This window comes from Sciurus carolinensis, chromosome 12, assembly GCF_902686445.1.
Source record: "Sciurus carolinensis chromosome 12, mSciCar1.2, whole genome shotgun sequence".
NCBI classification, from domain to species: Eukaryota; Metazoa; Chordata; class Mammalia; order Rodentia; family Sciuridae; genus Sciurus; species Sciurus carolinensis.
The window spans coordinates 22886247-23030425 of NC_062224.1; the positions used below are offsets into that span (position 1 = coordinate 22886247).

At 37.5% G+C, this 144179-nt stretch overlaps 2 protein-coding genes and 1 pseudogene across 5 annotated transcripts; all 3 read right to left on the reverse strand.

Moving 5' to 3' along the window:
- Window positions 1–11971: 11971 nt before the first annotated feature.
- On the reverse strand, window positions 11972–109207 carry Armc3 (armadillo repeat containing 3). 4 transcript variants are annotated; one of them, XM_047521264.1, is made up of 19 exons: window positions 109116–109207; window positions 106299–106347; window positions 98497–98614; window positions 89406–89531; window positions 84435–84503; window positions 83998–84173; window positions 81290–81484; window positions 74440–74623; window positions 61075–61227; window positions 60868–60973; window positions 45337–45586; window positions 40763–40899; window positions 39366–39534; window positions 37438–37538; window positions 36662–36763; window positions 36109–36216; window positions 20412–20609; window positions 17851–18013; window positions 11972–13569 (listed from the first exon to the last, which is right to left on the reverse strand). In XM_047521264.1, the coding sequence occupies exons 2-19, from the start codon at window positions 106344–106346 to the stop codon at window positions 13360–13362; spliced, it is 2613 nt and encodes an 870-aa protein (XP_047377220.1). In that variant the 5' UTR covers window position 106347; window positions 109116–109207; the 3' UTR covers window positions 11972–13359. The 4 variants fall into 4 exon arrangements, with proteins under 4 accessions (XP_047377220.1, XP_047377219.1, XP_047377221.1 ...); XM_047521263.1 differs by having other exon boundaries at window positions 36662–36769; XM_047521265.1 differs by lacking the exon at window positions 98497–98614 and having other exon boundaries at window positions 36662–36769; window positions 109116–109189.
- On the reverse strand, window positions 24459–25394 carry LOC124961870 (transmembrane and coiled-coil domain protein 3-like; annotated as a pseudogene).
- Window positions 70188–72757, reverse strand: LOC124962120 (GPI transamidase component PIG-S). The gene is made up of 2 exons (XM_047521267.1): window positions 72710–72757; window positions 70188–72640 (listed from the first exon to the last, which is right to left on the reverse strand). The coding sequence occupies exons 1-2, from the start codon at window positions 72747–72749 to the stop codon at window positions 71007–71009; spliced, it is 1674 nt and encodes a 557-aa protein (XP_047377223.1). The 5' UTR covers window positions 72750–72757; the 3' UTR covers window positions 70188–71006.
- Window positions 109208–144179: the final 34972 nt, after the last annotated feature.

Below are 144179 nucleotides of genomic sequence, written 5' to 3' on the forward strand. Positions count from 1 at the left end.
AAACATGAAAAAGGATACAATTTGTCCTTTGGAGAGCTGCTCTCCACATTTCCCCAGCCCTCTGACTGTGAAGCTCATCCGTGACATAGTCTGAGAGCAAGTGTTTTAGTCAGTCAGCTTTTTCACCACTGTGGCTAAAAGACCTGACCAGAACAACAGCAGAGGAGGAAAAGTTTATTCAAGGGCTCACAGTTTCAGAGGTCTCAGTCCACATACAGCTAGCTCCATTCTTCTGGGGCTCCAGGTAAGGCTGAACATCATGGCAGAAGAGTATGGCAGAGGGAAGCAACTCACATGATGATCAGAAGGCAGAAAGAGATCTCCCCTTGCCAGACACAAATATATACCCCAAAGCCACAGCACCGATGCCCCACCTCCTCCAGCCACACCCCACCTGCCTTCAGTTACCATTCAATTAATCCCATCTGGTGATTAATTCACTGATTGGTTAAGGCTCTTGTAACCCAATCATTCCTTCTCTGAACCTTCTTGCATTGTCTCACACGTGAGCTTTTAGGGTGCACCTCACATCCAAACCATAACAGCAAATTTTGGCTTTTCCCCTGCAGAGGCTTAATTTAAGGCTCTGAACTGGGGTTCCCAGTGGAATGTCATTCTCTCCTACCCCTTTCAAGACTTTGAAGAGAGTGGAAACTTCAGCATTTTACAACTATGCCAACACCTTGATGGTGAGACTAAAATTAGCCCTAAAAGGAATCGGAAGGCCTCAGATGGTCAGTATTAAGAGATTTGCCAAGCTTTCCCTCAGTTCTTAATTTCCTTTCTGTAGGATTTTGTATGAGTGAGTATATTCTTCAAATGTGATGGTGTAGCAGCTTTGGACAAAGCAAACTTGAGTTTAGGGCACCTTTTTGTGGAGCACATGTGTGAGAAGGGAGCATTTTCGTTTCCTGTGAATGTTTTCAATTCTCTCATAGTGTTTATACAGCTAGTGATCAAGTCTCCAGGGTCTCTCGAGGGCTCGCTGTGGCCAGGGGCAGCCAGGTATCACACTGCTCCTTAGAACCATCTAGAAGGGTTTCTCATTATAACTTCTGAGAAGGACTCTGAAGTCTATTTCTAGCAATTTTTAGCTACTCTAACTTTTTGTTTTTTCTCTTTTTCGGTGCTGGGTGCAAGTGCTTTAACCACTGAGCTACATCTCCTGTCCTTTTAGATCCTTTTTTTAAAAAAATCTTTATTATTGTCTTATTTACTAGGAAAAATAATAACTACATAAGGAAATCTCCTCATTCAGTCGTTAACTTTTTCCTCTCCTCCTAATTCTTAAGGTAGTAAATAATTTCATATGAGAAATACAATCTAAGCTTTCTATTCTGTAAGAATCTAAGGAGCCAACCTAGTTAACTCTCTGTCTCTCTCTTATTTGTATTAATAAAATGGGACTTAAATTTTTTTTCTGGAAAACTAAATGAATGAAATCATACAACTAGAAAATTGTGTATGCAGATAATGACTATTAATGAGTTAGCAGATAAATAATTTGATAGTACAGATGAAATGCATTCACCTGGGTTCTTCAGAGTTTTCTTAAAAGACTATGGAATCAAAAGGAAAGACAGACATTAACTCTTTTTTTTTTTTTTCAAAGAAAGGAGCCTATATATAAACTAATTGAACTATCACTTGATTTGTATGTCAGATATGTAAGTACTGAGAACACTGTGTGTTTCAGCTGTTCTCATCAGTATGATTAATGAGTACTTAAAGAGCTCGATTCCATTTGTATGCCAGCTGTTCTAGTGTAAAACAAACTGGGACTTTCTCAAGATAATCAGAACCCAGCCATCTTCTGGGGTGGGGGGTTGCTACCTAGGAGCTGAGCTGTGTATAGTTTGGGTTGCCTTTTTTTTTTTTTTTTTTTTGTAACAGGAATTTGAACCCAATGGCACTTAAGCACTGAGTTGTGTCCCTAGTCATTTTTTTTTAATTTTGAGACAGGATCTCGATAAGTTGCTTAGTCCTCCCTGTAGTTTGGTTCTTGAGCATTTCCCCAAGTCTCATGTGTTAAAGGCTTGGTCGGCAGCCTGTGGTACTATTGGGAGGTGGTGGCCCCTTTAGGAGACAGGGCCTACTGGAAGAAGGCCAGGTCGTTGGTTGTGCCCTTGAAAGGAATATAGGGGCCCCAGCCTCTCCTCCTCCACTCTCTTCTTCCCTGCTGTAATGAGCTGAGCAGTTTTGCCCATCCCACGCCCCGCCATGGTGTTCTGCCTCCTAAAGGAACATGCCAGCAGACCACAGGCAGAAACCTCTGAAACCTTGAGGCAAAATAACCTTTTTCATCTTAAAAGTTGATTATCTCAGGTATTTTGTCACAGTGACAGAAGGCTAACAGAAGCCAGAAAAACAATCAATGACTCTTAGCTCGTGGCTCTGAGGTCAGACCCAGACACTCATGACTGAGGTATCCCTGAGAAGATGCTGCTTCCTAGGGATGTGGAAAAACAGGCCCCTGCTCCTTTGTAGGTTCTGGTTGGCAGAAAGGTATTAGTCAATGTAGAACATTAAGTTATATCATATGCATGTATGAACATGTAATAAATCCTACTACTATATATAATTACAATGCACCAAAAATAAATTTATTTTTAAAATTGGAAAAAAAAATACAAAGTCATGCATTTTTGGCAAGTTAACAAGGACCTAGGATACCTTAACTTCACAAATAGTAATTTAAAGGGTAAATATACAAGGAGAGTCATTCAAATCCATCCAAGCAGTAATACTAAATCATAAAATCTAGCATGTTGAACCCAGGGCCTCGTGTATGCTAAGCATGCACTTTACCACTGAACTATACCCCCAGCCTTCAGTATCCTTTTTAATAAAACAGTCGCACATAGCTTCTGCAGATTATCTGGGGTAGGCAAGGTGTTGGAGGAATGAACATATGTACAATGAGGAATAATTTCAGACATAAGCTCCCAAGGCAGTAGGAATTTTTGTATTTTCACATCCTATTATAGAAGTTCAAAAATAGCCATGCAATCATCATACCCTCTACACTGATTGGCAAAATGAAGTTGGTACCTAATTAGAGATAGAAGTGATTTTCTTTACCACCCAACCACTTCCGAAAGTATCCAATGAAAATGAAACTAATTAAAATCCCATTTTAGACATTCTTCATAGAACTAGAAAAAAACAGTCCTAAAATTCATTTGGAAGACTGAAGATCCAGAATAGCCAAAGTAATTTTAAGTAAAAAAAAAAAATTCAATGCTAGAAGCATCACAATATACTACAGAGTTATAGTAACAAAAACTGAATGGTACTGGTATATAAACAGATACATAGACGAATGGTACAGAATAGAAGAGACAGAGACAAATCCTCACAGACACAGTAATCTGATCATAGACAAAGGTGCCAAAAAACAAACAACAAACAAACAAAAAAAACAACCCAGCCTTTTAACAAATGGTGCTGGGAAAACTTCTTATCCATATGTAGAAAATATGCAACTCCTACAAGAAAATGTAGGGTCAACACTCCAACATTTAGGCACAATGACTTTCCCTAAAGCTCAGGAAGTAATGCCAAGAGTTAACAAATGAGATAGCTTTAAAAATCTTAGATACAAAAAAGGAAACAAGAATATGAGGAAAGAACCTACAGAATGGGAGAAAATCTTTGCTAGCTACTCTTCTGACAGGATTACTATCCAGAATATATAAAGAACTCAAGAAACTTAACACCAGTAATACAAAGAACCCTAATTAATAAGTGGGCAAATGAACTAAACAAATACTTCTCAAAATAAGAAATACAAATGGTCAAAAAAATTCAATATCTTTAGCAATTAGGGAAATGCAAATCAAAACTACACTGAGAGGTCATCTCACCCCAGTCAGAATGACAGTCATCAAGATACAAGCAATAATAAATGCTAGAGAGAATGTGGAGAAAAAGGAACACTTTTACCCTGTTGGTGGGATTGTAAATTAGTACAATCACTATGGAAATAAGCATGGAGTTTCCTCAAAATACTAAGCACGTAACCACCATATGACCCTGCTATACCACTCCTTCATATTTATCTTGAAGATTAAAGTCATTATACTATAGCAATACATGCAGGTTCAAATTTATAACAGCATAATTCCAAATATCCAAACTATGGAACCAGCCTAGGTGTCCATCAATGGATGAATGGATAGAGAAAATATGGTAAATGTACAGAATGGAGTTTTAGTCAGTCATAAAAATGACATTGTCATTTTTGTGAAAATGGATGGAACTTGAGGACATTATGTTAAGCAAAATGAGCCAAATTCAAAAGGTCAGGAGTCATATGTTTTCTCTCATATGTAGGATCTAGAGAGGAAAAAGAAGAAAGGTGGGGGATGGGTCCCATGGAAATCGAAGGGAGGTCAGTAGGGTAGAGGAAAGGGACCAGGCGAGGCAGGAGGGAAAAGAAAGAGGAAATACTAGGAAAAGATATTAACCAAATTATATTTTTATATTTTATATTTAAGATCAGTTAGTTTAGGGCATAAAGACAGACAACAAATATTGTTCAAGTATCCCTGTACTAATAATTGACAGTAAGGTACATGAGGACCAGAACTGGCTTCCCATCTCATTGGGGAGATTAAAGCATAATAATAGACAATAGTTGTCAAATGTTTGTTATTGTTATTAAAAAATAATAAAAACAAAGCCCCCAGTTTAAGTAACACAAAGGTCAGCTGCCCAAACATAGCTAGGTAATAAAAACATGTCATCCTGATTTTCACCAAACACTAACCCTAAACCTAAACAAACACAAACATAAAAGTTTTGGACTGGGGATGTAGCTCAGTGTGAGAGTGCCTGCTTAGCATGCGCAAAGCCCCGGACTCAATGCTCAGCACCACATAGAAAAGCTAATCATCATCATCATCATGATAAATAAATGAAATAAATGTATTGTTCTTATCATTATTGTTAAAGAAAGTTTATTTAATGACACTTGTTACAGCACAGCAATGAAGACTTTATCAGAACCATGGAGATAGAGGTAGGGGTGACTGCAACAGGGTCTTGCAATGGGGGAGAGAGATTGGTCCCACTCTGACCACAGCATGGGTAAGTGGGCTTCACTCACAAGCAGCAGGTGAGGGCCAGTGGATGAAAAGTAACCAAGGAGAAACATCAGGGGCCAGGGGCCTTCTGGCTACAATGAACTAACAGAAGTTGTGCTGAAGTGAAGACAGATGGGGGCTGTGGATGAGGAACCTGATCAGATGTCGAGGACCATCAGGTATTAAGGATGGGAGTTCATAGTGTTCAAAGTGACATAGAAGAGTTCTTTGCTGAAACTGGATTTTATAAGGAAGTCCACAGATGGCCCGAGAGGAAGTTTCAGATGTAAAATTTGGCCAAGCAATGAATCTTTGTCATCGTGATTCAATGAAATTAAACCAGTTGGCTACAGGCTAATCAGCTTAAGACAGCTTAAAAAGGAATGTATGACAGATAGTTGTTAAAAAGATAAAAATACTTCCTCATTTATGCTCCATAAACTGTGCTGTGACTGCTGTAAAACAGAAAGAGTCAGGCCTCCCAGTTTGTGAACTGTTCTTTTTCATGTACCATAAACTCTTAAAATTCTCACTTTGATCTGTTTTTATTTGGGGCACCATGTTTCACACCATACATGCACTGTCTTATTTATTCCCAAGATCAACTTCATGAAGTGGCTACTGGTATTAAGTTCTCCATTTTAGAGATGAGGAAACCAAGGCATTTGCTAAAGATTTCATAGCTAAGGAAGGCAGAAGCCGGGAATCAAGTTCAAGACTCTCTGACTCCAAGGACCGGACATGTTTCATGTGCCCTTCTATCCTGTTAGGTTTTCCTGATGCACATTGGTATCATGTAGCTAGAAATGACATAAATGTACATTAAGAAAATAGCAATGCCAGTTAGAAAGCATATAAGAGTGCCAAAGCCAAAGACACTCTTATAGGTCACCAGATACAGAAACATCTGGGCGAGCTTAGCAAAGTAGAGACTTGATCTGAATTTGGACGTGAACTCAGAGAAGATGCACAGGATGATGATATCGTGTGGGATGGTGCCAAGGATACCCACCATGCTCTCTCACAAATGGTCCTTTGGTGCTGCCAGAGAAAGAAAATTGGCCTCTTGACTCATCGAGTTCATCTATTGTGATCTTTCTTGTATAATTAGAAATATATATAATAAACTTTAATATATTTTTACAAAGCATATGTAAATATTCATATTTAAGGCATACTGGCTGTGACAAGTTCACATAGCTATGTATCAATCATTTCTATTTTATTTTTGTAGTCCTGGGGACTGAACTCTGGGCCTCACCCATGTGAGGTAAATGCTCTATCTCTGAACTACAACCTCAGCCCTTTTTTTTTTTTAGAGAAATTTTTTTTTTTTAGTTGTCAATGGACTTTATTTATTTATTTATTTTCTGGAATTTCAGTACTTTTATTTATTTACACTTCAATCTTATATTCATAAAGAATTTCTTCTATCATATGACATGATGCAAGATATAACTTATCTAAATAATATTTACTTGATATTTCCTTCATTTATGGTTTTTTTTTTAATTGTTCGATTTATATTGTAAACAAATGGGGTACAATTTGTTTCTCTGGTTGTGCATGGAGTAGAGGTGTACCATTTGTGTAGTCATACATTTACATAGGGTAATGGTGTTTGATTCATTCTGTTGTTTTTCCCTTCCCCCCCCACCTCTCCCACCCCTCTTTTCCCTCTATGACAGTCCCTCTTTCCTCCATTCTGCCCCCATTATGTATCATCATCTGCTTATCAGTGAGATCATTTGCCCTTTGGTTTTTTGAAAAAAAAATTATTTTGAGGCAGGGTCTTGCTAAAGTGCTAAGGCTGACCTTGAACTTACCATCCTCCTGCCTCAGCCTCCCAAGTAGTAGGGATTACAGACGTGTGCCACTGTGCCCAGTTTCATTTCAATTTTATAGATGAGAAATTCTATGCAGCCCCATACACTGTGAGAGTTGATGAAGGTGTTGGGAGACGACTCTCCATGGGTCTGCCTTGTTTCTGCTTATCTTTCCAACTGCTCTTTGTTTAAGACCACCTTTCAAGGTAGTTAGTGATCAGCCTTGGAAGATAGAAGTAGTGTCTCCCTCACTGTCCATTGTAAACAATTTGGGTTCTCTAAGCTGAGTTCTTCTCCTGCAACGGAACTCACTTTATCTGCAGATGTCCATCCCAGCTGATTTTTGTTCCCCGCAAAAGACCTGGGAGAAAAGAGCAAGCTAGCTGGTCCAGGCCACTTACTTTGCCATGAGTAATAAAGTCCTTTATCTCTGATCCAGAAATCTCATGTCTATGCCAGCAACCATAAAACTGTGGCAGTTGGCTTGCAAGTAGTATGAAACCACAGACTTATGTAGATAGGTCAAATCGGTCCTCATCCTTATTGAAAAATAAAGTATCTTCATTGACATTCACTGGATTGATATCACATTGGTCCACCCTATATAGCTCAGAGAAACCAAGAAAGATAAAATGTCTGGGCTCCTTAGCTAAACATCTGGGGGTGGGGGTGGGGCTCCCGGGATGCTGAGCTAAGGTGTCCAGAGACTAGGTTAAGGAAAGCTCCTTCCGTGTCCATTCCCTTAAAATGCTCATCATATGAAGCAAGGGTTGACAAACTATGGCCCATGAGCCAAATCTGGTCCACCATCTGTTGTAGTAAATAGTTTTATTGTCTATATATTATCTATGGTTACTTTTGTATAGGAATAAGAGTCGAGTGGCTAAGATAGAGACAATATTACCAACAAAGCCTAAAGTAGCTACTGTCTATCCTTACACAGGAATCTAAAGGAAGAGGTAGACACACAAAAAATAATTTCCTAAAGACAAACAACATTATGTGAATGAAATACTATAAACACACACACACACACACACACACACACACACACACGGGTACATGTGTGATCCCAACCTTCCACATGCCTATCATTTATATGCCCAGTCTTCTTTCATCCCCACAGCAACTTTATGAGACATGTGAGTTAGAAATATGGCTTCTGAAGTCAAATTAGCTTCAAATTTAAAGCTTTACCACTTAACTAGCTGAGTGACCTTAGGTAAATTACTTAACCTCTCTTACATCAATTTTCTCTCTTATTAACTGTGGATTGTTATATCATAGGGTTCCTGAAAGAGTTAAAACTGCATAGAATGGCCTGTGGCACATAGTAAACAGTATGGAAATATTTGTTATTTTGATTTATTACCACTTTCCATTAGGATAAATGAGAGACAGAGAGATAAGTGATTTTTTTGAAGGTTACATGGCTAGAAAAAAGAACATAATCTCAGCTCTGATTGCAAAGCCTGGGCTTTTGTCTGCTGTTAATATGTCACCTCTTATTGAATTTATAAATAAAAACAGTACAATAAAATTTGCCCTCTCCAATAATGCTTTTGTTTCTAAAATTGTGATTCATGGCTTATTTATTGGCAGATCCTACAGGTTTCTCTTGTAATGTGTGAGTTCCTAAGGAGCTCTCTTTGAATTTGCTTTATTAATAGAGTCATACCTGACACTTTGATGATTGTCCTCCGGAGTGAAGTTCCCCATGTATTATTGAACTAATTATATCCATGACTTTAAAATTAAAAGACTAAACACAACTTTTACTAATGAGCTCTAAAATTCTCAAGTGATTTGAAATAAAGAATAGTACTTGTAAATACGAAGCCATAAAATAAGTGATTTGACACTATTATATTGATCTAAGAATATACCAAGGACAGTGATATTTTCCATAGAGTCTTTAGTCAATTTTCAAATTTTGGGTTTAAAAACAAGCATTATGTGAATCAGATACTTTCTCTGAACGGTTCTAAGTACAGTATCCTGATGTCCTCTACCTCCCATCTCCAGATGGCTGTCTTGGGCAGAGGAATACCCTGGTGCTACCTTCTTCAGAAGCACGTGACTATTTGTAAGAATCCCATCTCAATTAAAAGAAGAGGACACTGTCCATCAGATTTCACATATTATTTTGAGCTTCTAGAAAAGCATTTTTTCCATGGATGAGAGTGTTTTTTCTTCCTCCCTGATGTGCATTTGCTATAAGCACAGTCAGACTTGAACTCTCATCACATACAGAAGCATCTACCTGGAGATCGGAAGCTTGTGGGAAGGATTCTATTTAACTGCTGATTTCTCCACTAATTAATAGCTATTTCTAAGTTAGATATGAATTTTAATGAAATGTTTTGATCCCCAGAAGTGAAGCTCTAGTTAGATTCTGACAGAATAACAACTACAAGCTATGGTATAGAAATTGTTTCAAAAAACCTCACAACCGCAATACTTGCCAGGGTTTGGGGGTTTGTAAGCCAGTTCATTCTGATTCAAAGCTCTGTAGTTCCAGATATTACCTCCATAGTGTCTCGTCTAGTTTTGACCAAAGTTATGCCATTCCTGGCCAAAGCACATAATTCCTGAAGGAGATACTTAGAACTTTTCCCTCCTACAATAGTGACTGAGAAGGTTGTATATTCCAGATAATGCTGCTACAAAATGGAGTGGCTTTGTCTTAGTTTGTTTTCTGTTGCTATAACTAAATACCTGATGCAGGGTAATACATAAAGAAAAGAGGTTTATTTGGTTCATGATTCTGGTAACTGGAAAATCTAAACAGCATGTTGTTGGCATCTGGAATGGGTCACCTGGTAGAGTTATAACATAACAATGGTATCACATGGCATGAGAGCCAGAGGGAGAGAGACTGATGATAGTGACAGAAAGTAGCCCTGTGGTGCGAGAGGAAACAAGAGAGTGGGGAGGGGCCAGGCTTGCTCTTTTATAACAAACTGCTCTCCAGGAACTAATTCATTCCAGTGAGACAGAAATCACCTCACTAGATTAGCCTTATTCCCTTCACAAGGATGGTCATGAGCAATCAATTTCCTCCAGGCCCCACCTCTTAAAGGTTCTAACACCTCTCAATACCATTTCAAAGGGAACCAGGCCTCCCGCACATGAATCTTTGGGAGACAAGTCATATCCGGACTATAGCAGGCTCCTGTAAGCACAGGACCACGTGGAGCAGAGCCCTTTCTAGAAGTTGAATTGTTTGATGTGTAGTGTGATAAGACTTTTAACTTAAGCTAGTGAAGCCCAGGAATTGTTTATCACAACTATAGAACCATATAATCAACTTCATCTATTTTCCAACTGGATTGTCTTTTTCTCAGTAATTTATAGAAGATCTTTGCCTATTAAAGATATTAACATTGTGTCTTTTACATATGCTGCATTTTTTCTTGCTGCTGTAATTTTGTTTACAACGTATTTTGCTGTCAAGAGTTTAAAGGTTTTATATAGCTAAACCTGTCCTATACGTTCTTTGAAAGTTTTTCTGTCTTTATAGAAAGGGTCTATCCCCTTGCTAAGATTTAATTTTCCCATTACTATTTACTGCAAAGGTTATCATTTTCCCCACTGGGAAAAAAAGCTACTTTTATCAATACTAAATCCCAGCTATGCATATATAGATCTATGTCTGGAGTCTTTATTTTTCTATTTTGATGTCTGCACCATTCTATTTTTTTTGTATTTCTTTTAATACATGTTCTGATATGTGGCATAGCTTATTCCCCTACATTATTTCATTTCAAAATACTCTTGGTGTTCATACACATTTATTCTAGATAAATTTTGCTGTCTATCGAATCTAGAAAAGCAAGTGTTAGGATTCTAGGGGAAATTATACTAGTTATGTATATTAGCACGGTGACTATCAAGGTGGCACATGACTATAATTGCTACTCAAGGTGGAGGCAGGAGAATTATAAGTTGGAGGTCGGCCTGGGCAACTCAGTGAGACCCTACCTCAAAATAAAATAAAAAGGGCTGGGAGTGTATGTAGCTCAGAGGTCAAGCACTTGCCTAGCATGCCTGAGGTCCTGGGTTCAATTCCCAGGACCCTGCTCTGACCCTCCAACAAATAATGGGGAATACTGACATTTTGTACTTCTTAGTTTCCTATCCAAGAATATGCTGTGTCTTTTTTATTCAGATCCCATTAAAATTTTGTAATTTGTCTTGCTTATTTCTTGCTAAATTTATTACTAGGCATTTCCTGATCTTTGTTGCTGTTGCAAACATATTTTCTTTCCATAATTGGCTGATTATTAAATTTTACAGCACCGTTTAATGGGTAAAACAGAATATATGAACTTCAAAGACCTGTCTGAGAAAACAATTTTAACTATTCCTGCTCAATAATTACCTAGAACCTCATTGAGAGAAATACTGCAAATAACTGTCTCGAAGATGCAAGAAAGGAATAGTGTCTTTGGCATGCACCAGATATCAAAAAGTTATGTCTACCTGGGCCCTGTCACAGTGGCTCTGCTCAGAACACTTACCTGATTTCACCTTGATGTTAAATCATCCTTTTCAGAACTTACTAGAAGGTTTTTTCCTACATCACATTTGGTCATCTCCATAAAACTCCCAAAGAGAAAAACTTGCCCTGGTCTTTGATTGTCTGAGAAATTGCTCTGGACTTTTGCCTAGTGGACCCTGGGGTAAATTCTTCACCAGAAAGCATCTCCCTCTGCATTGACTGCGAGAGTGTTTAGAGTCAAATTTTCATTCATCATCATTTTCATGAATGCATTTTGAATTCTAAACTTATTCCTGGCCTTGAACTTTCTTATGTGTAATGCCCATTTTTTATTTATTTTCATCTTGTTACACCTTATGTATCTTTGTAATTCACTTTAAACATTTACTTCACCAAAACAGACTTGAAAATGCTGAAATGGGCTATCCTATAATCCATGTTCTAATTTCATAAAATTGTGAGACAAACACTATACCATTTGAAATAAAGAACTTTATTCTGAAATAATTATTTTCTTTGAAATTACATAATAGTTCATAAAAAATAATCTCAATCCTAATTTCTTAAGTCAAATTCACTTTAAAATACCTTTTAAGCAAATGATTATATGGTCAGCCATGGTGGGTCATGGCTGTAATCCCAGAGATTTGGGAGGCTGAGGCAGGAGGATTGTAAGTTTGAGGTTGGCCTCAGCAACTTAGAGAGATGCTGTCTCAAAATTAAAAATAAAAAGGGCAGGGGATGTATTACATTGGACCCCTGGAATCAACCCTTAGTACCAAAAAATAAAAGAAAATAAAATATAAAAAGAAAATGATTACATGGGTAAATTTTAGACTTGAAGCCTGGTTAGGAGATACATACATCATGAGATTCATCTTACTGCTAATGTTTATTTTCCTCATTGAAATGTGTTTACTCCCTGTTTTGTGCTCAAGACTGAAAAAACAATTCGTTGGCAAAGATTATTTTTTTAAGTTGTATTAATTTAAAACTTTATTTTGGTGACTCAGCCTAATAATGTGTAAGAACAAATCGGGATCGTTTTTGACTGAAAGTCTATTTTTTTCTTTCCTTTTAATCAGTGCAGGTTAATTGTACAAAATAATGGGCTTCACTGTGACAACTTTGCACATATATGTAAATGCAGTTTGGTCCTACCCATCCTCCCTGTTAGCCTAGAGCCCCCTTTTCTCTAGTGGTCCTTCTATTTTCATATCACCATTCCCCCACCTCCACTGAAGGTCTGTTTGCAAGTTAATATAGACAAGACAAAGACATTTTTGGGAAATATTTTTTAGAACTTTTGGTTTGTTTGCTTATGGTGCTGGGGATTGAACCCAGGGCCTCACACATGCTAGGCAAGTGCTGTACCACTGAGCTACATCCCCAGTCCCTAAAAACTAATTTTAATTCAATGAAGTCTATCTAAGTAGTGTTGTTAATGGTAAGTTTTAAAAAACATGAACTAAAGAGTTAGAAAGGAATTTGTAATATTAAGGTCTATAAGTCTATCAATACTCACACTATCCAAATCTTAATGAAAGCAAGAAAGGGTGATTGAAGACATTAAAAATCCTCTGACTTAGTGTCAGCAAGTGCTCTCCAAGCATCCTGGGTGTGAAGGACAGAGTCTGTCAAGGGCCAGAGTCTTCCTGGGAGCAGCTGAGAGTTTGTACTCATGAACCCTAAAGGGACAGAGAGGCACAGTGATCCGGGTTGGTCCAACCACAGTGACTTTTATGTGACAGATTGTGAGTAGAGAGGACCTAATAACGACTCTTTGCCACCAACCCGAATCCAGCACACAACAAAGTTCAAGAAAGTTCCTCATTTCTGCACAGAACATTTCTAATACTTTTATTTATAAGATCAATGGATGAACTTCTTAGGGTATGTAGCGAATTTCCCATTTGAACCCCTCTTGGATTCCTTGGCTAGCTCAGAGAAACCGGTAGAGGTCGGCCTCCCTGCTCTGTAGCCTCAGCAGCGACCCTGGGTGGAACATGACGTCCACGATGTAGACCTCGGGCTGGGGCAGGCCCCCGGTCGCGCCCTTCCGAGACTCGTTCTGCAGCTTCACTTCGTTCCACGCGCGGCCGTACTCCCCTCGAACCAGGCTGCAGCCCAGGCCGATTTTATCAGCCAGAGCCTGTGGGAAAGAAACCCAGAGACAACATCAACCAAGGGACGCGGCAGTGGGATTGAGGGAAGAAGCCCTTAGCTGTAAGCCCACCGTGGCTGAAGGTCAAGTCGACCTTGCAAAGCCATGCTTAGTTAGGAGGCTGAAAAACGTGGAGGACTGTGACGGGAGCCAATCACATGTGAGACGCTCCCTGGTGACTGTGGCCTCAGAGGGTCCTGTGGTAAGTGACATTTTTCAGGCAGTTCTGCAATACTGAATCAGCCTAAGATGGATAAGGTGTTGGAGAGAAGCTATTGCGAGGCTCTTGGTCCCAGTCCACCTATCAATCTTTCCACACCTCTAGGTCGCTCTTGGCTGTGATTTGCAGTGGGATTGAATGGGGGAGTCAAGTTTGTGGGGACCTACTTCTAGCCAACTTATTCTGTGTAAGGTAGGCCAGGACTGACCTAGAAAGGGAAGCAGAATTGTGAGTGGCCAGTCCTTCTTGGGCCACTTGCTGCCACCTCACTAGAGGATACTTATGTTCCTTAGCCACTGCCTCCTCAAATTGCCCTGATTTTTCCTGATTTTGAGGTTATATATATATATATATATATATATATATATATATATTTTTTTTTAAGTGTCTAAAATAATCTGGAAATTTCTCAGCCAGTTTATAGTGAATAACAGAACTGGGAATAACTGCCTGGGTTTAAATTTCCCCTCAGCCTTGAGGCTTACTAGCCCCTAACCACAAGCCAATGATTCAGCACATCCAGGCTTCCGTTTCTTCATCTGTGAAGTGAGAACAACCGTCCCTTCCTCATTCAGTAGTTATGAAGGTGAAGTGAATTAATATTCATTCAGTATTAAGAGTAAGTACTCTGTAAATGCTGCTCTGTTCCATAAGGCAAGACTTGTGTTGTTTTTAATGATCTTCATATTCATATATTAATTTAGTTTATTGATTACTTACTATGTAATTACTGCCAAGTAGTTTTGGGTAGGCCAAAATGATTAAGACGTGGTTGTCATTTTCAGGACTATATATTCCATCTAACCTGACACAGCCTAGTAAACAGTTCACTGCAACACAAATAGTATCTAAATATATGGCCCTCACAGTCCAGTGGGGTATAGAGACCAAAAAAAAAAAAAAAAAAAAAAAAAAAAAAAATCATCTATCTATCTACATATGAAAAATAGTATTTACTGATTTTTTAACACCATCTCAAAGCACTTTAAATCATCAAAACAATCCTATGGAATAGGTGCTATTCCCCATTTTATAGAGAACAAATCTGAAATCAGATCCTTTCTCAAGATTACTGTAAATGGTGACCCAAAGTGAGAGCCAGGGTACCAGTCTCCAGAGTCTGTGTTTGGGATCTTGGGGAAATATGTCTGAGTGAGTGAGCCAGCTAGCAAGCAAATGAGCTTGCATGTTCTTTGTGGAGTGGGACACAAGGTTATCTGCTTAGAGGGAAGAGGTGCAGATGAAAGGGCTTGCACAGATGGAGCAGATGTGGGGCACAGCTGCTGAGGAAAATTAGGGAAAAGTCCGTGATAAGCAACTGGAAGGGTGGCCATCGACACTCACGTCCACTCGAGTCTGAGCACCCTGACTCTGCTGTGGCGCTCCCCTCTGTCCCTTCTGCAGTCTCGTGCAATTGGACTAGTCTAGGTTGGCTGGGAGACAAATGGAAGGAAGGGGAGGGAGAAATTTGGGATAGCAGCAAGTCAACTATTAGGAGGGAGGCTGCCTAGGGTAGGGTGTAAAGCCAAAAAAGGGTCCATCAAACTGGGAGAAAAGGGGGAGATAAAGAGGGAGACAGGAGGGGTGGGAGGATGAGGGGTTTTATCAGTGAGTATTGGTGCTCAGGATTTCAGTGGTGGTAGAGTTCTGAGTAATTAGTTGCATGACCCAGTTGAGTTATGAAGGTTACAAGATCAGTTTGGCATAGTGAGTTATGTTCTGAATGCCCCCCACCAATCTGTATGTGATGATATTTGGAGGTGGGGGCCTTTGGAAGGTGATTAAGTTTAGATTAGGTCATGAGGGTGAGACCCCATGATGGACTTGTGCCCTTTAAAGTATAGGAAGAAACCAGAGCGCTCTTTCTATCTGCCCGTGAGGATGTAATAAGAAGGCAGTTATCTGTTAACCAGGAAAAAAGGGCCCTTTCCAGACACTGAATCTGCTGGTACTTTATCTTGGACTTCTCAGCTTCCATAACAGTGAGAAATAAGTGTTTGCTACTTAAGCCCCCAGTCCATAATAGTTTGTTACAGCAGCTAAACTGTCTAATATAGTGGCTATGAGATACTCATATGGAGCTAGTTGTAAGGGAATCAGATACCAAGATCTGGAATGGGGAGAGTTTTAAGGAATGGAAGAAAGAAATTGTAAACCTTAGGCATTTAAGTACTATATAAGGCCACACGAAGAAAGACTACGATGTGAAATTCACGAAGAGAGAACAGAAGAAAGCCAGGCCCAGAATCTAGAGAAACCCCAGTATTTTAAGAGAGGGGTGGAGGAAGAGAGGTCTCCAAAGCAGATTGAAATGAAATGGCAAGAGAGGACAAAGGCAGCCAAAGAGGGCAGTAGAATGGACAGTGACAGTTTTTTTGACATATTAAGTAAGAACAGATGTTGTGGAGGTCACTATGGTCTTTATCAAGAGGGTTGGAACAAGGCCAGACAACAGTGGGTTGGGGAAAGTAAGAGGTGAGCCAAGGAGTGGCTAGAAATTGGTAGACTCAGAATTTTGACCAGGAATGGGAATTATCTCAGGATAGAAGCAGTGTGGTTGTTTTTATGTTTGTTTTATTTTGGGGGTGTTTATTTATTTATTCATTTTTATTCAGATAAGCAGGTGTTCAAATTCTAGTTCTACCTCTGACTGAACTTGGGTAAATTATTTTTCCAACTATTCTTTCCTTGTTTTTAAAGCAAGGGTAGTGTTTCAATCTTTGGCATTTTTGAGGTTCTTCACAGTGGTGTTTATCAAGCACCTGGTACACAGTTCAAAATGATGACTGTCATGAGACTAGGCTCTGTAATAGCACTTGTAGATACTATGAAAAGAGATTTATGTTTTCTCTTTATATATTATAGACTTAAGCCTCTTTATATTTTAAAGGGGAATGGTTAATAGAAAGAGATTTAAGACAGGAGAGGGAACAATTAGTAGAGCAAGAAATCCAAAGAAACAGGAGAGGATTTGGATCATGAACGGGATTAGCCTGGACCTGGAGGCAGGATACTGGATGCAAGGAGGCTGATGGGTATTTGGGAGAGGGTAGGAATTTTGCATATTTGGTCTGTAGTATAGGAGACTTTCTCTCAACTCCTATTACATGCCAGGCACTGGATACAACAGAGCAAAACATCTCTCCCTCTTTAAAGTGAATATTCTAGTGCCCTCATCTCGGTGAACGAGGCCATCTTCCCTGGTTGAGCCATTCTGCTCCTCTCACGCAGTCTCTCACGTCATACTCCAGCAGCCACCAACTCCTTTTGGTTGTTTCTCCTAAATCTCCCTCTAGGTCCATCACCCCTTTGGTACATGTCGTCTGCACATGTTGCTCCAGCCACCTTCTAATTGGTCCTCCTGTCCCTGGTCTTGCCTCTACTCTAATTCATTCCTCCTTCAATCACCTGAATGAGCTTTCAAAATCATGTTCCTCCCTTCCCCCTTGACAGTTTTTGGTGGCTACTCTCAGATTTTAGAATGAAGTGCAGACCTACATGGTGCTTTAGAATTGTCTTTATTTAACTCCTTTTTTTTTTTCATCCAGATAACCTACTCTGCATTACTCAAACAGACTCTCACACTTGTGCTATTTTGCTAAGGGTGTTTGCTCTCTGTAGAACACTGTAGTCTTTCTTCTTTACCTTATGAAATCTTATATACCCTCTAATATTTGAACTATATACCACTTCCTTCTCTGAAACCTTCCATATCACCTTAGAGGATGCCTGGTACCCCTTGAATGCAGGGACTCCTGTTTTGGTCTCTCTGTACTCCCAGACCCTAGCAGAGGCCCTGGCTGTACTAGGTTTATGATAAATGCCGAATGAATATGCTTCCAATAGTCTGGATATATATGCAGGCATGTGTATATGTATATACACATATATGTATTTTTGTACATATATATTACAAATATGTCAAATATAAGCCAATCTAAGTGATAAGGCCAATATTACCCAGTGAAATGTTAGCAACTGGCTCACCCTGATATGCTAAAGACAAAACATATTAACTTAATGGCAAATAGACAAAATATCTGAAATACCTTGAAAAGCAAAGCTCGATGGTAGAAGATTCCTTTTTTGATATATCCAATTGGTATAACGTTGGATTTAAGTTGAAATTTTAGTTCACTTATGTGAAGTTCCCAGCCAAAATCAGGCAGTTTCTCTTTTGAAATCTTACCACCCATTTTTTCTGCCACATACCTGTGTCAATTACGTTGAAATAAAATCAATCAAGTTTAATAACTCACTTTGGATGGTTTGCATACAATTATATATGTATTATTGTCTATGTAAAATTCCATGATTTTTGGTGTTTGATTTCCTTTTTTTCTTCTTTTTTTTTTTGGCTTTGGGGATTGAACTCAGGGGCACTCGACCACTGAGTCACATCCCCAGTCCTATTTTGTGTTTTATTTAGAGACAGGGTCTCACTGAGTTGCTTAATGCCTCGCTGTTGCTGAGGCTGGTTTTGAACTTACGATCCTTCTCCCGAGCCACTGGGATTAGAGGCGTGTGCCACCGCATCTGGCCTTGATTTACTTTTAAAAATGTAAAAATTTACTTATAATGAGGTTAACATTATGCTTACTGTATGTGTATACATATATATATATACAAATTCTAGCAACTTAATATAATGTGAAGAAGAAAATCAAAGCTACTTTCCCAACATTTATAGCAAGATACAAATCAACATTACACCAAATATAAATGCAGTTTTAAAATTTATCTCTCTCAAAAGTATTTTTAATTATAATGTTTTAATCTCAAGTCCAAGGTGTTGCACTAACATAAGAATCTTCTTTCAAGAAATTTAAACTCAGAGACAAGACAAAAATTTCCCATTAGATTCACTGACATTTTCAAGTCTTTTAATTTTACTTTTTTCTTTTATATGTATATATAAAATAAAATATAAATAAATAAAATAAAATATATATACATTAATTTAAAGAAAGACATGACATCTTATATATATATATATATAAAATAAAATATAAATAAATAAAATAAAATATATATATATTAATTTAAAGAAAGACATAACATCACATAGCATTGAAGTTAGAGAGAGAAGAGGAGGAACTGGAAGAGAGCAGTGAGCAGTGATTGGGGGGGGGGGCACTGTGTTTATGGTTTTCTCCTAGTGCTGGGAAGTTAGCAATTGCACCTGCAAAAATCCTCTGTCAACTAAGGTCACCACTCTCTGTAGAATTGCAAATTTAAAAGAATTTCCTCTTGCTGTACTATGAAGAACACTAACTTAAAAAAAAAAAAAAAAAGAAAAAAGAAAAAGACTCAGTGGCTCACACCTATAATCCCAGCTACTCTGGGGCTACACAGGAGGATCGCAAATTTGAGAACAGCCTGGGAAATGTCATGAAATCTTGTCTCAAAATATTTTTTTTAAAGGACCGTGGCTAGAGCTCAGTGGTAGAGGGCTTGCCTAGCACGTGTGAGGTCCTGAATTTCATCCTCAGCACCATGAAACAAAACAAAAAATCTAACGAACAAAAACCCAAAGGGAAAGTGTTGAGAAAGTTGGAAAACGGCCCACAGTTCTGTCCAGCCAGGAGGGTGTTAATGAATGCCAAAGGGCCAAGGGCATGGGGATGAACTTCTGCATCTCTCTTTGGCTTGTAGTGGGCTCAGGCTTAAAAGGACGATGATTCGGGAGTGATGGAAAGTACCACGGATGGGAACAAAGCCCGGGGAAATTTGACAAAAGTCTACAGGAACTGAATCAAAGGTTTGCTGAAGTCATCACTTCTCAAGGACACCAGGAAAAACTTCTGTCGCCAAAAATGCTGTCTTTCAGTCCTGGCTGACATGAAGTCAGTGATCTGGCAGCTGTGACACTTACAGTTGTCACATCCAGGTTTGATGACTGCTACTCACTTCTACTTGGAGTAGACGCAGGCTCCCATGGAGACGGCAGCTGTTGTACCAGCCAGCCGCTCACCTCCTGGCTGGTGTCAATCATGAAGCCTCTTCCTCCATGTCTAGGAATTCCTGATCCCTTACAGCCACCAAGTCACATCTCAGCCTTTCCTTAGTGGCATCTGATTCAACACTCTCATGAGGACCAGTACACCCCAGGCTCTTAGGACACTCACACCCCACTTTGGAGCAATGTGAAACACAAAGTATCAAATATATAGTAGAAAAACAGAGGATGGTTATTTGTATGAAAAATCACTTTTGAGTTACAAATAATTCACGGTGGGACTTCTTTAAATTATGAGCACTCCGTACACCTAACAAATGATATATTTCTCAAACTTTTGATTCATTCATAATATCTCCAAGAGCACACTGAAAGATGCTTTCAATGGTTTAGCTGCAGAAAATAACACGCATTTTTCTCTAAACAATTCCTAGCTCCTAGCTCTGATTCTTCAAGTAAAAGTGACCTAAAAGAAACACTGAAATGTTTTGAAGTGCATCATGCTTCAGCTTCAGAGTCAGAACAAGGATTCTACGAAGTTCAATTTTATTGTGATGGAGTTGCCTAAAAATGTCTTAAAAAGGAAAGCAAACCACTAACAGAAACAACATTCAGAAATTAAAAATGTATATGTATACCTAGAGAACTTACTTGGCAAGAGCCTCAATCTGTTCCTTAATATTGGTTATGGGCAGTATTGATTTGGTCACCTCATATACATAAACACAGAAGTCAGGATCGGAGGGAGGGAACCATTCTTTATCAGAACTTTCTCCAGTCAGTTTTGGAACTGCCAGAATTTCTTCCTCCTCTTTCAGTTTTTCCTCTTCTTTTTTCCCTCTGCCTTTCCTTTGAGAGCAAAGAACAATCAAAATCATATCTTCTGCTAGACAAATGAATGAACACTAATTATGCTGAAGAACGTTAAAGAAATATTTAATTTCTCAATAACCATACCATATGCAGTTTAGAAATTTTCATTTATTGTCTATGTTATCCTGGAAAAATCAATTTTGAAGAGAATCTACATTATTGGTATATATTATAAAAATCATATATTGGGCTTCCACACAATTGCCCAGCAAGGTTTCTGACAGAGTGTAAACATAAAATAAAATATTTATTGAATTGGAAAAAATTGGTTTGCCTGAGCTGGACTTATATCTTGCTTCAGTTAACCCTTCTACAAAAATTTGGATAATTAAATTTAAGAAAAATTATACAAACCATAAAAGAAAATAAGAATGGTATATAATTTCCAAGTCACATAGGAGCAAAGACTTATTCAAGATTTATTGAGAGAACATACTTAGTAAAAATAAAATTACTTAGCATCAAAAAACTATATACTATTAATTAAAAGTTCTAGGCTTAGAGAATTACTACTTACCATGCAGCTTTTGTTTAGTAAAGATTAATATAATTTCCGTTTAATGGAAAAGGTACTGCACTGTAGGATGTTAACCAGTTTTGTACAGAACTCAGCAATTTTTTTGTAATATTCCTTAATTAAATTGGATATAAATACCTCATAACTCAAATGTCTTTTGAACCAGTATTAACATCTTACTGGTTCCCTCACCAATTAATGAGTTGAACAAAAAACAATGACATGTGGTCTCATTCCAGGTAGCAAGGAGTAAGCACATTCCACTCTTTCCCACTGAACATAGTCATACAACCTGGACAATATGCATGCAACAGCTATTTGAGAGTCCGCAAAGTCAGAGACCAAAATATGAATTATTACTAAATCGACAATAGGTATATCCTTTTATTTTCTTTATAATTCCCCATGCTGAACTAAATCTACCCCAATAACTGGAAGTGAGCATCAGCGCAGGCAGAAAGAAATCAAGGAGAAACACTCTTGAGAAACAGGTAAGATAGTGGAGCAAAGTTCCTGTTTCAGTTTTCTCCTTATTCTCCATTTTTGTGCACCCCAGTCCCAAAGGAATGCCAGGACAGTGGTGGCACGAGGGTCCTGTAAGAGCTAATACTGTTTTATTTGCACTCATTCCTCTGACAGTTTGTAGATATTTAGACAATCATACAAGAATGCAGCAGGGAAGAGTAAATGAAGTTTTCTGGCTGGAACACCCAAAGGGAAGCTCGAAGAGATGAGGGGCATGAGGAGAAAGAGATAGAGATCATGGAATGGAAGGAGCTCAGAAAAGTGACCTTGTAGAATTGTTTATGAATTCTTAGGCTTACTCTAAGCTATGCATGCATAGCTTAAACAGTGTATATACTGACTTTGAGAACTGAACTATAGTGTAGACCATCACCCAAGCTTCCAACTGGACACTGGTATGCAAGCAAGACTGATCCAAATGGAACTGCAAGGACTTTGAAAATTGATTGACACTGAAATGACAACCCACAGAGTTGAAGCCTTGAACCCAACTAGGTCATTTAACAGCTGAAATACATACACGTGTGCATATACACACACACACACACACACACACACACACACACACACACCCCTAGAATATCCTTATGACGCATATACGACTTATGGGACTTATAATATTGCAATTTAAAATTACTATGCATATGAACGATGAGGGAATCTCAACTCATGTGGGAAATGGTGATGACTGGTAGATACCAATGCCTAGATGAAGCAGATGTTTTACCCCACAAAGACTTTAAAAGTTTTCCAAGAAGAAAGGTCAAACAATCTTGAAATGAATAGTGAGTTAGAAAGTTGTAGGAAAAAAGGGAAAACATAAAAATAGAATTTTGGACTTGAAAAACCAACCAACAACAACAACAACAACAAAAAACACAACTCCTTGACTGGGTTTAATAGCAGAATAGAGACATATAAATTTGAAGCTAGAACAATAAAAATCATCCAATATGAATAACACAGAAAATAAAAGATTGAAAATCAATTGAGAGACTCTCAGGGACCTCTGGTATTAAAAAAAAAAAAATAAGTGAAGACTAGTGTCATCAAAGTCTCAGGAAAAGAGACAAAAGGGTGCAGAAAGAAAAAAAAATTGAATAGGGGCTGAAATTGTTTCTTATTAGTATAAGGCAAACCAAAGGCATCTACTCCTCAACACATCAAAATCGAACAATTAAAAATTAAAGACAAAGCAGATGATATGACTAGGTACAAAAATTCCAAAGAATGTAACAAAAAACTCCTGGAACTAACAGTTGAGTTCATCCAGGTCTCAGTATGGAAGATCAACACACAGAAATCAGTTGTTTCTAGACAGAAACAACACCTGGAAATCAAAAGTTTGAATTCCTGCCTGATCTGTATGCTCAATAATGAAAAATGCTAATGAAAGCAATCAGAGAAGACCTGAATACATCATGAGACATGCTGTGTTCATGGATTGGAAGACACAACATGTTAATAAGGTCAGTTCTCAAAAAAAAAAAAAAAAAAAAAAAAAAAATCTCTAGCTGTTTTTCTTTCTTTCTTTCTTTCTTTTTTTTTTTTTTTTTTTGGCAGTACTGGGCTGAACCCAGGACCTCACACATGGTAGGCAAGTGGTCTACTACTGACGTACATCCCCAGCTCTTTTTATTTTGAGGCAGTCTCAGTAAATTGCTGAGGATGACTTCAAAATTGGGATCCTCCTATCTCAGCCTCCCAAGAAGCTGGGATTATAGGTGTGTACCACCACATCAAGCTGATATCTAGTTTTAATGAAATGTCTATCAAAATCCCAGTGAAGGGGTTTTCTAGACAGAAAATCTTATTCTAAAACTTATATGGAAAAGCACAGGTTGTAAAGTAGCTAAATTCATCTTGATGAAGAAAAATATTAATAAGAAGACTCACTCTCTGTTAAGGCTTACTATATAGTTACAGTGATTCAGACAGAGTGATACTAGTGGGGGTCAGACAGGTAGATTGATGGAAGAGAGAATCTTGAAATGGAGCCACACAAATATGTTCAACTGATTTCCGACAAAAGTGCAAAAGCAATTCAATGGAAGAAGGATAGCTTTTTAACAAATGGTGCTGGAGCGCCAGTTAGACAAGAGGGATCCATGTGGTGATAAACCTGTTGATTATTTTAATTGTGGTGGTAGACATATAAGCCTACACATGTGATAAATTTGTATAAAACAGAATAGAATCGTTGGATTGTACCAATGTCAATATCCTAGTTACATATTGTGATGAAGTTTCAAAATTTTATAATTAAGGTACATGGGATCTCTCCATATTTTTTTTCCTACAGCAACATGAAAATATATAATTATCTCATTAGAATTTTAATTAAAAAATCCCTTTGGTGTACTTGTGTCTTTCTGGTCTGTCTGTTTCTGTTCATTCCTCTGTCCTTTCACCAATACCACACTATCTTGGTTACTGTAGTTTTATTTTTTAATTTTTTTACAATGAATTAATTTTTTATTTGACTGTTACAATGGAGGGAAATCAAATACAGATCTCTGAATTAGTGTTAATAGAACTAAAACAGAAGTCTACTGAATCAGTATCTTAATCGGCGCATGAGTCAGACTGTACAGTGATATTTTGAGACCCACGCATATGATGTTTTCTCCAATTGTTACAAATCATGAAAATTGGAATTATGAAGGATGGAAAGAACTATTGATCCCTAAATGCCTTTTGATCTATATCCATAATTACTGAAAACACAGTCATCAAAATATCACTTTCACGTAGACAAACTCTGCAGTGAGTAACTCATGCTTCTAAAGAGTTCCAGAAGAATACTTTGACGTACCCGTACTTTCCTCCTGCGGGGTCTGAGAAATGAAACCATACTGCTACTTCAACTGCACCTTCAGTGCCTTGATGTCCTCCACCAACTGGACCTGGGTGTCCCTGATCTCCTGCAGCTCCTCCAGGAACATGGTGAACTTCCCCTGTCTGTCCAGCGTGCCAGCCTCGCCAGCCCCGAAGGACTGGTTCCCACTGCTGTCCGCGGAACCTGACGTGCCACTGGAACACTTGTCGTCGCTCCCATTCTTGGGTTTGTTCACAACGGTGGAGCTGCCCACGTAAACCCTGACACTTGCCTCAGGCCTGAACTCCTCTAAGGAATTTTTTAAGTGCGCGATGTCGTCGGCACTGCCAAACTTATTCCGGATCAAGTTGGCAAACTCTCTGGACTTATTGAAAACAAACACAAGTGGAGTGAGGGGTCCCCCTGGCATGCCCGATTTACCGCTCTCCATGCCGTGGGGGGCAGTTCGAGACTTCACATGGGCATCCTTCAGAGAGTGCTGTATGTCCTTCAGGTTGTCTTTGGAAATGTCCTTGGAGCTTCTGGAAGCTCCATTCTGCTCCATCTCTCTGCGCTTTCTGTGATACTGCTCTAACTTCTTCTGCAGCTGCGCAATGGAGCGAGCTGACTGCTGGTTCTTCTTCTCAAGACTTGTCTGATGCGCCCAGCCTGCTGCTTGTCGGAGCTCTTGTTTCAAATATTCTGCCACGTACCCATCGCGGGATGCCTGCTCAATTTTTATCTGTTCTGTTACTTTCAGGATTTTTTGTTTCAGGTTGTCTGCACCCAGTTTGACCTTGTGGAAGTCCAGGATGACATTTGGGATATCAAAGTTGAGGTTGGTGTCCACCCCCCCATGGCGTAGGTTCATTTGCAGGCTTAAGGTATTCATGTCATGACGTTCTACAGTTTCAGAGGTCTCCGTTCATCATACACAGCTGGTTCCATTCCTCAGGGCTTGTGGTGAGGCTGAGCATCAGTTGGAAGAGTGGCAGAGGGAACCCACTCACATTGTGATTGCGGGGGGGTGGTTACTGTAGTTTTAAAGTATGCCTTTTTTGTGGGGGTATATTAGGGATTGAATTCAGGGGTGCTTGACCACTGAGCCACATCCTATTTTGTGCTTTATTTAGGGAAAGGGTCTCACTGAGTTGCTTAACGCCTTGCTTTTGCTGAGTCTGTCTTTGAACTCCAGATCCTCCTGTCTCAGCCTCCCAAGCTGCTGGGATTACAGGCGGGTGCCACTGCACCTGGCTTAAAGGAAGTCTTAATATTTAAAGTGGAGTGGTTCAACTTTATTCTTCTTTTAAAAAAAATTTTTTTTGGCTATTATATTTAACTTACTGTAAAACTTTTAAAATCAGCATGTCTATCTATGAAACATCCTACTGGGATTTTTGATGAAAGTGTATCCAACCTATAGATCAATTAGGAGATCATTTTGAATATGTTGCATTTTCTAATATTTGAAAGTATATCTCTTCACTTAATTTAAAAATTTCTTTCATAAGTGTTTTGTGGTTTTCAATGTTCAAGTCCTTTAAATGTTTTGCTTCATTTTAATTTCACTTTTCATCTCTTAGGGCTATTGAAAATGATATTTTAAAAGGTTTTGGTTCCAATTTTCATTACTAGTATATAGAAATACAATCGATTTTTGTTTTTGTGTGCTGGTTTTATAGCCTAATACATTGTAAAATTCACCTAGTATTTTTAGAATTTTTTTTCTTTTACTTTAAAAAAGTAGATGATTTAAGAATTTTCTACTTAGACAAATTATGACATATTGTCTGCAAATAAGAATTATTTCCTTCCCCACAGTTTCCAATGTGTTTAACTTTTAAAAAATGCCTATTGCAGCATCTAAGACTTCCAATATAATGTTGAAAAGCAAGGACAGATGATATCCCATCTTGTTCAAGAACTGTGCATTCTTTGATGTAATCCATTCCTTTTCTTCAACTTTCTAAAAATCATTAATAGATGTTGAATTTTGTCAAATGCATCAATAATATGATCAAGTGGTTTTTCTTCTTTATACAGCTAATATGAAAGATTACAGACTGATATTTCAAATATGAACCAGTCTTGCATCTCAAGGATAAAGCTCTCATTTAGATAAATTATATATACTTTTAATATACTGCTGGATTTGATTTTCTAATGTTTCATAGAGAATTTCTGCATCTATGTTCATGATGGATTTTAATCTGCAATTTCATGTAATGCCCTTGGTCTGGTATTGACACTGGAGTAATGCTGGTCTTGGAACATGAGTGGGTAAACATTCTTTCTTTTTCTTGTGAACAAGACTGTGTAGAATTGGTGTTAATTCTTCAAGTGTTTGGTAAACATTTGGTGAAACTTGTGAGTCAAATTTCTTTTGTGGAAATTTTTAATGAACTCAACTTACTAGTCAGAAGACTATGGAGGTTATTTATTTTATCTTTCCCGAGTTTTGGTAGTTTGTAGTTTTTGATGAATTGGTTCATTACATCTCAGTTACTAAACTAATGTGGGTTATTTTTTTATCCTTTAATCAGTGTGGGGTTTGTTCTTTCTTTTCTTGTCAGCCTTGCTAGAGGTTTATGGATATTTCTGATATTTTTGAGGAATCAGTTTTAAATTTCATTGATTTTTGTTGTTATTTTTTCTGTTTTCAATTTCATTGACTTCTGATCTTTATTGTATCTTTCCTTCTTCTTTGTGTTGCATTTATTCTTTTTCTAGTTTCTTGAGCTAGTATCTTAGATTATCGATTTGAGAACTTTTTGCTTTTGTTTCTAGTGTAATAGATTTTGCATTTAGTGTAATCGATTTCTGCTATAGTTAGGATCTTGAATGTCCTTCAAAGGCCCATATGTTAAAGTCTTCGTTACCAGTTTATGGCACTAATGGGAGATGGTAGAACCTTTAAGAAGTGAGGCTGAGTGGGAGGAAGCTAGGTCATGGGAGGTGGCCCTTGAAGGGGATGGGAAAACTTGAAAGCCTGCTCCCTTGCTTTTAGCCACCATGGGGTGAATGGGCCTCCTCTATCATACACTCTCACCATTACATGCTGTGCTGCCACAAGCCCAAAGCAAAAGGTCCAAGTGAACATGGACTAAATGCTTTGAAATCTGTGAACCAAATAAACCTTTCCTTCTTTTGATTATCTCAGTTATTTTGTCACAGCAATGGAAAACTGACCAACACAATTTCCCTCTCAATACTGCTTTAGCTGTGCCCCACAAATTTTGATATATTGTGTTTTCACTTTGAAAATTCACTTCTGTGTTCCTTTTCATTTCCTTTGAGATGTCCTCTTTGTTCCATGGATCATTTAGAAGCATGTCATTCGGTTTCCACATGTTTAAAGCTTTTTTGTTGTTGCATTTCTGTTTTAATCCTATTATGGTTAGAGAGCATATTCTGTATAATTTGAATTATTTAAAATGTACTGAAGCTCAACATATGGCCCAGCATATTTGTGAATGCTCCATGTGCACTTGCTGTGGTACTGGATTTGCTTAGTATCGTCAGAGAGACTACTAGATGCTTTCCGCTGCTAGGTTGGTGGTCTTCTCTTGAGGGAGCAGACATAAAATGCCTTGCTGCCGCATTGATCCCCGAGTTCTCAGGTCTCAAGTTGTTTGCTTCTTACCATCTTTGGAGTTCTCCTTTGGTTACATTATTTCTTGCATTCTTTCCAGGGTTAATAGTTGTATTTAGCAGGGAGGAGCAGACAAAAACTAGTCTGTGCCATCTTGACCAGTGTCAATCATAATCCCCTCAAACACAATTCCAAATGCCATAATCCATCGTGTTGAAATCCTGAAAGCCAAAAACCTGCAAACCACAAATCTCATGGGGTGGGAAAAAAAAAAAAGTGCATAAAAGAGGTTAAAAAGCTGCATTCTGAGGAGATGGGATTGGCCATACAATATAGCAATCACAATTTCAGTTTAAAAATGCATGATTTTTTTCTGCTTTGACCTTCTTTCCAGCTGATAAAATTACAGGCATTTTAATGAATTGAAGTTGCATTTGCTTGAAGATGTCAACAAAGTTACCAACTGGTTTGAAAATGATTTTGTGCACCGGGGGATAAAAGGACACACAACAGTTTACTGTTCCCTTACCAAGTCTGTCATCTTATTTGAGTGCACAAGGACTTCTATGTACCCACAACAGCCTAAAAGCATGGCACAGGAGTTGGGAATTAAGTGGGAAATGCCTGTGTAAGAGTAGGTCAAATTGTGGTAGAATTTCAAAAGGAGCAGTACTGTGTGGGAAATTAACATGAATGTATTCTTTAAGGTGTGCCATCCCCTAAAAGGAAAAAAACAAAAACAAAAACAAACAAAAAAAACCCCACACAGCTATTGATTGATATGCAAGACTTTAAAACATAACCAGCCATACCAAGAGTCATCCAGTTAACTCTTATGGACTACCTCCATGCAGTTGCCCATAATCTATCCTTGTAATATACTTTCACTTTTCCATATATCATGTTTCTTTTTTAAATTTTACTTTAGTTCCTCCCCCCACCCAGCATTTTATATTATCGGCATGCCTTTTTTTTTTTAAACAATTTGCAGTGCTATGTATTTCGTTTTTGTGCCATTTCCAATAGGAGGGGTATGAATGGCATAGGCTGCTAGAAAGTTCTAGTTCATTTTATGCATTTTCATTTTTGCAGATTTGACTCCTTAAAAGTGCATTATCACAACATTGAATTTGTGTGTAAACGTTGTGTGCATATATAAAAATGCTGAAACTTCCTCAGTTAATAAAGAGATATCCTATTCTTACGTATGCACTGTGGAAGATAAAAAATCTTTTGAGATCTTGACTCTTCGGGTAACTCCATATGTGGTGGTAAATCACTGTGATATTTGATTGATCTGATCAAGATTTAGGCAGTCCATCCTGGGTTTTCAGAAGAAGGTAGTTATAAAACTGGGTGCGCATAATTACCAACCACAGTGGTATGTTTATACATTCTGTTTTTTGGCCTATTTCTTTATGAATGTCATTTGCCTGCTCTTAAATGTCACCTTGTGCAACTGTCATTAGTTTACCAGAGTGTTTCTGCTTGCAAAAATATGTTATTATCACCTGTTTTATTGTGTACTTGACCTATGAAGTGTTCTGTGTGTTTTTATAAGTTTCTTACATAAATCCCCCTTTTTTAAAAATGCAAATAAATCTCTTTTAAAGAATGCTAAAATTATTTTTTCCAGAATTATATGCTTGTAATTTTGATCTTTCAGGATTTTAGACTTTAAGGATTTTGATCTTTTCAGATTTCAACACTCAAGTTTGTAGCTCTAAGGATTATCTTTGGGAATCATGGCCCAAACCCTATCTTGAGCAGTAGAAATTCACTTGAGTGATTTTTGACAAAGATGCAAAGAAAATTCAAGGAAAAAAAGGGAAGGTCATTTTTCAGCAAATGTTACTAGAATAATTGGATTCTCAGTCTGAAGTATTTCCATATGTAAACTGAACTTCAACCTAAACCTCACATCCTCTGCAAAAATTAACTCAAAGTTGATGCTAGATCTAAATATAAAATCTAAAAACATCCAATTTTTAGAAGAAAACAAAGGACGACTCTTGACTTGGGAGTAAGTCAAGTTTTTAGACATGACACCTAAAACAAAATCCATAAGAAAAAAATTTGATAAATTGGATTTCATCAAAAGCAAAAACTTTTGCTCTAAGAAAGATACAGTTTAAAAAAATGGAAAGACAAGGTACAAACTGGCAGAAAATATTCACAAACTGCGTGTTCAACAAAGGACTCAAAACTAAAATATATAGAGATCTTAAAACTGAACAGTAAGGAAATGAACAGCCCAATATAAAAAGTGAGCAAAAGACTGCAATAGATACTTACTTGAACAGAAGATATTAGGATGGTAAGTATGGATATGAAAAAATATTCAACATCATTAGCTTTTATGGAGATGCAAATTAAAACCATGAGGAGATATCAGTTTTGCTTATTAAAATGTCTACAAAACATAGTGACAATACCAAGTGTTAGCCAGGATATGGAGCACCTAGAACTCTTAGAAATGCTGAGAATGCAAAATGCTATCACTACCCTGGAAAATTCTGTCAGTGTCTAATATAGTTAGACATATATTTCTTACATAATCCATAAATCCCACACCCAGATATTTGTCCTGCAGAAATTAAAATTTACATTCCTAAAAAACTGTGTATGTTACAGCAGCTCTATTCATAATTATCAAAAGCTCTAAATAATTCACATGTCCTTGAATAAATAGGTCAATGGATATACTATGGTACAGCCATACAATGAAATGCTCAGGAATAAAAAGGAATTCGCTATTGATACAGAAAGCAGCTTGGAAGAATATCAAAAGTACTAATCTGGGTGAAGTTCCACTTGAGTCTTCCCATTCCAATGGCATTCCCAAAGAGACTGAACTATAGCATCACGCAACAGATCCGAGAATAGCAGAGATTAGGTTCTGGAGCGATGGAACTGTTTTGTATCCCGACTGAATGGATGGCTATATATATCTCCACTTCTTTTAAAATTCATAGAATTGTAAAGTTTGATATTTTGATATGTACATTTAAAAAAATAAAAATTTCTGGGTATTAATTTTACATTTGTACAGAAGTTATGATCTTGCTTTTACGCAAATTATATTTTTACAGAGATGGAAGAGCTCGCTCTTTCCTGTGGCTAACCCCAGGCACCTTGCCCATGTGATGTGATGTGATCAGTCCATTTCCTGCTCTGCACCCCTCCCCCCACTGGCCTGAACATTTTCCGGGTGCCGCCATCATTTAGTTAAAACTCCTCTGGGCCAATGCATAATGTCTTATCTGTCGCTTGTATTGCTGTAAGGTTCACCTTATCAGACTTTTCCTGAGGGATCCCCAATAGTTGAAAGCCCGCATCCAGAGAACAGATGACTCTCAGGGAGGAAGGAAGCAGGGAGGATTTCCCAGCCCTCTGCCAGAGCCACTTTGTAAGAATTTACAGGGAAGATGCCAGTTAGGAGAGTCACAGACTTCTCACTTCATGGGACTCAGATCGTCACTTTTCACATTTTTTTAGCTTGAGCTCCCCCCCCCTTAATCATTACTGAGGTGCATGAATGGTATGTTTAAAGACTTCACCATTTTGAAGTCTGTTGCTGTACCCACAGTCACAAAGAAGCAGATCAAGAAGTAGTCTGCTATGACCCCAGACAACCGTGGGGATTGGGTCTAAGAATGAGAAAAAGGAGACCAAGTTCCTAGGATTCTAGGCTGTTTTTGGTGGAGTGTGGGCTGGAAGAAGCCCTGTGTCCCTGGGCACAACCACAGACCTGCTTCCCTGCCCGGGGACTAGCTCCCCAGTTCTCCAGAATGGGGTGGTGTGGGACTTTGGGTGGAGTTTGGAGAGGGACAGTTCAACTTTTAGATCCTGATTCACAGGCAACTACTCCTAGTTTGGCCAGCCTGTTCTCTAATTTTTTTCCAACAGAGTTTTATCATTTAGTAACTAGCAGTATATAAATAAACATTTGTTTATGATTAAAAGTAATTGTTGTTTTATCTAAATATTTTCTCTTCCTTACAAATGACGTTCTTTCCAAAATTTGTCTCCTTTTTTTTGAGGGCAAATCTTCTTAACACATATTGTTTATAATAATAGGGTCTGGTAATATTAAGATTACATGGTAGCTTTTCTGCAGTTTTTATTTTGTTGTGCTATTAAGAACAAAGCACTCAAATCTGTCCCAAGATCAAGAAGGCCAAGAATACAAAGCTCAACAGGGCAGATTGGATAATCACCTAAGATATACATATACACTCACTTATGTTTTCTGTTCTGCGAGTAGTAAACGGGGAGTGGAAATTATCGTTAAATACTACTTAAAGCATAAGGTGGGAAGGAGGGATCAACTGAAGTCCATGTGAATATTCTTTTTAATTTATTTCAAGAAAAATATAGAAAGACAATCCTGTCAATTGCTATTTGAGAATTATAAAACTATTAATCACAAGTACCTAAAGGTTTCATATTTTCAAATTAAATACTATATTTGCTTAGCTGAGTAGAAAGTATAATCACGTATCATTAAATGCATTCATCGTATATTATGATAAAATATCTAAGTAAAAGTTATTATTTCTCAGATATATTATCTTAACCCTTTTCCTTTTTTTGTAAAATAAATTAAATATCTTCCCATAAATAGTTAAGATCTTAAGTTAATATTAGAAAACAACATGAGGAAAGTCAGAATTGCAGAACACGTGGTTTCACCTTTATTCTGAAATTTCAAGGGAGTTTTTTCTTTATTTTATAACAATAATAATTAGTACTAGTAGTAGTAGTACTGGGGATCTAACTCAGGGCCTTGTGCATACCACGCAAGTGCTATCCACACCTTTTTTCTTTATTTTTCCTTATCTTGAGACAGGGCCTCGTGAAGTTACCCAGGCTGGCCTTGAACTTGTAATCCTCCTATCTCTGCCTCCCTAGTAGCTGGAGTACAGGTAGGCAACAACACAGTAGCTTGCAAGGGGCTTTCTAAGAGTGGATACCTCAATTCCTGTGGTTACTCAGGGCCACCTATAAAGCAGAAGCATGAGTATTTCCTACTGAACATGCTGCAGGAAGTAAGAAGCAAGAACCATTTGGCTCGCAGGTGATACCATCTGGTACACCTTCAGGGGAGGACCAAATTATTGAGTGATGTAAGAGATAATTTACTGGAACTCCAGAACTGTAGTTTCCTGCTATAAATAGAAGCACTTTCTTTTTGAAGGCACCAAATTGTATTAATAAGGGTTTTAATACTTAAATAAATTTTACTTCTAAATGAATGTGGAAACACTTGGAAATTGCAAAATTAGCTCTTCTACAAATTAATCTCCAGGAAGAACATTAGTTTGTGATAAAAGACAGCAGCATTTCTAACTTTCTTGCACAAGCTTTAGCAAAACTACCCCAGAAAATATGGATTTATTGTGAGATCAAGAACTGTAGGGATATTTCTTTCTTTCTTTCTTTTTTCTTTTTTTTTTTTAAGGTTAAGATGAATATTTATTTACATGCAAAAGAGTGAGATTCCTGTATTTCTACAGTCATAGGTGGATGACTAGGAGGGCAGGCAAACAGAACAGTTGGCTGGTTCCAAACATGTGAGCAGCTGCTTCCTAAGAAAGAACAATAAATAAACCCACACCAATCAGTGCAGGTTATAGATAAGAGAAATGACCCACAGAGAGGTTTCAGTTATGCAAGAGGAGGGTGTTTGGAGATGAGATAGATGGGATGGTGACATTGTGATAATACTGTACTGTAATTCTTGAAATATTTTACAAAAGTAGGTCTTAAGGGTTCTCACCACAGACACACACAAAAAAGGTCACCCTGTGGCGGTGGATATGTTAATTAGCTTAATAGTGGTGAACATTTCACAATGTATATTTGAACATCATGCTGCACACAGTAAGTATGTATCATTTTTATTTGTCAACAATACCTCAACAAAACTAGAAAAAAATACATTGACTAAAGATTTTAAAATCCCAATTCACAAAGGCTTACCAGGGGTGGTCAAAGAAAGCTCCACAAACACAAAAATATAAAGAAAATAAAGAACAGGAACTAGCGAGCACTCAAGGCAGGGCTACCCCAGCGTATGCCACCGGGAGGGCCTGGACTCCACCTGGGAGATGACAGGGGGTCATTGTTTCAAGCAGAAGCAGAGGGAAAAAAACAGAATAATCCCTCTAGACTTAATCGGTTTCACCTGCTCTTAGTTACTTGCTTTAAGTTGACCTTAAAAAACATCAACAACTTTAGCAATAACACCTCTGTCCTAAAGTGATGAAGTTTGATTGCGCCTGCGCAGACCACCAGTTATGGCCTAACCTCCACCCACCTTTCCCCAAGTTTCCACCCATGAATACTCATCCTCGGAGAGGTGGATTGGAAATGAGGTTTGTTTTCTTACGTCCATGCTTGGTCACTTCATGGGAAAAAGAAAAAGAAAAAACTGTTTTGAAAACCTTGTTTCAGTGATTGGCATAGAGTGCGGCAAAAAGGTCCTTTTGAGTAACAATATGATCAAACTTTCAAAATAGTAACTCTTCAGGGCACAGGAAGGATAGGTTAATGCACAGGCTGGCAAAAGGCAGGAGGGGCTGATCCTAAGAAAGTTGCAAGCTTGAGATTCAATATCAAGGCCTGAACTGGGGAAGTAACGGAGGAAAGGAATCAATTTAAGGGACAATAATTAAGAATGGAATGGACGGGACAGAGAGATTGACTAGGTATCGGCGTGAAGGAAAACTGTAAGATGATGGCGGGGTTGGCAATCTGTGGGAGTTGGAGTAACATTAAACAGCAAAGGGAAGAGAGGAGGAGGAGGAGGCTTGGGAGTGGGGGCAACAGTGAATTCAATTTGGGACATACTGGACTTGAGGTGCCGGCAGGGGCGGTGCAGAGAGCTCCAACAGGCCACAGGATGTACAGGTCGGGACTCAGGAGAGGGCTCCTAGCTAGCATACAAATTTGAATGAGAACGAAAACTCTGGAGAGAAGAAAAGGAGATGAAGAAGCCTGGCGAGTAACAGTATTGGAGGTGTCACAAAGAATGGGGAGATGGAAGGAGCCAGTAAAATAAGGGATTTGCTAGTAGACCAAAGTGACACAGAGCAAATGAGATTAAGTTGTGAGTGCTTCAACATGTTACAGAAATGGCCCACACCCATAATCCCGGGGTCTCGGGGAGGCTGAGGCAGGAGGATGGAAAATTTGAGGTCAGCCTCAGCAATTTAGAGAGGCCCTAGCCACTTAGTGAGCCCCTGTCTCTAAATAAAAAAATAAAAAGGGCTGGGAATGTGGCTTAGTAGTTAAGCACCTCTGAGTTCAATCCCTAGTACCAAAAAAAAAAAAAAAAAAAGCCCCCAAAGCACAATATAATTGTTCCAATCAAGTAAGAACTTTGTCCTGTTTCCCTCTTCTGGATGCTTCTACCTTGAAGGGTCAAGGCTCTGTGAGCACAAGGGGAGTAAAAGGCAGGACCCGAGCAGGTGGCCCTGCAGCCAAAAGTAGGCTGGGTAGGAATGTGTGGGGCAGGGCTGGACTCATGGGGTGGCTAGAGCCTGCAGTTCCTGTTGTCATTTCTTACTTCAAGCGGTAGGATCTTACAGTTCCTATCAGTGACCACAGTGACCCAAACTCTCAGTTAGAGTCAGAAGAAATTCTCTCTGGGTAAATTTTTTATTAGGGGCAAACTAAAGGTACTTTTTAATTACATCTCAGGAGTCTTGCCTCCTTCGACACACCATTTCAGTCATAAATCTTCCTGTTTTGACTTCCTGTTTTGGAATCCAGTGTCTCAGACTCACATGTGCTAGACAAGCACTCTACCACTGAGCACACCACCAGACCCCAAAACCTCCTATTAAAAGCCACCTCTGGGGCTGGGGGTGCAACTCAGTGTTCCAGCAGTTGTCTCGTGTGCCCAAGGCCTTGGGCTTTATTCCCAGCACTGAGAAAAAAATAGAAGTCACCTCTCCCTGTCACCACTGTAATTTGGCTTGATTATCATGAGAAGAATACAGTGACACATTCCTACCTGGGTCCTTTTTCCTTTGCAGCACTTCTGCTAGCAGCAGTGTTTCTTCCAGAAGCAGGCTCTGCTTTCTCTTCTGTGGGAGATCCAAATCCAGCACTAAAACGGAAGCTAAAAAAAAATTTTTTTTTTTTTTTTTTTTTTTTTTGGTCATTCAGAAAACACCACAATCAATTATAATCATTCAGAAAATAACAGTATGTTACATTTGCGGGACATTTCATGGTATATTAGGCCTTTCCCCTTTCATTCTGCTTTGGTTCTTTTTGCCATTAGGAACCTGGTGCTGGACATCATTTCATCCACAGCTGTCTGCTCACAGAACTGAGTCACAGTCATTCAACATACTGTAGGGGCAACAGCAGACAAAAGGGGAAGCCTGAATTTCCCAGCTCCTTTTACAGACTTCTTTGCCACAGCAATTTAAAAAGCGATTATGCAATTATATTATGATAAGAAGAATAAGAATCACGTTGCTACAATCTAAAAAAAAAAAATTTCCCTCCCAGATTCAGGGGAGAGTTATTCGAGTACAAATAAAACATCATTTTCTTACTTGGTCTTTTCTTTACTTGCTCTTCTTAAAGATGAAGAAGAAGAAATACTTCGTCCATAACCCATTTCTGATGATTTATCATCCATAGATGGAGGTGAAGAACTAAAACTTTACACATTTGAAATTACTTATGAATTCAAGTAATTTATTTGTCAATATTGGTTTTATCCTACAGAACAGATTTCTTTCTGAAAGCCATATTTGGAGCAGACTTTTAACAGGAACATAAACGGCATAAAGGAGAGAATACAACACAAAGAATGCCACAAAGCATTTATACACTAGAACAGGAAATATTTATATAAAATTTATCACCTTAGTACTATATTAGATATATAGATACATGATCATTTTAAAGAATGTTGAGTTTTGATTTTTTTAGTTCTACCATGTACTTCTTATTTTAAAGAAAAATGCTGGGTGGTTATAGTCTAGTACACAGTTCTAGAGACTTGTTAACAGAACTTATCTTGGTTGACTCCTATCTACACTTTCTGCAGTTATTCCCAGAGTGAGAACCCTGACTTCAGAAATCCCCTGGAAATTGACAGCATGTGTCAAAGGAAAAGAGCAGAGAGCAGGTTGCGTTGGTGGTGGTGGCTGGTTATTCCATGTCAGGTTGTGAGCTTATGGACCAGTGTTTATTTCATGGGAGTGTTAGATACAGGAGAAAAGAAAGACACCATGCTGGGAATCTGTACCTTTTCACATACTAACAAACAAAAAACCAAAATATGTGCTTTTCCTGCATCCCCTGCCTCCGCCCATAGACTCACTTATCAGAAGCTTTACTATTGATCAAGAGTACGGCTCGTTGATCACTTGGTTCTTGAAAGCAGAGTTCCTTCAATGGCAAAAGTTTGGTGCCAGGATTTATCTGTAAGATAGTTTAAGAACTGAAAAGTATTCTCTGTACGAGTCAATATTTTTTTTAAGTAAATTTTGATGGAATATGTTCTTGACAGTTTGCTTAATTCATTCACATACATGTTATATATATGTGTGTGTGTGTGTGTGTGTGTGTGTATACATATATTTAAAACGGGGAATCTGACGCTGTAGGGCATTCTTGCCTTTGGGTGGGATACATCTCTCCAGTGTCCCACGATTTTCACAGCCTAACATTCAGCTGTTTCTTAGCTCCTGAAAGTATCCAAGTTCAGCAATCCATCTAGATGCCTCAGAGAGAATTTGCCGTCTGTAAAAGTAACTAAGTGCTAAAACTGACTACTCAAGTGTCACGAGGACATCTGAAAAACAGGTTAGACAAAGCCCTATGCAGGCAATTTTATCAGTCAGGTAGGAGAGGATGGACTAGGATCAACCTCTGAGATCTCTTTCCAATCAACTGATGGTTAGGTTCCGTTCTCATCCAAGATACTTTTTGTGATCCTTTTAGAATAAGGCAAAGTGATCTTTTGAAAAATAAGGCAGATCTTACCCTCCTGCCCCAGTTTCCCATTTCATTCAGATTAAAGCTCAAGTCCTTCTGATAGTCTTTGGCATCCCTTTACCTCTCTGATTTAGTTGCTACTGTTCTCTCACCGGGTCCCTTCAGGGATGTTTACCCCTTGTGGCTTTGCAGTGGTTATGTGTATCACACACAGGGTGTCAGAGTATAGTGGTGGTGCTGGAGGAGGAGCCAGGGTAAAGTTTTAGACTAGTTGTTTTCATCATTCAAATTTTCTCACATTCTCTGCTGCCGTGATCGAGAGCTCCCTCCCCAATACAGCTCAGCTATCTTAATTTTTTATGGCCTCGTCTCTTCTGCTTCTGGTCCAAGAAGGCTTCTGCTCCAGCCTTGCTCAGTCTGGTCCTGAGTTCCTGCACCTGCCCAGCCAAGTACACAGCTTGTGCTCCTGGGGTTCTCCTGGGGCCCAGGAAGCATACATTTGATGTCACTCTCTGAGAGCTGCCACCACTAACTCTTGATTCTCTCTGTGGCCGCCCCCCGCTTTGTCATTTTTTTCTCCTGCATAGGTTTTAACTGACTTCAGGAACTTTGAGTTACACTTATATATATATATTTTTTGAAGTCTGCAAATCATATTGGGTTTCTCAGCTTTGCGGAATTCTAAAGTTTTGTCTATGCCTCTATGCCCCTTACTGTCTTTGGTTTTTAAAATAAGTATAAAAAAAAAAAAAAAAGAAAAAAGAAAAAAAGGAAGGAAGGAAGGAAGAAAAGAAAAAAATCCTAACTTAAGAAACCACATCAAAAAGTCCTCAAGATATTACTTTTTCTTTATATTTCTCTCAATATTAATGCTGAATTATACCATATGTTCTTTTAAAATTGCATCAAAATGTAATTAAGTAAAATAATATTCTTCTACATTTTAAAGTCCAGTATTAGAATATGGTTAGTTCCAAAGTCTAATTAATGAAATAAAAAAAAATCCTTTTTTTCCACTAAGCACAAGAAGTAATAGAGCCTCAAATTTAAAATGTCCCTTTTATAGCTTATTTGACACTTGAGACTGGCATTAGCAAGATGATTAAACTACAAATAAAAAGATTCTGGTTAAAACTATTAGAATGTGAAATCTTATAACCAAAGTTAAGGATATTGTGCTAATTTTCAAATTTCTGTCTGTAAAAATATAAATCATGTTTGGTGCTTGTAAAATGGCCATGTAATGGCATCATGATTAAAGGAAAAATTATTATCATATACACTAAAACACAAATAAGCGCTGTCACTTACCCGACCATAATCATAGAATCCATCACTAATTATGTTACTTGACGACAAATAGCCAATCTGGCTGTATTTCAGAGAGAGATTATTGTTGAGCAATTTGTTATAAGCTGCCTCGCTGAATTTATTTTTTCGTCTCACTGATAGATTAATTTCTTCAAGGATATCTAAAGCCCTGTCAATAAAAGCAAGACATTATTTGCTTTCTATGAGCAAACCAACGGTGAGCTTCCACTTACATGCTTAAGATCCTGAAGGAATTGAGATGCAAGCTGAACACCTCCCCCACCCTCTTAGATAAAGTAATACTGACAAAATTATGAAGACAAATCAGCCCTTTTGGAGAACACATATGCCAGGTAGTGACTCATATTCAAACAGTTGTGAAAGAAACTACCCTGATTTGGATAAGTGTCTGCCAGAGGCTCATGTGTGAAGGTTTGGTTTCCAAACTTTGGTGCTCTTGGAAGGTGATAGAACCTTTCAGAGTGGGTCTTATTGGAGGAAGTTAGATCATGGGGGGCATGCCTTTGCAGGGGATATTGGAACCCTAGTCCTTTCCTCTTTATTTTTGCTTCCTGGGTGCCATGAGGTGAGCAGCATCCTCTGCCACTTACTTCCTGCCAAGATGCCACAGGCCCAAAAGCAACAAGGTCAACTGATCATTGACTGAAACCTTCAACACTGTGAGTCCAAACAAACCTTTCCTCTTTGTAAGTTGAGTTATCTCAGGTATTTGTTACAGTAATGGAAAGCTAGCTAACACAGACACTTCCAGGGGAAAAAAAGAATCATTATCCATTTAAAACAAAACTAGTATTGGATCCCAATTTTTCAGCTAACCAGGCAATATACACAAAGAATAAAAATTGTTAGGAATTAGTTGAGTAAATTTTAAAACCCTATTTGCTGCTATGCTAAGGACAACTAAATGCATCGGCTGTTCATAAGGAGAACATATGAGGTGAGGGAAATTAAATAGAGAATTCTGGTAAAAAAAAAAAAAAATTGGTTGGGTGAGGGAGAAAAACAGAGCTGATATCATGGCTTGCGAATTTTATTTTAGTCTTAGAATAAAGAGAGAAATAGGATAGTGTTTGGTAAGAGCAGAGAAAAATGAAAGAGAAGCATGTCTCAAGATAAAGACATGGGAAAGGAGGTAATGAAGATGGCTGGGTAAAGGGCAGTGGGCAACCTCAGCTGGCGAGGGATGGGGAAGACACCCGCCTCTAGGCAGGCCCTTCGGGGCTCAGGCCCTCACTGTGGAGACACAGGTCTCCTGAGCGCTCTGCTGGCTGGGAGTGGCGGCGTAGAGTCTGCCGGGCCATCCTTGGGCCTGGAGAGCGTACTTCTCCAGCTTCAGCTCCTCATCTGAGCCAGAGACAAAGATGGCGCCCACTCACCCCAGCCTGCAAAACTCGACAGCCATCAGCTCGTCGCCGGCACAGACCATCACAGCCCAGCTGGCGTGCCGTCTCACTTCGTCATTCTTGGAGTACAGGAGCTCCACCAGGGGTTCCAGTCCACCACAATTTTTTAACTAAAAGCAGAGACCAAATTTTTTACACATTAAGAACATAAAGTTTCTTTTTTTTTTTTTTTTTTGCGGTGCTGGGGATCGAACTCAGGGCCTTGTGCTTACGAGGCAAGCACTCTACCAGCTGAGCTATCTCCCTAGCCCCATAAACAGTTTCTTTATCCTTTCATCTGTTGAAGGGCATCTCCGCTGGTTCCGCAATCTGGCTATGGTGAATTGAGCTGCTGTAAACACTGATGTGGCTGCTTTACTGTAGTCCTTTGGGTATAAACCAAGGAGTGGGATAGCTGGGTCAAATGGAGGGTCCATTCCAAGTTTTCTGAGGAATCTCCACACTGCTTTCCAGAGTGGCTGCACCAATTTGCAACCCCACCAGCAATGTAAATGTGTGCCTTTTCCCCCACATCCATGCCACCATTTATTATTCTTTGTGTTCTTGATAATAGCCATTCTAAATGGAGTAAGATGAAACCTCAGAGTTGTTTTAATTTGCATTTCTCTAATACTAGAGATGTTAAACAGATGAATGGAGAAAGAAACTGTGGTATATATACACAATGGAATATTATTCAGTCATAAAAAATAATAATATTATGGCATTTGCAGATAAATGGATGGAATTAGAGAATACCATGCTAAGTGAAATAAGCCAATCCCCCAAAAACCAAAGGCCAATGTTTTCCCTGATAAGTGGATGATGATATATAATGGGGGTGGGAGTATGGGGGGGTGAGAGAAGAATGGAGGAAATGAGGGGGGGTATGAAAAATGGTGGAATGAGACAGACATCATTAACCTACATGTATGATTACATGAATGGTATGAATCTACATTGTACACAACCATAGAAATGAAAAGATGTACTCCATTTGTGTACAATGAAACAAAATGCAGTCCATAAAAATTTTTTTTAAAAATTAAAATAAAGAAAAAAAGAACATAAACATTTAGGCTTTAAAAAAACCTCACGGTTTGATGGTTAAATGTTTTTATTATCTAAAAATGTTTTAGAATGTGTCTATATTTAGATTTATTAAATCTAGGGGAAAATCTATTATAAACCTTTACAGACAGGAACCTGGCTTTCCATAAGAAGAGACCCCCCAGTAGAGAGGGAAGTCAGCATGAGAGCACATGGTAGGAGAGTGGGGAAGGAGCCTGTCTTCTGGCCCTACATGAGGGATGCTCTGTGCTTATTCACGCTGCTCCTGAATACTGAATTTTCACTTGGTCCTATGGCAGACAGAATAATGGTCTCCCCCCAAAACGATGTCCTTATCCCTTCACACATGGAATAAAATTAAGGATTTTGAGACAGAGATTATCCTGGATTATCCAGTGGGCCCAAGATAAATACATGAATCCTTATAAGGAGGAGACAGGAGTGCCAAAGCAGTAAAAGATGTGGTGAAATTTGAGATTGGAGTGATACACTGTGCAAGTGGAGGAGGGGGACACAAGCTGAACAATGCAGGTGGCTCGAGGAACTGGAAAGGGTCAGGGAATGGACTTTCCCCTCAAGCCTCCAGAAGGAAAATAGACCTGTTCACATTTTGACTTTAGTTTATAAGTCTCACTTTTGGATTTCTGACCTCCCAAAGATAATAGCTTTTCATTGCTTTAAGCTACTAAGTGGTGGTAATTTGTTACAGCAGCAACACGAAACTAATACAATCCCCAAGCCTGGATTAAGAGCAATCAATGTGGGCAAGCAGCACCCACATCACTGGGCATAGTCCCCAAGTCAGCAATGTGGCCAAAGCAATACTGATGCAATTCTCTAGAAAAGACCCACCTTTGCTATCTGTATAGTGTCCTTTTGTTTCTTTAAGGAGTGGAGAAGAAAAAGAACAAGAAAAGAATTGGAGGGAGCTATATTAAATACTCTATTAAAAGAAATTACTAATGTGTAATTGTTCCAATCGGGGGGAACAAAAGGATCTGACAGAGCTCTTGTCTCATGTCTAAAATGTAATACTGTATTATCTGAGCCTGGAGGATCAAAATAATATTCTATCAAACATTAGTGTCAAAGACAGTATCCAAAGTCGGGAGCCCTGTGGACCATGTTCCACTTTCAGTCATTCTCGTCTCAAACTTGGACTCTGGCAAGACTTTCACATTAGCAAATGGAACTGGGGCAGCTCAGAAAAGTTCTTTTAGCACCCTATGCTTAGCAAGTCAAATTTTTGAACGTCTTTATTTCTGGGTAAAATACAAGACAGTTATCAAACTCCATGTGTTCTCTTGGCAAAGACCTCATTCATTTATTAATCCCTCCATTCACTGACACTCTCATTCATGTAACAACATGAAGTCTACATTATGGACTGGGTATGTATTAATGACATGGACACAGGGAAGAAAAGTCTCAGTTCCCTTATCCAAAACTTCAAAGAGTCTATAGTCCTTCACACAAGATTCATGAAGCACAAAAGGGACAAAAAAGAAGTGATGTGTGGGGTGTAATGGAAGCATCCAGAGAGGAGAATGCAATCAGATTTGAAGACTGACAGAAGCCCTTCAGGAGGACAGGACAGTTGAGCTGGTTATGTATGTATATGTACGTACGTATGTGTGTGTGTGGTTCTGGGGATCCTACCCAGGGCCTCGTGTATGCTAGGCAATCACTCTACCACATAGCTGCATCCCCAGCTCCTGAGCTGCCCTTTGAAAGAGAATGAGAAAGAGGAATTTATCAGATGGATGACAGGGAGACAAGCTTCCCATGCAGAGAAATCAAGGAGGTATGAATGAGAAACTGGCACATTCTGATAGAACAACAAACAGTGTGGTATTTCTGGGGTGTGTAGCGTTCCACCTAGGAAGAGCTAGAGTCTAGGCTACGTAGGTAGGCAGGTGAGGATCATCCAGGGCCCTCGCATGTGACACTAGGCAGCTGAACTCTCATTGCGTGGCAGTCGGGGACTTGGCAATGGTATGATGAGGGTCACGTATTTGGAAGATGGGTCTACAGGAGAGGTATGGGGAGAAAAGCAATAAGAAGCCTTCTGCGATCTTCCAGGAACTAGATGGGTGCTCTGCAAACTCATGAAGATATGGCCGTGACACTTGAGTTCATCACCGTGTTCACAATGCCTCACAGAGTACCTGGCACTTTGTATGTGATAAATAAGTATCTGGTGGCTACCTGAATGGACGAATATAAATGAACTGAGTCAACAGGACTAAGGGAAGGAGACAGACTAGATGTCTAAGAGACAGAAGGAAAAGATTAGAACAGCCTAAGTATGAAGCTTGGGCTCTGGACTTGGATGTGTTTTCACGTCTCTGATTTGTCACTTACCGCCTCTGCTTTGCACAGCTTATTTCTCTAAGCCTCCTCTTCCTCGTCTGTAAATTGGGATTGCAAACATACCTATTTCAAGTGGGGTTTAAATGCTTAGCAAGTGCCTGGCACAGAGTAAGTGCTCAATTTAAGTGCTAACTTTTATTATTTTTATTGGGAAGGAGGAACAAAGTCCTTGGCCATTTGAATGAGTTCCATGGTGCCACAGTAAAAAAGGAGAAAATTTAGAGAAAAAGAACGTTTGTAGGTTTACATCAAGTTTTAATAAAGATATACTAGAATCACCATAAGCACCAAGATTTTCATGTGATTAGCTTTCAGAGAAGAAACTTCTGTTTTAAAGTTATGATTTATAAGAGAAACAGCAGAGTAATATAATCTATATATGTGTAATTTGAAGAATCCTCATAAAAAGTGCCTGTTTGTCTACCACTGTGCAATTCAATGACCTTGAACCCATGTGTGTTTCTCCCAATCTCATCCACATCCTTACTCTTCCCAGGGCAACCATCATTAATTATCACCTTGCTTATCTTTATAGTTTTAACTTTTATATTTGGATGCCTAAACAACATACGGCTTAGCTTTGCCTATTTCTGAATGCTAAAGTGGAATAATGAGTGTTGTACTCTACAGCTTGTCTTTACTCTATGTAAGGTTTATGAAATTCATCCCTGCCGATGTCATGCTTCACTTTGACCTACCTGAGATGCTATTTTGTGACTACACCATAATTTATTCATCTGTTCTCTTAACACTGGGACTAATGATTTGTTTCCAGTTGTTTAGCTATTATAAACAATGCTTCCTGGTACACAGAGGTGAGAGATTCCTTTAGGTATATATACACACAGAGAAACAACACTGCTGGGTTGCTAGGATTTGCTCACCTTGAGAGCTCCTGCTGAGGGTGCAAGGCCCTGGGTTCATTGCCCGGTACTGGTTTAAAAAAAAAAAGAAACAGAACACCAAAAACTGTACAAAATACCAACTTGGTTTTTCAACGTGGTGTTCCAATTCTGAAAGGACTAACATCACAAAATAGGTTCAAGGACTTGAAAGTGTTTCAAACGAATCTACTAATAGGTACTGACCAGAAAAACGAGAGCGAATGCTGGGAAAAGTCTCACCTCTGCCCGAGCCTCCACGTCGCACGCGGTGGCGGCGACGGTGAGCGCGGCTTTGCTCTGCACCACCGGGTTGTCGGAGTGCAGCGGGCCCATGAGCGCGTGCATGATGTCGTGGCTCTGGATGCTGGTGCGCAGGGGCTCCTGCATGGCCATGTTGGTTAACACGGTGGCGGCGTTGGCGACCGCTCCGTCTCGTTTGCTAGACAGGATGCTTATCAGTGGATCGATACCATCAGCTTCAGCAGCAGCACTGAGTAAATGAAGGAGGAACGGTTGCGACTCATCTGAGTTCAAGAGATTGTCTTTGGAGCATTCGACAAAGCTTATGCAGCAAATGCACACAGAAATAATGATTTTAGAAATTAATTGTGTCATGCGATGAACCCAGTATTAGGTGTGCTGGTAAGTGCAATCTGGGGAAACTTCGGGTGTGAATGAATTCAAATAATCCTTTTTTTCTATTTCCAAAACTTTTGGTTATAGAAAAAATATGCATAATACTTTTTAAGGAGCTCTATTATAATTTTTTCTTTTTCCTCAGTGATACTTACAAAGAAAGTCTATTAGACTATTCCTGTTAAAGGAAACAAAACCTTAAATAGGAAAAATAAGGAAGCCTGGGAACTCGTGATTTCAATTATAATTCTTCAGTTCATTTTCCCTTCCTTGAAATGAGAGAGTTAGTTGTAGGCAGAGGTTCAAATGGTTGAAACCAGCAAGTAATTTTACATGAGAATTTTAATTTTACAAATTAAACATCAAACATCAAAATCATGGTGTTGCTATAACTAATTTAGGAATGCAAGTACATTCAAATTTTTTAATTTCAAGGGCTACAGTTAACCATTAATATCTTAACATTCTTTTCACAATTCAAAAACCTAAATCATCTTTTAAGAACATGGTATTTTCTATGGTCCCTGCTTTTTAATCATTTAAAAACTCACAAAATAGTGAAAATGAAAATTAGAGCATTTAATGAGTGGGAGACCACGTAGATTCCTTAATATCTGGAATTACTTTAAATAGATGGTGTTCAAGCAATGAGATAGAACTGTTCAAACAGTAAGCTATGCTCTCCGCAGTCCTTGGTGTACAGGTAACGGTTCTCATGATATCTCCTTTTCTTTCTCTAGGAAAATGGTCCTTGAACTTTGGCTCACTGAGAGATAACCGACATTTACTTGTTTTGTATAAAATGTTGGAAGGTCCTGCATCTCACTACAAGAGCCCAAGGACTAGCATTTAAATTCCTTTCTCAGGGGATAAAGTAAATACTCTTTTAAGATAATTTCACTTTAATTCTCTCTCCTGTTATTAATTGACATGGTGGTCATTTTGGTCTTATGAATAAGGAAGAATTTGGAGTTTCTAATTTCATTAGTTTGTCAGAAACTTCTCATATTTTACATTTTTTTCTAATTACATATTCTTACTGTTAAAACGTCAAATTTTAAAAACTTCTAGCAGGATTTTGGTTGTTGCTATTGCTGGGAATTGAACTGAGGACCTCGCCCATGCTCAGCATATGCTTTACCACTGAGCTATATCCTCAGCCAGAATTTTAAACTCAATATATTTTCTAATTAATATATACTTAAATCTTTCCAGAAATCATTTTCCCTTTTGAGTATCTTTTCAGGCACCCAATTAATCAGTCCCTTAAATCATATACTTTATATTTTTTCATCATTATACACATGCCTTGACCAAAATGCATGATTCCTTTATTAAGTAATTTTTTTTTCTCTTTGACAATGTTCACTTTTTAAAACATCTCGGTAAGTTCAGAAAGAGCACACAATGGATGTATTTCAACAGTATTTGTGATAGAAGCCAGAAGTATCTTAAGAACATGTATATCAAATAAGTTCTCAAAGGCTTTGTCTTTTGTGTGCATTCGGGAGATTTTGGAACATTCAAGGAGTACATAGGATCACTCCCTATCATTCTACTTTCTCTTGAAACTGAGAAACTAAGAATTTATTGGATCAAATACAGAAATTTCCATCAGGTGTAACAGAGTTCTCAGCCTTCTGCTTTGATTTGGCTTCCTTCTCCTGCACGATGACACATTTTGCCCTGGTCCATGTATCTCTGCCTTTTGCTCTTTCCTTTGCTCTTTATGGGGCAGTAAAGGGAAGTACATAAAAATCTAACTGTTTAAAAACCCAAAGATTCTAGTACACAGGAAGATAGCTTTTACTATGTTGAACATAAAAGACAGCACAGGAAGATAAATCCTGTCTTCGCATCTGGGAAGAACCACCTTCATTATCTGCACATTATCTGTCTCTCATTTGCTATGCATCTCTAAGTCTAAAAAGAACAACTGAAATTAACTTATTATGGTAGGAAATCAAACTATTATTCTTACCTAAGAAAACCAATTTCATTAAAGAAAAAGAGTGTAGAATTTGTACTTTTTACCAAAAAGAATTGCATTCGTTTTGTTTCTCTCAAGTCAAGACGTTGTTTTATTTTTCTCTGCCTCTAAAAGGGGAATAAGCTGAAGCCTGTCATATTTTAAAAACATATTCCAGTAGTAGAGTACTATCCAAATGAATGGGACAGAAGTCAAACAGCTTTGTTATAAAATCCAGAATTATAGGACCATATGTCACCACAAATAATTTAAAAATATTATCTGATATTTACTATCATTAGTCTCCATCCTGTTCAAGTTTAATCAAGTAAGTTTAAAATGCAAATCGGAAACAAAAACTAAAAGTCAAACATAGGAATGTATAAAAATATCTCTTTACATCATGTGATACATGTAAACAAAGATGAAGTTTGACACATCATGTATATCCAATTTATTACCAGGTCCGACTATTTTCCCCTTCTGCTATTTCTCAAATCTCTCTCCTCGCTCCATCCTTCCACCAAATTTAATCCAACATCCTTTTTTGTGGGTTGATATACAGATTGTCCCTGACTAATAGTTTAGGATTTTTCAACTTCACAGTGATGTGAAAGCAATATACATTCAATGGACGCCTTACTTCAAAATTTGCATTTGGATCTTTTACCAGGCCGGTAATGTGCCGTAAGGTACTCACCATGTTGAGAATCACCCACCAGCCATGGCTCTGTCAGTCAAACAGTCTTGAGAGTTAACAACCGATACCTACAGGAGGCTGGTTGCTAAGCTATGGGGCCAGGCAAGTTAGTGTATTAAATGCATTTTGGACTTAGGTGCTTTCAGTTTACAATGGATTTATAGGAACACTCATTGTAAATTGAGGAGCACCTGTAATCTCATCTCCCCTCCAGTCCTTTCTCCATCTTCCAGCTAAAGTGATCTTTTAAAAATCATAAATGTAATTATATTGCTTCCCTACTTAAAACTTTCAAGGGTTTCCCATTGCTCAGGATAAAACTCCAAATTTTTCACATGGACTCCAAGGTGCCATACCAGTGGCCCTGGCTCCCTCCCTAGCCCCACACCCCTCTTCCTGCTGCTCTGCAATACGCCCCCACAGTGCCTTTCAATATGCCCAGCTCCTTCTCACTCCAGGGCATTCCTAGGTGGTCTTGCCACTTCCCGAAACCCTCTCCCCCTAGATAATTCCCATCCATCTTTCATACTTCAATACAAATGTCTTTCCCAAGAATTCTTTCTTTCTTTTCTTTTTTTTTGTGGTCGTAGGGGCACTTTACCATTGAGCTATATCCCCAGCCCTTTTTATTTTATATTTTGAGACACATTCTCGCTAAATTGCTGAGGTTCTAAGTTACTGAGGTTGGTCTTGAACTTTCAGTCCTCCTGCCTCAGCCTTCTGAGTTGCTGGTGTGACAGGTATGTGCCATTGTGCCTGGCCAAGGGAAGATTTCTTTATCCCCAAACTGGTCTCTTTTTAAAGGTGAGCTCAGTGACTTTGTTTGCTAAATATGTACTTTTCTTTTTGTTTAAAAAATCATGTTTTAATGCTGGGTACAGTGGTGCACACCTGTAATCCTAGCAATGTGGGAAGCCGAGACAGGAGGATTGCAAATTCAATGCCAGCCTCAGCAATTTAGTGAGACCCTCAATAATTTAGTGAGACCCTGTCTCAAAATGAAAAATAAAAAGGGCTGGGGATCTACTCAATGATAAAATGCCACTGGGTTCAATCCCTAGTACCTTACAAAAAAAAAAAAAAAAAAAAGATGTTTTGGCATAAATGTGCACAATCAGAGAAAGGTAACAATCTTTAAGTATTATTTTACTGCATTTGTGATGGGTTAGAATTCAGCATTTTTTTCATGTCCCAAAGTTCCACAATGAAAAAACATTTACAGCTCATGCCTGTAATCCCAGAAGCTTGGAAGGCTGAGGAAAGAGGGTTGCAAGTTCGAAGCCAGCCTCAGGACCTTAATGAGAATCTAAGCAACTTAGCGAGACCCTGTCTCAAAATTAAAAATATGGGCTGGGATGTGGCCCAGTGGTTAAGCACCCCTGGGTTCAATTCCTGGTACAAAAACCACCAAATTTATAGAATGGGTACTGAGAAGAAATTCAGTTATACAAATGAGCCAACTTATAGCTCACTGACACATACCGTGCTGTTTCATGGCTGTCTTTGAACTCGTGTTCCCTTTGTCTGAAACACCCTTCCCTACCCCTCCTGCACCTCTGCCTGAAGAACTCTATCTAGTTCACTCTTCGGTTTCTGTGTAACACTTCCTTTCTCTGCGACTGCCCATGACCATCTCTGACCCTTTTTGTCAATTACTCCTTCCTCTGTGCTTTGCCTACATCTGGTAGTACTTCCTAGAGACAATATTTGAGTCTTATTTATATCTCTAGTTCTGAGAAGATCAAAATACTTTAATTGACCTAAATTAACTCAAGGTGAGTGAAGAAAAACCTGCATGTGTGAAAGAGAGTGAGGCAGGAAAGTGCTTAGCTCAGCTTTAAGTTTGCAAGAAAGGATACGATCCAACAAAATTGGGATCTCCACTTTTATCACTTACAGCTGTCCTTGAAATGGGTTCATTTCTTACCCAATCTTAAGGCTTCTCCAGTTATGTTGGGGTAATTTTTAAGTGAAGTTCAATAAATGAAAGTGTGTACTTTAGATCTTAGGAATAGATCCAATTTTTAAATCGAGGGGTGTCTCTTTTTCATCTTTGCAAACATTGTTGACTCCGAGTGTGTCATCAGATGACACCATTTGGTACCTCTTGGAACTGGATCTTTGCTGCAGTTTGAGGTTCACATGTGACCCATCTGTAAGGGCTGGTTACATGAATCAGGGGTGACCTTGGGCAGTACGGAAATCTGTTTAACAGAGCCCACATACAGGGTAATAGTGGAACCCGATGGAACAGATGGTAATATTGGCAATAAGACCCTTGTTTGTTAACAGTGATTACAACCATTTCCACCAGCTCGGCTTTTCATATGTCTCCGCAAGTTTTGTCACACCAAGGAAGACACATCAGCGGCAGTCATGCTGCAAGTGGTCGGGAGAGGGGCACGTGTGGGGGTGATTTAGAGGTGGCATTTTTAAGCCTCACAGGCTGGCGGTAAATCCACACTGGTTGAACCCTGCCCGTTATGATAAGCAGGTCCTCTGGTTAGCACATCCAGATTTGGAATGCACAGAATAGGATTCCTGACTCTTGTTCCAGCCAGCTTTTCAACAAAGGTAATGATCCGAGAAGTGGGGTGTGTTTGCTAAATTGGTCACTTTCAGGGCTCAAAACAGCCATCCCCCGGCTGCAGCCCCATAGCTGCAGAATGCTGGAATGTGTGCCCTCAAACTCTGGCTGAACTCCAGGATTGACAAACTGGTCAAGAGAATTTCCCCTTTTTAAAGAAACATGATTTAAAGAATTTTTTTTTTTTTTTTTTTTTTAGGGCTGGGGATATAGCTCAGTTGGTAGAGCGCTTGCCTTGGAGCACAAGGCCCTGGGTTCAATCCCCAGCACCGCGAAAAAAAAAGAATTTAAAAAAAATCTTTTACTATTAAATGAGAGAATCACAATCAATTGCAGGCAAATGCTTAAAATGAAGGGTTATAAAATAACACGTAATTAGTAAAGTAAAACTTAGCCACAGTTAAAACTGTGGTTTGACTCATATAGCAAAATAAGAAAAATGCAAACACAACAACAAAACAATCTAAGAAATGTGTGAAACCCCTGGACATGGTGGTGCTTGTCTGTAATCCTGGATATTCAGGAGGGTGAGGCAGGAGGATCACAAGTTCAAGGCAGTCTGGGTAATTTAGGGAGATCCTGTCTCAAAAAAAATGAAAAAGGGCTGGGGATGTAGCTCAATGGTAAAGTGCCCCCTGGGCTCACCACTACAAAAACAAAATACATGTGTTATTTACCACGGCATTACCAGGTATGATTTTGAGACTTCCAGAATACTCTTTTATGTTACACCTGCTCCGAAGCTGTGGCTTCTCCAAAAGAATCACAAAGAGAATATAGTCTTGTTAACGTGGTCCTTCCAAAAATAGCACAAGTGTTTTTGTTACTGATTCTGAGGCAGTCAATCAAAGTCTGGGGAAATCAAATGTAATTTCCTTACATGGAGTAACACTGTCTTTATTGACCTATCCATTCAATCAGTTCTTCATTTCCCTCCAATGCTCCCCTTTGTTTCAAAAGCTGGACCACCCTGCCAGTAATTAACTACCTGCCATCAGGAAAAACAACTCTCTTTACTTCATATGGATGACTTGTCTCCTAATAAAATAGGAATCATGGTCAAGGTATTAGGATATTCATAGTCAATGACTTCTGCTTAGCCTGGAAATCAGCTTATTTACTTATTATCTGTAGATGACAAAAGACACAATCCCAAAGTAATGAGATATACCATGTTGTTGATTTTCTTCACTAAATAATAAGGAGACTACTGAATGTGCTAGAGTAACAGAAAATAAAAAATCCCTAGCACTGAGCTATAGACCCCTGGGTCAGGGCTTGTTCTCATCAGCTCAAATATCCTTCTTCAGGGAACATTTTCTTGACTAGCCCCATGTCATTCCCTAAGAACTCTTTCAAGACCCCAGGTTCATGCCCCTTTCTACGACATTGTACTGCTCTATTTTATTTATACTGCTATCATTTCTGAAATTACCAGTGAGAGTGACCTGTGTATTTGCCTCTCTCTGACTAAAATGTAAGCTTGATGAAATCAGCTTCATGGGGCATTTGTCCGCTTCCCTACTGTACTCCCACAGCAGAGCAGCTGAGCACACGAAGAACCCCAGAGAATGGTGAAATGATTGCAAAAGACATCTAGGTTAGTAGGTGACTTTGAGGCACAATGAAAAAGCCACAGAGAGAGATCCACTCCAGCCCCTGGTGGAAGCTGAGCTCTAGAATCCAATGCTGCATAGAGGGAAATTCGTTAGAGGCACAAAATAGTGGATAATCTAGGTTCCTTTGGAGGTTGTTATTTCATAACAAGGAAGATAAAATTCAGACAGAAGCTTGTTCATGAAGCAAGTTAATCAACGGACACAGGATTAAAACCACAGTCTTCTGACTTACGATCCATTATTGTTTTATATTTATCAATCTTTTAGGCATTAAAAAGCACAGGATTTGGGGGAAAAAACAAAAACAGAACTGCTGGTCTGTGGTAGAATACTCAGTGAAAGAATACTTGCCTGCCGTGCATGAGGCCTAGGTTCCATCCCTACTGTCTCTACCCCGCAGCACGCGTGCGCGCACGCACACACACACACAAAGTTAAGGGTGAATAAAAATAAACATATGCTCAACTATGCTTCCAATAAAAGCAAGAGAATCACACAATATAAGATATCCAAAATGATCATTTCCTCTGAAAATCAGTAATGCCAGAAATTAAACCTGAAGGTACCAGGAACTTTAAAATGATGGTATGCAGATATCAGTCTGTTCTGTATATTATAAAAATCACACTGATGATTTTCTAATTGAACATTTTCTGAGATTCTCCGAGCTTCACAAAGCTGGAATTAAATCAAAAGCAAACGATTTGTCAAGGTCTGGGAGGAATCAACTGACCCCAAATGGGGATGCGGAATCAACTGATTTTATTGCAAAGTTCAGATTTTCACTGCACATGTTTTTCAAATCTAGTGTTTGTTTTCAATCTAATATAACCAAAGTAAAAACGAGACTATCAGACAGAGAAGACTCTAGGTTCTAAGGAGTAGAAATGAAAAGTATCAGCAGTAAAGTTGGACGGAAATAATGCAGGAATAACTCACGAGTTTAATATGAAGTTGCTTCTCATCTATTTTATCTCTAAAATCCCAAAGGACTTTTAAAATATTAAATAACACTTTAAATTCTTTGAAGTCTCATCCTTAATAAAAAGTCCAAAATGGAACCTCCTAACACTTGCTCACTTTATGTGCGAAGACACTCATATTGTGAACATGTTAATTCAAAGGATCTAGAATTTTACAACAAAGTTATGTAAATAAGATTTCTAAACAAAATAATCTTTTCTATTATGTAGACTCAATAGCCAATATCAACTCTGGGGAAACTATGATAGCAATGAGATTTATTAATGTATGTGGTTCAGTTGTATCATGTGTGTCGTATAAGGTCATACAGCACAGCGTATATATTCACCCACCGGTACAACGAGGGTGCCGAAACAGCTTGATATGTGTCTACCTTAGGAAGAACGGACACAAATACAGAACGTCTATTAAATACACACTGGGCAGGGGAATCTCATCTCTGTAAAGGCATCGCAATGAAATGTTCCCCAGATCACAGTGTTTTAATAATGTTTAAAAAATATTATCTTAGGTGCATCGGAGAGTGTTTCGCATTAGTGTGAGTTTCCTTGAGACGCGGAGCGACCCTTCCGCGGCCTTTCGCCCCTCCCCCAACTTCCTCCAGAACGGCCACTAGGGGTCAGTATGAAGACGCGGTTCCTCGGCTGCGCAGGACGGAAAACCAGAGCCCGGAGAAAGCATCTGTCATAGGAAAAACCCTAGGCGACAAAGACAATAACCGCGCAGCTTTGGCATTATTAGGTACAACCCGCCCATCACGTCTAGAACATGAGTTTGCACCTTTCGATGTTGCTTTAATTAAAAAAGTATTCTAAGTCACAAGTGTCCTTGTTCTAAGTGAACCTAAGTATTGGCCAAGAAGAATGATTCTAGGCACCTGGAGTTAAAATTTATTTTTCAAAGCGTGATAGGATACATATTTAGCCATCTCAGAGGTATTTGCATCACCCCTTCCTGCAAAGGGATGGAGAGGGAGAAACTTACAGTGTTTTGCCAACTTTGAGAGAGCTTTGTTTTTTCTTCCCTTCAAAGTGACCCCACACTCCTCATTCCACAGTAAAATGTAGGCTGGTCTAGGGAATAAACATTGGTCTACAACCTCCAACTTCACAGAAACAGAAGGAATGACATTTCCTTCCTTTATGTAAGGGAGTAAGAATGGGTGGGGGCTTGGAGAGTGCTCTCTGTACACATAAGGGTAGAAATCCCTTAAGATCCCGCCCTCCCCCAACAAAACTGAAGCCACTGTTTTGGAGTTGAGAGTAGCACTGGCTTTTCCTGACGCATTACATGAGGTTCTGGCTTCTGAAATACGATATAAAATTCTGAACGTGGGATTCTTGTTACATTTTTCTCTACCAGTTATATGGCTCTCCTAGGCATGATATTCCATGCCTAATTCTAGTGGGCATTAAAACTCTTTATTTGTATGTTAGTAAAGAGAATTTTTAATACTGACAATATGAAATAACAGTTCATCCATATACAATGAGGACATTCATTTAAATGAAGACATTCAAAAAAGCACTCAAACACACATCCATATAATTTTGGGGCATTCTGTCGATTTCTTGAGTCCCTTTGGGGTATACTCCTTACTCATGTCATCATTTCCTTTGTGTGGTCCTGGCCATAGGTCACACAATAGCAGAACAGTCCCTAGAGAAGAGCTCTTTGTCTCCAGTATTGTGGAGGCTTGGCAGTGAGCCAGCAACCAATCAATCATTTTTTTTTTTTTTTAAGTAGCCATTATATATGCTACCATTTAAAACTTTCTTGGGTCACTGCTATTGTGGAAAGTCAAGAAAGAGTACAAAAAATAAAAAATAAATAATAAGAAAATGAAGGCGAAAGGGTCTCTAAGATTTAGGGAGATCACCCAGTTCTTCAGGGAGATAATATGGAATAAGTATGAAGGATTAGGGTTAGTATGACCTAACGCATTTATTATGTATAATCAGTAGAGTCTTAGTTATACGTTTACTACAGCTAAACCAGCTTTCACTTACATATCTGTAGGTTTTTTGTTTTTATTTTAATCATTGCCTCTTATTTTCTAAAATAATTGCATCTTTTGAAAAATGCCCTGCCAATATTTATACTACTTTCCTAATCTTGTCATAGTTTACCAGTGGCCAAATTTAGTAACATTGGCAAAGGAAAACTAAAAACACTAAACTATTCATTCTTGGAATAACTTTAAAAACTCTAATTCTGATCAGATCCAACAGATGGCAGTGATGTTATAAATTAATAGTTTAAAATATTATTATATGTAGGATCGGCTCCTCAGAAAGATGTAAATCACAAGTAGTTCTCCCAGTACTTGCATAAATAATATAAAATTTTGATATGATTAATTGGATAGAAGTGTACAGGGTAAACATAACATGAAATTCAGTCTAAAATAATATATTTGCTGTTTCAAAAATTAATAGCTTTTCATTCCAAAAAAGTATTACACAGTGAGAACTGTCAAATAGATTAGCAGTGTACCAAGAAAGGACATCTGTGTCCAAGTTAACAAAATGGATCACATGTTTATATGAAACTCATTATTCCTTCTTGGTTTCCATTTTCATCTATTCCTTTAGATGGGGATTGTTTTTGTCTTCTCACTTTTTACGTACTCATTTAAAAATAATTTTCCTTTCTCCTTTCACTTCTGTTAAATGAATGTAACTGTTATTATCCTCTGCATGCTTTGTTAGGGTTTTTTATTCTTGTTCATTGTCTTGTCATTATTTTTTTCCACAAACCTTTATTCTGTAGATGGCAGAGAATGAAAACTATTGATAGAAGGCTCTTATAGGTAAACCACTGTCTACCCCACTGTTCCTCCTGTGATCCAAATTACATGAAAACAAATGAGCAAAACAACACTATTTTAAGTTATGGGCATTGCTGGATGTTTTAGATTTTGAAATAGACTGCCTGTTTTTTTTCCCTATTTCTTTACATTTGGTGTAAGCCTATTTTTCCCCAAATACCTACTGTGGGATGAGCTCTACTTTACATGCTTGGGGAGGAGAATTAAGAGTAGGAGTGTAAGCGGGTCGGGTCGCAGTGGCATATGCCAGTAATCCCAGTGGCTTGGGAGGCTGAGGTAGGAGGATCGTGAGTTCAAAGTCAGCCTCAGCAACTTAGCAAGGCTCTCAGCAACTAAGTGAAAATCCGTTTCTAAATAAAATATAAAAGAGGGTTAGGGATGTGACTCAGTGGTTAAACTCCCCTGGGTTCAATGCCTGGTACTCAAAAAAAGAAAGAGTATGCGTGTATGTGGTGCAATTTTAAACACTGTGTTCACAGTAGGCCTCTTTGCCAAGGTGACTCTTGGAACAGTGACTAGGGGTGGGGGATGGGGGGAATGAGCTGTAGGCTGTCTGGAAAAAAGCATCCCAGACAAGAGGGCAGCCAGTTTGAAAAACCTACAGAGAAGCACTCTTGGAATTTGAATGCACTTCCAGAATATATCTTAAGGTTTACTTGACAATATTAGCTTATTTGTAAACAAAGGGATTTGTGTTTGTTAATAATTTTTTAAGCCTACAATCTCATTTATGCATAACCCAACTACCTGGATGCTTCCTACATCTGGGACATAGGTGAGAACTACCGTAGGGGCTGGACGGAGAGGGCCTCTGAGAAGCCAAAATGTGATCTCAGAGAAGAGGTCGCAGGCCCTCCTTTATGGCTTTGATATAAAATTAGATACAGTGGTTACCTGGGGTCCAAGTTTTTAACTTACAGAAAGGAAGGGATCTGAAGGCATCCTCGACAGGGAGGAAGGTAGAGGCTCTGCCAACCAGATACACTGGCAGCAGTGAAAATTAGCAGCTGATAGCCTTCCAATAAGGGCTGCATCACAGCCTCAAGGGACACCACCCAGAAGCTACACCCAGTGAATAAGGCCAGTGGCTCCATGTTCCTAAAGAGCCCTGAGAATGTCCTGAGGACCAGTTACACTGATGCCCATGACCCTCCTCCCCAAAGCTATCAGTCAGAAGGGTGGGAGGAAGGATTTTAGAAGCTGTTGATTCAAACTCATTGCAAACATTTTAAAGTATTAGTGAAGAAGTGAAATTTGAAATGTCCAGAAAACTAGACTACCAAGGAAGGCTTATTCACAGAGAATACCACCAAATAGGTGAGATCTTGGGCACCAATTAAGGTGATGTCACTTTAAAGTCAAAAACTGTCCACAAAGGGACAGTATGGTTGTTTATTCATCATTGCTCATCATCATGCTCCTCTTGTCACAAGAATCAAGATCATGAAACTGTGAAACTAGGTATATTAGATGACAAATTAAAATCCCAAGATTATAAATCCTATTTCTTAATTATAAAAGCATTTGTCAGTTTCACAAAGAAGCATCACAAAGTATGTTTCTCCTTCCTCTGGCTGATTTTCTTTAATTTAGAAAATGTAGTTTCCCCCACAATTTTCTAGCCCCAAACCCGTTACATAAAGCAAATTACACCAACATTGTGTACCATAACACACCAATGATTGCTCAATTCAGGAGACCAACCTCCAGCTCTAGAAGCAGCCCTGAGTTGAAGAGTTAGAAATTCATTTCAGGAATATCAAGACGTGTGTTTAGGAGGCAGGTTAAGCTATAACACACTCCCAATTGGTATTTGCAGTGCTTGAGTACACTTTTAAAAATTAGGCTAGTGAATATCAGATACCCAAATAGCTACTAAATGCATATGGAGGACTTTAGCTCCTAGCTTTTACCCTCTTCCTTTACTATATACCATAGAAAAGCAACTAGGAAACCCTGATTCGAAGCACCCTATCAGCAAAGCCGCAGTGCATGCTGGGAGAGAGGCTCCAGTAGCCTGTTCTTAAAAGGGAGGCGGGAAACACCCATCCATGCTGAATTTAACTTTTTTTTTTTTTTTTTAATTTGAGTAGAAAAATTTTCTATTAAAACGAACCAGTCATCTGTGTTGTCACTGCTGTTGTGTCTGGCTTTAGTAATTAATACTCGGGGAGGCTTGCTGGAAGGATTGACAACGTGACTTATTATTAAGTAGGGAAGCAATATAATTACATTTATGATTTTTAAAAGATCACTTTACCTGGAAGATGGAGAAAGGACTGGAGGGGAGATGAGATTACAAGTGCTCCTCAATTTACAATGAGTGTTCCTATAAATCCATTGTAAACTGAAAGCATCTAAGTCCAAAATGCATTTAATACACTAACTTGCCTGGCCCCATAGCTTAGCAACCAGCCTCCTGTAGGTATCGGTTGTTAACTCTCATGACTGACTGACAGAGCCATGACTGGTGGGTGATTCTCAACATGGTGAGTACCTTACGGCACATTACCAGCCTGGTAAAAGATCCAAATGCAAATTTTGAAGTATGGCTTCCATTGAATGTACATTGCTTTCACATCACTGTGAAGTTGAAAAATCCTAAACTATTAGTCAGGGACAATCTGTATATCAACCCACAAAAAAGGATGTTGGATTAAATTTGGTGGAAGGATGGAGCGAGGAGAGAGATTTGAGAAATAGCAGAAGGGGAAAATAGTGACTTATCAGTGCTCATGCCTCTGGAATCTTGTGCGTGTGGCACAAGTATGTCAAATCTGACTCCTCAAAAACATTTATTTTCAGCTTCTTAGCTCAAAAAATCTAAAGTAAAAACTCTTATAGACCTCAATGAACATCCAGGGAACCCTTACCAAATGAAAACTAGAAAAAATAGAAATAAAAAAGGAATGGACAGTATATATAATAGGTTAAAAAAGCAGCAATTAAAATTTAATAATAATAACAGTAAATTACAAAAACAAAGTTGACTATGGTAGAGGGCAGCCAATTACAGTTTAGTTCTAATTGACCCATATTGAAAAAAATGGAACTATAGTCAAAGGACAAAAATCTGTGAAGTAGATAATTAAATGGGAAGAGAAAATATGAAGCCAACCCCTTTTAGAACTCTTTACCATCCTAATTGTCTGTGATTTTACACAAAACTGTGAAATGATATAAGTCAGGCAAATTCACATCAAATCAAGGCATCTATACACACTAGGGACCTATGAAATATTTTCAATAATATATACATCTAAGTGGACTAGAGATAGAAGTGTTTCACTGTTGCTGTAAGATTTTTTGGCAGTGGCATGACTGTTCTGGAAAAATTACAGAATATGCTATCTTCAAATTGCTACTTCCTACGACTCAATACTCTAGAAATTTGTGTGCTTTCATAGAGATAATCGGGACCCTTAATTTAGGAAATTATTATGTCAAAGATTGTAGCTGACAAAAGAACACAGTTTCATTTTGATGCTATGCGTTTCTGCTATTTTTTAAAAATCAGGCTTTGTTAGAATTTTAGTCATTCCATTAAGGGCTTACAAAATATTTGTGTGGGAGTAGAGAAAGGGAAAGAAAGTTTGAAAACTAGGTTGAGTATGTAATGGGGGAAGAGAAGGACACGTTTCAGATTAGGAAAGGGTAATTTTAGCCACAGTGTCACAAAACAATAACAAATGAAAGTTAACTCATACAGCAAATGAGATGTAAGGAGGGCAAATAATTATTTTATTTATGAAACTTGCCTTCAAAAATTCATCCTCTTTTGCAAGGCAATCTTATCTTCTGTAGAGGAAAGATCAGACTTTGGAATTTGACACATTCGGGTTAAATTTTCAGCGGGGCTATTTAGTGAACGTGTGCATCCTAAGCAAGCGTGCAGGATCTCAGCTTCCTCATTTGTTCATAGATTACTTTGATTATTGACTCTTAAGATAAATAGAAATCACAAACCTCAGTGCTCATAATACAGAGGACATTCCTGTCCCCCAAACATTCTTCATGACATTTGTCTATAATATGTTCCTCTTAATTGACTTCTAAAAATATTTCTATACTTCTCTAATACTGACATTTTTTCCCAAATGGATCTTTAACATTTTTATGGATTTATCAGGTGTTTATATAACGTTGTCTCTGGTAGTTCCAGCACTGTCCAGCTCTTGCCCCAGAATCATCAACAAGCATCAACCTGGTGCCTGAAACAAATGCCCGGCATGTTTCTCCAACAAACTTGGAAATGGCTAAGATTTTGTAATATCTTTGGAAAACAGGCCAATCTGATGATTCCATTTTCATAAGGGACCATGAAGAATAACATAAGATGACCTATCTGAAAAAATATGTAACTATCTTAAAATAGTAACACCAAGCCACCTTAGACCATGGACTGTCCTTGACAAGTCAGGGGCCAGCCAGCAGTTTTGCACTTACTTGGCATTGACGGGATTGCAGGTGGTCAGGTTTGCCAGGGCCAGAGCTGCAGCCTCCCTCACCTCTTCGTTGTCACTTCTGAGCAGCTGAACTAACTGTGGAATCCCTATGGATAAAGAAAGGCAAAAAGGGACTTTAAAAATGTCCTTTTGCACTTGACTGTGGTAACCTAAAAATGTTCAAAATGCTCGTTTCCAATTTGCTTACCCTGAGTATTGAAAAAATCTTTGCTGCTCGAATTCTCAGACATTGCTGAAATCGCTTGGGAAGCAGCGATTTTAGGTCCATCGCTTTCAGAACCCAAAAGGGTTACCAGGCACTTTTCAACCTCAAGTTCATGAAAAAGTTTCCTATTTTCAGCTTTCATAAACCAAAAGGAAAAAAAAAATTCAGAATTTGACTGCAAAAAGTATGCAAGTATTACTACTAATCCCAAAGCATGATAGCAGTACCAACAATTTGCTAGCTATAGTTCCAGACTCTAAACAAAACATAAGCCTACTTAACCTTTAGAACAAAGTGATCATGCAAAATGAGTCATAAATGCTGCATTTTCCTCTTATTCCCTTAAATGATATATATCAATACCATGGCAAAGAAAATTCTGTAATAAGGAGGAGGCAGGTTATTAGACTTAGCAGGCACTTATTTAACCCCAAGCATGCGGTGACATTGCTCAGATACATTGTTTTCTCACTAAAGATAAAAGCTTGTTTATTTGACCGTTGTTTTAAATACAAAACCCAATATTTGAAGACTGCATACACTGTACAAACTGGTGGTCTTCAGGAGAAGCATGACCAAGGGAGTGGGGGGGTAGCAATGAGTGCTGGAACAAGTTCCTGAGTCTTAAGGACGTTACAGTCTTATATAAAAAATTCATAATCATCTTTTTCTCAAATTACAATACATGCTCTTAAGTAGAAAAAATTGAAACAATTGATAAATTACCATAAACAGTTTAAAAATGTGTTAGAATATTTCTTTATTTGAAAATAAGTTTATGATTCTATATTCATATCATGCTGTTCATTCCATTATAAGACAGTAAATTTGTTTGTTGAGTCCTGGAGAGCAAATCCAGACCCTCAGGTGTGCTAGGGAAGCACAGCATCACTGGGCTACATTGCCAGCCTGAAGAGAAAGCATTTTTAAGGTTCTTTAGTTCCCTAAACATTTTTTTCTTTTGACTTAGTTTGATTTTTTTAAAATAACTGACAGTCTCATTACTATACTAAATATTGCATTAAACTAAGAACATTAAAACCTATTTTTTTCAGTTTGTGTTCCATTAGTTATATCTTTAAAGCATTTTTCGTCCTATTTAATTCTAAGTTACTATCTTTTTATCTTTTTAGGGGCATAAAGCCCTAAAGCCATAAAGAGGTACCAGAGACTAGTGTAAAAAAAAATTTTTTTTAAGTTTACAAATAATTCCTTGCTAAGTTACCTCCAGTTCCTTCAAAAAGCTTTTGTGATAGATTTGATTCTCCATTAATTACCTTTGTGAGGTTTATGAAATTACCTTTTATAAAGTCAATTTTCATAATTAAAATAGAAGAATGTGTGAATATGTGCTCTTAGGATGTTAATGAAGGAGAATATTCTGTTAGAATACACGACTCTGCCAAAAATGCTGGTGATAATTTATATTACAACCTCTACATGTGGAACTAATTCATTGCTTATACATATTTTAATTAACTTATTTTTTTTTCAGAAATCTTTCAGAAATTAACAGCAGCTAGGTTTCCAGTTTAAAAGTTGTGATTTTTCCCTTCTTCAATAATGATTCCAGAAAATCATCCTTTTTTCACAGAATAAATATCACAGTCTGGTGGTTCCCTCTTTGCAAATCATTTTTGCCTTTGTTCGTCTGATGCACAGATGTTTACCAGGCAATCTGGCCCAAACCCACACAGGCTAAGTTACTAACACAGCTACTCATTCGTTTTAAACCAATCATGAACCATGTCCTGTAATCCTATCATTTTAATCCCATGCTCCTTTCATTTAACATTAGAATTCAGACAGGTCAGAACTGGTTCATAAAAAAAGCTGCAGTTAATACTTAAATCTCAAGTATGTGGCTCCTAAAACATTTTAAAATTTATGTAGTCCTGACTGACTTTCACTGAAAAAAAAAATATTATCTGAAACTTTTCCAGAGTCTCTGACCTAAAATGCTCAGATTTATCACTAAGACTTCCCTGATGACTCTAACTCAGATTTCCTAAACAGAACACTCTTAGCACAGAGTCTATCAGGAAAATTGGCCAAAATACAGTCGTAATTTATTTGAATAGACTGACTTCGGAGTATGTAATTATTGCATTCAAAAAACAGTATATATGCAATTATTGGAAAGATTTTTTTAAATAATTTAAATAAATACTGTGGGCAATTAGTTTCTCAACCCTGCTGGGAGTGTTCTTAAAATCCAGCTGTGTTCACCAAACCTCAAAAGTGCTGACTGCAGCGTGCCTATAATAGATTTAAAAGATGAATTAACATATTAACCAAGTACTTTCATTGAATTGCTACACCAAGAAGTAAAGTATTTGTGTTTTAATTACACAGATAATAAAGATGGCAAGACAGTTATGCTACTAATAGAGTAATGACCTTGAAAAATAACACTTGTGCAGTATCGCTAAAATAAAAGCATGAGGTTTTGCAGCTAAAAATAAGTGTGCATGTAATGATGCTTTTCTTGCCTCTGCTCAGAAGTGGCTATTGTGCCACCTTTGCCCCTGCTGAGATGTTAATGCCAGTTCATAAACCTCATGGCAACATGGTAATTAACACCTTCTTCCTACTGGTACCAGGTCAAATGCACACTGACTTGGGCTTCCCGCAGCAGGGAATGCATGTTAAAACTTTACTCCACAAACAAAACTTGAAGAATGCCTGCGACACATTTGTGTGTTCCAACTGTGTTTTTGACATACAGTGACGATGTATGACCACATGTTTAAAAAAAGAAAAAAAATACTTGTATGATGATGGAAAGTAAATGAAAATTAGAAACAAATATTGACAATTAGATTGTTTTAACAGTATAAGGAGTAAGATTTGTCCAAACTTACATAGAAATGGAGTTTTCTAACGGGGAAAAATTTTAAACCTTTTCATGAATACTTATTTTCAATACAGAAATAGTAAGAGATACCTTTGTGAATCCTTGTAAAGTTTTAGAGTATACTGTTGTAACTAATATAAAATAAAGCATGTCTGGTTAAGATGATGGGGTTTGGTAGGTAGAGGTCAAAAGGCAAGCCAAAAATTGATAACAAAAAATGAACAAGAAATACAGGTAAGACCTGAAAAGAAGACAGAGTCCAGAATAGGGCAGGGAGGAAGAGGTAGCTGTTATGGATCTGGTCAGGTTAATAGAGTTAAGAAGCAAACAAATCAATAAATATAAAGGAGAACAGTCAGGCAAATGAGGGAGATGCCAACCTAACCAATTATACTGTCCCTAGGGATGTTGACTCTGACCACATTGAGATCCGAGAAACAGGCAGTTGTGCCTCGAAACGCTGTGGCAAAGGCAAGCAGCTTGAAATGGAGATTGTCTCAATGCCCCATTTTTCCAATCAGAAGACAGTTTTCTCTTAAGAATTCCTTGGGATATGTGGATGGAGAGGAAGCTTGACATGTTATGGAATGAACATTTTATGATCTTTCTAAAAATATCAAGAATCAAGCTTTCAGAACTCCTAGGCTATGAGAAAATTAAACTACTTAGACCCTGAATTTGAAGATGCATATGACATGTTTTTCCAGGGTTAGTATAGTCACCAAAGATGGAATCAATTTAGGAAGGAAGGAGACTATGCCAGAAAGGATGGAGGAAGGTTACCAGCTGCATAAATTGAATTATAAAAATAGGTTGGGCTGGGGACCTGGCTCAGTGGTAGAGTGCTTGCCTAGCACGTTCAGGGCTCTGGGTTCTGTCCCCAACACCATGCGGGAGGGAGGTTTTATAGTAATAAAAGAAACCTGTGAGACAATGACAAAGGAACTATACTGTCAAACAGATGGGTAGTTGGTTTAGCGTTGTTAGAGTAGATGTAAATCTTTCCTGTCTGGAAATGGAGGTTCTGCTAAGCAATGGAAGTTCACTTTTATGCTGTGCTTGCTTGGTATTCCATGACACTAGCATTAGCTTACTGTGGTTCATGCACAGGTGTTTGCTTTAATTTATCACCATAGGGATGGATGAAGTTCTGATGTGAGGAACAGATAATGTATTTGAAGCAGGGTGGAATATGCTAGATTCAATCATATAAAAGTACATATTTTAAAGAGAAACCTGTTGTTTTTATTGACACCTTGAAAAGCAAGGACATTACAAAATTTAATTTTCTCTCTAAATCTATCCATTTGAAGAACTAAGATACCCATTGGCCAAAACAATATTTCTAAAATCAGCATCAGACCAAGGGCCAAAACCAGAACAAGTTAAGCATAAAATTATAGTGTATCCTAAGTTATATGACTCAGAACACAACAAAGAGTGCTTGGCAAGAACAAGTTGATAACCAATGCCTGTGTGATTGTAGAAAATAGAAAAATCTCTGCTGCCAAGTGAGGTTATCTGGACCTGATCCTGATTATTCTACTCTAATTTGAGGACCAGGAGTCCTGAAGACAGATGAACTTTAGGAAGTCCACGAACTCCCTGAAATTACAGGCAGAATGCTGTGCCTATGTACATTTAAGAAGGTTACTCATTGACCAGATTCTCAGAGGACTTCAGGACTCCTCAAAAATTGCGTTTGGGCAATGCAGTGGGATGTGCTTGAAAGCTGTCAGAAATACAGGCAGGAATTCAGAAGACATGTCAGAATTAGAAACAGATTGGAGATTCATAAGCAAATAAGGAAGCAGTTGAAACATGAGTCATAAGTGAGATTGCTTAGGAAGATTTTAAAAAGAATAAGACAGAGGACAGGAAGACAAGTCTGATATTAAAATGGTCAGTAGAGAAGAGAGAGCTGGTAAAAGTGAAGGGTTGGTCTGATAGTTCATTAGGAGAACAGTCAGAAGAGAGGAGTGTGTAAAAACCCAGGGACAAAAAGAGTTTTAAAGAGGAAGGGATAATCAACAGTGGATGCCACACACACATCAAGCTTAAAAAAAAAAATGAAGATATCTTTTTCTCTAGAATTCAGCATTAAGAGGTCAATGTCAAATTCTACAAGGACTGCTTTAGAAAGAGAAGTCACAAGCAGGCCAAGTGATGGAGATGAGATGAGGAGGTAGAGTTATTTAGAATTGCTAGTGTCAAAGGCTGACTAAGAAGGAAGGGAGAAAAAGCAGACCATGAGTCAAGGGCAAGAAGCAACTTTCTGTAAATCACCCCTGTTCAACAATTATGGGCTCTCAGGATATTCCAAATGTCTAATCAACTTCCTCCAGTGGGATCTGGGAAGATAGAACGTTGGTGCATGATCCCACATTTAAAGGAAAGTCCCCTCATCATCCAAAACGGGGCTGAAGGATTCCATTGCCATCTCAGTTGATGGGGAGAACAGACAGAGAGCACCCCTGAGTCCATCTCTTCCTTAACACCAGGCCCGGCAGAGCGCTCTGTCTGCATTCCATGTTGAAAACTGACAGCGGAAATCATGGAAACAGCATAATAGGTATGGAAGAAAGAAGAGAGACGGTCTAAAGACAAGTATTTCTGAAAAGAAAAAAGATCAAATGAAGCAAAAACAATAATGAAAAGTATACCAGAAAAAAAGATATTTCTTGAGTTGGAGAGAAGGGTCCCCACTCTGGAGATCAAGAGGTTTTACTGTGTAGTTCAGAGAGTGGGAAGAGGGACTCAGGCACGTTTCTGCACAATTTTTGAACTCAGAGCATAAAGGGTTCTACTCATGCATAGGAAGAAAACATCACAGATACGAAATAATAAAAATTGGGTTATTCTCAGACAAGGACTCTTCAAAAGCAAGGTTCAAACAAAACATATTGTGTGATGCAAGAATTTCAAACACAGCTAAATTGTCATATGTGTTTGAAGGCAACATTATATTCACAAATAAGGCAAGGTCTCAAAAACACACCACTCTTGGATCATCCTGCAAAAACAATTTTTTTTCGACTGAAAAACACACTGTGGTTAATTTGAAAATGAACCAGAAATAAAATCTTAAGAAAGGTGAAACTTTATCATGAGAACCGGAAATGCACACTGGAATGGACTCAACATATATTTAAATCCAAAAGCAAACGTGGACAAAATTGATTGCAATGGCAAAGTTATTCTTTAAAAAGCGAGGCTTATAGAATTTGGGGGGAGGGGAATCTGTAACCCCCTATTAAATTTGCAAACACAAGAAAGGGGATAAGTTGTGGAAGCAAAATTGCTAAATATCTTACTAACTATAGTAACTTTATCTTTACAATAACTATTTTTAAAAATTTGAAAAAAATCTGTAAAAGGAAAGAAACAGCATAGAAAAACAAAGGTCAGAAAACATAAAACATGAGGTCTGTAATAAGGTCGCATGTAGTAGTTGTGAAAATAAACCTGACACCTTCTCCACCTTACCCTTTTGAATCTAGTGGCAGGGAAGTTTCCCCAGTATTGATAATCTATCCCCCACTCCCAAGTTCCTGTTGGTTCCCCGAATCTTAACTATACTTCCATAAGTAGTCCCTTCACCGATCTCTATATAAGCCCTCTGGAGCTTACAGAACTTTTCTTCTGCTAAAACCACTTTTGATAATACATAGCAATCTTAATATCAAATTAGAATTTGAAGGGAAACAGCAGTAATTGAGATTTTTTTTTAAAAAAAATAATCAGTAGTGAATGTAAAGCAATATCAAATAAAGCAAAGTGGGTTCAAGTTACAAGAGAAAATTGATAGAAATAATAACAGTGGGAAACTTCTAACATACCATTCTTCATCTGTGATAGATTAAGTAGATAAAATAATAAGAAAGAACAAAAAAAAAACCTGTTCACTATAATTTATAAAGGCGGACTAAAAGATAAATATCAAACCCTCCATTCTATGGGAAATACATCTGTTTATTTATTGAACAAATACTTATGCATCTATCACTTTCATTGTCCTTATTTCTGGAACAGTGCCTTGCATGTAGCACACATACAGTAAACACTGGTTCAGTCACAATCGAATATGCCTCCTCCAGATTTATAGATCACTTGTGTACATGGATCATGCTCCAGGCCTCAAAGAAAATGCCACACTAGTCTCAAAGCAAAATTTGCATTTTTAAAACTATGAATCAAAAATGTTAGAATTTAAAATGAACATCTTTGATCCTGATTGAGAAAAGATCCCTGGAGCACACTGGTCTGTCCCTCGAAGGGTTGGTATAATCGAAATACCTGCTTCATAAGATTGAAATAGAAAATAATTGTAAAACAACCGATCTTTATATTATGTAAAATCATGGTGCCTATTTTAAAAATACTGTTCATAATACTTATCAACACACTTCAAAGAGGGTATTATAAACAGGAGAAAGTTCTAAAAGAGGAAAGAGAATGATCACAGGATAGTCTGAGGACAGATCTACAGGCAAAGACTAAGCAAGACAAGGATCCTTCACTCTGTAAAAGTCATGGTTGATAGGAACGTGATACAATGACAAATGGCAAGGATGCAGATTTAATCATTACATTCTAAAATAAAGACAGGAGACACAATTTGAAACCAGAATGTTGTTATTTAAAACTAATACAAGGAGATCAAATCAGAAAACATTAAAGCCAAAAAGGACTTAGAGAGTATCTGTTTGAACAGCTCTGTGCTATACATAAAAAATGGATTTCAACAAATGTTAGTAAGACTGGATAAATCTATGAGTTAGACACCTTCCCTATATTATATATCAAAATTAACTCATTGTAGATCAAAGACCTACCTACAAGAGCTGAAACTATAAAATAAATCTTTAGAATAGGGATAAGCTTTCATGACTTTGGATTTAGTAATGAGTTCTTGAATATGATGTCAAAAGCAGAAGAAATAAGTTGGATTGTGACAAAATGAAAAACTTAAATGCATCAAAGGATGCAACCAACGGAGTGTAACATAACCCATAAGATTGTGAGAACATTTTTGCCAATCATATATTAGACAAAGGGTTAATGTCCACAATGGATAAAGTAAAACTCAACACCAAAAAGAAAACAAGCCAATTAAAGAACAGGCTAAGGATTTGAGTAGACATTTCTCCAAAGAAAACATACAAGTGGCCAATAAATAGATCAGAAAACTTCTTGACATCAGTAATTATTAGGAAAACGCAAATCAAAACCAAGATGAAATACCACCATTTCATACACACCAGGGATGGCTACTAACACAAACAAAATAACAAGTATTGGCCAGGATGTGGAGAAATTGGAACCCTTGTGCATCATTGGTGGGAATTAAAAATGGTTCAGCTACTATGGAAAATGATATGACAGTTCCTCAAAAGGTTAAACATAGAATTACCTACCATATGATGTAGCAATCTACTTTTAGGTATACATCCCAAAGAACTGAGAGCAAAGATTGAAAGAAATATTGTTCATCCATGTTCAGGTGAGCATTCTTCACAATAACCAAAAGGCAAAAACAACCACCCAACTGTCCATCAGTGGTTAAATGGAAAACTAAAATGTGGTATATACATACAATGGAATATTAATCAGCCTTAAAAAGCAAGGAAATTCTGACATTTGCTGCTGCAACCTGGATGACCCTTGAGGACATGCTAAGTGCTATACAGCCACAAAAGGACTAAATGGTATGATTCCGCATACATGAAAAACCTAGAGTGGTCAGGGTCATAGAGACAGAAAGGAGGATGGTGGTTGTGAGGAATTTTAGTTTTGCTGAATTAGAACATTCTGTGAATGAATGGTAGCATGAAAATGTGAACATATTTAATACTACTGCACTATACATTTAAAATGCAAATGGCAAACTTCCTATTAAGACTATTTTATCACAACTTAAAAAAAAAAAGAATGAAACTCATTTCCTGTCCTTCAAACAAAACGTGCTCCTCCTCTTTTTTTTTTTTTTTTTTTTCAGTTCATATTCAACCAATGTTTATTAAGAACCTGATATGCCAGGTGCAGTGGCAAACACCTGTAATCCCAGTGACTCAGGAGGCTGAGACAGGAGGATTGCAAGTTCGAGGCCTGCCTCAGAAACTTAGTGAGGCCCTAAACAACTTAGCAAGACCCTGTCTCGAAATAAAAATTAATAAAGATTAGGGATGTAGCTCAGTTGCAAAATGCCCCTGGGTTAAATTCCATTACAAAAAGAAAAAAAGCCTGATATAATTTTTTTAAAGCCTAATATATGCTAGACAATTTCACATGTTTATAACATTTACCCATACAACCACCTTTTGAGGGAGGTATCATCAATGCCGTTGAACAAATGAAAAACTGAGGCTCAGAGAGACTAAGTAGCTTATCCAAAGCTCCCTAGCTAGTTTAGTGCAGAAGCAAGGATTTAAATTCAAGCCTTTGGAATCTAAGTCTAGAAATTTCCCCAGTATATCACACTGCCTCTCTGAGAGGGTGAAGGCAAACTCTGCCATACACATACCACCAGGTCCTAAGCTGCTGCCTCCTAGACTTAGGCTGTACCCAACAAGTGAAGTCCACCAGCAGGAAGGGGAGGAAGGAAGAAGGTCCCAGAGGTGATCTCCCTGATGGGTTAGGGAGAAATGTAGAGGAGAGGAGGCTACAATCCAACCCAGGGCTTCCCCCTAGTGCTCCCTTTCAGTGCAAGAATGTGCCAGGTTAATAGGCCAGAAGCACAAGGTGCCCCATCCCCAGAGGGAGATACTCAGGGGCTGTCAAGTTCAAGCCAGAGAAGGGGGCCCAGACGATGTGCCTCTTGAGGATCTAGGGCAAGTCCACCTAGAGGAAACTGGGAGTGACAACCTGAACCAGAGGAATGGGAAGGGAAGAAAAGATGAAAACAACTTGTAGTGTCATACTTAAGCAGTTGGATAGCCAATGGAGGAGATTGGAGATATGTAAGTTGTCCTGAATAGGCCCCAGTTATGTGCCTCTCAATCTAATAACCTCCCACCTTGGCCATAAAAGAAATCTTTCTACTGAGATACTGCCCTACTCAGTCTATCTTCTCAGGCTTTTTCCAGGACTTGCGGGCTTCCAAGAAGATCTTAACAAGTGACAGGAGGATGGGCACAGCCATAGGGAGGAAGAGTGGGATGTAGATGGCAAATTTCTGGTCATCAGGGAAATAGAGGAGGTGGAGGAGCGAAGGGTCAAAAAAGGCACGCTCAGAGGATGTCACAGCTTCCTGGCTGGCAATGAAGGCAGATGACAGGTGCCCAGAGGCCAACTCCTCTGCCGCCTTGTGGACTGCAGATACAGCCTTGTACACCTCAGATGCCACATCATCCTTGATGACAATATTGCTGATCTTGCCAAGAAGCTGGGCCAGGGAGGTGAGAGTGGTGGTGGCTGTGGCCAAATTCTCCACTGACCGAGCCCAGAGCAGACGGTCAAGTTCCCAGGTCATTAGTCCTTCACTCTTAGGTCCTGAAAGTAGGCATTTTGGAGGCACTTGGGGTTGAGAAATCCCAAAAAGCAGTCGCAACTGAGACAGGAACACCTCCATCACTCGCACCATGTCCACCTCAACTCTTACTGGCAGCTCCGAGGAATTATAGGCTTTGGGGTCAACATTATACACCATGATGCCACCCCAACGGGGACTGTGAAAAGCATTGGTGGCCACTGGAGCCCCATCCTTGTCCTGAATGTACAGGGGGGAGTGGGCAAGCTCAGGCACATAGAGTAGAAAGTTGAGCACAGGATACAGGGAGGTAGCACTCGATCCCAGACGGGACTCCACTGGGTTGATGACATGGGGGAGGCTATTCATGGCCAAGTAGTAGCTAGATGAGACTGGGTCAAAACGGGGATTTACCCCCAACATCGCATAGTAAAGGATCTGAGAATCCACAGAGAAGTTGCCAGCAGCACTAAGGACATTTAGGAAGGGCTGCACATAGCGCCGAACAGCCCCTTCGATGTCCCAGTGGACGTCATGGGACTTGGGGTCTGGGTTGAGCAAGCTGAAGGTGATCTCATAGCCCAAACTGGACTTGAGAGGACGTCTCTTATCAGAGCTCCACTTGTCCTCCGGGAGGTGGTCAGCAAGAGCAGCAGCAAGTACATCCTCAGTCAAGGACATGGCCTGGGCTACCTGGATTATGCGGTGGCCAATGATGTTAAAAGCTTCCCGGTGCATTATCCCCCGCACAACTGCTGTCCTCCCAGGCCCGATATAACTCATCATGTCCTGGGGAAGAAGTGAGGAGTGTTCAGAGATCACATACACAATCAGGGAGCCCTCTGCTTGCTCATTTTGCTCAGCTAACATGGCTTCTGCCTCTTGCACACTGCCCAATGACAGGGCCTCCTCCTCATGGTCCAAAGCCCTTCGATAGGCCTTCTGGAAACGACATTTGATTTTCATTTTGTATTTCAAAGGGATCTCTCTCTCGTGCACAACGGTAAAGGGTAACTTCTCCTGATCGTCCAGGGGCACTGATTCCCGTGCAAACACGACAGTGACCGGCACCGTGAGCCGGAGCTGCAGGGCATTGAGCCCACTGATCTGGGAGTAAGGCAACGGGGCCCGGTACGTCTCCGTGGTCTTCCACCAGAGCGGTAGCCCCAGCACGATGGCCACCGCGGCGAAGAAGAGGGCGGCACGCTTGCCCCGGACCACCTCTCAGTCCCCACCCCTGCATTCCTCCCTCACAATCCAGGAGCCGCAGCCCCATCTGATGCCCACCGCACCTAGATCCGTAGCCGCGGCCGCGGCCGCAGAGGCCGCCATGCTCGCTTCCGGATCGTGCTCCTCCTCTTGAGTGCCCAATTTCTGTGACTTGTGACATTTTATGTTCAGCGGTCCAAGTCAGATACTTGGCCTTATCATTAATGGTGCCTTCTCCTTCCCTCAGTCCAGGTGGCCGTTTCACCAGTACTCATGCACCAAGAGCTGTGTTGGAGGTTCTACTTGCCAAATACCTTGAGTGCGTCAGAACCCGCCCCCCACCTCTGTTTCAGGGCACCTTCTTCATGTATCTATATGTATTTTGCCAGCTTCTAATTGTGTAAAAACTATATACTTGTCTTTTGATTTTTGTTTCTATGCCCTCCATCTACACTAGGTAACCTTCCTGGGGGATTCTGTGTTTCCATCATCGAGCACTTTAAACACTGTGTTGTGATTGCCTCTTTACTTGACTGTCTGGGTTTATTGACAGAAAGTGGGGGCTCCATCAGTCATTAATGGATGACTCGACAAACAGGTCTGGAGGGGCTGTGGTTCACACAGAGGCACATAACTAGGTCACTGCAGTAGAACTAGCGCTGGACTGAAACACCAAAAACTCTTTGTCCAGTGCTCTTTCCAGTGCTTTCCATGACAGGTAGACATGAAGCTCACCACCTCCGAGTGGGCTGGAACGGACATAGACTGACCCAACCACGCTGGGACATAGAGAAGCTGAGATATGCCAAAATTCTAAGGTTGGCATTGTCCGTACCTTCCCTGCACACCTCTCTTTGGGTCTCAATTAGCTAAGAATCTTGGAATAGAAGAGAAACAAAATTGACCAACTCTGATAATATCCAAGTTGCATTTGACAGATAAAGAACAAGCCAACTATTGCCAGTATTAAAAACGTTGATTTCATAGCCTGTCTGCAGATTGGGCATTGATGATGTTACTCCATGCGACCCTTCTGGGTTGACAACACACTAGAAAATGAAATTCTGCTTACTGCATTAAAGCTTGGCCTTGAAGAAATCCAGTATGGGCCGGAAAAAAAATGTTTCCCACAATATACACATAGACATACATAGAGCTGCAAGTATATATATTTAGAATATAAGTCACTTAAAATAGTCAAAGCTGTCGTCATTTGTAAGAGTAGTGATGCAGAAGGGGACAAATAAAATCACATCTTTTATTAAACAAAATACTCCAAATATACATAAATTAAAACTATAATTTCATCTTCAGTGCTTGGGATGTAATTAATCTCTCATATTTTACAGATTTATGTCAACATAGCTTGTCACTGAAATGAAAATTGTATTATGTATATAGTACAAGGATATTATTTTTCATGGCACTACTAGACTCCGGCTGAAACTTGAAATTACCTTATGGATGTCATTCTGAATGTGGATTTCTCAAAACAGTGTTTTCAGGATCACAAACAATGCACACATTCTCTACCACTCCAAATTGGAGCGAAAAAAAGGCTTAGAACTTAATTTAGGAATGAATTGTTTAAAAATTAGGATTATAATTAAGACATAGAGTTTATTACATCCCTTATAAAGCAATCTCTACGTTAACTCATTGGTAGTTAATGAGTTTTGGCCTTAGGGAATAAGTATAGTGTTATTCTCAAATGGTTATATAAAAGCAGATACTCTAGTGTTTGTTAGTACTAATCAAAATTATGAATATAAGAGGAAGAATGTTTGATTAGTTTGTCTAAAACAAGACATACGCTCATAAGCTGCTTTAGTAATTGCTTTTGCTGCATTCTTCTGAATATCAGGAATCGTAGAGTTTTCAGCAAATGATAGGAATTTTTTAAGACCCCCTGATTGCTGAATTAGCGTCATAGTTTCCATATCTTCAAAGCAATTGGCTACCACTGCAAGTGCTTCTACGTGAAGGTCATTCAATTCCTAATAACAAAAGCAAACACATCTTTAGAAAGTTGTATTAAAAGAAATTTACTCTTCCCAATTCACTACAAGAGGAACTGAGATCCCTCTGCACATAATGTAATAAATTTTGTTGTGGCAGAGGCCTGAGGAAATGGGAATTCCTTGACCAAAGTAACATCCCTCTCCCAACCATTTGCCCCACTTTTTTCATTTCCCTTATTCCACAAGGTCTTATGAATTAAAGATAATGCTATAGAGGAAACTTCCAATAATGGTAACCAAGTGAAAGTTGCTCATTTAATTTTTCACCAAAATTAATCTTAAAATCTGGATGAAAAAAAATTATTTTTTCCAGAACTGGAGATTGAATCCAGGACCCCACAGATGCCAAGAAAATATCTTTTGAAACAGCAGACAAAAGCTGAAGGAAGATATGTTCCCTAATATCTGCAACTACTAGAAGGATATTATCGTAAATTTTGTGGCTTTCTTTCCAGGTAATCTGACTCTCCATACGCAGTGGAAGACAGCAGCCTTTCTGCAACAAGAAATTTCAGGAAGAAATCCTAAAAGGGAAAGAGGCACAGGAAGGATGATCCCCCGTGGTGACGTCCCAGTCAGCATTGCTTCTGGCCGAGGAACTCACTTCACTGCAAAGAGAGGGTAGCCATGGGCCCACGCTCATGGAGTTCAGCCCCATTCCAAAGCAGTGGCTTGATGGAATGCTGGAATGTTCTTTTAAAGGCCAGTTACAGCACTACGCAGGTGTTAGTACCTTGCAGGGCTGGGTCAAGGTCCTCTATGAGGCTGTATGTGCTGTGCATCAGTGTCTGACGTTTGGTGCTCTTTCTCCCACAACTGGGATCTACTGGTCCAGGAATCAGGTCATGGAAATGACCATCATTATTGCCCCTAATGACTCACTAGCAACATTTTTGCTTCCTGTGCCTACAACCTTATGCTCTGCTGATCTAATGATCTTCATTCTAAGGGGAGGAACACTTCCACCAGGGGAACAATGATGATTCCATTGAACTGGGAGTAAGCCGTGGCCCCCCTGACACTGCGGGTTCCTCATGTCCCTGAGTCAACACGCAAACAACAGAGCTACTGCGCAAGGGGAAATTGGACTTCTCTGCACAATGGAAGTGAGGAAGAATTTGTCTAAAAAATATGAGATCTCTTAGAGTGTCTCTTAGCATCCTGTGAGTGAAGCTGATGGAACTCCATAAGAACCCAATCCACACAGGACTACTAATGACTCAGGAATGAAGGACTGGGTCATCCCAAAGTACCAAACTATGATCAGTTGAGGTACTTGCTGAAGGCAAAGCAAATGTGGAATAGATAGCAGAAGGTGTTGTGAATATATCAACTATGACCATGTGACCAGTTATAGAAGTGAAGACTTTATCATGAGTACTCCTTACTTTGCTATGGATGTGTTTGTGTGCATGCATGTGTGTATGTTCATGCGTGTTTATGTATGTTTATGTATATGTATGTATTCATATAATCTTTGTTTCCCCCCCTCTTATCCCATTACGTAACACAAGGTGTATTAACTTTATACTATAGTATTTAATTTTTGTTAACTTTATATCATAGTATTTAAGTTTCCAAATATTAAGGAGAAACAAACCCCAAGGACTTTGGGAAAGGGTTAATGCATTTTTGGCTGGACACAGGATAGCTGCATCATGTTAGGTCAGTATATGGCCTTGGCCTTGTCTTATTTGAAGATTATGATTTAAGGATGTATATGGAGGGCTGGGGATATAGCTCAGTTGGTAGAGTGCTTGCCTTGCAAGCATGAGGCCCTGGGTTCAATTCCCAGCACTGCAAAATAATAATAATAATAAAAGGATGTATATGGAGAGAGAGAAATGACAAATTGAACAACTGGTAGAGTTATAATGCTTAATTTTTATGGACTAAGTTGGTATACTGGGTTAAACATTATTCTAGATGTTTCTGTAAAGACATTTTTTAGGTGTAATATTTAAATTAGTAGCTTTTTGGTAAAGCAGATTACTCTCCATAATGTGGGTGGGCCTCATCCAATCAGTCAAAGAGCTTAATAGAAAAACATTGACCTCCATGGAAATAGAGGAAATTCTGCCAATAGACTGCTTTTGGACTCATATTGTAATGCTTGCCTAGCTCTCCAGTCTGCTGCCTTACCCTGCTGACTTTGGACTTGCCAAACTTCCACAACTGAGTGAGCCAATTTCTTAATTATCTATTTTATTCTGTGTCTCTGGAGAACCCTAGCACAGGATGTCATCCAAGTTCTGAGTATAAACAATGCCCAGGCCTCTGGATGACCACTAAGTTATATATGCATGGAGGAGACGCCAGGAACCCTAGTGAATATAAACAGGCAGGGACTAGAAAGCAATATTTCTTATCCTTTTAAAAGGAGAGAACCAAGTTGGTGATATTTGTAAATGTACTGCTTTTCAAATACGATGATTCCTCAATCTATGTGCAACTCAGCTGGCAGGAAGCTGAAGCCTCACTGCTTAGGGTATCAGAGGTCAGAACCTAGGGTTCATAGAGGGGCTACAGACTTCAAGGAGGGAATGCTCAGAAGCAAGGGAGCCACAGAGAAATGATCAGCCCCCAAACTAAGTTAAGATTCTTTCCACATTCACAGCTGATCTCCAAACCACAGAAGCACTGGAGAGACCCCCAAAAGGTCAGGCTAAAAACAGCAGCACTTAGAAACTGTAAGAACTGAGAAGAGATACCAGTTTTTGGACAACACAAGGAGAACAAAGTCTATAGCTACTTGCCTACTAGAACAAAATATCAGTACTCCTCAGGAAAATACAACAGAATCTGAAATCACTGGAGTGTATTTCCTACAATGTTCATTTTGAACCAAAAATCACTAGACATGCAAAGAAACAGAAGAATGCAAATTAAACACAGAAAAAAAAAATGGTGGTCAATTGAAACCCACCCTAGACAGGGTCAGATGTTGGAGTGAGCAGTGAAACACTTTAAAGGAGCTATTGTAAATATGTACAAAGAGGAAAGCTGAACAGAGACATGTAACTTATAAATGAAAATTTAAGATTTGAAAAACACAAAACTAAAAAGAAAAATTCATCAGACACACTTTGAAGATGACAAAAGAGTCAGAGAACTTGAATACAAATTAAAAGAAAACATTTAATATAAAAAAGTAAAAAAAAAAGACTGATTGTGGTGGTGCACACCTGTAACCCCAGTGACTCCGGAGGCTGAGGCAGGAGGATCGAGAGTTCAAAGCCAGCCTCAGCAATGGTGAGGCACTAAGCAACTCAGTGAGACCCTGTCTCTAAATAAAATACAAAATAGGACTGGGGATGTGGCTCAGTGGTTGAGAGTCCCTGAGTTCACTCCCTGGTACCAAAAAAAAAAAAAAAAAAAAAGTAAAAAGTAAAAAATAAATAAAGGACAGAGTCTTATGGTTGTATAAAGCAATATCAAAAAGACAACAAAACTGTAATTGAGTCCTAGAGAGGAGAGAAGGAACAGAAAAAATGTTTGAATAAATAATGACTGAACCCCCCCATATTTGTGGAAAACATTACAGATCTAAGGATTTATAGATCCCAAGCAGGATACAAGAACTTTATAACTTCTATGCAGAGTATAAATGCAGGAAACCAAAGATAAAGGAAGATCTCAAAAACAACCAAAGGAGACACATTATACTCAGGGAAATATTTTAATTAGTGGCCATATTCATATCAGAAATAGCGACCTTCCGAAGAAATAACAAAGGGCTAAACAGAAAAAAATGTACAAACTAGGAGTTTTGTATTAAACAAAAACATCCTCTCAAAAATGAAGGCAAAAGAAAGACATTTTAAAATAAAATTAAAAACAGCTAATTTTTGCCAGCTTATCTGCACTATAAGAAATGCCAAATGAAGCTCTTCAGGCTGAGGGGAAATGACCTAGTTGTCAACTTAAATTTACAGGAAAGAATAAACAATACCAGAAATGGTAAATAAGTGGGTAGATAATAAAGAACTAAATATTAAAGGGTGGACAGACACTACACACATGCATAAGTGAATCCGTGATTTTTCTTATTGCTTTAAAAACACATATGACATAGGACTATTCAAAACAAAAACACTATTTTGCATCATTGGGTTTCTAATGAACATAGGTGTAAAATATTTAACAATAGTACTTAGAATGGGAAAAACAAATAGACATATATTGCTATAAGGTTCCAATATTTCATTTGAAGTAATTCGATATTAGTTCTAAGTAGACTACAAGTTTAAGTTGTCTTATTGTCATCACCAGAGTAAGCACTAAGTGCAAAGAGGTATAGCTAGAAAGTCAATAGAGAAATTAAAATGCAACATTAAAAGTTAAATTAACATGACAGAAGGCAGGAAGATCAAAGAGAAAACAAGTCATAGATGGTACACCTAAATACAACCAAATCAATAAATCATTATATAAAAATTGACTGGAAACTTAATTCATAAGTAATTTGGTAGAAAATGACGTTAATTTTGTGTATTACAACCCACAGGCTTGTTATATCTCTTCATTTATTTAAGCCTTCTGTAAAACTGTTTTGTATTTTTTGGTGAAGAGATTTTGCCTATATTTTGTTAAATTTAACTCCTTGTAGTTCATGCATCAGGAATACACCATAAATCAAATTGTATGAATTTTCCTTTTCAGTTGTTTATTTTTAGTATGTAGAAACTCAATTAATTTGTATGTACTGAGCTTTTATCCCTTGACTTTGATAGATCTACATATTAGTTCTATCAGGCTTTGTAGCCTCTCTGGATTTTCTCCATACAATCAGGTTTCTGTGAATAAATACAGTTTTATTCCTTCCTTCCGAGCCTGTCAGTCTTTTATGCCTCTCTTTCTCTTGGCTTGTCACCTTGACGAGGAAAGCCAGAATGACAGTGAACAGAAGCCATGAGAGCAAACATCTGGGCCCTGTACCCCATCAGACGTGAGAATAGGGAGAATTGCTTCCATTTATCACTTTAGATATTTTTGTATCGTTTGAAATTTTTCCAACTAAAACACATGTATTGAATTCCGAAAAAGTATCCTTCTTATGTATTTCCTACCTCTGTGATTGTGGGCAAGTTATTTAATCTGTCAGCTTCATTCTTCTTACCTGTAAAATGGGGGGTTAATGATTCAGTAATTATATGTGATATGTATAATGAAATAATTATCATTTCTTCTCATCTTATAGAAACAATATCACATTCTCAAAAGAATTACAAAATTAATAAAATCATGTGATTTTATTAAAACATCAAAACAATGTCCACCACATAATATATGTTTCCATCCTATTGTTTATTTAAAAGACAACAGATGAAATAACAGACAGGTAAAAATGCCATGATCTATCAGACAAGTCTAGGTTCAACCCTGCAGTTAATCTCTTTCTACCTGTGCAACACAGGGCAAATTAAATAACCTCTCTGATTTTCAGTTTCCATTTTTAAAATGGTAAAAAAAAAAAAATACTGGGTTTATAATGTAGTCAAATTCTATATCACAAATGTAAAATGTTTAACACAGAAACTGGTAAATAGGGGATCAACAAACCAAAGGTGGCTAGATTTACACAGCTGAGAAACACACTTATACCAGTACTGCTCTTCTGTATTTTACCAGTTTGGTACTATTAAGCTCTGAGATTTATTATTATTTTTATGCTTAGGTAACATGAAACTTAATATTGTTAGCCAGGGAACCTTTACTCTGTCCCTAGTTCATGAATTTCTAAGAGACACTGAGTAGATTTTTGTCATTAGAAAATTCATTAAATTTACTAAACTATGAAAGTGGATATAAAATCTACATATTACCATTTCACTCTGAAGTTTAGACAGTGGACCCTTATGGAAGTTATCTAAATCACTCTAATACATCTAAAGAATTCAATAAACTGTTAGATTAGTTTCTGTAACTGGGAAATAATAAAGAAGGCATATAGATTCTGAAAGTGCACAATTCATTCCTAAGGAGCTTACTGGGAACTACAGAAATTCAGCTCCAATATTTCTCAAAATGTGTTTGCAAGGTAAATTATTCTCACTTTATCCTGAAGAAAATCATGGCAGATAAAGGTTAAAAGATGAATTCTAGGTATTTTAGGGAATTAGAAGGAAGATTATAGATGAGTTAAAAATTTTCAAACCTTCTATTTTTTAAAGTAGCTTAAAATGGCCTCAGTAATTGGTCTGAAGCCCGGTGTGGTGGCACACGCCTGTAATCCCAGCTACTTGGGAGGCTGAGACAGGAAGATCACAAGTTCAAGGCCAGATTCAGCAACTTAGTGAGGCCCTAAGCAGCTTAGTGAGACAGCCTCAGAATAAATAAAAGTCTGATTTACAATCAGAAAAATGAGAAATTACACTCCATTTATGTATGGTTTATCAAAATGTATAGATGCATTCTACTGTCATGTATAACTAATTAGAACAAATTAAAAAATTAAAAGAAAAAAGTCTGATTTAATCAGGTTAATAACTTTCAGTAGCAATTAATTAATTACTCCACTATACTTTGTACCATACTTAAATATAATAAAGTTTTCACTTAAATATTATACTATTCACATTTTATAAAAACATTTAGAAGAAATATGCTTTCTACAGAGAAATGAATGAGCATTGCAAATACCTTAGCCTCTATGATCTTAATAAGTTGGTCCAATCCTTGATTTTCTCTGAGCATTATTCGGGATTCCTTATCATTTGTAATGACATTTAAGGTTTTGAGAGCCAACAACTGAATAATTGGATACTCTGACTTCAAGAGCTCTAACATAGGAGGGATTGCATTTAGTTCTTGAAGCGCAGTTCGACACTGAAAATCCTGCCATGAAATATAAGCGATCACATCAGTAATTTCTGAAGCAAAATAAAGTCCCAAGAAGGAAGAAATTCCATTTTCTAGCAAAAAACATTATAAGTTACAACTTCTCCATCTTTTATTCCAGATTACTTCCAAAATAACTTACGAAAATAATAAAACTCTCAGTGGACAACACCAAAATATTTATTTTAACTATGCAGACATTATCAACAACCAGAAATAAACATGATCAATGTCTTTTGCAGTATTCATTGTTTCTTTATGATGCGGCAAATTCTTGTTATCACAAATAGCATTATGATAAAAACCTATGCATAATAAAATTCTTTTCACACTCTGATACGAAGTTTCAAATAGTATTTGATAAAATAAAATGATGGCACTGGTTCCTTATTATCTTCAAATGGATTGTTTATGAGTAGCTATGTGCATGCAAGCTATTGACAGGTTGTCTGCATGCAAATTTACACAGGTTTAGAGCAGATGCATGACCTTTCCTTACGACATTTATGATATCAAGGGGTCATTGTATTCTAGACAAGTTGTTCTGCAAGTGTCACTAATAGTTCTGTGTGTGTGTGAGTGGGAAGGAGGTGACTGGTTGTGGTGAATAGAAGAAAAAAACATGAAAAGAAGTCCCCAAACTCTGACTGTTAAATGATATTTTTACCCAAAACATGGTAAGTATAGAATTGCATTTAAGGGGGAAAAGACTCCACTTACAACTTAGCCTCCTCCTCCTGTCCATCCTTCAACTGACCTCAGCTTTCTTTAGACATACAAAGTATAGGTTGCTCTTTATTAAGGGTTGAATTGTATCCCCACAGTCCTTCAGAATGTGATCTTATTTGCAAAGGTAATTAGGTAAGATAAGGTCATCCTGCGGGAGGCTGGGTGCTTAAGGGTGTCCTTCTAAGATGGGTGTCTTTACAAGAGAGATGCCAGTGAGAGAGACGGGAGTGACACAGAGGGAAGCCAAGGGACACCAAACACTGGCTGTCACCACCGGAAACCAGGAAGGGGCAAGGAAGGAGTCTACCCAGTCTCGGGGTGCAGCCCTACCAGCACCTCATTTTGGAACTTCCAACCTCAGAACCGTTGTTTGAAACCAGCCAGACTGTGGAACTTCACCACAGCAGCCCTGGGATCCTGCTACTAGCTGGCACTTCTGCTATTAAGAATTGTGGAAGGCAATGCTTTTCATTCCTGTCCTACTAAAGAGAAATAGGGAAACACAGCTAAAAGGAGTCTTGAGATTTAAAACACAAACACAGGTAAGGGAATATTTAAGCCTGTCGGATGAGGGAAAGCCTCAGTAACCAGAGAAGGCAGAAGGGAGCAGGGCTTTCTCTTCAGGGCATCTCTTAGGAGTGGGGCCCAGTCACATGCTAAGTGGGGCCTTAGCAGACATGCTAAGGCCAGAAATCTTTTGAATTCATTCATGTCTCCGTGCCTAGATACTCTGCTTTTGCAATTAATCCTCTCCCTCACTCTTGCTTCCAAATCTTTATTTCACACTCGATTGATAGCCTTTTAAAATGGGGCTTTTGTATTTTCGCCTCATCTCAATCTTATCAAATGGGTGTGGTAATTATTAAGGAACCTGAGCAGGAAAAGCAGCAGAGAAGGCTGTTAAATGTTCTGGGAGACTGACCTGCTGTGGGTGTTGAGAGTGGGTTGGGGTGAGGGGCAGGGCAGAGAACAGGATGGAGGAGGGGAAGGTGGTAGTGTCTTCACATCAGGGTCTGGCCTGCTCGGTAGTCTGGTGAGTGGCTGTGATCTGTTGTGTTCAAGCAGTGCCCTTTGGTTGTACACACTACAGACATGTTTGCTAGACAAAGACTTGCAAACTCAGATAACTACTTCTTCTGTGTATCAAAAATAAATAAGACATTACGGAGGAAAACAGCCCAGTGCAGTAGTTTCTTGCTTATGTGAACAATGAATGCAGAACATACTCAAATCACTAGCTTTTTTCCCCCCTCAATAAATAAATCTAATGGAAAGGCTTGGTATATTGAATAGGGCATAGATTATATCCAGTGTGTTTAAATTGCCAGGGTTAGATCAATAGGTCACTTCCCAGGTTCAACATGAATCTTAGATTTCCTGTTTCAGAAGAAGCACATTTTATCTAGCTAATCCTACCCTAATCTGCATGCCATGCTATTCTTTTAAAACAGAAATATATTTCTAAAATATGTTTTCATGGGAGGCAATTACTTATAAAATGTGACAATATATCTACACTAAACTTTTTTGAGTTTGATAAATACTAAATGTATCCGGAAGAACTGATGATGCAAAACTGGTGAATTTTTGTTTTTAAAACTTTTGTTTGCTTTTTTTAATTGGAAAGTAAATTCCATAATTAGTTTTTGTCAAAATGCTTTTTCTTTTCTCAGTGCTGGGAATCAAACCCAGAGCCTCAGGCATGGTAGGAAATCTCTCTACCACTGGGCTACAACCCTAACCATCGAAACACTTGAACAATTTTTACAAGTTAATCTTACCTGAACCAAATTGTAAATGCATTCAATAGAATTCTTCTTCACATCAGGGTCTGGGCTGCTCAGTAATCTGATGAGTGGCTCTAATCCACCATGTTCAAATATTTGCACTTTACCTGTATATTCGACAGACATGTTCGCCAGACAAAGACTAGCAAACTCATGGATAACTACTTCTTCTGTGTAGCAAAAATAAATAAGAAAAGTATGTTAAATGCTTGTTCAAACCCTACTTTAATGTATGCTTTGAAAACAAAACTCCACAAAATTTCATTTAGAGTCCACCTTTTTCATAAAGTCAAAATTAAGCTGTGGTTTACAAGATTTGAATGACAATTCATAAGCAATGGTTCAATGTGAACTATTTTCAATATGCAGTTTTTAAATATGTAAAAAGAAAACAGTTCCATTTTTGAAGTAGCTGTAGGATGCAAAGTTACCTTCTGGAGAGAGCTGAGCGATAACAGAATTCATGACGTCTAACTCCCTTAACAATTTTTTAACATCATCTACAAAGGAAGAAACAGAACATCCATATTTATTAAAATAATAATGGCAATATCTATTGAACAGTCCCTCAAGAGGTAGATATGATTGTTATCCAATTTCACAGACAGGGAAATTGAGGTTCGAAAATTATCCAAGTAAGTGGCAGGGACCAGCTGGGCTGAACCCACAGGAACTCTGGCCTATGCTCCTTGACTATTGGGCTACACTACCTCCCAAACACTTCAAGCGATAACCGTAAAAGTGCAAAACATGCAAACATGCCTAGAACACATATCAGTAGAGTTAAGTTATTGTGCCCTACACTTTTATTATATAATAGTAATTCTTTTTTGTTTTGCTGCATGGTCATTTTAAAATTTTGATTTTAATAAAATTTATATAGAATGCAAAAAATGATCATCCTAGAGTTGGGGGTATAGCTCAGTTGGTAGAGTGCTTGCCTCGCATGTCCAAGGTCCTGGGGTCAATCCCCAGCACCACACACACACAAAAAAAATTATCCTTATTTCAATTAATACATCTTGATTGCTCACATTCCATTTAATGGAAATGCCAAAAATGCTTAAAATAAGTATATTGATTGTTTTAAAGTTCACTTTTCGGAGGAATTAAGGATCTCTGATCCTTTAGTTTTACAATTGTTCTTCTTGCTCAGTTATCTTTATCTGTAAGCCAAAATCAGCATCATGAGAATTTTGGAAAAGTTCACTTTGCAGCAGCCAAAGTAGGTGGTGTCTGCATGAATTCTTTCTTATTACCTGCTGAATACACTTGGCTTTTACTGGATATCATTTCCTGAGGAATTCAGGACTATGACTTTTATTCAAAACTTCTGCTTTTTCTGTTTCTGTTGGAAGTGGCTAAAGGAGATCAGCCAAAATCATAGCTAGGCATATGGAGGTAAAGAGACTTGAACTACCAAAGAATAATCGCAAGTCTAAGAAGTGTGCTGTCCCAAGGTAGAGGACTTCTTCTTGTGGTTAATACTTATTGTGCCTTGGCATAATACTGAGATCCTTCAGGTAAACTGAACCCCGCCACCCAAGGTAAGTGGTGTTCTTATATGAGTCCATCCTGTATTGCTTGGAATGATTTTTGTAAAAGCTGTACCAAAGTCTCCTATTTTTCCATGCTTGAAAAAAGTAATTATGGAACTTCAAATGTCCAAGTACAATCTCCACGTGGTATAAAAAATACTTCCATATACTTTAAAATTTTCTGTTGCAACACTGACTGCAGCATCAAGGAAATTCATGCTGTGTCTCTGCTCCTCTTGTTTCTCCACATGATTGGCTCCCACAGGGAGAGGTCACATTGTTGCATGTCTCTTGCAGCATTAGGTAACACACCTTGGTTTGCCCAAACAAGCTAAAAGTTTTCACCAGAGGATTCTCCATGTCACAAAACTCTCTTCTAGGTCTGAATTTAGCCCGAATGGCAAGAGACGGTCAACAACAGCTCCACTAGGTCTCTTCTAAACCATTTCATTACAGCTAAGTGGATGATTTCGGTTTATTGGCAGCTCTTGTAAGCTGGTGACACTGTTGATTGATTTGTTATTCTGATTTTTGACACAAGACTGTTCAAAGAATCTTTCTTTAAACATTTAAGCTGCTGTTTCCATAACTCTAAACATGGTATTGATATCTGTCCCTTTTTTTTTTTAACAGAAAACTCAGATCGGACAACTGAATAGAAACTCTGATTTATGATTGGACCACGTGAACAAGTTCTGCCTAGGAAGGGTGCCACCTACAGTTTCAGGTTGTTTCAGGGTCAGCAACTTCACTTCCTGGAGTACATTTCTGCAATGTTTTAATTGCATTCTTACTCACAATTTTTGGGGTGTTGTCTAACATTGACCATCTAATTTGTTCTTGACCTTGTACACTCTGACTTCACTATCTTCCTAAAATGGCAGGCTCTTCAGGTTGCCTTGAGTAAAGTTCGGGCTTCCAAGACTACTTCTCTTATGGATTCTGGTGACCTCTTTTTAAATGGCTTTATTAAGTGAGCCTGATTTGTGGCTTCATTGAAATAAATACAAACTGACAGGTGAAAGAAGACAGCAATTCCATTTTGGTCAAAAAAATCAAAATGTTCAACAAAGTGATACCATCTTGGTCTTACCCCAGCTTGACCTAGGCAGAGCTCAATCTTCGCAGTGTGTCGGGGAATGGTGGAGGGCAGAAAAGGAGGAAGAAGAAGAAGAATGAGGAGTGGGGTAGGGGGAAGAGGAGTCTGCAACTGCAAAAAGAAAAGAGGACTCTCATAGGAGTACCCTTAGGATCTGACATTCTGTTGGAACATCAGATTTGCTGACCCGGAACACAGTGATATCACTGAGTACAAATCCCATGAAGATACAAATCTGTGAAGAAGCATCAGTTACATTTAGACTGGCCAGTGATGATGAATTTACTGCAGCTGCAGACGTACATTTATTTACATATTTGTCTGGAAACATGACTTTTCATTTAGATTCAATGACTAGTTGCTCATTTTTTATTTCAGATTTTCTTGGACATGTTTGAAAAGTGAAGTTGTTAATGTGTTGACCCTATTAAGAAACAGATAACCTCACAAGGAGTTGGGTCTGCCGTGTACTTTATCCATATCATCAGATGCTTCAGATAGAAAGCAGTCAAGCTAATTCAAATAAAGGTGTGATTTTTTTTTTGTCCTATTCATGGAATCAAAAGGAAGCTTCTGGCAGTTGATTCATCACACCTGAGATCCAAGTACTTCTTGGAGACCACAAAAGGCAGGAACGTTCTCTGCACTAGTTAAGCTTTGCAGTTGCAGACATGGGGTCTCCTCCTAGCACAGCTAAGAAAATGAAATCCCAGAGGTCCTGAGAGCCACAGGATATAACAGTAATTCTTAATATTTTGAGGTCACAAACTGTATTAGAAACTCACAGAATTCAACTTATATATTCTGCTCTGAAAAATTCTGCAAATAATTTAAAGAGTTTCACAGGTTAAGAACTCCTTATACATTAGAAGATGATAAATTAATATGAATAATAGAAATTAAGAACAAAAGTCAACAGGAAGTCATGGAGACCTAAATATTAAAGTCAAAAATGTAACTATAAACAGGAAATTCCAACTCTGCTCTTCAAATACAATGCATTTCTCCCCCGAATTATTTAGGAGAACTTGACTTGGCACACATACTTATGTTAAGGATCATAAAAGATTTGATGAGTAAAAAGTTATTAACTATGAATCAGGGAATACATTTCTACTTTTGACTTTAATCTCAGTTCTACTGCTAACTAACTGCATGACTTTAGGCAAGTAACCTAATGCTTTGGGGGAGTCTCAATTTTAAAATGAGGAGTTATACAATAGGTGTTACAAATACCCTTGTTCCTCAAATGCTGTGGTGTGTAAAGAGACTAAAACGTGAGACATTTGAACATTTCCCTTTTCTGGTTATAAGTTTTCTCTGTTTTTGGCTATATATTCAACATGGCACTATGCACAGTTATGATACAGTTAATCCATGAGATAAATTTATGAAGGCCTCGATACAAATGATTACTCTTATTCATTTCTCTATGCCTCAGTTGACTCACATAATTGGGGTAAGAGTTGTACGTTAGGATTAAATGACACAATATCCAAATAGCACTTAGAACGGTGCCAGTAAGTGTTAACTAGTATTATTATCACATTCTAGTTGGCATGACATCCATCCCCCCACAAGTGTCCTCATCCTGCTGCCATCTGTGGAAATACTCTCAGAGCCCCTGCTTACAGCCCTACTCCTATTGTGGCTCCTGATGTCGCTGCCTGCCCCTGAGGACCTCAGCAAAATCCTGCCGTTTCCAGAACTGCAGACTCTTATAGGCAGTCTGTGTAGCTGAGGTTGTAATGACACACAGAACACCCCTACCTCTCCTCTTTCCATCCTTCATTCATAACTGTTAGTGAAAACACTAATGCCACAGCCCCTGCTGGGCACCACGGGACCAGGAGACCTCGCTATCATCACACAGCATCCAGAGAACAGGAAGAAGGGGAAGGGAGCTGTGCTTGGGTTCTGCTGAGACCATGGTAAGATTAGGTAAGGTTGGGAAACTTGTGATTTCAGCTATGGACCATGTCAGACTTTATTCCTAGCAGCCTGAATTTCATGGCAGAATTCAGTCTCCATTAAGAGTATTATTTTAGTTTTTTGTCAGTTATAAAACTTCTGTAGGCTGGCTCCCAAACTACCCTTATAACATAAGGAAAATGGCTTGCACTCTTCATAAGTCAGAGACTACCTTTATTGGCATGGTTTTGGCCAAAACCAATATCCTAATAGATATAACAGCATATTTTAACTAATGCTATTATACCACCCTATCAAATATATGAAAATATTCCAAGCAAGCCCTAGATCTGATTTAAGAATAAAAATGTACACATTTGAATTTATTTTTGGCAACAATATGATACAGAATTGTGATACAGCCAATATCTGAGATAATAGTTTGCAGTTTAAAAAAATCAATTCATCAAAACTCTTTACTCTAGGCTTCACCCACCATGAAATATAGATGAAGTATAACTTACATGTAGGCAGCAAATGACATTACACTAACTTCAGAAAAATCCATTTTAGTTTTAAGAGATAATGATTACTTCCTCCAATTTGTAAGACAGGGATACACTGTATCATCAATTTTGAGAGGAGCTTTTGTATGTGTGTATATGCACATGTTTTTATATTTTAAAAAATCCCTTAAAATATGAAATCATTTATTTGTTGCATTGTACTGATGTAGCTATTTTGTTAACATTGAAGTCAGCTTAAACACAAGTAAAACAAATCTCTCAAATTAAATGTAAAAGAAGAACAATACACTACATGCAATGGTTTATTTTTTAAAAGTTGATACTTACTGTTAGAAGCCAGGATTCCAAATATCATAGTAGCATTTCTTCTTACAATTTTGTCTTCATGAGTGAGAAGCTTGGTTAAAGGTTCCACAGCTCCCAGTTCAAGGAGGGTTGCTTTATTTTCCTCTCCTGACATCACAGGTAAAATGGAATCACACATTAGATCATCAGTCTCAATGACCCTCATCTTTGTATCATTGTGATTTCTTTTTCACCACGTGCCTTTCTCATACCTCTTTGCTTCCACTCATATTTCTCTCAGAATAAACTCAGCTCAGTTACCCTGGATGTTGCTGCTCTCTACCCTCCCTGACGTTTACAGAGCTGTCTTCATCTCCTCTTCAGTTCAGAAGAGCACCCACAAGAGGGGCCTCACCACCCTATCTAATGTCACTGTGCCCAAGTATTTCTTATGTTTCTTTATTCTGTTTATTTTCATCAAGCCACTTAACAACCTCTGAGTTTTTGCTTGCCCACTCCACTATAACTTAACTTCCCAGAATAAGTACTCTTGCTGTATCCTTGGTGTGCAGCACAGTGTTGGTCACGTAATAGTATTCCATAAACTCACAAACAATTAATTTTAAAGCAATTCATTAGCATGTATAGTCCCCACTTAAAGTGTCTGTGTTGATCAAGGGAAACTAATATTTCACAAAATGGAGACGCAGCTCCTGTTACATCATAGAAGATGAGCCTATAGCCATCAGGTCCACTGGGGAGTCTAGATCACCCCAGGATCACTGGGGAATCTAGCCACGGCAAGAAGCCCCAGAAAGCACAAGTCCAGTAAGGCCAGAGTCTAGCCTCGCTTCAGAAGCAATTTATCCCTACCCTTCTAAGTGGGATATCATGCTGCAAAGTTTGGAATAATGTTTAGGACTCAATTAATTTCAGCTATTCAATTTCACTGGGCTATGAAAATGTATCTTTCATTTCCAAAATTAACTTCAGAGTGTTGTAGTCACTTTAACTTAGAGGGAATTTGCTATGTCATATGGAAAGACTGTTTAGTTCTAGAAGATTGCCAAATTGTCTTCCAAAGTGGTCATGCCATTTTCTATTCTCACCAACTATGAATGAGAGTTCTCTTTGCTTCACATCCTTGACAGCATTTGGTGGTGTCACTGTTTAGAATTTTAGCCATCTAATAGGTAGGTAGTTGTTATCATTTAGATATGAAGCATCTTCCAAAAGCTCATGTGTGGAACAATGCAAGAACTTGCAGAGGTGAAAAAATTACATTATGAGAGTTGAAACCAAATCAAAGGCTTAATCCACTGATATGAATTAGCCTGGTGGTAACTGTAGACATTAAGGATGTGACTGGGGGAGGTAGGTCGCTGGGGGCATGCTTTTGGGATATATATTTTGTCCTTGTGAGCAGAGCTCTTCCTGCTTCCTGATTGCCATGTCCTGAACTTCTTTCCTCCACCACTCTCTTCAACCATGTTCTTCTGCCTCACCTTGGGCCCAAAGCTATGGAGTCAGCCATCTATGGACTAAGCCCTCTAAAACTGTGAGCCCCAAATAAACTTTTCCTCCTCTATAGTGTTTTTGTTAGATCTTTTAGTCGCAGCAATGAGAAGGCTGACTAAAACAGTGGTGGTATTTCATCATTGTTTTCATTTGATATTCCCTAATACTTGTGATGTGGAACATTTTTATATGCTTACTAGCCATCCATATCCCATTTTTGGTGAAGTGTGTGTTCAGAATAAATTTAATGTAGTACAATTTATTAATTGTTCTTAAAGATCATGTTTTGGCCTAGAAGTTTTCTTTGTTCCACAACCATTTATTGAAAAGACTGTCTTCACTGAATTGCCTTTGTGTCTTTGTTGGCAAATTTGTTCATATATATAAATATGCAACACTATTTCTGGACCTTCTATTATGTTCCATTGATCTGTTTATCTTTGCCATAATAACACTGTCTTAATCACTGTAGTTTTACAATAGTCTCAAATTACATAGCATAAGCCCTCAAATGTAAGTCCTCAAACTTTGTTCTTTTCTTAAAGTTTTTTTTTTTTTTTTTTTTTTTTTTACTTTCTAGGTCCTTTGCATGTACATATGAATTTTAGAAGTCATTTGTCAGTTTCTGTTAAGAAATAAAAAGATTGGTGAGATTTTAGTAATAATTGCATGGATCTATAGATTAAATGATCAACTTGTGGAAAAACAACATCTTAACAACTGACATCTTTCGCTCCATGAACCCAGGACATCTTTTCAATTCATTTGAATCTTCTTTAATTTCTTCCATAATATTTCATAGTTTTCAGTGTATGAGTCTTTCCTATACTTTGGTCAGTGTATTCCTTTGTATTTCATACTTTTTTGTGCTATTGTAAATGGCACTTTGTAATGCTGATTTCCAATTGTTTATTGCTGGTTTCTAGAAGTGCAATTGAGTATATTGATTTTGCCACTACAACCTTGTTCATTTACTAGTTGTAACAGCTTTTCACAGACTCAACTGAATGTTCTACATAGGTGATGGTTAATTTTATGTGTCAGCTTGACTAGGCTAAAGAATGTTCAGATAACTGATAAAACATTATTTCTGGGTGTCTATGAGGGTACTTCTGGAAGAGATAGCATTTGAATTAGTAGACTAAAAAAGACCTACCTTCACCAATGTGGTCAGGCAACATCCAAATTGTTGAAGATCCAAATGGAACAGAAAAGCAGAGGAAAGTAAAATTCTCTCCCTCTCCTTGAGTTGGAACATCCATCTGCTCCTACCCTTGGAGGTCAGAGCTCCTAATTTTGGGGCCTTCAGTCTCTAGACCTTATACTAGCTGGTTTGGTTCTCAGGCCTTTGAACTCAGACTGACTGACACCAATGGCTTTCCTGGTTCTCCAGCTTACAGATGGCAGCAGAACATGGGACTTCTTGGCTTCCACAATCACACAAACCAATTCCCATTATCTATCTAGCTAGCTAGCTAGCTAGCTATCATGTTCTACTCTGTTTCTCTAGGGAAACTTGACTAATTAAAGATGGCGCCATCTTCTGCGAAGCAAATGAAGATAGTTCTACTTCTTTTCTAATCTGGATGTCTTTTATTGCTGTTCCTTGTCTGATTGCAATGGCTAAAGTCATTAGTATATTAGTTTCCTATTGCTGCTGTAACAATTTCCACAAACTTAGTGGCCTTCATAAAATGACACAAATCTTGTCATCTTACGGTTTAGACATCAGAAATCTGAAATAAGTGTAAGTGAAATTCAAAGTGTTTCCTTCCTTCTTTTGGGAACATCTGTTATCTTTTCTTTTCCAATGAACATTCCTTGGCCCACAGGGCCTCTTCCATCTTCAAAGGTAGCAATCCCACAGTTCCAACCTGTTTTCCCTGTCACAACTTCTCCAGTTCTGGCTCTCCTGCCTCCTTCTCCTGACAGAAAGGACCCCTATGACTGTGTTAACTCCACCTGGATAATCCAAGATAATCTTCTCATCTCAAAGTCAGCTGATAAGTAATCTTAATTATACCTGTAGTCTGATTTCCTCCCGGCTGTGTAATATTATCTATTCACAGCTTCCAAGGATCATTATGTAGATGTTTTAGTGGGTATTTTTCTACCTACCACTCATGGTAAAATATCTTGATTGATCCTTCGGATGTGAAACTAGTTCTGCAATCTTGGCATAAAACTCATTTAGTCAGGTTATAATCACTTTTTAATATATTGTTGAATTCAATTTATTAACATTTTCATTAGAATTTTCACACCTATGTTCACAAGGCATATTGATCTACCTGCAGGTTTCTTTTCTGATAATTTCTTTTTCAGTTTCCAGTATGAGGGTAATATTGATTTAATTGGGAAGTATTTCATCTTTTAATTCTCAGAAGTGTCTGTGTGCGATTAAATATTTGGTGCAATTCACCAGTGAAGCCATCTGAACCTGGAGTTTTCTCTTCGAGAAGATTTTCAACCGACAACTTTCAATTTTTGTAATAGATTTTTTTCTTTAGTGAGCTTTGAGAATTTGTGTTTGAAATGAACTTGCTTGCTTCATCCAAGTTGCATTGAGATTAAATTGCCATAATATTCATATTATCCTTTGTAATATCTGTAAAATTCATAGTGATTTCCCCATTATCATTCCTAATATTGGTAATTTGTCTTTTCTCTCTTATTTATCAGCTCAGCTAGAGGCTTATCTTTCCTACTGGTACTCTAAAATATCCAGCTTTCTATTTCATGACTTTTGTCTATTTTCCCCCTCTTTTCTATTTAATTGATTTCTGTTCAGATATCTAATATATGTCTAATATATGCATCTATTATATATATTATATATAATATATATATTTGAGTTTAATTTGTTCTTTTTTGTTCTTAGTTTTTTTTAAGGTGGAAGCTGAAGTTATTGTTTTGAAACCTTTTTTTGTCTTCTAACATAGGCATTTAGAACAATAAATCTCTAAATACTCCTTTAGTAGTAGCATCCTACACATTTTTACATATTTTAGTTTTCAATTTTGATTTTCCTTTTGATTTGTTCTTTGACGTGTGGGTTATTTAGAAGTGTGTTACTTACTTTCTAACTACTTAATAATTATCCAAATTTCTTGTTATTTTTTTTTTATTTAATCCCACTGTGGTGTGAAAATACATTTTTGTATGATTTGGAATCCTTTAAAACTTATTTAGGCTTGTTTTATGACCCAGAATATGGTTCATTTAAATACATGTTCTGAATGTACTTGACAAATAACATGCACTCCACTGCTCTTTGAGGGTTCTATAAATGTTAATGAGGTTAAATTCATTGATATTCATGGTCGAATCTTTTCTCTCCTTACAGTCTACTTTCTGTCTAATTTTTGTCTTTTCTGTCTAGTTATTGTCTTCTTTTTCTTTTATTTTTTGGGAGAGGGGTATTGAAATCTCCATCTCTAATTGTGGATATATATATTTCCTTGCGTTACTAACTTCATGCATTTTGAAGGTCTGATAGTAGGTATTTAACAGTTTAGAATTTTTCACAGTCTTTTGATGAACTGACACCTTTTTTATTATAAAATGACTTGATTTATTGCTGCCTCTTTTCTCTGTTTGCTTTCCTGACGTTAACATGACCACTCTGGGTTTGTTTTGATTAGTGCTTGCAAATAATATCTTTCTTCATCCTTTATTTGTGTCTTTATACTCTAGGCACATTTTTGGAAGGCAGCACATAGTTTAGTCTTTTTATCCAATATAATGGTACTTCCATGTGAATTGAAATATACAGACCATTTATATTTTATCTGATTATTGGTATGGCCTTCTATCTTGTTATTTTTCATACACCCCATTATTCCTTGTTTTCTTTTCCTTCATTTTTGGCCTCCTTTTATACAAGTTGAAAGTTATTTATACTTATTTTATATCCTTCGTTGACTTACTTGATATTATTGTTTGTTTTTGTTTGTAATTTCCTAGGCAGTATGCAGTATACTGACATCCACTTTCAAGTGGTATTACACCACTTCACATGTAGTACAAGAATTCTATCACAGTGTACTTCCATTTTTTCCCTTTTACCTTAGTGTTGCTGTTGCCACGTATTTTACTTCTATATAGGTTTCAGATTGCACCATGTATGAGTATTATTTTTGTTTAAAGTAAAATTTGCTTTTAAAGTGATTGAAATGATCAGAAGCAATCTTCCTTTGTTACCACTTCTGGTGCTCTGTATTCTTTGATGTGGATCCATATTTCCATCTGGTGTTACTTCCCTTCTGCCAAAGGGCCTCTTTTACCATAATTAGTAGTGGGGGTCTGCTGGTAGTCAATTATTTAAAAAATTTTGTATGTCTTAGAAAAAGACTTTACTTCACCTTTGTTTGTTAAAAAATATTTTTTGTGGGTATAAAATCTAGTGGAAAGTTTTTATTTTTCTTTCAGTACTCTAATTTGTTGGTCCACTGACTTCTTGCTTGCATTGTTGCTGATAATAAATCATTCTTCATGATTATTTGTTATATGTTTTCATCTTTATCTATGTTCTGAATATAGTGTGCCCCCCATATTCCCAGGGACTGCATTTAAGAATTCTGTCTATATCCTATTTTTTTCCCTTTATTTTATTTTTATTTGTTCTTTTTAGCTATACATGACAATAGACTCTATTCTATTATATTTACACAAGCATGGAACACATCTTACTCTAATTAGGATCCCAGTCTTGTGGATGTAAATGATGGTTTCAAGTGATCAGATTGTGATGCACCTTGGTTTGGTTTACTTCATATTCTTTGTTCTTGTATAATGACGATCTTTGATCTGTAGACCTAGAGTTTTCATCAGATTTTGGGAAATGTTGGCTATTATTTTTTCAAGTATTCTTTTTGTCCTTAGCTCTCTTTTTTTCAGAGACTCCAGTTACACATATAATGGCCCCTGAATTTTTCCCAAGTTCAGTGGGACTCTGTTCATCCTTTTAAAATATCTTTTCTATGTTTTATTTTACATAGGTTCTCTGTCTTTAGATTCAAAACTATTTTCTTCTGAAGATTCCAATCTGCCATTAATCCAAGTCCATGTATTTTTATCTTGGACACTGAAGTTTTCATCTCTACAAGTTATATTTGGAGCTCAATATTTGTATATTTGTAGCTGTTTTATATGTTCCATGTTTCTACTTATTCTGAACATATGGAATACAGATGTAATTAATCTTTTAATGTTTTCTCTGCTAATTCTAATATGTGTCAATTTTTATTTACTGCTTGATTTATATCTTTATTATAAATTTTTTCTACTTCCTTTCATGTCTGGTAGTTTTTTGGGTTTTTTGTTTGTTTGTTTTGGATTAGGGCATTGTGAATTCTACTTTGTTAAGCAATGGTTTCTGTGTTCTTGAAATTAGGGGGCACAATTAAGTTATTTATAAGCAATTCTATCCTTTCAGGTCTTGCTTTTAATATTCGTTAGGTGGTAACGGAATAGTTATCAATGTAGGACTAATTGTTTCTCATACTAAGGTGTGACTCTGTATGTTCTACATAATGCTCCATGAATCTTGAGGGTTTTCAGTCTGGCTAATGGGAACAGGTACTACTAGCCTGCGTGAACACCACGCCCCTTACTACTGAGTAAGTAGTTCTCTCACAAGCACACACTGTTCAGTACTGCGTGAGTACTTGAATAGTAGTTAACTAGTCTCCTGAGTTCTCTCTCTCTCTCTCTCTGTGCAAGTCATTTCTCTGTCTAGAAAACTCTGGCTGGTTTTGTCTCTCTGGACTTTCAGGTCTGACTTTTCAACTCAGAGTCCACCAGGTTTACCCTATTCTGTTCTGTGGTCAGGAAACTCTCCAAAGTCAACAAGATGGGGGTAGTCACAGGACACATTTGCTTCTTTTCCCATCTCTCAATGGTTACTGCCTTGTCAGATGGTCAATGTCTTGCCATCCCCTAGACCCAGTTTCCTCCATCAACATTTGACATTAGTATGTATGGTGGTATGTTTCTTATAATTAATAAACATTATTACACTATTACTAATACACAGATTTTGGGGTTTCCTTTGGGTTTAGTGGTGGTGGTTTTTTTTTTTTTTTTTTTTTAATGCTACTGGGAATTGAACTCAGGACCTCACACATGCTAGACAAGTGCTCTACCACTGGGATACCTCCTCAATCCTTTCTAATTTTTTAAAAATATCTTTAAAATATCTTAGTATTTTGTAGTACTGGGGCTTAAACCCATGGGTACTCTACCACTGAGCTACATTCCCAGCCCTTTATATTTTTTGAGATAGGGTGTCACTAAATGGCCCAGGTTGGCCTCAAACTTGCAATCCACCTGCCTCAGCCTCCCGAATTGCTGGGATTGTAGGAGTGTGCCACCATGCCTGACTTGGATTTTCTTGGTTTTAACCTAATATCTTTTTTCTGTTTCAGAATCCTATTGAATTTCTGCCTGTCATTTAGTCACCTTCTATCTAATCTAAAGTAATTCTATTTTTCCCTAACCACCCCCCACGCCCTATTTTGAATTAGCATCCACATATCAGAGAAAATATTTGATCTTAGGTTTTTGGAAATTGGCTTATTTTGCTCAGCATGATATTCTCCAGCTCCATCCATTTGCCAGCAAATGCCATAATTTCATTCTTTATTAAAGCAAAGTAATATTCCATCATATATATATCACATTTTTAAAAAATCCATTCATCTGTTGAAGGACACCACATTGATGTGGCTGCATCACTGTAGTATACTGATTTTAAGTCCTTTGAGTATAAACCGAGGAGGGGGATAGCTGGGTCAAATGGTGGTTTATTCCAAGTTTTCTGAGGAATCTCCATACCGCTTTCAATAATGATTGCCCCAATTTGCATTCCCACCAGCAATGTACAAGTGTACCTTTCCCCCCCACATCCTTGACAACATTTATTGTTGCCTGTATTCTTGACAATTGCCATTCTGACTGGGGTAAGATGAAATCTTAGTTTTGATTTGCATTTTTCTAATTGCTAAAGACGTTGAACATTTTTTTATATATTTGTTGATTGATTGTATTTCTTCTTCTGTGAAGTGTCTGTTCAGTTTCTTAACCCATTTACTAATTGGGTTATTTGTTTTTTTAGTGTTAACACCACATAAGCTCTTGAAATTCTTTTTCATGGAAGATTTGTCTTTTCTCTTCCTTTATTTATTCATTTATTCAATCAATCACTTATTTATATCAGTATGGTATGGACTCAGGGCTGTTCATTCTATACTTTCGGTTATAATCCAACACTTTTATTTTTCCAGTTCTGACTATTCGGGGCTCTGTTAAGTACTGTGATGCTTTCACAATATTTTTCTAATTGCCTTAATTCTTGGGACATTTACAAGTTTTAAAACTACAATAAAATCTTCCAAATGACTATTCTATCTAGTGACCAACTTACCCCTTAGGATTAAGGTAGGCACTTAGGGAGAAAAACTACTTTCAGGTGTACTTTAAATGAGATTCCAGCTGTCAGAAAGAATTCATCTGACAGGAGGTTAAGTGGAAGATTAAGGAGAAAAGTGCCCATTATATAGTAAATATTTTAAGAAACTAATGAAGTAGAAAGATAAACTGAAAAAATCCAAACCTTTTAAAGCAAATTTATAAATAGCTTCACATGCTTTAGCCAAAATTTCTTCTTCAGGAGAATTAAGCATTAACACCACGGTTGCTGCTTTTTTGCTTTCAATTGTTAATGGATCAAACTGAAATGCAAAAGGAAAAATATCAGGTTCACATATGAGCTTTAAAAATCACATAAACAGGGCATGGTTAGGCATCCCTGTAATCCCAAGAACTGGGGAGGCTGAGGCAGGAGGATTGTAAATTCAAAGCCAGCCTCAGCAATTTAGCAAGGCCCTACACAACTTAGTAAGACCGTGTCTCAAAATAAAAAAATAAAAAGGGCTGGGAATGTTGCTCAGTGATTAAGCACCCTTGGTACCAAAAGTAAAATAAATAAATTAATAAATAAATAAATAAATAAATAAATAAATAACTTTTTATTGTTATGATACGTCCATCTTTTTCTTTGGTAATATCCTTTATCCTGCAATTGTAAGCTACTTTGTCTCATGTTAACACAGTGACACTAAATTCCTTATAATTAATCTTTGCATGTATCTTTTTCTATGCTTTAAATTTTAATCTATGTGCTTTTTTTTTTTACCATTTGACAATTTCTCAATTTTTATTGGAATATTGGGTCATTTACATCTAGTGTAATTATTGATATGGTTGGAGTTTAACTGATCATCTTATTTGTTTTAACTTTGCCCCATTTGTTTCCTGTTCCTCTGTTCCTGTCTTTTTTTGACTTACTGAATTTTTTTAGTATCCTATTTTATCTCCTCTAATGGCTTATTGATTGACTGTTTTCCTGGTCATGGTCATATTATCCTTTTTTGCATACCTAATCATTTTCTGTTGGATACTTACATTGTGAAAACTACGTAGTTGAGTGTATAGATTTTTATTTTTATTTTTTGTAGCAGGGAGAGAGGAATCCTCTTTTAAAGGATATTGAATTTTGTTCTGGTGGGCAGTTATCTTACTTATGGATCAGTTTGATTGATTTAAGGTCTGTTTTTAAGCTTTATTATAGAAGGCCTATGGAGTCTTTACTACAGAACCAGCTCAGTCATGCTACTATTAAGGCATGATCCTCTTGGAGACTCAATGGAATGATACCCCAAGTAATCAATGTGGCTCTCCACTCTTTCTGGTCAAAATTACAATGTTTCCCAGACCTGTCTGAGCTTTAAAAATTATTCAGTTGACAACAACTTCCTGATAGTTGTTCATGCATGTTCCTTGATATGTGTAGTTCCATCCTGTCAAGCTTAAAAATTCAGACTCAAGAGGACCTTAACCAGATTTCAGGAGCTATTTCTCTATGTTCTCCCCTCCATTTTTGTACCCTGTCCTGCAAACTGCAGCTACCTTAGTCTTTCTGAGCTATTAATTTCTCAAAACTCTCTTATTTTAAAACAAAAACAAACTTTCCTTAGATATGAATCATTCTCCCTATGCCAGTTTACCTTTCCTTCCTTCTCACAGACAAAATCTTACCAACTTTTTACTTTTCTCCATTTTCTCACTCTCACAACTGGCTGCCCAATCCAGTCTGACTTTCCCCCTCATCAAATCACCTAAATAGCTCTCTCTGAGGCCACTATTAGTGATCACCATGTCACCTAACACTTTTTGATAGTTTAATTTTATTTCTGAAGGATTAAAAGAATATTTAAGACTACAGAAGATTATGGTTTATTTCATTGTTAGACCTTCAGTTTTCTGCACAAAAGTTGTTTGTTTTTTCTTCATTATGGTATGGGTGTTGAGAATCCTTGAACTTTCTTTTTTAATTTATCACAGTTATATTCTTCTGAACTACTCTGTAACAGCACTTAACACACTGCATTGCTTCTTTGATTTCCACGTCTATTTAGTATGTTGTACCATCATCCACTCAGTTGCTAAGGTCTGAAAATCTTGAAACACAACTCCTCTCCTTCCCACATTACAGAAATACTCTGTCAGTAAATCCTCTCAGCTTCCCTTCAATGTACATATACTCACTCTCACCTCCTTCACAGATACCTCTTTTTTTGTGCTGGGGATTGAATTCAGGGCCTTGTGCACTCTACCAACTGAGCTATATCCCCAGGCCCTCACGGTTACCTCTTAAGATACTGCCATGATATCCTAATGGTGCTGTGGAAATGGTCTCCAAATTAGCCTTCTCGTTTTCACACTTCTTCCACATTGTAGCTAGAATGATCTTCTTTTTTATTTTAAATATAAATTAGATGTCACTGCCCTTCTCCTGGCAACCTTCCAGGGAATTCTTTCTGCACATTAGGAAAAAATGTCCAACTTCCTTAACATAGGCTAAAAGGCCCTGTGTGATCCCTCCCACCATCTTGGTGACCCAGCTCCTACTCCTTGTTTACTGATCTCCAGCCACACCAACCTCCTTGGCATTCCTTAAACACACGAAGTAAAGCTGTGGTTATTGGTTTTTGGTTACAATTTCCCCCTCAGATACTTTGTCATTTAAGTCTTTTTCAAATGTGACCCCACTAGGAAGTCTGCTTTGACCTAGATCCTATTTATAGTAGCCCCATTACTCTCTATCCCAAATCTCACTTTATTTTTCTTCATTGATCTTATTACTTTCTGAGTTATATTATTATTTGTTAAGTGACTGCTTCTCTCACTATAATACAGTTGCCTTGGGGCTGAACTTTGCTTATTTCCATCTTTATGCTCAGGATATAGAACACTTGCGATGGTATGCACTCAATATTTGACCAATTAGTGAATGACTTTCTTTAGGCAAAGGACCATGCTATTATTTCTCTATCTCCATTATCAAAGAACAGTACTGGAATATGGAAGTACTTAACACATGGTTGTAAAAGAATGTATTAAAGGACCCCTGGAAACTGTTTATGCATGTGATCTTAAAGTGCTTTAACTGGGTATTGTCCTCTTTTGTCAGGAAACCTAAATCTGAGTTTGTGGAGACATTCATGGGCTCCAAAGGCATTGCATCTGTACAGAAAAGATTTGCAGTGCATTTTTGTGGGGGATGGGTCTCCAGTTTCCATCCTACCTTCATAAAGTTCCCTGACTATCCACCAATCTCCTGAGAATCACAGCCTTAGATGCTTTCCTACTTAAGGCAGCTTCCCTAATGTTCCATCTGGTCACCACCTCACCAACGTACCTTCAGAACAGATTTCCCCTTCATTTAAGAACTTTCACTTTCTAAGTCTGTTTGCTTGTTGTGTGGTACTGGAGACTGAACCCAGGGGCACTTTTTCAAAAGTTTTCATTTTGAGACAGTTTTCATTTTGCCAGGGATGGCCTGAACCTTGTGATCCTCCTGCCTCAGTCTCCCAAGTAGTTGGTAAGGATAGTGTTGAATTCTCAGACTCAGGCAACCCTCCTGACTTGGCCCCCTGAGTAGCTGGCACTACAGGCATGTCTGTTGCCTGCCTTGACCTAGAGCCTATTTAAAAATACTTTAATATTTTAAAATAAGCATGTGATTAAATCTTCGATGATTAAGCATGGCTATGCTGTGATCTGCATAGAGTTATTACAATTCTCAAAGAAGTAGAGTACATGAAAATACATTTAAACAAAAACTATAGTAAATATCATTTAATCTCTGAATGAATTAGAAAACGCTCCAGTATTTTGCCATACCTTCCGGACATCATTAGGAAGGCAATTTGGGGTATGAGAAGCTTAAAGGGAAGATAGAGAATATGAAAATTACAATCAAAGAACTGTCAAAGCAGAAGAAATACCGATGTTTGGCAGAGAATGAAGATTCTTGGCATGGCATTTGTTTCTCCTACAGTGCCTACAGCATTATAGTAATTTTTTATTTAAAAAGGCGCTGAGAATAAAATGATAGCTATAACAGAATGCCACATGACTAAATAAATAATACTGTGCTGTAATTACATGTCCCATCTGCTTTCCCATGAGGAAGCTACAGTCACCAACAAGCTTGCTGTGAAATTATAATTTCGCGCTCTGTACAAAATAAATGATGAACCAAAATTATTTACAAAAAGATCGAAGAAAGGGGAAGCATTTTTGGCTAAGCTTTGCATTTTAAGCCCAGTCAGTTGGAGAGGCCAGAGACTCATAGGGACATTTTTATATCTCTGTTAAGGAAATAAGACTGTCAAGAATAGTGGTGTCCATGAAACTTCACCGATGGAAATGTTCCAAGTTTGTGTTGTTCAATATGCCATTTACAGGTCACACGTGACTCCTGAGCAATTTAAATGTAACTAATGTAACTGAGAAACTGAATTTTAAATCTGTTTTTAGTTGTTAATTTTAATTATAATAGACTTAAATTAAAATAACCATATATAGCTAGTGATTACTGTATTATACAGCCAGGTCTAAAAGAATATAAAGCTGTTAAGTTGAGCTCAGTGAAAAGAGACCATGAGAGTCGAGTGACTTTTATGGTGGCAATATGTGCAAATAAAAGGCTCTTTTGATTTTTAATGGAATGTGTTTACCACATCAGTGGTCTCAGATCATGAGGATCCAATTGAACAGGAAAGAGACAGATAGCAGGAAGTAAGTTGCACTCATCTACTATGAACTTTTAGTAGATAAATCTAGACATCAGTAAAAATCTGCTACAATATCTAATGGTTAAAATGAATATAGCTTAATTTGCCTTTAGTTTACTTTACAACCTAAATAAAAGGGGCAAACTTTTAGAGCAAAGAAAGCAAACTGAGAATGAACCACACATGTGTGTCATGATTTATGTGTATATTACTTATGTGTATGTCATTTATGAATTGAGTCTTTTTAACTAATTCATGGTATTTTTGTTTATCTGCGATGAGGGAGAAAGATCAGAAAATAAGTCCCTCTGGGTCTTTGTTAAAAAAAAAAAAAGTGGCAGTGCTATCAGCCCATGACAAACGATTAAAGGTTAAGTTCTGAGACTGATGATGAAGGTCTGGGAAAAGCAATTCCCCAGGAGACATTTCACTCTTGCGAGGAAATGGATTTGGAGCCCAAGGGAGGGAGCATCTTCGACTATTTTCTGTTGCTCTGATTCGATAATCATCATGCTTAGAAAGTGCTGACCCATTAATAAAAATGCTCAGGTAACTTGATCCTTAATCATTAAGATTCTAGGGCCAGGTGTTGGTCTCTTGAGAGCTTAGATACTGTGGGTTTATCCACTGATGCTCAGCCACCTCTGAGACATTGAGAGAACACAATTTCCACACTTGCAAACTCAAAGGCCTGACCATGAATCACGGTGGCCAAACACCAGGCTGCTGGGAACTTGTGGAGTCAACTGGCTTCCCACATCTGATATCCCTGCCTATTTGGACAGTTGATACAAACTTGTTCAGTTCTGTAGCATGATGAAAAGCACCCTCAACTACATCGCTACTATCAACAACATTTGCTAAATTCCTTCCTAGTGTTAGGCACTGTGGTTAGATCCATTTCACCACCATAAAAGGGTATCCCTCTGAAGCAGGTATCATTCCAGCCTCACTGTGGTACTCAGAGGGCACAAAACTCGCCCAAGCTGGACATCAGTGGGTTGTGGGATGAGGATTCAGACTTAGGGTAACTCAGAACTCTGAGTCACTGAATATCTTGCCTTATACTAAAGAATGCTTTGTACAGTCCTTACTACTAGGAATTATTTCATGCAATCATTCCACAGAAACTTTGTCCTTTATTAAAGCATCCCAAACAACCTTTCAGCCAGACATGGAAATGACTTGGGAAGGCAGAACAGCACGTGTTGGGTCATTCAAGCTGTATCTTCTCCACACCCAGGCAACTTCTTAGCTGGTGTCTCTTTCATGAGAAGGAAATATAGATCCGTGAACCACATATGTGAACATTAGTGAATGTTACGACCAATGAGAATATTATGAAAGCAAAGGGAGTGTTTTGTTCTAATTGTATTGCCAAATACTCTTGATGTCTCTATTACCCATGTTAATCAGTAGACAAAATGCTAATTAAAAGTTAAAATCATTGGAAACAATGCTCAGGAAATATATGGTGAACAGATTACCATAAGTTGACTGAGAAAAGTTTATTTCCTTAAGAATTTGTGTATTCCTCTTTTAAATCTGGTTTTCATTTACAATTTGTAGAACCGACTTTTTCCTACACTGTGAAGAGGCATACTCTGAAACAAGTTCTGAGTTAGGATACCTGTTGTGAAGTATTTGAATTTATAAGGCAGAAAAGGGATTAGATATTTTCATGCTGCTTTCTCGGCTTTATTAACATAAAGTCAGAGTAGAAGAATAGAAGAAGGATGGAAGGCCCTTGGAAAAGGTAATAAATAGTCAAGGACCACTGGTCATTGTTATAGGTATCTTTGGCTACCCCCAAGGATGCTGGGAATCCAGGAAGTAATAGTTATTATTTTGCTGATGCTAGGATTGCATTTTTTAAGACCTCTACTGTGTCCCCAAAGACTGGAGTATAGAGAACTACACAGTAAGACATTATAAAATTACAGAAAGGGTATTAGACAAATATATCTATTGTTTATTCTAAATCAGAATGTGTTTCTTGCCAAGAACTACGTTCATGAGTTGACTTTCTGCTAAGATGCCAATAATGCTATTTGGCAGAAAAGAGCGGGGTAATGCAAACCTAGGATACACTGAGTAAATAAGGTCTACCAGGTTTTTAGGAGTATGTCCAAAGGAAGGACGCCAGAATGCAACGACATCACAAGACCCCAGTGATCACGTCTGTGAAGACTTCCTGGACTGAAGCAGACAGCTGTGTCTATAGTTTTTGTTACTAACTGTTGACGTATCATACTCATGCAGTTGATAGGGTGTGTGTGTGTGTGTGTGTGTGTGTAAGTCATAGTCCAGGGGATTCCCATAATAGATCTTATTTACTGAATACTAACTCTCTCCCAGGTACTGAGAATTTTATGTAATTTATTTTGGTTTGATTCATACAACAATTCAAATGAGTTTGAGAGTACAATTCCCATGTAAGAGATAAAGAAACACTGAAATAACTTGGCCAAATTTGGCAACTTGGCCAAAATAACACAGCTCATTCAAGGCCACCCTGGGACAAAGCTTTCCATCTTAATCACGATGCTCCATTCTGGAGGGGAAGTTTCTGAAGGAAGAAGCTCAGAAGGTCCTGCAAAGTTTAAAGTTCTGTGAGTCTGGGCACTATCCTCATTTCTTTTCTATTCAGATCCCATCTGAAGAAAATCACATCAAACGTCTGTTTTGAAATGTTTCTAAACCGAAAATTGTCAAAGGTCATTTTCTGTTTTTAACACAATCTTTCAGCAATTGATTAAAGAGGGCAAATAAAATTGTGCTATTAAGAGAAAGAAGGGCCTACCATAGTGAGAAATGATTCCAGACTACTCTTTTGTTAGAACTAGAAAATACAGGACTTCTCACGTCCAAGGATATCCATAGCCAATACTTTACATGTCTTAGAGCTATAGCATGACTTCTAGTTGTTTTTAAAAATTCACTTGGATAATTCACATTAATGAAATATTGGCAAATGTAACCCTGAGGTATTTAAAAGAATGAACTAAAAGTATTTATTCATTAACGAGGCTATAAACATGCCATCCACATACTGGAAAAGCTAATAATTACTTCTTAATTGTGCTAATTATGTAATGACAATGTTGTAAATGTTTGTTTATCTAATGTTAGATTTCTCTGACTAATCTTATCATTAGTCAGACTTTGGATTTCTGCCACCATGTATTCATGTATGTACTGGTATATGCCAAACTAAACAATTTATTTTTAAAACTGGTGGTTACAGCTACTAGTATTCAAATCAGAAACTTACCACATCCTTAGGAGGAGGTTCTACTTCCTTTTTTATCTTTTTACCCATCCTGGAAAAAGATGTGAAAAAAAAAAAATGCTTTTTAAAGTGCCACTTCTGCTTTATAAATCTTTCAGTTACCCATGTTCTTGGAGGGGGTTTACTTTCTGTTTTACATTTTTACCTAATAAAAGAATTGCAATACCTGTAGGAAATTATTGCACATATAAGAACATGTCACCAATATCCCTGTTCCAAAATCCATAATTTTAAAGGAACTTACAGCTAAGATTGTTGAGCCTTAGTCATAGTGTCCAGGTTAGAAAGGAAGAGAATATATTAGTGACATAACTTCTGCTCACATAACAGAAAATGCTTTCCCATGCTTACAGTTCACTTGCATTGGGCTTGAGAGACTAAATTCAAGTTACTTTTGAGATCTGCAAAACTGTCATAAAATAGGAATTTTTGTCTATTTTTTGGCACTCATCTCTGCTAAGCACCTACAACAGTGTCTAGTACATATTAGGCATATAATATATATGATTTTTATAGCTATAAAAATCATTAGCTGCACTTTTCCGGGAAATAATGATTTCAGGAATGGTATTGAAGATCTACTGAATCTGAATCAACATTTGTGTTATTTTCCTAGATAACAAAAAGTATAATATAATCTGTGGCTTAATAAAAAAAATTGAGAATCTGAAGAAAAGCATTCTGAGGAAGTTAGGGTTATTCCTTACAAAAACTTTTCCCCTTGTTCTTGTATGCCCAAGGCTGTATGGAAAAAAAGGCAAAAGAATAATGTATGTATATAGTTAACACATCACAGAGGAGTAACTCAACTGGGCATAGAGCTTCCCAAGATGTTGGTGCCTATTAGAATGACCCAATCTCCCTTGTTTTCTTCAATGAGAGTTTTTGGGTTATGCTGGCAATCTCAGATGGTATACATTAGCTCCATAGAAATTTCTATAGTCTCAAAAAGAAACCTTGGGGAATAGGAAATCTTTGGGAGAATGTACAATGTACCGGTTAGTTCAAAGTGCCTATAAAAAGCCAATAGCAACTTCTAGCATTGGAGACACTGAGGAGAATTTATTAAGCACATCAAAAGCCACAAGTTCATTGAAACTCATAGAGACATCTGAAAGCCTTTCACTTCCTGGTCACTGACTTTAGGTCACATAAAGTATAAGACATTTGAGGGACTGGAAGGTTTATTTTGTAATGTACTACCTTATACTATATCCAGTATTTAAAACACCAAAATGAACTCACATCCTCCATTAAATTACTCAGTATTAGTATGTATACTTGGAAATTCTTGCAAAATGAGAAAACTGGTTTTAGATGTAATGAAATTTTAATATTAATAAAAAATTAATTTTTTTAGTTTTCTTTTCATAAATTAGAGCCAATATATATATTTTTTTCAAATCTCAAATATCTTTCTTTGGTGCTTGAAAAGTACATTGACCCTAGACCTTGTGCCTATAATATTTCAAGCAGACACACCAACTATTCTTATTCTGGACAAATGAGAAGTTCTCAATCTCTAGGAACAAAAAATGAATTCATAGCTCTTTGTAATTCCAAAATATAGCAGCCTCTGACTTCTAAAAGAATATTATTCCTTATGAATAACATTCAAGAAGCAATTAAATTATATCTGCATAAAGTTGCTTTGAATCATATGATTTCCACTGAGAAACTAATTTTTCTTATTTCAGGATAGTATTTGTAGCAATTGCATAACGAAGAGCACAGTCTAAAATAACCTAAATATACAGAACTGCCAGTTTTAGGCAAGAATGTGACATTAGCAACCTCTGTACTTTATCACCACCTTGGGTATGGTAGTTAGTGGGGAAACAAACAGCTGGTATAAGACTGTGTAAGGGACATCGCTATTTCTTATAAAGGTAATACATTTCATTGTAGAAAATTTGGAAAACAAAGAATGGCACAATGAATAAAATAAAAACCATCCTAAAGATACACTCAAGGAGATTAGTGTTATTTCAACGTAATTTCTTTTTCTTGTGCTTTCTATAGTGATTTTGCCATTCTAACCGGGCGTCTATTTTCTACTTTTATTGTCCATTCCTGAGACCATCTTCCTATTAAATTCTTAAATTTCAGGCAAGTTCATGAAATTTCAGTCTCCATTTATCGCTAAAATCATCTCCAATGGATTAGCCTAGCATGCCACTGAAATAATACTTCAAAGTCCATTATTTATCTAGCCAGTCTTCTTTCCCATTCTCTGGAGTTATGTACAAGGCTGCAATAAACATCTCTTAAAATTTCCACCCACACCTCCAACCACTCCTTGAAGATAAATCTCCAGCAGCAAAATAACTGCGCGAAAGGTACCAAGTTCTGGGTGTGGGATACGAAAACGAGTCTGCTTTAAATCTGCCTCTTCTAGAGCCACCTTGTTTTTCACGAGTCTGTTGATCGTCTGTATTTCTCCTGCTATCATCCTAAAGATTTTCTAAGGCCAAGATTCGTGGTGCCCAGACTGAAGGAGGAGGAGCGCCAAAGCAAGTGGCCCCACCTCTCTGGTCGTTCGCAGTCAAGTAAAGGGATCTCAGGCCCTCAGATCCCCTCTCGGGACCTCAGTTTGGTCACCTCTTAAATGTGAGGTGGCCTTGAAGCTCAGGAAAACCATCCTTTTCCCTTCTAGCACAGCGGATGCTGGGAAGGGACAACCCCTGAGGCGTTCTCTCAGTTGTCCCAGCAGTCCCCACCCGCCTGGCGCTTTCCCCTTCCTCAAGTTTTGCGCAGGGCTCTGTCCTGGGTCTCTCCAACCCACGGAGGCCCGTATACCTGCTAAGAAGTTCCGCCGAGCAGCTGCTGCTCAGAACAAGTAAACCGCACTTCCAGAGAGGCGCACCTCCGGGTCCACGGTTGTCCCTGGGTTGCTAGGCGACGCCGCGCTGCGCCTGCGCGCCTCTGCCGGGGAGCAAACTGGGCTCCCGAGTTGCCCCGTGTCCAGCCCTGGGCGGTATTCAGTCAGGGAGGAGCCAAGTGCATCTCAGTTCTCCTGTCCAGTGCTTTGGGACAGACTAAAAAACTGGAAATTCACTAATTAGAGCAAATAAAACATAAAAAAAAATTAAAAAGACCTTTCCAAAATGTAAAAAAAAAAAAAAAAAAAAAAAAAAAAATTCTTTTTTTTCTAGTTGTTGAGTCAGCTAAAAATTGTAAAGCCGGAGCGCGCAGTTCAGCCTCATAAGCAGACACTGTTGCATTCTCTCATCTTCAAGCCTCAGCCAGATCTATGCAAATGACACCCAAATCGCCACCTGCGGGGACTTCAGTAGGCTGAATTTCCAACTTTCTGTGCACTAAGCTGTCCAGTCCTCCCGCACCGAATGAACCGCACCTCTTAAAAACCTCCCCCTATCCCACATTTCTCCCCCTTTCTGCCATTCTTCCAAATTGCCCAGATAAAGAAACTTTTTTCTTTCTTTCTCCCCTGACCCCAACTGTTAACCAGCAGTTAAGTCACCAATTGACCACCCACGTGTTCTTCCCTGCCTGTTCCCTCTCATGTTCTTGCTGACTCCCCAATCCAGAACACTGGGTTTCGTCTTGTAGTTGATGACTTTGGTTTCTCTTTCCTTCCAATTCTTTCTACATACCACAGACAGACCAGCCTTCCAGAAATCATTGTTATAGTCTTGTCATTTCCTTCTCAAGTGTCAGTGGCATCTTAAGATAAAGTGTGCCACTCCTTGCCCTGGTCTGAAGGTTGCTTGCCATTCCTGTTCTACCCTTGTAGATTTCCGAGCATCTCCACCACTCCGGTCCCAGCCAAACTCCTCTTCCCTCCTATTTTCCCATACTTTTCTTTCCTAGGTTTTTGATTATTCTATTCCCTCATCATTTCATTTTTCAACAATTACTTATTAGCATCCACTGTTTGTCAGGTGTGTGCAACTCTCAACATATTCTTTCATTTTTATTTAATTAAGCCTGACTTGAATGCCATCTTTATAAAATACTCTTATTTATAAAATCTTTCCTTCTTTACACTTTGCAAACTCTTGCCCTCATTAGTCCCTCAGCATGTAAGATGCTTCTTAGAATTGCTATATTAATATGTTTTTAAAAATTTTTTTAGTTGTGGATGGACACAATACCTTTATTTTATTTTTTTATTTTTATGTGGTGCTGAGGATCAAACCCAGGGCCTCATGCTGCTAAGTGAGCACTCTGCCACTAAGTCCCAATCCCAACTCTATTAGTATGTTTTTATGTTTCCTTCCCATTTTTAAAATTACCTGACAGTTTTATACACATCTAACAATTCTTTATATTAAATTTTTTATTGTCAAATATCTGGTGTATGACTTCTGCCTCCTGGTTGGACTTTGAGTAATACCCTTTTGTGTATTGTCTGTTTTTCTTTTCCAGTCTTTTCCCCCATCAGTATATAAATATAGTTAAGTCTCTCCAGTGCCTCACAAAAACAAACAACAACAACAACAACACAAAACTCATTTCCTTCAATCCTGGTGTTAGTCAGTTTTCTGTTACTATAATTAAATACCTGAGGCAATAAACTTATAAAAAGAAAAGACTTAAATTTTTGACTCCTAGTTCTGGATGTTGCAGTCCAAGATTGAGTGGTCTCATTCTTTGGGCCTGTGGCCAGGGTGGCATATCATGGCAGAAGCATACAGCAGAGCAAAATGCACTCCTCATGAGCTAGAAAGCAGAAGAACCAGACAGGAAGGGGCTGGGGTACCACAATTCTTTTTGAGAGCACACCCCCAATTACATAAGGACCTCCCATTAGACCCCATATACTAAAGATCCACAGCACCTCCCAATAGTGGCACCATGGGAACCTAGCCTTTAGCACATAGACCTTTGGAGGACCCTTATCAAACCTTAGCAATCTTATATCTCCTCTAGCTACGAGTCTATTGTTCTTTTTCTCCTCCTGATCATTACTTTCCAAAAATGTAGGCTGCGTTAAGTACTTCCTCATTTTCAAATTCCCATTCGCTCTTCAGAATATAGTGGTCTGGTTTTGTCCCAGCACTCAAACTACTCAAATCCTTCAGATAGTTCTCAGTCTTTGTGTTCCTTGCCATCGCTCCTGCATAGAACACTCTTGTACTTGAAACTTGCTCTTGGATTTCTGTGATACCATTCACTCTTGATTGTCCTCCCATTTATATGCCCATTATTTAAGGTCTTTTCTATAAAGCCTCAAGTGTTGATATTTCCCAGATATTTGTTGTCACACCATATGTTTTTCTGGGACAATCTTATTCATATCTGTGACTTCAATTGCCACATACACAGCTCCCCATCCAACTCTGACACTGAGCTCTAGGCTTGTATATCTTTCCACTTGCTGGGTAGCTTCAACCAGAAATCCACAGGCGACACCTCAAACATCAACACTCTCCACCTAAATGCATCAGATTACCAGTAAAACATACTTTTCTGCTTATCAAGGGGATACCCACCCACATACCTACCCAAACACAAGATCTGACACGCATGCTCCTTCATATACAATTATTAGATTCTAAACATCTTTTGAGTTTATTCTCACTTTTCCATTCTTACAGCCCTTGTTCAAAACATCACCATCCTCTACCTGGATTCCTTTAGCAAGCCTTCTGACAGCTCTCTTGTCCCCTTGCTGCATCCCTGCTTTGATCTCTCTTCTCCAGGGTTATCAAAGTGATCTTTGTAAGATGCAAGTCTAATTTGTCTCTCTTTGCTGATTCCCAATTGCTCAGCTGCATGATGGGATGCAATTATCTTCTAAATTGGCATTCAAAACCCTTCTTGTTCTGACTCCTCCCTTCTATAATAGTTTCTTTCATCACTCAAAAAAATTCTCCAAGCACACCATGACATTTTGTGCCCTTCACTCCCCAATGAGCCTGAAAAACACTTATTTGTTTTTCAGATTTATCAAAAGATTTATCAAAGTAATGATTTCCTGCAGCAATTCATGGTGCTCACCATTGTGAAACATTTCTCATTTTGTGCAATACCTTACACTTGCTATATTTGTTATTTTTACCTGATGTTATAATTTATTTGTTTATACATATGTCTCCTCATTGAGGTCATTTTTAAATGTTCTTTGAATAATTGACATTAGGTGAATATTTATTATGAGCCAGTTACAAAATGGTTAAAATGAATCATTATATCCCCACCATAGGAGGCATGAATGAAGTCATTGGCATAAGGTCCCTCTTCTAAGAAATGGCAGGAGCAAGACTTGAATTGAGGTTGGCTTAACATTTATAGACATGTTCGGAACCAATACATCATTCTGGCTCATTCTGGAAATACAGTATTATAGCAAGTCATAAAGAGTTTTTAATGAAATAATTAAAATTGTTGTTTTGATTTTTTTTCTCATAGACTTAGTCTTTCCTGAGTGTGCCTCTTTTTGTCATGTTTGTTTTAATATATGTGGTTGGCGAGGTCTGATGAGGGCTTGCAGCTGTGTACCACCACAATGAAGACAGAAGATTTCCATCATCCTAAGTTTCCCGCGTGGTCCTTGGAAGTCAAACCTTTCCCTCCACTCCACTTCTCTGGGAACAACTGATTTATTTCCTTCCCTATAATTTTGCCTTTTCTAGAAGGTCTTGTAAGTGGATTCACACAATATGCCACAATATGCAGCCTTTTGCGTCTGACTCCTTTAATTCAGCAACATGCTTTTGAGATTTGTCCATGAGGTTGTGTGTATCAATAGATTGTCTCTCTTTATTGCTGAGCCGTATCTCACTGCATGGATATTCAATATCCAGACATTCACTGGTTGATGGACATTTGAGTCCTTTCCAGTTTGGGACTGCTATAAATAAATCCTGCTCTGGACATTTATATACAGGTTTTTGTGAGAACATATGTTTCTCCTTCCTTGGGAAAATACCCAGGAGTGGAATTTCTGGGTTTTATACCATGAACATGTTTCATGTTATGAGAACTGCCAAACTGCTCTCCAAAGGAACTATTCTGCACTTTATCCCCACCAGCAACGAAAGAGAGATCCAATTGCATCACATGCTCTATAGCACTGGATATTGTCGGTCCTTTTCATCTCAGCCGTTCCAGTGGGCATATGATGGTGTCACTTTCTGGTTGTGATTTGCACTTCCTTCGTGGCTAATGATGATCTCATTCTATGTGCTCGTTAGCCATTTTTGTACCTTCTTTTGTGAAGTTTCTGTTCAAATACTTTTTCCTACTTCTAAATGGGTTGTTTGTCTTCTTGACTTGGGTTTTCTATCACCTCTGATACAGGTCACTTATCAGATATATTTTTCCACCAGTGTGGGGTTTATCATTTCTTAAAAAATATCTTTCAAAGTTTAGAATCTTTATATTTTGATAAAGTTCCAATCATTCATTTTTTTGAAGGCTAGATTTTGTTGCTTTTATGTTCAGTTTTGCTTTGGTACCTAAGAACTCTTTTCCTAACCCAAAGGGGAAAGAATAAGAGTCTTTCTCTTGCATTTTGTTTTAAAGTCTTATAGTTCTAACTCTTACATTTAGATCTATAATCTGTGTCATGTTAATTTTTGTATATGTTATGAGATGGTTTGAGGATCAGTTTTGCATATGGATGTCCAAATGTTCCAGTACCACTTGAAGAAAACATTATTCTTTACATATTGAATTCTTTGGCACCTTCGTCCTTTGTAAGTAGGTCTATTTCTGGGCTTTATTTTATTCCTTTGACTAGCCTAACAATACCACAATCTCTTGATTGTTGTAGCTTTACAGTAAGTCTTGTAAATTTGTTTTTTTTAAAGTTGTTTTGGCCATCTGAAGTCTATTGCATTTCACAGTAATTTTCATTTGAAACTAATTTGTCAATCTCTGCAAGAAATCTGCTGAAATTTTGATTAGGATTGCATTAAATCTATATAGATAAATTTAGAGAGAATTGACAACTTAACAATATCAAATTGTCCAATTCACGAGAACCATCTATCTGTTCATTTATTTGATTATTTAAAAATTTCTCCTCTGCATTTACAGGACTCACATTCATGGTTTTTTTGTTTGTTTGTTTGTTTGTTTGTTTTGCAGTGCTGGAAATTGAACCCAGGGCCTTGTACATGCTGGGCAAATGCTTTGACCACGGAGCTATATCCCTAACCCTGTGCTCATGTTTTTTTTTTAAATGCTTGCATCTGAGTATTTTGTGGATTTTTTAAGCTATCGCAAACAGTATTTTTTTAAATTTCAATTTTGAAATGGTCATTTATAGTATTGACATGCATTTGATTTTTTTATATTGAACTTGCACCCTGTGACCTTGTTAAGCTCACTTATTCTAGTAAGTTTTTTTGTAGATTCATTAGGATTTTTGAGGTAGTAGAAAATTAAAGACATTTTTATTTCATCTGTTCCAATCTGGATTTCTTCCTTCCTTCTTTCCTTTATTTCTGTCTTTTTCTTTTGTTTTCTTTCACTCTGAATTTATTGCCTAGAATTTTAATGCCATCTTTTTCTCATCAACTATCTGATTACTGTGAAATATACCTCATGAAGAAAAGTTTTCCAGAATGAATTGTCGCCCTGGCACCTCCAGAGATAATTAATGAATTTAGAAACCATAACCTAGACACTAGGCTGCTAATTGCTGCTGGCCCAGTTATTGCTCCTAAGCTGTTTTGGAAGCCCAATGACGTTATGAATTGTTGCACACTGTAAATCAGAAATCAGAGGTAAGGTATCATTGGGTAGCAGTCACAGGAGCTCTGGGGTTCTCTAGCCATGACTTCTTCCAGGAATGGAAAACTCTAAATCTTCGTTTCCTGTCTCAGAACTAACCAGTGTAATTAGAAATAACCTACCCACCCTGTGCCCTTTGTAATCCTTTTGTTCACCATATTGTGCTAAGGCAGTAGCCACTTGGTCTGTCAAAACTATCTCCAACAGATATTTCTTATCCTGAAATCACAGTGACTTTCAATAAGACATTTTCTCAAGATAAATGAACCCTCACCATTTTCAAATTTAACCAGGTCAAACAACAGGCCCCAGGTTTACATCTTTGAACTTCTAAGGGCAAAACTCTGCCTCTGGTTCTACGTGTTATATCACTTGAGGTTCCCTTGCAGAAAACAAAATGAATTCAAACAGGAAGTTAGAGGCTTGTAGTGTTATTACAGAGACTAAAGGAGTAGGTTCTAGGCTCGACTTTCAGAGATGACTTTAAAACAATTCTGCAGAAATGGACAACCAAGAAAATCAAGGAATCAAGAAGATTAAGTCACTCTGGTGCAGAAAAATGAGGATTGTCTCAATTTGGCATTTATGCTCTCCATTAATTCCTCCCCCTATCAGCCTACTCTGTCTGTCTGTCTGTCTCTCTCTCTCTCTCTCTCTGACAGTATACCCAATGAAACAGTGTGCCTAGCAAATCAGAACAGCTCTACTTCTCAAAGCAAAGTAGATGTGAAATTCTTGAACCAAGCTCAAAATAAGAAACAAAATTATTTTATGAACTCAGTTACACCTAATATTAGGTGAAGCTCAATTTCATAGCTAAAATCAAGTTACATACACAATTGCAAAAACTCTGAAATAACAGACTAAGTGAATATTGCCTGTTTGAGATCAATAAGTCAAAGACATAGAATCAATGTCACCTATGAAAAGTACTATTAGTGAATGCACTCATGACATGTGAGGTGACAGAGCACAAATCTAGAAGAAAGTTAAATGAAAAAGACTGATGAATCTATGGACTGACTAAACATGCTTAGCTAATAGATCTAATTAAGAATGCCTAAAGAGACATGCTTGGGAAAAAAAAACATTGTTCAGCAAAAAACAACAACAACAACAACAACAACAACAACAAAAAACACTTACCAAAGCAAAGTACTTGAGATAAGCTACTTAAAGCACAACATGAATATGTTGAAACAAATAAGATCTATTCAAAACACTGCTTAACCATGTGTGATAATGCTTGAGTTGTAAACTAAACCCTTTATATCAACAACTTATTCAAAAAACCCCATCAGTGAAAAAACTCATTGTTTTAATTACAAATTTGGGTGTAAAAGATTTTCCTGGATCTATAGTCAACATTAAGTGATAGTCTCAAAATGATGCATCCAAACCACTATAGTCCGACCTGTTTACAGTTTCATGCAAATAATTAAGATCAGAAAAATACTATTTGTTGGTTCATACCAAAGAGGGTATCCAATGAAATATTTTGTTATGCATTTCTGAGCCAAAATAATTAAAATATGTGTGGGTATAAATGCTTCTTACTTTGCAGAGTTGAAGGTTAGTTGTCAGTTTTAAAAATGTAGTAAGAGGCATTTTGAGCATCTTAATGAACATAATCCAAGAATGCAGGATCATAGGAAAGATAATAATGTACACTATCAACATTAATCAATTAAAAGAAAAGATTGCTATTGATATTTATTTAAATGTTCAAATGTGTAGTCCAGAGTTAGAAAGACCAGTACAGCAATATCTGTTTATGTAGAAGAAAATCGTTAGGATTTTGAAATAATATGAAATCATTTTAAGGGACTTAAAACCCAATCATCACAAAAAATTTCAAGGCTGTATAGATTAAAGAAAGAGAAGAGTAATTATATTTTTAAAATGAACTGTAACATACTATTTTTAAAAAATCAAAGTTCAAAGTACCTATAAATGGCAAGAATGCCATTTTAATGCATCAAAAAATAAAATAAAATAAAGGTCCATTGACAACAAAAATATTTCAAAAAAACATAATCTGATGCTTGATACCACTGCTTCTGTAAATATACTTTCTCACCAAGGTGACTATCAAGAATATGAAAGGTTTTGATCCAGAATTACATATAGAAATTTAGAGCTATAAGTCAGTAGTGTGAGTGTGTACTATTTCCAAGGTCAAACTCAACTTTGACATTTAAAATTTGAAGATATTTTATTTGTAAGTGTTTTACAAACTCAATATTTGGTATTTCTGAATTTCATTTTTGTTTTAAATTTATTTCATTTTCAATTGACTAAATATTTATGGGGTAAAATGTGATGAGCATTTTAATGAACACCTTCATGTTTGGATACATATATACATTTTGGAATAATCAAATCAGGCTAATTAGCCTATTGCCTCAAATACTTATCACTTCTTTGTGGTAAGAATATTTAAAATCCACTCTTTTAGTTTTTTTGAAATATGCAATACATTATCACTAACAATAACCACACTACTGTGCAACAGGATATCAGAACTTTTTCCTCCCGTAAAACTGCAACTTTGTACCCTGGGACCCATAACATATCCACATCCACCCTCACCCGCCTCTGGTAACCACCATTCTACTCTCTACTTCTCTGAATTATACTCTTTTAGATTCCACATGTAAATGAGATGGTACAGTATTTGTCTTTCTCTACCTGGCTTATTTTTACTTTCATAATGTCCTTCCATTGCACCCCTGTTGTCACAAATGACAATTTCCAGATTTTTAAGGCTTAATGTGATTCCACTGTGTGTATATCCCACATTTTCTTTATCCTTCCCTCCACTGATGAGTACTTAGGTGGATTCCACATTGTGGCTCTTGTGAATAAGGTTGCCTTGAACATGGGAGTACAGATGTCTCCTCAACATGCTAATTTCAGTTCCTTAGGCTATACACCCAGAAGTGAAATTGTTGGATGTTATGGTAATTACATTTTTAGTTTTTTGAAGAAATTTCATACTACACTCCAGAATGGCTGTGCTAATTCACAATACCACCAACGCTGTGCAGAAGTTCCTTTTTGGTTTTTCCCATACTGCCTTGCCAGCACTTGTCATCTTTCATCATTTTGATCATAGCCAGTCTCACAGGTGGGAGGTGATATCTCATTGCGGTTTTAACATCTCTGATTAGAGATGTTATGTATTTTTTCATATATCAGTCCTTTGTATGTATTCTTTTGAAAAATGTCTATGCAGATCTTTTGCTTATTGTTTTGATAGGGTTGTTTCTTATTATTGAGTAGTTTGGGTTCCCTGTATATTTTGGATATTCGCTTCTTATGTAATTTTTGCAAATAACTTCCTCCACTTTGGGCTATCTCTTCACTCTTCTTGATTCCTTTTCTGTGCAGAAGCTTTCTAGTATGGTGCCATCCCAAGGGTCTCTTTTGATATTGCTATTTTTCTTTTGGGATCATGACCAAGAAGTCACTGCCCAGACCAATGTCATAGAGATTTCCCTTTATGTTTTCTTCTAGTAGTTTTACCAGGTAAGGTCTTAGATATAAATCTTTAATCTGTATGAAATTGATTCTTACATAAGGGGTAAGATAAGGGCCCATTTTAATTCTTCTGTAGATAAATACTCAGTTTTTTCCAACACCATTTATTGAAGAGATTCCTTTCTCTGTGTGTGTTCTTGGCTCCTTTGTCAAAAATCCATTGATAATGTGTAAAATTATTTCTGGTCTTTCCATTCTATTCCATTGGTTGGTACATCTATTTTTATGCCAGTAATAAACTCTTTTGATTACTATAGCTTTGTAATATATTTACTTAAAATTTTTCTTTAGTTGTCAATAGACCTTTATTTATATGTGGTGCTGAGAATCAAACCCAGTGCCTCACACACACCAGGCAAGCACTCTACCACTGAGCCACAACCCCAACCCTGTAATATGTTTTAAAATCTGATAGTGTGATGCCTCCAACTTTGCTCTTTTTGGTCAAGATGGCTTTATGCATTCAAGTTCCTTCATGGTTACTAATATTTTAGAATTATTTTCTCTATTTATGTGACATTTTATTTGTATTGTATTGACTCTGTAGATTTCTTTGTATAGAATGTACATTTGAACAATATTAATTCTTCCAATTCTTCAACATGGGATATCATTCTATTTATCTGTGTCACCTTCAATTTCTTTCATCAATGTTTTATAGTTTTTAGGGTATAGATATTTTTCCTTCTTGATTAAATTTACACCAAAGCATTTTATTGTTTTTTGATGCTATTGTAAATGGTTTTCTTAGTTTCTTTTTGTAATAACCATTGTTACAATATAGAAATGCCAGCAAATTTTTAATGCTGACTTTGTATCTTGTAATTGTACTAAATTGTTGATCAGTTCAAACAGTTTTTTGGTGGAATCTTTAGTTTTCCATATATAAGATCATGTCATCAGAAGAGACATTTTCACTTCTTCCTTTCCTATTTGGATGCCTTTTATTTCTTTTTCTTGCCTAATTACTGTGGCTAGGACTTCCAGTACTATGATGAACACAAGTGATGGGAATTAGCATCCTTGTCTTATTCTTTTTTTTTTTTTTGTAAACAAATGGGGTACAACTTGTTTCTCTGGTTGCACATGAAGTAGAGGCATACCATTTGTGTAAACATACATTTACATAGGGTAATGGTGTTTGATTCATTCTGTTATTTTTCCTTCCCCCCATCCCTCCCACCCCTCTTTTCCCTCTATACACTCCCTCCTTCCTCCATTCTTACCTCCCTACCACCCCCCATTATGTATCATCATCCACTTATCAGTGAGATCATTCGTCCTTTGGTTTTTTGAGATTGGTTTATCTCACTTAGCATGATATTCTCCAATTTCATCCATTTGCCTACAATGCTATAATTTTATTATTCTTTATGGCTGAGTAATATTCCATTGTATATATGTATATACCACAGTTTCTTTATCCATTCATAAATTGAGGTGCATCTAGGTTGGTTCCACAATCTGGCTATTGTAAATTGAGCAGCTATGAACATTGATGTGGCTACATCACTGTAGTATGCTGATTTTAAGTCCTTTGCCTTGTCTTATTCTTGATCTTAAAGAAAAATCTTTCGACTTTTCACTATTGTGATGTTAGTTGTGGACTTGCTCTATCTTTATTATGTCAAGAAACATTTCCTTTATATTTGATTTGTTGAGAGTTTTATCATGAAAAGATAATGAATTTTGTCAAATACTCTTTCTGTATCTATTGAGATGATCATATAGTTTTGGTCCTTTATTCCATTAAAATGGTCAAATTTATTGATTTTCATACATTGAACCATCCTTGAATCCTAGGGATAAATCTCATTTGGTCATGAAGAATAATCTTTTTAACGTTCTGTTGTTCTGTTGAATAGCATTTGCAAGTACTAATGCTCCTTATCTTACAATTCAATGTGTGTCAATTAACCTATCGTAAGATGTAAACATCATAAGTAAAAAAATGCATTCCATAAATCCAACCTACTACTGAACATCTTAGCTTAACAACACTGATACTGAGCCATGATGACACGGTTGAGTGGTAACTGTGGCTCACTGCCACGGCCTAGCATCATAAGAGCATTATATCTCATGTTACTAGCTTGAGAAAATCATAATTCAAAATTTGAAGTATTTTGTCTATTGAATGTGTGTTGCCTCTTTCACACCATTGTAAAGTTGTAAAGTCATAAGTTGAAGTACAAATGAAAAGTTGGGAAACATCGGTCTTTTGTTGAGGATTTTTCTACATTCATCAATGATTCTGGCCTGTAGTTTTCATTTTTTGTGTCTTTTTCTGGCTTTGGTATCAGGGTAATGCTGGTTTTTTAAATGAATTTGGAAGTTTTACCTCTTTTTCAATATTTTGGAAGAGTTTGAGAAGATTTGGTTTTATTCTTTTTTAGATGTTTGGTGGAATTCAACTGAGAAACCATCTGGTCCTGTATTTCTGTTTGATGGGAAACTTTTAATTATTGATTCAATCTCATTACTCATTATTCATCTGTTAGGATTTCTATTTTCTTAATGATTCAGTCTTGGTAGGTTATATGTTTCTAGGTATTTGTTCATTTCTTCTGGGTTATCCAATTTGTTGACACATAATTGTTCATAATGGTCTCTTACAATTCTATTTTGGAGTTGAATGTTTACTCTAATTTATTTATTTGAGTCTTCTTTGTCTTAGTCTAGCAAAGCGCTTGTCAACATTTTTTAGCTTTCAAAAAACCAGTTCTTAGTTTTGTTGATCTTTTGTTTTTCTCGTCTCTTTGTTTCTTCTCTGACCTTTGTAATTTCCTTCCTTCTGTTAACCTTGGGCTCAGTTTATTCTTATTTTTCCAGTTCCTTGATGTGTAATATTAGGTTGTTTATTTGAGATGCCATAGGCATTCAAAGTAATTTTTGATAGGTGGGGACTTACTACTGCTGTTTTGCTAATTGTTTTTTGATTGTTGTGTAGATCCTTTGTTCCTTTCTCCCTCTCTTGATTTCTTCCTCTGTGGTTTGATGGTTTTCTGTAATTGCATCTTTGGATTTTTTTTCCTATCTTTCATGTCCGTATTACAGGTTTTTGCTTTGTGTTTACTCTGAGGCTTACATAAGCATCTGATACTCTTAACAGCCTATTCTAAGCTAACAACAAATGATTTTGATTGCCTACTCGTGTGCTTTTACTCGCCCACCCATGCTTCAAGTTCTTGGTGTAACAATTTACATATTCTTATAATTTGTATACCTTGCCAAATTATTATAACATTAGTTAATTTTGATTGTTTTATCTTTTAACCTTTATACTAGACATAGAAATGATGTTCCCACTACCATTACAGCATTAAAGTGTTTTGGATTTGACAGGGTACTCACTTTACCAGTGAGTTCTATATTTTCATGGTTTTTGTTTGTTTGTTTGTTTGGTACTAGGGATTGAACCCAAGAGTGCTTTACCACTGAGTTACATCCCCTGCCTTTTTTATTTTTAATTTTGAGACAGGGTCTCAGTGAGTTGCTGAGGCTTTCACCAAGTTGCTTAGGTCCTCACTACGTTGCCCAGGCTGGCCTTGAAGTTGTGATCCTCCTGCCTCAGCCTCCTGAGTAGCTGGGATTAGAGGCATTAGCCACTGCACCCAGTCCATATGTTTTCATATTATTAATTAGCATTAACTTTCTTCAGCTTGAAGAACTCCATTCAGCATTTCTTGTAAGGCAGGTCTGATGGTGATAAACCCTAGGTTACCTTTTGTGGCTCTTTCATTTTTAAAACATTGGATTCCTGATTACAGTATTTTTGGTTGGCAGGTTTTTTTCTTTGAGGATTTTGAATACATTATCCTTTGATTTACAAGAATTTTACTGGAAAATCCTCTTATGGAATATACTAATTCCTAATTTCATCGCACTTACCATAAACATATCAAGTAAATAATATTTAAAAAATTTTCACCAAATTGACTATCCTTTTTAGATCATCTGATTGTGACTTAAAAATATTACCATTTTCTACCTATAACTTGATGTTTGAGAATCACTAATATAAGGGCTTGTTGACCAGTAGAAGTTCCTTTTTGGATCTACAGAATTTTGTTCCCAACAATCCTGGTCCAGTAACTTACGGTATCCATATATGAAGAGATCATTAATTATGTCTCTATACAATTTGTAAAGAAAGCTATTCCTACCTCTCCTAGTCAGTAAGCCACCTTTACTGGTACTGAGGTAGTTCAGGAGCAAGTTAACTATGTTAATCTATAATGTTACAATTAAAATTGTGGATGAATATGAACCAGGACTAAGGGAGGTGAGAAATCTGGATGGATTGGCCTATGCCACCAACAGATAATTTTGCATCTAGATTATTACCAACCTTCAGGCTCAACACCTTTCTCCCAGGACTATGTCACAGTCACCATAGCTATTTTCCCAGCTAGGAGTCATTTTGTCTTCTTATATTCTCTGTGTTTTAAAATGCTTGTCCTTAGGTACTGTCACTCTTATGCACCACCCATCAACACTTTAGTGTTATTAGTATTGAAAACTAATTAAAGCACCTAATGGCATCATCTCTCCCATGTTAAAATCTTGTAAGTCTTAGCATAACAAACACCATTCCATTCAGTACATAGGTTCTGGAAAATATTTTTTTGAAAGGAATTTCTGAAATCTGATTACACTTTGAGAACATTAAGATGATTCACTGCTTAGAGAAATCTGAGGAAAATAACTCTTGCTGTGAATTGAATGCTTGTACCTCCCCAAATTCACATGTAGAAGCCTTAATCCCCAATGTGATGGTGTTTGGAGATAAGGCCTCTGAGAGGTGATTACAATTATTTTAGGTCATGAAAATGGGTCCCTGATATTTGATTAATGCCCTTATGAAAGGAAGTGACAAGAGACCTCACTCTGCACATGAGGTTTCTGTGAGATGACAACATTATGCAAACCCAGGAATTGTGCTCTTATTGGACATCAGATCAATCAGTGCCTTAATCTTGAATGTCTCAGCCTTCAAAAGTGTGAAAAATAAATGTGTGTTGTTTACACCATTCTGTCTGCGTTGTTTGTTATAGCAACCCAACTAAGACAATTCTTCAGTAAAGAAAGCAATCATCTGTTATTTATCTACTTTATATATCTAAATTTTCTTCAAATGAGAGAGTACATTTGGAAAACATTAGGTGATTCATCATAACTCATTCCTTTTTAAAGTATTTTTAAAATTCATTTCCATTTGAATTCTGTTAGTCACGTGGTTGATTATCGTAAATCAGTTGAAATTGGCCAAAGATCAGTAATAAAAAAGTAAGACTTTGTTTTCTGTAGTGATGAATTCAGTGTAAGAGGAGCCATAAGCTACAGGGGTAACCTTTCACCTTTTCCAGAGCTTAAGCATACAGTTTGCCAACATGCAAATGGTTGCTATTTCTCTCAACAGTAGATTACCACAAGGCAGTTCCTTCCATCACACTATGTTGTTTAAAAGTTATCTGCTTTTTTGGCAGCCATTCAAGGGAGTTCTTTGCTTGTAAATCCTCTTTATCTCATGCTATGGTTGAAGCGAAATCTTGGCACACTTTCAGTGCATTTGTCTTCTTGTACCAGGGGAGAAAAAAATTCAGGGCTCCAGAGACTGACACTGTGCAGCAAATGGTGATGAAACAGTGGGGAGCCCTGTAGGCTATTCAAAAGGGTAATGCTACTAAGCACCCACAGCGGAAAATAAGATCCCCTCTCACGAGAGGCAGACACACCATAAAAAAGATCATTTAAAAGCCTGAATGATAGAGTTTCAAAGTAAATAATGCTCATTGTGTACTTGACTTCAAGCCTTTAAAATCAGCTTAACTTAGAGTGAACTAGGTCCATAAGGACCAGTCATTTAGTCCTTAGTCAAGTTTTTACATTCTTTGACTTTGAACTTGTTTTCGGTGATTTGCACTATGGAGATATCAGCTTGTTTGCTAGATGTCATGAGGTTTAAAAGAAAAGAGGGTGCATCCCACTCAGAGGAAAAAAGTGATAACAGACTTCTGAGACAACATATCCTTTGAGATAACATCTCATTCTGTGAAGGATGCTCTGGAATGACTTTCCCCCCCACTGGAATCCCTCTGCATGAAATGTGTAATCCACCCTGATGGGTAACGTAGAAAACACTGTCACAACATCCCTTTGACATGAAGTTATTCCCCTAGTTTGACTTTTGACATTTAATTTGTCTTTGAAAAAAAAGCTGACCATAGTGTCTGTTTAGGGCAGGAGCCCTTGAACTGAGAATAGCTAAATTGATCTAAATACAACCCAGATCAGAATCACCAGAGTAAACTGTGTTGACTGCAATGTGGTTGAGGGCTGTCCCCAAGAAAGCCAGTGTGTGGACAGTAGACAGATGGTTCTATGAGTCCTTCTCTTCACCCGTTGTACTAAGTTGTTAGTGCTTTAAAAGCTCATGAAACTATTGAGATGGGACCTGAGTCTGATCTTCCATGGGTTTTCTTAATCAAATTGGGTTAGAGATTTTGACTGGATCATGATTAATATTTGATTACTGCTAGAAAAGGAAGTCTGAGCTCACTCTCTCCCATGGCATATAATGACCATGATTTTACTCAATGGAGCGGTCCTTTGGCATGAGTTTACAGGACCTTCCATATTTAAAGGGACAGGCCAATCCACATGGATCTAGTCCCAATCCAGTTTTATTTGGAGTATATTAACTCTAGTTTCCACAGATTATTGGAGTCCTGGGTCCATTGTGGACAGAATTGTCAGTTTTTTTTCTTTTCAAAATTACACTTTCTGTCACTTATTTCAGGAAATAACAAGTAAAACAAATTTTTGTTTTTTTTTTTTTAAAAAGGCAAGTACTTAATACTTACAATGAACTAAAGTTTGATGAAAATATTTGTACAATCAGAAAAAATAGGCAAAGGAAGATGCATCACAGTCAACTGGAAGATCATTTGAAATAACGAGAGGTGCAAGAGTCTCTGGTTTTGTTTTTGTTTTGTTTTATATTATAGCTGATAGATCTATCTAACAGTGAAAAGTCTTAATTATTAAAGATATAAAGATTTTTAGTTTCAAGTACAGTCCAATCTACAATAAGTGAAATTACTTAAATTGATGAAAATTATAACTCAGAAGAGATTATTCACCTAAGTTAAAGAGTTAAAGAATCTTTAAATTGGCCGAGACTTTAAAGATTAGGTTACCTTGAAGGAGTTAATAACTCTTTGAGTAATTGATTACAGTGATCCAGGGCTTATTTTAAATATAACTCCTTCATAAGACTCAAAAAATTAAATCACTTCAATCTCATTTAGTTTTTCACCATGAAAAAAATTTATACATTGAAATAAGGAAAAAAGTTCAAAAAAGAAAAAGATACCAAAAAGAAAAGAGAGATTTAGTTTTTTTCTATTCAAAAGAGAGTAAACTCTTCACTTCCATTTTAGTCTCTATCTTCTGTAAATGTATTTTTACTCCTACAGAAAAGAAAAATGTGGGTCAACATATATTCCACTTACCAAAAATTTTGTTTTTATTGCAGCACAGCATATGACATGGTCCTTATACACAAGAAAGAAAGCATGACCAATGTTGCACTACTGGTCTAACTAACTAGCATTCGAAATCTGTTATTAAACAACACAAGTCTTTGAGTCCATTAATGTCGACCATATACATTATTATGTCATGAGGGCCCCGCAATCTTGGATTATGTTCACTACATTTTTATGAAGCATTTTAATGAATGTAATCTAAGTCAAAAGTCACTGTTTTAAGTTTGGCATTACTAATAGCAGTACATTAATTCAAACAAAGTTTGTACGTGTTATATTTATTTAAAAGAACATTGCTGAAGAATATTAGAGTTTTTTGAAGAAAAATATTTGTCATTTCAATTCTCTAACTAAAAAATGTTGCCTTTTAATTGATTTTCTAGAGAGGACAGTATACAGGTACACAAGAAGTCTTATCACCCCTCAGTCCTGAGTGCTACAGTTTATGATTTAACAGTTTCAAGATGGTCCTCCAAGTATCTTCAATCAAGAAAAATTCATCTTAAGGGCTAAAGTCAAGGAAATGATCCATATCTGCTAAAATAGTCAGCAATCATTTGTTATGACCTTAAAAGCAGGGCTTCTGAATTCCATTTTTGTGACCGTTTGCCCTATGGCCCAATTAATGCTCCCAGGGTTTTGTAGGTGGATAATTGATACAAATATGTAGATACGTATTTAAGCATGAATGTGGATTTGTCAGTATTATGACTATTGGGAAATTTTCTTTTTTTTTTTCAAATATCTTTACTAATTTAATCTTTTTTAAAAATTTATTTATTTTGATTCCTTGTAAACAAATGGGGTAAAACTTATTTCTGTGGTTGTACATGATTGGGAAAATTTCTTGATGGTCAAAGCTACTTTATAGAGTACTGTTGTGCAATACCAGAAATATTAATGGAGAATCCAAAATGCTTTATCCAAAATACTTTAAAATAATAATTATATTCCAAATTTATACAGATTTCCATGCCTAAAGATAAAGAAAAACCTAAATTTTGAAGATGTATGTGCATATTAAAACAGTAAGAATGACTATTTCTTTCTTAACAAGAAATAATGAAATCAGTGTTTGGATGACTAAGTAAAAATAGATTCCACCAACTGACACTTAGATTATTAGAATGCTTATGGTGTAAGTGTTGAAAATAAATTTGTTGACCCCCTCAAACTAAAGGATATATCAATAGGATGCGTAAAGAACTTCTGGATTTAAAAAATGACTTACTATGGAACCAGAGTATGCATTTTAAATAATCAGAAAAATAAGTTAAAATTATCTGAGTAATAATAATCCTATGTCCCTATTAATTTCCCCATGTTTTTGAATGTAATTCAAGAGGTATTGGTTACTGGCCCCTTTACCTAATAGGAGCCTTAATACTACTGGAGGGTCAAAAATAACTTAAGGAAATAACATAAGATAACATGGAGAAAAAGCATCATACTAATTTCCAAAATCCTTTTCTCTTTTAACCCATAAACATCTTTGTCCATATAAATCAGAGATTCAGTAGTTTTCTTGATCAGGGGTCTGGATCTTTCACTTGGAGAGTTCTATCAACTTATTTCTGCTATTTATATTTTGAATGCTGCTATCAATTGTTTCTCTATTATTATTTTTAAAAAGACTGCAGTTACAGCTCTTTTTTGCAAGAATTAGATTTACTTATTTAATAGATTGAGTTTGACATTTTTTTGAAAAAGAAAACTAATTGTGAATTGTTTTGGTAGATAAAAAACATTAAATTAATTTATGACTGCATTTACTATTTCTATGAAGAATGTCATTGGAATTTTAATAGGAATTGCATTAAATCTGTATAGCATTTTTGGTAGTATGACCATTTTGAAAATATTAATTCTGTGTGTCCAAGAACATGGGAATTCTTTCCATCTTCTAAGGTCTTCTTTGATTTCTTTCTTTAATGTTCTATAGTTTTCATTGTAGAAGTCTTTCACCTCTTTTGTTAGATTGATTCCCAAATATTTTATTGTGAATGGGGCAGTTTTCCTAATTTCTTTTTCAGTTGATTCATCCCTAAAGTATAGGAATGCATTTGATTTTTTTTTCCTGCCACTTTGCTGAATTAATTTATGAGTTCTAGAAGTTTTCTGGTGGAGTTTTTTGGATCTTCTAAATACAGAATCATGTTTTTGGCAAACAGGGACAGTTCAAGTTCTTTTTTTCCTATTCATATCCCTTTAATTTCTTTCTTCTGTCTAATTTCTCTGACCAGGACTATGTTGAATAGAAGTGGTGAATGATGCTATCCCTGTCTTGTTACAGTTTTTAGAGAGAATACTTTCAATTTTTCTCCATTTAGAAAGATATTGGCCTTGGGCTTAGCATATATAGCTTTTACAATGTTGAGATATGTTTCTACTATTCCTAGTTTTTCTAGCGTTTTGAACATGAAGAGCTGCCATATTTTGTCAAATGCTTTTTCTGCATCTGTTGAGATCATCAAGAGATCCTTGTCTTTAAGTCTGCTGATGTGATGACTTACGTTTATTGATTTCTATATGTTGAACCAACCTTGCATCCCTGGGATGAACCCCACTTGATTATGGTGCACTATCTTTTTAATATGCTTTCGTATGCGATTTACCAGACCTTAAATTACACTACAGACTCTTTTTTTTCCTTTGTAATCAGCAAGCATCTTGTGTAATTAATGAGATACTTTAAATCTGTGCAATATCCTCTTTCTCATCATAAGTTCACCCTTAACTTTAGCACCCACAATGTTCTTGCCTGTAACAATTATCACTATCTTGTTTGCCTAGCAATAATTCCGTTTCCATCATTTTTCCTACAGATATTAATTAGAATTCTATGGTAAAGAAAGACTCTCCCTTTTTTTCTGATTCACACAAAAACACTATATGTCACTTCTAAAAAATTTTGGAATCAAGGAGAACTTTCTAAATAAGATACAACATAAAGTAACCATAAATGAAAAGACTGAGTCTAGCTACAAACCAAATGCTATAAAGTCACTATAAGCAAAATACAAATACAAAAAAATTTAGAAAAAAATTTCAAATTCATACCGTCACCTGTGTGGTAAGTAATATATAAACATTAAAACACCTACAAAGTAAAAAAAAAAAAAAAAAAAAAAAAAAAGCTAGAAACAGGATTCAAGGGAGCACTGGCCTTATTAAGGTAGATGTGAAATGCTCCTCCTGGATTTACTCACACCACAGCCTGCACAGACGTCCAGCAGTCCTGCATATAAGGTCACCACATTTGTCTCATACTATTTGTCACCATGATTCAAACTATTTTTCACTTAGAATGTAAAAAAATCAAAGTTTGATAATACCCTCTATATGCAAGAGTATAGGAAAACAAGCACTCTTAAGCTGATGGGATTTTAAATAAGAACAACCTCTGTAGAATAAATTGCTAATATCAAATATTAAATGCACCTACTTGCACATATAAGAAAAGATGTGTGTTCCAGAATATTCATTCCAGAATTATTTGTAATTGTAGGGGAATGAAATCAACATAAATTCTCCTTAAGAGGGGATTGATTAAATAAATGATGGTTTACTTACTGCTGGAATAATGTATTGCTGTTTAAGAAAAGAATGAGAGAAGGTAGGAGATGGTGGAATAGAGCGGTCACTTCCCTGGTGACTCTGTGACATGAAACCAAGAAAAGCAGTCAGTCAGCTTTTCAACAAGGTGGGCAAATGAAAAAGAACTAGGAGTAGTTTTACTGGAATTTAATAATGAACAGTCAAAACAGATCAAGGACTCAGGAGATGAATAACATAAAATAAGGAAAAAATCCCCAGCCCCACAGCATGACAGCAGCTAAAGATATAAGCAGAACAGTCTCTCTGTGAATGCAGGAAAGCAATACGGGAATTAAAGGAATCTCCATTCTCCGAAGGACTGGGGTATGTGGAGGTACAGAGAGTTTAGAGATCAGAGTCACTGCCCAAATAAACAACAAGCTACACAGCACGATATTCCTTGTATGGGAAAGAAGCTGCCATCTCTGTCCCTGTGGCATGAAGAAGACAACAGAAGGAACCATTTTGCAGCTGTGGCATGGGGGCCAGCAGCTAGGGGAGCTGATTTCTGCCAGACCTGAGTCTGGCTCAGAAAACCAGCCAGAGAAACCCACATGCATGACAGAGAGTGTGCCTAAGTGACCAGGAGAAAATCAAGAGAGAGGTTTACACAGGGGAGTACTGGACATGGAAACTCATCAGGCTTCCCTCCACCTCCAGTCCAAATGCTTGCAGTACTGGCTGGGAGACAAGTGCCTGACCAGGAATCTGAAAGGCCGGGAGTGGGAGGATTGAGTTTGGAGACTGAATCAGAGACCAGGAATCCTGGGATCTGCAGATGATGTAGTGGAGTAAGAACAGGCTCCTACACCATGTGAGTGGAATCCAAAGGAGATTCCTGAGGTGCAGTCTTCTAGCATGGACCAGCAATTGCTGGACCCTGGAGGTGTGCTGATTTAAAATCTCCAGGCCAATTCACATTCAGTGAAGAGACTGGAGCCCACCTAAGCCTACACCCTGCCTCCAGGAGTTCCACCTCCAAGAGTAAACTTCTCACCCTAGAAACCTCACCCTGAGGGTGAGCAAGCATCAAACTCTAGACAACCCCACCTAACTGCTGAGAAGGGGAGCTGAGAAACTTTTGAACTCTGGTGGAAACAACTATTCAGTTTTTCATAGAGATCTTTTTTTTTTTCCTTTTCCTTTTCTTTTTTCTCTCACATTTCTACCATTTTTGAAACCAATTATTTTTCATGCATCAGGTTATTGAGGACTGGGATTTTTGAATAGTATTTCAGTTTTGTTTTGTATTCTTTTACTTTTTTCTTTCTACCTTAAATTTTTTTCAATTTTTATTTTAAATATGTTTTTTCTCTCATTTATTTGTTTCCTTTGATTCTTTTTCTCTCTCTTCACCTGATAACACCCAATCTCTATTATTCACTCTTTCACTCTTCCTGTGATTTATTTTAATTCTATCTTTTCTCTTCCTTCCTCATAAACATCTCATCCTACACCACTTTTGTTCTCTCTTTGTCTACCATTTGAAATTGTAAACCTTGTGAAAACATACTGTTTTATTGTAGGCAATAACTGAAGATATCATTTCTATTTATTGTGACAAAACTGTAGATGTTGTAGTAGGAGCTATTTTGTTTATGGCTGTATATTGTTTGCATTGTTTACTGTTATTTTTCTCCCCCTTAAAGGCAAGTTACTGGAAACCTTTAGGGACACTATAAGTCTATAGGGTAGAAACTGTACTGCTTAAAATCCACACTGCTAGATAGATAGATGCACACACAACATGAAAAAACAAGGGAACAAATTGCTCCAGACAACCTAGATGCTCCAATACACATAGACACCACAGTTGAAGAAATTTCAGAAAAGGATTTTAGAATGTACATAGTTAAACTGATCCACGAGGTAAAGGATGATCTAAGAAGTGAAATCAGAGATAAAAATGCAGGAGATGAAAGATCACTTCCATAAGGAGAAATCTAAAAATAAATCAAGCAGAAATCCTCATAATGAATCAATAAATCAAGTTAAAGATTTGATGGAAAGTATCATCAACACATTAGACCACCTAGAAGACAAAACTTCAGATAATGAAGACAAAATATAAAATCCTGAAAATAAACCATGGAGAGAAGATGTTAAAAGAACATGAATAGAACTTCCAAGAAATATGGGATAACATGAAAAGACCAAATTTAAGATTTATGGGGATAGGTGAAGGTATGGAGATACAAACCAAAGGAATGCATAAACTTTTCAATTAAATAATATCAGAAAATTTCCTAAACTTAAAGAATGAAATCAAAAATCAAACACAGTACACTTACAGGACTCCAAATGTACAAAATTACAACAGACCCACACCACGGCACGTTATTATGAAAATTCCCAACATATAGAATAAGGATAGGATTTTAAAGGTTGCCAGAGAAAAATGTTAGAATATGTTTAGGGGGAAACCAATTCAGATCTCAGCTGATTTCTCATCCAAGACCCTCAAAGCTAGGAGGTCTTGGAATAATGTATACCCAGGTCTGAAAGAAAATTGGTGCCAACCAAGAATACTATACCCAACAAAATTAAACTTAAGATTTAAAGATGAAATAAAAACCTTCCATGATAAACAAAAGTTAAAAGAATTCACAACTAGAAAGCCTGCACTACAGAACATTCTCAGAAAAATGTCCTATGAAGATGAAATGGAAAAAAAAAAAAGTGAAAACCAGAAAAGGGAGGAACTACACTAAAGAAATAGTCAATCAAAGGAGAAACTAATACAAATTAAAAACCAGAAATAAAACAAAATGGGAACACAAATCATATCTCAATAATAATCTTGAATATAAATGGCCCACACTGATAAATCAACATAGATTGGCAGATTGAATTAAAAGACAAGACCCAACAATATGTTGTCTCCAAGAGACTCACCTCATAGACAAAGACATCCACAGACTGAAGGTGAAAGAATGGGTATCACTCACATGGCTCATGTAAACAAGCACGGGTTTCTAAACTCATATCAGATAAAATGAACTTCAAGTCAAAGTTAATCAGAAGGGACAAAGAAGAACAGTTCATACCACTTAAAGGAATTATACATCAACAAGACATAATAATCCTCAATATTTATGCCCCAAACAATGGAGCATCTACTTATGTCAGACAAACCCTTCTCGATTTCAAGAATCGAATAGATCACAACACAATAATACTGGATGACTTTAACACACCTTCTCACCACTGGATAGATTTTCCAAACAAAAACTAAAGAAAGAAACTATAGAACTAAATAATATAATGAATAATTTAGATTTAACAGACATATATAGAGTATTTCATCCATCAATAATCGAATACACTTTCTTCTCAGCGGCACATGGATCCTTCTCTAAAATAGAGTATATCTTATGCCATAAAGCAACTCTTAACAAATACAAAAAAATAGAGATTCATTCTATCAGATCCTAAGGGAATGAAATTAGAAATCAAAGACAAAATAGAAACTACTCTAACACCTGGAGACTAAATAATATGATATTGAATGATCAAAGGCTAGCAGAAGAAATTAGAGATGAAATTTTAAAAATACTTTGAGGTAAATGAGAATAGTGACACAACATATCAAAATCTCTGGGACACTATGAAGGCAGTTCTAAGAGGAAAGTTCATTGTATTGAGCTCATTTGTTAAAAGATTAGAAAATAGCCAAATAAATAACCTAAAATTATACTTCAAAATCCTAGAAATAGAACAAATCAACACCAAAAGCACAAGACAGAAAATAATTAAAATCAAAACTGAAATCAATGAAATTGAAACAAAGAAATAATTGAAAAAATTGACAAAATGAAAAGTGGGTGCTTTGAAAAAATAAATAAAATTAATAAGTCCTTGGCCACATTAATAAAGAGAACAAGAGAGAAAACTCAAAGTACTAAAATTTGTGATGAAAAAGGAAATATCACAAAAATGGATCCTACAGAAATACAGACAATAATCAGAAACTATTTTGAAAACTTATACTGCAATAAAATAGAAAATCTTGAAGACACTGACAAATTTCTAGAGACATATGACCTACCCAAACTGAACCAGGAGGACATACGTAATTAGAACAGATCACTCTCAAGCAATGAAACAGAAGACAGCTATCAAAAGTCAACCAACTAAGAAAAGTCCAGAACCAGACATATTCTCAGCAGAGTTTTACAAGACCTCCAAAGAAGAATTAACACCAATAATCCTCAAATTATTCCATAAAATAGAAAAGGAGGGAATCCTTCCAAATTCATTCTATGAGGCTAGTATCACCCTGATACCCAAATCAGGCAAAGACAAGTCAAGGAAAGACAGTTTCAGACCAATATGCCTGATGAACATAGATGCAAAAATTCTCAATACAATTCTGGCAAATTGCATACAAAAACATATTTAAAAGATAGTACACCATGATCAAGGGGGGTTCATCCCTGGGAGGCAAGGTTGGTTCAACATACAGAAAACAATAAACATAATTCATCACATCAGCAGACTTAAAGAAAGGATCACATGATTATCTCAATAGATGCAGAAAAAGCATTTGACAAAACACAGTACCCCTTCATGTTCAAAACACTAGAAAAACTAGGGATAGGATGCACATACCTCAACACTATAAAAGCTATATATGCTAAACTCAAAGTCAACATCGTTCTAAATGGAGAAAAATTGAAAGTCTTCCCTCTAAAAATTGGAACAAGACAGGGATGCCCTCTTTTACCACTTCTATTCAACATAGTCCTGGAAACTCTAGCCAGAGCAATTAGACAGGAGAAAGAAATTAGAGGTATACGAACAGGAAAAGAACTCAAACTACCCCTATTTGCTGACCATGATTCTGTATTTAGAAGACCCAAAAAACTCCACCAGAAAACTTCTAGAACTCATAAATGAATTCAGCAAAGTGGCAGGATATAAATCAAATGCATTCCTATACATCAGGGATGAATCTACTAAGAGAGAAATCAGGAAAACTATCGCATTCACAGTAACCTCAAAAAAAAAAAAAATTGGGAATCAACCTAACAAAAGAAGTGAAAGAATTCTACAATGAAAACTACAGAACAAAAAAGAAAGAAACTGAAGAAGACATCAGAAGATAGAAAGACCTCCCATGTTCTTTGATAGGCAGAATTAACATTGTCAAAATGGCCATACTACCAAAAGCATTATACAGATTAAATGCAATTCCTATTAAAAATTCCAATTACATTCTTCATAGAAATAGAAAACGCAGTCATGAAATTCATTTGGAAAAATGAAAGACCCAGAATAGCCAAAGCAATCCTTAGAAAGAAAAGTGAAACAGGATAGATCATAATACCAGACCTTAAACTGTACTACAGAGCTATTGTAACAAAAATGGAAAGGTATTGGCACAAAAACACGCACATAGACCAAAGCTACACAATAGAAGTCACAGAGGCAAACCCCCATAAATACAATTATCTCATCCTAGACACAGGCACCATAAACATATATTGGAGAAAAGATAGCCTCTTCAACAAATGGCGCTGGGGAAATTGGAAAAACATATGTAGCAAAATGAAATTAAACCCCTATCTTCTCACCCTGCACAAAACTCAATTTAAAGTGAATCAAAGACTTAGGCATTAGAACAGACACCCTGTGCCTAAGAGAAGAAAAAGTAGGCCCAAATGTACATCATGTTGGTTCAGGAACTGAATTCCTTAACAAGACTCCTAAAGCCCAAGAAGTAAAATCAAGAATCAATAAATGGGATAGAATGAAACTAAAAAGCAAAGAAAACAATCAAGAACATGATGAGAGACTACAGAATGGGAGAAAATCTTTGCCACCTGCACCTCAGATATGGCATTAATCTCCAGTATATATAAAGATAATCTCCAGTATATATAAAGAACGCAAAAAACTTAACACCAAAAAAATCAAATAGTCCAATCAATAAATGGATTAAGGAACTGAGCAGACACTTCACAGAAGAAGAAATATGAATGGTCAACAAATACATGAAAAATTGTTCAACATCTCTAATAATTAGAGAAATGTGAATTAAAACTACACTGAGATTTCATCTCACTCCAATCAGAATGACAATTATCAAGAGTACAAGCAACAATAAATGTTGGTGGGAATGTGGGGGAAAAGGTTCACTCATACATTGTTGATGGGAAATTTTTGCAACCACTATAGAAAGCAGTATGGAGATTCCTCAGAAAACTGAATGGAACCACCATTTGACCCAGTTATTCCACTCCTAGGTATATATCCAAAGGACTTAAAATCAGCATCAGTAACGCAGCCTTATCAATGTTTATAGCAGCTCAATTCACCATAGCTAAGCTACGGAACCAATGTAGGTGCCCTTCAACAGAGAAATGGATAAAAAAAACTGTGGTATATATACACAATGAAATATTACTCAGCCATAAAGAACAATGAAATTATGGCATTTGCTGGTAAATGAATGGAACTGGAGAATATCTGCTAAGTGAAATAATCCAATCCCCAAATACCAAATGCCAAATGTTTTCTCTGATATGCAGATGCTAATTCACAATAAGGGATGAGGATTAGGAAAGAATAGAAGTACTTTAGATTAGACAAAGGGGAATGAAGGGAAGGGAGGGTGAATGGGAAAAAGAAAGATAGTAGAATGAATTGGGTGTTACTATCCTATGTGCATATATGATCACACGACCTGTGTAATTCTACATCGTGTACAACCAGAAGAATGAGAAGTTATATTCCATAAATGTATAATATGTCAAAATACATTCTACTATCATGTATAACTTATTAAAACAAATTTAAAAATTGTGGCAAAAATAAAAATAGAATAAAATTTTAAAAGAATGATATTTGCGTATTAATTTGGAATAATCTAAAAACGCTATTAAGTGAAAAAAAACAAGAAGAGTACCCACAGGGATATTTTGCTATCATTTGTGGAGAAAAAACTCTGGGAGACACACAAGAAGGTGATACCAGTTGTTTCATCTGGGGAGAGGAATTGGATGCCAGAGAGCAACGACAGGAAGGAGACTGACTTTTTAAGATTTAACATTTGGTGCATGCAATGATATTACCCATTTAAAGGTACATGAAATAAATTTTCAATGTAAAACTAAGGAACCAAAGACTAATGGGGGACCTGTGTGTGGCGACCGGGACACACAGCATGCCTTGTCAGACTGGATGCAGCCAGGGTGTACCAGCTGGCTGCATTAGCCAGCGGTCATGGACCTCCCTTCTAGGGACAGCCCGAGGTGACAGGACACAGAGCCAGCCCATTCTTCTGTGGCTGAGGCCACTGAGGCCAGAGTTCTCCTGCCTAACCAGCTGAGGAAGACTCTGGTTCTTTAGAAACCCATGAATTTCAGAAAGCAGCTATCCCTACTCCTCTCCTTATGGTGGGCGCTTATACCACCTGAAACACTCTGAGCACCCATCTCCTGTAGAGTTAGAAATAGATGTACCATATTTATCAGAAAATCTTAGCCTTTTATAGAAGCTAAATCTATAAGTCTAGATGATTAGCCTTAAGAAGAGAGAACAAAAGCACTGTTCTCCCGGGTTCACAAAGGACCGATCCAGGGAGGAGGTGGTAGAAGTTGAATTTTAAGACATGATTACATTTTTTTGCTGCAGAGACAATAGGGGGATCTCATTTCAGATAAAGGAAATAATATTAATTAAACACATTTTTCAGACTGCAAAAATATTATCATGACATGAACCGGCCAGCCTGCGAGAAGGGGCAGGAGGTGAAGCTGGGGAGGTAATAAGGGACTTCACACCCAGTGGGTCGTGGAAAGCATTTTGAGTTCTATCCTGTAGACACCGGGAAATCGCTTTGTAAAATCAGCAAACTGTCCACAGAATGGAAACACACCCGTTTTCACTGGAGAAATTCCACCCAGAGACAGATGTAGGGATCATCAGCACATCCGAGGCCTTTCCTCATCCACCAGGCGTCCTGCACCCCTGCTGGGGGAAGGAACCTCAGAGAAACCAAGGGTGGGGCGTGGTCCTGTGTGCCCAGGGAAAGCCCCAAAGGTGACCTTCCTGGTGATCAGGAAAAGCAGCAGCCCTCTTTAAATATTGCCTTCCTTTCCCTCCCCTACATCAAACCATCTTGAACTGGGATGGAGGTGAAAGCAATCTCTACTAAAATAAAAGATGAAAATGTTAATAACCCCCGTGTTCCAGGAAGCATCCCAAAGCAGCACACCACCAGAAAACTGTGGCTGGGGATTCTGCTGGCTAAACCTCTTTATGTGACAAATTTGGGGGAATATTGGTTATCCCACAACATAAAAGAACCTCATCCCCAGGTTCTCTTTAGGTCTTGCAGAATTTGCCAAACCAAACCTCACTTCGGTGTCAATGGGTTTTCCTCTGCCAAAATGCGGCCTGGCTCTGAAAGAATAAGAAGAGGCTCTGATTCCTTGGGTGTTGAGCAAGACCATTCGGATTCTCTCTCTCTCTCCCCACAGTGAGCGATCACATCTGGTTTCCCTGGAGGCCACTAAAAATTCATATTCTTCTGAAGACCACAAGACAATGTTTTCCGCCTATGACTGTGACTTAGGCCATCTATTTTACCAAATAATACCTCTTACTGTGCTAGAAGAACGTTTGTCTCTCACCTGGACCTGTTTTCATTAAAACATGCTCTCGAATTTCATGACACCTTTCTCAACTTATTTTACTTTGGTTTTTAAATTCCTTGTGGGAAGGGAGGAGAAGAGGAATGTCATGGGTTGGATTCTCCAGGAAGCAGCTGTGGTGACAGAGTTAGTGGAATCAAAATTTTATTGTGGAGTCAATTAGAAAAGAAAAGGGGACAAAACAGGACCAGTCAGGGGAGCCATCAGACCACCTGTGGACAGAGAAAGCTCTAGAGATACCAAACTTGAATTCAGGACCATCCTGAGAATTGGCTAAAAAATTCAGGCAGATCCTGCTAAGCATCAACTAATGACAGCTGCCCTGGAGAATCTACGATTACTTAGTGCATGTGAGAAAGAAGTCCTTGTTGCTTTCAGCCACTGTGACTTGAGAATCTCAGATACGTGTGTTTATGGTTTTCATCAACTTGGAAAAAATTTTGTCCATATTTCTTCAAATATTTTACCGGTCCCCCTCCCTCTCTGGCTTCTCCTGCCTGGTGCAAGGTACCTAGGTCCTTCCATCCACTCCTAGTACATGAGCCACAGCACCCCTGAGTCCAGGAGGAGCTTTGAAGTCTCCATTGTGCAACCTCTTCCCTACGCATTTCCACCACACCATGTCTGGAAGCTCCTATTAGCTTCCTAGGCCTATCACGACAAAGTGCCACAAACAGGGTGGTTAGAGACAAGAGTGATTTCTTCTTTCATGGTTCTGAAAGTTACGGATACAGAATCAAGATGTAGGCAGGGCCCTACTCTCTCAAATCTTCTAGAAGATTCTTTCTCTGCCTCTTCCTAGCTTCTGGTGGCTGCTGGCAATCCTTGGTGTTCCTTGGCATACAGCCTCTGTCTTCATGGGAACTTTTCCCCTTCGTGTCCCTCTGTTTCTGTCTTGGTGTGGTGTTCTCTTCTCTGTGCATCTGTGTCTAAATTTCTCCCCTTTTATAAGGATTTCATTCATTGAGTTAAGGTACACCATAATTTAGCATGACTTCATTTTAATTTGATTACCTCTGCAATGACCCTATTTCCAAATTAAATCACCTTTACAGTTACCAGAAGTCAGGATTTCAACATAACTTTTGAGGGAATATGATTAATCCACAACATGCAATATAGTCCTTATTTGTTTATAGGTAGATTTCCTCTAATAAACAATTAGCTTCTTGAGAGCAGGAATTTTACCCTTATATTCACATGTCCAGCATAGCACCTGCCTTAAATTTAGGCACTGCATACATGTGTATAGAAGCCAACTGAACTGACTTAGAACAGGCTTGCATCACTAAAAATCCATTTGCAGAAATGATAGTACACTAAATAAATATTCCATTACAGGATGTGAATCCAAGTCTTTGTATAGTGTATCACTTAGTATGCACAGTTTGGTGGTTGCATTAAAAATATCCAACTCTTGCTACTTAAAATAAAAGGAAATTTATTTCATGCATCCAAATGGTCCAGAGATAGTCATTTTTCATGTGATTCAGTGTTTCAATGAGGCAACCAAAGGAAAAAGTAGATTTCTTCTTTCAGTCATGATAGAATACCTGGTGCTGAACTAGCCATAAATAAGTAGCAATTTTTGGACAAAATATCTGAAACTATAGGTCTAGACATTGGGAAATATTCAGGACTACAATGCCCGAGAGAAAAGGAATACATAAAATGAAACTGGTGATCACCATTGTTTCTGCCTTGAGGCACTTTCCGCATTAAAGCATAGAAAGGGGGAACCAAAGAGTTCGCTGTGATCTCACTGAATTGAGGGGACAGGGACTAGAGTTTGGGAATTCCACAGTGAACGGAAGTTGCAGGTCAGAATACTAAAGTAGAGGGAACTCCAGAAATTTGAAAACTACACAAAGGTCTTAGTGTAGTTTTTTCCTGTTACTATAACAAAATACCTGAGACAGGTCATTTATAAAGAGTAGAAAATTTTTTGACTCACAGTTCTGGAGGTCAGAAAGTTCAAGAGCACACTGCCTGCATCTGCTTAGCATCTGGTGAAGGTTTTTTTATTGCTTTATTATGTGACAGAAGGCATTACCTAGAGAGACAGAACAAGGATGGGTCAGCTCAGGTCTCTCTTCCTTTTCTTATAAAACCACCAGTCCCATTATGGGGATCCCTGCTCTGATGACTTTATCAAATACTAATTACCTCTAAAAATTTCCACCTCCAAATATTATCAACATATGAATTTAGGGATTAAGTTTCAACATGATATTTGGAGGGGATTTTCAGATTGTGGCAGATCTCTTGAGCTTTGGACCAAATACATTTTTTAATTATTTTTTTTTATTTTTACAGACTGCATTTTGATTCATTGTACACAAATGGGGTACATCTTTTCATTTCTGTGGTTGTGCACAATGTAGATTCATACCATTTGTGTAAACATACATGTAGATAGGGTAATGATGTCTGTCTCATTCCACCATCTTTCATACCACTGTCCCTTCCTCCCTCATTTCCCTCTACGTAATGTAAAGTTCCTCCATTGATAATATATTAAGCAGCATGGGTGCAGTGCAAAATCCAGGAGGTTTTGCAAAGGAACAAGGAGCCAGAAAATTACCAGAACTCATAGGGGCTGGGAGGTATTTGATATTTTATAACTAGCTAGAATGGACAGACCATTTCAAAAACCTAGATCATTCCATAGAGACCACAGAAGGTCTGCCACTTAGTAATAGTGCTAAAGCAGGCTGGAGGAAAGGAGCTTGCAGACATCCCTTACTAAACCTACAAATAAGCCTCAGAAGGATCAAACCAATACACAAATGACTGGCCTGCCAGTCATAACAAAATCCAACACTCTTTAAAGAAAGCCTTTAAAAAATACCACATCAATGTTTATAGCAGCTCAGTTCACAATAGCTAGATTGTGGAACCAACCTAGATGCCCTTCAACAGATGAATGGATAAAGAAACTCTGGTATATATACATAATGGAATACTATTCAGCCATAAAGAAGAATAATATTATGGTATTTGTAAATAAATGGATGGAATTGGAAAATATCATGCTAAGTGAAATAAGCCAAGCCCAAAAAACAAAAGGCCAAATATTTTCCCTGATAAGTGGAGAATGATATATATCATTATATATATATATATATATAATGATATATAATGGTGGGGTGGGGAGTGAGAGAAGAATGGGGAACTTTAGATTATGTAGAAGGAAATGAGAGGGAGGGGGTATGAAAAATGGTGGAATGAGACAGATATCACGACCCTATGTACATGTATGATTACACGAATGGTATGAATCTACATCATGCACAACCATAGAAACAAAGTGATGTACCCCATTTGTGTACAAAGAATCAAAATGCAGTCTGTAAAAACTTAAAAGATAAATTTTTTAAAAATGCAGACATGTGCTGGGACTTAGAAATGATATCCCAAATTGTGCTACTTTAGGTCAACTGAGGAACAGAAAAGGCGGCGGTGGCGGGGCAGGGGGCAGTTTCTCTGAAGTTTCCTGGTCTGACTAAGGGAGCTGCTTCAGGAGGAAGGCAGTTGTCTTGGGTCCCCTCCCGATAATCTCGTCAAAGAGGAAAGACTAACTCCCAGTGAAGAAGACCAGACTGACACCATACCCACAGCCCCAATGAACTTTGTCCCAGACTGTTGTCTCTTCTTCAGACCCATTCATCACCCCTAAAAACATTTACTAACCCTCTGAAATTAACTACATCCCTGACTCCCACTCCTTTGTGAAGAGGACATATAAACTTCTAAACCTCATGGGTGATCCGGAATTCACTTTCCTGGGATGCTGTCATGCATGTAATGAACTTACTTGCCTTTTCTCTTGTTAATCTGCCCATTGTCAGGTTATTTCAGCTGATTCAATTACCAAACCTTCAGAAGATGAAAGGGAAATTCCCTTCATCCCTACCCACCCAGCAACATAACATTCATAACATTCAGCATTCAATAAAAAAATTACTAGGAATGCAAAAACAGCATAATACTGTGACCTGTATCCAGGAGGGAAAAAAAATTGGCTAATAAAAACAGACCCAGAATGATAGTGATGATAAAGTTGGTAGAAAAGGCCTATAAAATCACTATTAAAAATATGTCAAGGAATGAAAAGAATACATTAACATAATGAAGAATAAAATGAAAATACATACAAGGAAATTCTAGTGCTGAAAACTACAAAATTGGATATGAATTCGCCAGGCAGATTTTACAATGGATTGAACTCTGCAAAAGAAAAGATCAATGAACCCGAAGACATAGCAAATAAAAACACTTTAATATGAAACATGGAGAGAAAAATGGCTGGAAAAATAATCAAAGATTCTTATGGATCTAGGAGAAACTTACATGTGTATAGCTAGAGATTCAAAAGAACAAGGAGAGTACAGATAATAGCCCCCAAATTTCAAAATTTGATCACAACTATAAATCCAGAGATCTGAGAATGTTAACAAATCACTGTGAGGATAAAAACAAAGTCACCAAGACACATCATGATCAATTTACCAAAAACCTATGATAAAAAGAAAAATTTTAAAGAAACCAGAGGAAAAAGGGCATATTGTGTACAGAGGAACAAATACAAACCATATAGATACATAGAATTTTTGTACATTTTCAGAAAGGACATGATGAAATTTCTACTCATTAAGTAGGAAGATGGGTACATAAACATTTCATGGCTAAAATAAAATACCTGACACTATCTACCTGTGAAGTAAAGCAGTATATTTAGCTCACAGTTTGGGATGTTGAAAGTCCAAATAGCATAGCAAGGTGCTGGGGTGGCCCAGAGCAGGGTAGTGGGAGAACGTGAGGGGGGGTGGTCACATCTCAAACCAGGAAGCACAGAGAGAGGGAGGTCAGAGATTTGCTCCTTTTATAACAACCTTCTCATTTCAAAATACCAGGGGTTTTCCAGGAAAAATGCCTTAATCCATTTATAAGGCAGGGTCCTCAATGACCCGAGGATACCCCGCCACCCAACCCCCACAGGCTCCTCCGTACCTCCCACCTCAGAGACCAACCTCCCAGCACATGGTCCCTTGGGGACACCCAAGCTACACCCAAACCATAGAAAAGTGTAAATAATCTGATTAAATAGGGTTGTCCCCGAAAAGCGCCTGTATTAATGCAGGAATGTTCAGAGGTAAAGTGATTAGATTTTGAGAACTGTGACCTAATCAGTCCATCCTAGTTTGAGGGGGTGGTAACTGTAGGCAGATGGGACATGACTGGAGCAATGGAGTTGGCCATCTGAAACTGGAAGCCCCCCAATAAATTTTTCTTTCTCTGAAGTTGTTCTTGTGGGGTGTTTGGTCACAGCAACAAAAAAGCTAACTAAAACAAATAAAAAATAGTTTCCTTTGACAAGACACTTTTGTGTGTTTTACCTGAATTTTTTATGTCACACTGTTTGATTTTAGAGGAAAAAAAAAAACTCTCAAAAACCTACTGTCTATCAAACTTGAACTTTTGAATTCATGAAAAATCTTGAATAATATTAAGAAAGCATTGTCACATAGATTTCATAGATGAATCTTAATTAGCATGTCAATTATTATGTAAATGATGCTTCTGCTGTGCTGGAAAAAAATGAGTTCTAGAACAATTTAATTCTTAAATAAGTTAAATAATCTTTTTTGCTCTGTTAATTGTCACTTGATTTTTGAATTATTTATACTCTTTTTATGCTATGACATTAACAATTCAAGGACTGGGGTATATGAAGCACATTGTAAACTAGAAATCATTAGGAAAGCGTAAGGTAAAATTATGGTAATCTTTGATTTAAC

Coding starts and splice junctions, on each gene's coding strand:
- Armc3 (XM_047521263.1), bottom strand. CDS start 106,346: ATGGGTAAAAAGATAAAAAAGGAAGTAGAACCTCCTCCTAAGGATGTG. Junction 74,624..81,289: donor TTAAGATCATAGAGGCTAAG/GTATTTGCAATG, acceptor TTTTGTTATTAG/GAATTGAATGACCTTCACGT. Junction 20,610..36,108: donor GCAAAGGAAAAAGGACCCAG/GTAGGAATGTGT, acceptor TTGCTCTCAAAG/GAAAGGCAGAGGGAAAAAAG.
- LOC124962120 (XM_047521267.1), bottom strand. CDS start 72,749: ATGGCGGCCTCTGCGGCCGCGGCCGCGGCTACGGATCTAG. Junction 72,641..72,709: donor GGCCGCGGCTACGGATCTAG/GTGCGGTGGGCA, acceptor GTGGGGACTGAG/AGGTGGTCCGGGGCAAGCGT.